Below are 134,145 nucleotides of genomic sequence, written 5' to 3' on the forward strand. Positions count from 1 at the left end.
CCCTCGACTAAACATTGGGTAGGCCTGCTGTTATTTTGTCTGTGGAGAGCACTGGAAAGTCATCCTTGCGGGCCACTGAAGTGACTGTGGAGCTTCTGTGCCTGTGGCCAGCGCGTTTTCTCCCCTCAAACAGTCTGTAATGTTAGATGAAACACCAGGCACCGCTTTCTTATATTCAGTTATTTTATGGTGATTTCCCAAAAGGAATTTCTCTTTCAGTAGGTTGAGGCGGATTTGTACGCACGTGTCAAACTATGCAGGTGATTGGAGATGGTGCGAGGTCTATTTTTTTTTTTTTTTTTCGTTCGTTATTTACGTATTCCTCATCTCACATTGTTTGCTGTTGGCAGTGAAAAGCATTCCCTATTGATGCTCAGGCCTAAATGTATCAGAGCTGCACAAAATGGCGGCAGATTAAAATTTATTATAACTCTCAGTTTACACGCCTCATACTTTATATATAACACACAACTCGGATTTCTTTTCCTCAGCTTTCCAGGCTAGTTTTCTGAACTCTTTCCCAACATGAGAACGCTTTCTACATCTGCACAGGAAAATTACTAACACTGTTTATTGCTGCTGCACAGCATTACTTCTTCTTGAAGTGCATTGTAATGTTTTACAAGCAGATTTATTTAAGCAAACATTTCTTACAGGACAAACAGCAGGCACAACCAGACTCCCCTGAGGATTTAAATACAATGTTTAAACACAATGTTATGTACTCAAAATCACATGAACTGACCCCTAATAGCGCTTCAGAACAGAACTTCTGTTTTCTTTTATTTACTTTTTTGCAACAGTGTTGACAGACATCCAAATGGCATAGCGTGTGTAGAAATACATGGCCTGAATAGTTTTCAGATCGAGTGTCCAGAGTGACAGAAACAGAAACAGGGTTCTGGCTCGTGCTGCTCAGTAGAACCAGTGAAAGGCCCAGTTTCACACTGTAAAAAAGGCTCTGTGGCCATTTCCCTGTCAGGCTTTATCTTTATTAGCTTTCACAAATGTCTCCATCAGTTTACTCTGGCCGCCGCCTCTCCACTTTCATGGCGAAGAGAGTGGCTGCTCTGTGTTCACAGGCCTGAGGGATGAACCACACTATGAGACAGGGAGAAGCAACAGGTTTTACGCTGTAACACAGTACACTGGGTAGTTTTTGCCTCCTTTCTTCCAAAAGATTGGTAGTTAAGATAATTGTGAATACTGTAAAGTCTAAGGAGAGTGATGAGAACTTGTGGTCAGTGTGAAATACGGAAGGTAAAACATGACATGAAAGAGAAATTCTAGTCAGAGTAAGAAATATGCCAGCCTGAACTGCTGAAATACACTTACATTTTTAATAAAGTAAACATGTTTGAAGTAGAAATAACTGTCATGTTAGTCCTTGACCAATAGTTCCAGCCTCGTCAGGAGCATTCAGAAACCAGCGTCTGCAGTCTGGAGCTGGATGACACCCTCGAGAGTCTGAGGCAGCCGTGCAGCTCAGAGCAGCAGTAGCAGCAGCAGGATGAGACACAGACTCAGATGGGGGTTATGAAGCTGTGGGAGTGACAATCTGCAGTGGTTCTGTAGGTGTGGGAGACAGGGGGGCACATAACCGTCAACATAACATGGATTACTACATCGTCCATTTTTACTCACATTATGTTAGTTTCAGCGGACGTTTTCTTTGGTTTTGATCCTTTCTTCTTGAAAAATCCAACCCATCTAGTTGCAATTGTTTTTCATCCCTGCCCTGCATGTATCACAACTGAATTCACATTTGCCCTTCAGGGGTTTCAGCTACAGTGTGTTACAGTGCTTTACATGCATTCTCATAACGGCACTCTTCGATGCATTTTTTTCTACAGCTATGATCTCAGTATGTCAGAATGATTCGCCGCTGAGGCTTTGATCCAGAGTCTCTTCCACAAATCTAAAATAAATCTGAGCTTTTGACTTGCTATCTGTCATGGAGCATAACAGCTCTAAGTCTGTAAGGGCTGAGGTTCACATGGGACCATTGTACGTGTTGGGATGCTCTACGAGCTCGATGGGATGGTACGGTAGTGAAATATGTGCAAGATATTGTGACCTCTTCATGCCAAAGAAGAGCAGATGAGTAGGCCTCCAAAAATACTGAACTGCTGTGAGAAGGCTGCCCCAGTGCATGATGGGATGCAAGGCTGTCCACGATCAAACAGCTTTTGTCTTAAGCCATGCTGAATGACTCAATATTTACTAAAATTATCCTTAAGGACAAATGGATGCAGAACTTAAAATAGAAGAAATCTAAATGGAGATTTTGTATTGTGAAGGCTTATATGCCATTATATTATTACTGATTCATATTGGTTTTGTCTTGCCTATATTTATGTTGATTTGATGTGATCCAGCTGAAATCTGATGAATTATTTTGTATTGTTTATATCTTAATATGTAGGAATTTATTCTGTTCATACTGAATGTAACTTTTAAAATGATGGCTTAGAGAGTAGTCAGGAGAGGGGGAGACAAATATTCCAAACAGCAGTATTTCAAAACTTCTTCAATCATGTCAACTGAACATTTTAACTGAATATGAGGTTTCCCTTCACATTCAGCTGAGCCAGTTTTTCATGTGTACTTTGCAATAATAAGCCACTCTAAATATTACTTGGCTCAAGTAAACACAACTTATTTTCCACTTTATTTTCCATTTTCCCGAACCCAGAAAAAATAATTTGCTAGATGACATCTGGAGAATTTTGAATTGTTCAGTTTGGTTTATTATAGAAATTCAAGAAACCTTTTTTTTTTTCCTTTTTTGCCAAAAGCAGATGTGGCTTGCAGTGGGAAATGGCGTTTCTATAGCACCTTAGCACCAGAAGTTCCCTTTTTATACAGTACAATTAAATATTAGATATTTCAATTTACATTTAAATGAAAATGTGTGAGATGATGGCCAACATCTGCTGGACTGCAACATCACCATTTACTTTCTATATTAGTGACATTTACATTAAACAGGACATAATATGTTATATGAATTATCAGCTGGTTTATTTATTGTCAGTGAGCTGGAGGGAAATGTGTTAGCACAAGTCAACTGTTTACATTTACATATTGTAAATGAAATATTGAGGGTAAATTCTCGAGGTATTTAACCGGAAAGAATATTAAATTATGTCAGTTAACTAAAACAGAGAAATAATTTCAATAAAATGTATAGCATGCAGGTCAATGTCACAGTCCATTTCATCATTGTTAATGCAATGCTTGTTAGGAAAAGTTGTTCTTGTTCACAGTCAGCATTATTACAGAGTTTAACTGTTCTTATTTACACTCCTGGCACAAGGCTAACAGCACGTCACATTCATTGGAAAAAGGCAGAGCAGCTCACAGTACATGTAGCAGTCGGTATACTGAATATGAATATAGGCAATATGAACCTTATGGAGTGAGGGAACCAGTGGTGCATTTCTACAATTACTATGATAGTATGGGATTCATATCATATGTTATTGCATTGGAGAGTCTACATTACATCTGTGTAACTGTCACATGCCAGATCTGATGCACAGCAGACATTTCTCTCTGCTTTCACAGCTACTGGCTGATAAGTCTGACAGGTGACTATTCTTCTAATCCTGCAGAGATGCTGCAGGAGAAGGTTTCAGCTGTGACAGACGAATGTACGAGCCGGGTCCAGACCGGCGGGGAGACGGATCGACTAGGCCTGTCCACAGCTCCCACCATTTCCAGCGCCAATGAGCCCGACCAGGTACACATGGAGTCCATGTGGCAAAAACACATAGTTACTTCTTATGGCTGCAGTTTGTAGACTGTTAAAATATGCAGAGATTATTCTATGAATTGTTAGAACTTAATAAAATAGAATAACATGTTGGTTAGTAAGTGTGTGTGTAAAATATACATAAGATACATCAAAGTGTGTTTCTGAGCAAGGCTCAGTGGAGAAAGACACAGTAGAAACATATGTTTACACTAAAGAGTGTAGCATACCAATGGAATCCAAAGCCAGCTTTTCATTAATCATACTTTGATGAATCTTTTTCAAGTGTCAAAACAAATGATATACTTAAGTCAATTAAATTTCGTACAAATCTGGAGTGAATTTATAATTTGACATATACTGTAGATGATTTTACATCTTACACTGTAGTGTATTTATATGGAATATTTGAAATGACACTGTGTTTTTCTTGATACCCTATTTCTAACTGTGATCGTGGTTGAGATTGTGGTAACTAGATGGTTTGGTTTGTGTTGAGTGTAATAGTCATGCCCACTCTTTTTCAGAACATTGAGAACATTAAGGTCATTCTTCATGAGAGAGAGCTGTGGAAGAAGTTCCATGAGGCCGGCACAGAGATGATCATTACTAAAGCAGGGAGGTTAGTAAAGCAGCTAACATATCACAGTCTAGACCCCAAAATGGGAAAACCATTTATTAATTTTATGTTAAAAATTGGTCATAATGCACTTATTCCTCATTGAAAATGGTTCTGCATGTACTTAGAAAAGTAGTAATCTGTTAGTATTTGTCCTTACATGGTAGCATAGCTCATCTGTTAATTCCATTATTTGAAATAACATTAATAGTCAGTGCTGGAGGTCCTATTGAGCGACATAATTACTTGAAGTATCAAAAGAAAAAGTACTTGTTGTGCACAATAGCCCATGTCAGAGTGTTTCTTCATATTTATACTTATTTTTTATTGTTGATGCATCTCCATGTGAGGAGCATGCTAATGTTCTAGTGAGTAAAAATAGAGCTCATTTTAAGTATTGTAAGTATACATTTTATTTACTGTTTGGTAGTTTAATCTATAACAATGGATGCGTTTACAATATGATCAGAGGTTTTGTATGTGAATCTTAATATGTAAAGAAACTATTGACTACAGTCCACATATAGTGGAGTAATATCTGTACAAATGTACTTTGTAAATTTCCACCACTGTTCATAATTAATCATAAAGCATTTCACACAGCACACAAAATGTTTTTTCGTTATAAATAGTGACGTAGTGGTTTGAACAAGGCTTCCCTCAAAGAAAACAGTATCACTGGACTTTCACCAAGATGTCAACAGAAACTTGGAAAATGTTACATATGTTGTTCGTCACATAATATATTAAAAGTTGCTCTTATTCTTCAACACAAAAATGTAAAGTTTGTGGAAAATTACAGAGAAAGTGATATTCAAGTGATGGATTCATTACACAAAATGAGTATCATACCTCTCTGTGACCATCTGTTTATACAGCTAATAGTAACATATAGCAGTTATAACTTTGTCTTTCAGGAAGAGCCAGAAAGTTCCTGCTGTAGTGACTACATAATTGAAAACACAAATGACTGCTCGGCTTGTTGGATTTAATGCGACCTGAGGATTAGATAGTGAGGCCTTTGGACATTAACCAGAGAATGAGTACACTCTCAAACCGACCTCCGCCTCTCATTCCTCATGGGATGTTTTTTTTTCCAGTAAAAAAATGTAAAAGGTCACCACATTTTTTCCTTAATGCTGCATAACCGTAAGAGATGGGCTTTCCCTTGTCCAGCTGATGAAGTGGGCTCTGAATCCTTAAAGCCCTTTGAAGGGTGTGCAGCTGTGCTGGAAAACCTGTCTGGGTTTACCTACACTCAGGCTACAGCAGACATGCTGAAGGTCACACAGAAACGGGCTTCGTCCTTCAAAAGCAACAGCTCTGAAAATGAACTCACACTAAATGACATCAACACCGGGCTAAAATTATTAAGTGAGTTATGGATAGTGTATGCAGAGCTACTCATTATGTTATCGTAGAAGACGTTTGGGGCACTCTATATGTAAAATCATAGCAACTTATATTAACTGCTGAAAATTTTCAATCCAGACTGAAGTGATGGAACCATGCTACTAGCATGATTAAAAATCTTAAAATCAACTTCAAGAACAATAAGCAACTAAATCAGTGCTGGTCAAGACCACAATAATCAAGACCATAATCAAAGTGAGATGACATTAAAACTATTTTCACATTTCACAACATCATTATAGACTGAATTGTTTTACTGTGGAAAGCAGTTCATAGTGGTGTCAGATAAACCAAAGCGATAATTTCTTTACTATTTTTGGAGTGCCTGTTGGATGACATCACTGAGAAGTCAGGTGACATTAATTCTCAGACTGAAATTTCACCCTTAACACCTCACTGAACATTATTCCAGTATGTGTCTCGCTTCACTTTTAGTGAGGTGTTTGGACAGAGTAGTCAGCACCCATCTTTAGTCCTTTGTCTGGAATCAACTATATGGGAACAAGGGATGTCACTCTCGTTATAGTGCACCAAACAGACACCTATAACAATCAAAATCATTTGCTTGTGTTCTTTTTTTATATAGCACTTTGCAAATCAACAGAACTAATGTTTAAGATGAACGTGAATGATGGCTTCATTCAATGCTTTCTAACTATACTGCTGGTCACTATACTGCTGGACTGGTGTCAGGCAAGTTAACTGGAAATGAATGAGGCCAAATCAAAAGAAATTATATAATACAAACAAACCCAAGTGGAACCAGGAGCATCCTCCCTGCCATGCTCAATAAACAGCCTATAGAAGAAATAGAACATGTTAAGTACTTGGGCACAATCATTGATCATATCCTAACTTTTAATGACAGCTTAAAGAGCATTTTTAAGAGAGCCAATGAGTGATCACTTTTAAACAGGAAGCTGAGGAGCTTTGGCATTAGCCGACCGATACTTGAAATAGCATACAGGAGCCTGGTTGAATGCATTTTGTCATTTAACGTAACCACTTGGTACAGCAGCTTGAGTGAAAAGAGCAAAAACAAGCTCTCCAAAATTGTTGCCACTGCAGGGAAAGTGACTGTTACGTCACAAAAACAAGTTTGCATTTAATTTGACACTGCTGTACACAACAAGTCCAAACTCAGAACTACAGATACAGTTGTAGCTCACAACCAGCACACTCAGGGTTTGAGCTACTTCTGTTTGGCTGTTCAGTCAGGATCCCAAGGACCCACATATATAAGAAGTCTCCCTGTGCCATACAGGCATTGAACACAGACTGACCACATCAGGCAACACCTGATGTTATCTTATAGGATTGGTCTTAGTAATATTTAGATAACCCATTTGCAGCTAACTATTGTATGTTGTATATTTTGGATGGTTTTAACAGTGGGTTGTGCTGTGCTTAGTGGATGTGCTTTTGTTGTATTGGGCAAATTTCCAGGTGGGCAATAAAGTCAGTCAATCCAACAGGTGTAGTCACATGTTAAAATGTTTTCTCACAACCTGTGACAGCAAAATGATTTCTTAGAGCATGTCTGTTATGTGGCTGTAAGCCCGCGTATTAGCTAGCCATTTAACTCATCATCTCGACCTTGCAACTGTTTTCCTTTAAGCCAATATGTGTGTGTGTGTGTGTATATATATATATATATATATATATATATATATATATATATATATATATATATATATATATATATATATATATATATATATATATATATATATATATATATATATATATCTGTCAGCCTGGTGATGGGCATGTATCCTGATCTGTTTGTATGTTTTCTTTAATGACTGGTTTGGCATCACACAAGTGATGGTGGACTCAGGTTGTCTGAGGGCCAGGGGCGAGTACCAGCTGCATTTGGTGGGGCAGGAACAGCATGTATGGCAACATAGAAGGCACTGCATTTTCTCCATTTCATGAGCACCCATTAGTCCACTGCATCATATTGGCTCCACTGGAAGGACACCCTAGAGGGTACTTCATCAGGTTTTCTAACACCATAGAGGGCACTTTTGTGGCTCTCTTGGCTTTGTTATCACAGCCTTTTTGGCTTGTGTCCCTTTCAAACAAAGCAGTTCATCTGCAATGCCTCATCATCGGCTAGATTTGTTTTTGCATTGTACACAGTTCAACCAAACAGTGATTTATTTACTTTTCTCAGACTGTTTCATTTGAATCATTTTAGAGGCATGTAGAAGTAAAAGTACTTTATAAGAAAAGGCAAAGATTGAAGATTTTCAATTAGATTCAATTTTATTCATAAAGTACCAAATCACAACAAAATTATCTCATGACACTTTCCATAGAGAGCAGGTCTAGACCTTATTAATATACAGAGAGCCCAAAAAATAACTGTGTCTTTCCTATCCTGTCAATGATCTTGGAGCCTTTATATTTTATCTTTTAACTCATTTGAGGGTCAGTTTCTAATCTATGTGTAACTGAAACGTCGTGGGGAAAGAGTGAAAACTGGGTAGCAATCACCAGGGTGATCTGCAGGCTGGTGAGGGTGATGCCGGTAGAAAGCCTGATAGAGTGAGGGGTTGAAATTTAATAGCCATGTCAAAATGTTAAGTGTTATATGTATAGTTTAAACATTACATGATAAATTGACTGCCAGTTTAAACTGCTGTCAGTTTCATTTTTGTTTTATGATGTTTTCATCCATGTCTGAAACATTTTGCGCACGTGAGATGTGTTTTTGAGGAGCTTTAAAGTATTTGGACAGAAAGATTCATTTACAAACACAACATCAAAAGTCCTAACAAACAGATTTGTCACAGATTGGAACCTATGAGTACTGACAAATTCATGATAATGAAAGAGGTGTACTTCCTGTCACACACAGTATCAGATAAATGGTTGAAATCTTTCAGACCAAGTAAAATGTAGGTTTCGTAGCATTAAAAGGAGAATTTGGGTATGACACGTGTGTGTGTAAGCTTATGAAGCTTGAAGTAGTGGTTTCATGGTAGAAGAGATGGAGTGACCTTGATTTCTCGGGCTCAAAGGTCCAATACAGTAGTTCCCAAGGTTGGTGCCAAGATTAGTTCATTTCTATTAATAAAAAATAAATAAATAAATAAGCGTTGTAAATTTTAGTGGCATTAATGTTAACTGCATTACTGAAATTGTTTTCAAACTTTAAACCGAAGAAAAGGGGAATAAACAGAAATCACCATGTTAAATCTGTGGTTATGACCCAGATAACACTGGTGACATAATAGTTCATGCTTACTGGTTGTCACAGTAACATAATGTTTTAGGGGTGCACAGGGGTCAAGTAGAAACTGTTAGAGCAGGCAATGGAAATATTTGTCACTAGAGCTCAAATAAATTCTGATTTTTCCCATTTTGGTTTCGACCCAATACCAAGTAATACTGGAGGGTATTGATATCAATATCAATACTTAATATTAATAAGAACTTCGTACAGTCCTGGCTGGCACAACACTTCCTACAGCCTGAGTCTGAAGTTGTCCTCTTTGCCTCCCATGATACCATCAAAGTGACTACCAACAGTCTTGGCAACCTGTCCACTCTTTCTACACCCCAAGACAAAAACCTTGGTGTGATATTTGAGTCCACCTTTAAGTTTGATGGGCAAGTCAATCTTATTCTTTGCACAATTGCTAAAATCAGGCTGTTTCTCTCTTTCAAATATCTTCATAAAGTCATCCACACTCTTATATCCTCCTGTTTGGACTACTGCAACTCCATGTATACTGGGATTAGTCATATGCCTATCCCACCTGCAACTGGTCCAGAATGCTGCAGCCAGGCTCCTGACAGGGACCCAGAAGAGGGACCATAGACCCCTATTCTGGCCTCTCTCCACTGGCTGCCAGCATGGTTCAGAATTGATTTTGAAGTTCTCCTATTTCTGTCTAAAGCCCTAAATGGGTTGGCTGCCTCCTATATTTCGACCTCCTAACCCCTGATTTTACCTGCAGGTTTAGGACTCACTGTTGTGAGGAGGGTCAGTGCAGAGGTGGCAGGTGAGGAGGTACAGATGCAGAGCAGCCAGGCTGTCGTGCAGGGGATCCCACATTTTCCCAACACTCTGAGATGAAACTTGCTCAGTCCACTTCCATGCAGCACCTAGCTGAGTCTGGTAGACTTGTTATTGTGAGTGTCACTGTCCATGCGTAATCCTCCCTCTTCAAAGCGCCCAGTGCAGCTCTTCCCTCACTCTCCCTCTTTGTACACAGCCCGTCAAGAGAGCAGCGGTGGGTTGATAAGAGGAATCCGGCGCCCACGATAGGCTGAGTCTATTAGGTTGTAGCGCTTCATCATCCCCCCAACATTCCTTTTGATCTTGCCGTGGTACTGGAGATTCCCAGAGAGGGAATGGATCACTGAAGGGCCCAAACATGTGGGATTGTTAAGAGAAACAGCTGGCTGGGCACAGAAACACACACCCTGACACTGATATCATACACACACTCTCCAACTTCCATTTCTCATGCTCCTCTTAAACTCACTCACTTAGTCACACCACCGTATGTATACATTTGCCTTCATGTTGTCGGCCTTTGAAAATCAGTTGTCCAGAGTTGCACTATCTATGGTTTTTTATAGGTGTTTTATAGATGCAACACCAACAGATGCTATGTTTCATTACATGTAACTAAGATTACAGACAGACACACAGGCAGCTGAATGACAGGACTGCAATGAAAGCCACTTTGCCTAAGAACAGCTATGCATGGACAACAATAAGAATAAGACTGGTCAAATCACAATGTATGGTATATTCAAATATTAATGTATGTGGTACTATAAATTTATGTGGTACCATAATAAATTAACTGGAAATTCCAATAAGAAACCATTTACAGGGAAATTAACCAGTTGTGAGTGCCTATTTTAGACTAATCCAGAAGCAGGCCTCCTGAGTAATCTGCTACATTTGGACAAGAACAAGAGAAATAACAAGGTCCTTACCAATCTTCAAAATTCAAACTGCTGTTTGAATGTGGAAAGAATAATATTCAGTCTGCATTGATCTGTTCAAATTCAAAATATACACTTTTACATTCAAAATGTACACTTGCAGTAGGCTGTCTCTTGCACTCCAGTGGGGATATTCCTAAAATCAACAACTAAAGGGATAGTTTGAGGTTTTTTGAGGTGTGGTTGTATGAGGTGCTTATAAATAGTCACTGTATTACCTAGTGTAGATGGCAGTCAGCATGTAGACAGGATCAGCAGCAAAATGTATTTTATCCACCTTAAAAAAGGCCCACCTAAAATAATCAAGTGTGAAAGCAGTCACTGTTTGTCTTTCTCAAGCTCTTTTTTAATTTTTCCTCTACTTCTGTCACTTTTTGTGTCTGCACCCGAGCGCAACATTGTATTTGCCTTTGAGGAGAGACCATGCCTTAGTGTGTCATAATCCCCATTTGTGCAGTTTAATGCATCGCCCCACTCTTTCTAACATAAAGTGTTGACGTTATGAACAGATACCAACACTTTTGTCTTTAGACCTGGTCAACCGACGTGTCATACCAACTAGTTTGTTTGAAGTATACTAAGACTTTAAGAGCAAGTTAAATTAGTAACTCTACAGAACCAAATCACATTTTGACTCAAAGACAACCATAACATTTCTGTATAAGATTGGGTTGCATCCCTATTATCTGTCTGGCTGGACAGACTCATTTCCACAGTTAATTAAAGTGAGCAGCAACCGAGCTCTTCCCTTGGTAGTTATGACCATATTACACAAATGTGAGGGCCACATGTGTTGACACAGGCCTCCATCTGCTCTGTCTGTATGGTGTGAGTGGAGCCAGAGAGGAGCAAAGGTCTGTTTTGAATGTTCCTCTCAGATTAACCCGTCTTTCAGTGAGGATGATACTGGGACTGATCTCTGCTACTGATTGGATTTGAAGCCTGGGAGTGAGATGCCCTCAATCCCCCTCCTCTCTCTCTCTCTTACGTGAGGGAGTCTTTACAGTAACATGATCAGATGGTGTCAAGCACCATGAGCCTTTGAAGAGGGGCATTTGCACCATTTGGAACAGCAAGTATGAAGATCTGGGTTTTAATGCTACGCCATATTTCCAGAAAGCATGCAAGGCTTTCATGAGTTGTCCAACGTTTGAGCTTGTTGCCATGGGCAGCACCCATAGATAAACTGCAGGCCCTTTTGACTGTAGCCTCTTGAGCAATGACAAGTCAGCTATCTAAACTGTTGTCCAATCTGGGGTGCCATTAAAAACCACTTAGGGCTTTATAAGGGGGCGCAGAGCCCTTGGCGAAATTTCCTTTGGTGCACATGGGATGAAAAAGTTTTTGGTTTCCCTAAAGAGGTCAGGAAAGGTAGTTCCCTTCATGTGTTTTATGACTTTGAGTGCTATATTAGCATATTCTGTCTTTTAGTCTGGAGCCTTTTAGAGATGAAAGATAGAGAATGTTCCCATACTTTTTATGGCCTCTCAGTATCACGAGTATGAGAGGATTTCAGTCTGTTCCCAAACAAATGCCTGCAAGGAGACAAATCATTACCAGGCCAAAAAAATGCAAGATTTTGCAATAAGGACAATGTCAAGAAAATTAACCTAGAAGGTTTGGCAAGTTGGTTTTATTCTGCAGTGCGCTTAGTGGGGATATTTGTGTCAAGTAAGCTTCATCCAGTTAATGTTCAGGTTATCACAGGTTACAGAGAAGACAGCTTCACCCTACTCATCTCTCAGTCCTGTGATCTTTACAGGACCTTGCTCTCCCCAATCCCTTAAAATCATTACTGAAATGCAGTCAATCAGCTAATCAGACTATCTGTGACAATGCTACACTTATCCAACACACACACACACACACACACACACACACACACACACACACACACACACACACACACACACACACACACACACACACACACACACACTATTTTAAACAGCAAATTGAATCATAGAATCTGGTACAAAGTACAGACCTTTGGTATAAGCAGGTTTTTATTAGCCCTTAAATTGATTGCATATGAAAAGGCTGTTCTTTTTTATGGAAACTGATAATCATATAGAAACCTAGAAATACAAGCTTAGATCAGATCTGTTTCCTGACACTGATTTGTGTTTGAGAATAGGACTTAGAGTACTGTACTGTACAGAAGGTGCTTAAGCTAATGAATGTAATGGAATACTCAATTGTTAAGTCAAGTATTGCCTTTAATTCATGTGAAAGTCTAACAAGAGCATTTCTAACACTTTTCTTTGACATTCTTCAACAGGAGGATGTTTCCTAGCTACAAGGTAAAAGTGACCGGTATGAACCCCAAAACCAAATACATTCTACTCATTGACATTGTCCCAGCTGATGACCACCGCTACAAGTTCTGTGATAACAAGTGGTAAGTTTGCAATTGCAATGCCATAAATGAGTCTGGTTGAGGGTTGCCCCACATGACCAGTAGCTCAGCTAATGTCAGATATTGCTGTGTAACTGATATTATGAAGTCTGCTGACTTTATTAGTCTTCCTTACTTGTGCTTTGGTTACATTATCAGCATGCCCAATTGAACAGTTCAATGGTTTTTGATAGAAAAACACAGACAACACACTGTAACATCCCAGGAGACATGTTTGTTCCTGCTTGTAGTCCCATTCTGCTCTTTCTCAATCAGACTGCCTAATGATGATGTCTTTTAAGCAACTGACTGTAGAAATTCAGGAAATAAAGAAGAATTCAAATTGCCATTATCCTGCTATGATGGAATCTGTTCTGTAAAACTTGAATAATTGTGCTTCAGTTAGAAAGGGCCAGTCTAGTAATGCCTCTGCCATGTTGCTTCCCAACCCTTACCCAAGTTTTCTGCATCCAATGCAACCATTTTCAGATAGTGAAGTCTGGTGTCTCCATGAAAGTCTGACATGCTAAAAGCCTATCCATCACCCTGACCTTGACATCCTTACTTTCCAGCCTGAGGACACACAGTAAAGGTCACACTACTTTCAGTATTGGCACTATACATTGGCATTGGACATAAATTGAGAGGTGCAGAATTGTCCAATTATTCCTGTTGATACTGGGCTGTGGTTCTTAATTATGAGGAGGAAACCATTATACCCTAGCTAGTAGTTATTACACCATATCAACAAGTTTATTGGGGCAGAAAATGAGTAAACAAATTTCTTTAATGTTATTTGGTATGTCTCCCTCATTGGAGAAAACAGTGGAGAAATGCAGATTTGAATACACAATATGAATACATGCCATGAAAAAGGCTGGATTACCAACCGGCCAAAGTGGGCAACCATCTCAGGGCTCCCAGGTTCACTGTGTGACAATTTGTTGGTAACTGAATTAACTGCAAGTTAGTTAGGGTACTTGCAGCACTAAAGTATAATATCAGCTACTATGGGTCCTGCACTATTACCTACATTAATGATGTGAAACTCATTTGTAGAGTTATCATTATTTTATTCAACTGAACTTCAAATTTTTTACCCCATGGACCTTTAACAGGTTACTCTGGCCCAGCCACAGGTCACTACATCAGAACGAGCTATGACAGATCTTGTGCTTACTTCTCCTATTCATGAGTTGGATCCATGGAGTGTCAATGTGGGTACTTGCTGCTTCAGTTCTGCCTATATTGGGTAAATAATATCCTTTTAAAACAAGCACTTGGCTCATCAGATAACCACCATTTCCTCTATTCCCCAGTGCACAGTCGTTACCAAAATCCACACATAATTGCAAAAGAAAAAAATCAACTTCTCGGGAAGAACACAACTGCCACATACATATTTCAATTATTGTGCAAGAACAGGTCCTCTAAGCCAGGCATGGCCTGATGGCTAATTGTTAGAGCAGATCATTACTGGCTATGTCTCCTTATGGCAGGGTGCAAGCAAGATGCTTGAGAAAGCTGCTGAACTGGGCTCAATATTTACCAGCTGACCCTGTATCTGAAGGCAATGACATTGCAGTGCAGTCCAACATCAATTAGCAGGAAATTAGAACTGGCACTGCCAGTTTTCTATGCGTGGATAAAAATAGTTTTGAGAGGAAAATCTGAAAAGAATGCAAAATCTCCAGCAGAAAGAAGTAATTTTATAGCCATTTGTTTCTGATCTTGTGGCATGGCCTGTAGTGGGGCTCTGGTGTTCCTCAGCGACACCTTGAAGAAGCATAATTAGCAATGATGTTTAAGTACAGGCCACGTCCTTCCAGTCTAGAGGATTAAATATTGTAGGGATTGAGAGCAGTGGTGTTCTACGCTTCTATACAGCTATATTTTAATAAAGGAGACCTGGTTCATGTGGTGACAGGAAAAGACATTTTTAGTGGGCTATCTTAGATTAACTGAGACGTCTACAACTAGGAACAACATTAACTTAGTTTTTTCTTTCCTTACCACAGTTTCCTTCTGCCTGTTTCTCAATCTGTTTTTAGGATGGTGGCTGGCAAGGCTGAGCCAGCAATGCCAGGCAGACTCTATGTGCACCCTGATTCCCCTGCCACAGGAGCTCACTGGATGAGGCAGCTGGTGTCATTTCAGAAGCTCAAACTAACAAACAACCACCTGGACCCTTTTGGGCATGTGAGTACCTGCGAATACTTGTTTTTCTATAATTCAAGACCTATTCAAAGAAAGAAACAGTGTTGTTACCATGTTCCCAGACTTAAGCAATTAAAGTGAGTAAAATGTTGACCAATTGGAATGTCTCGTTATATCCCTTATATATCCCTCCAATCATCCAGACTAGGAGTCATAGACAAAACTACTAAAAGAGAACCTATGTTGTAAACAAATAGAGAACATAATTTTGATTTACTCATTCAGGAAGTACAAACTACATCACATCCAGTGGATTTCAATGAGTCTACAGGTATGCTCGTGGCTCTTTGTAAAGAAAACCCAACTGTTACGGAGTTAAAGCAAAGTATTGGACAAATTGCTATTTTAACCAGATGATGGCATTAGGTGAAAGGTCAAGGGAGCATGAAAGTTTACAAAGACCATGAATATCTGTAATGTCTGTAATAAATTTTGTGAAAATCCATCTGGTAGATGTCACGATATTTCAATGGATAAGTGAAATGTTTGACCTGCTGGTGGCACTATATGAAGTCAGGGGATCACCAAAGTCATTAGGATTAATTCTCTGGGCATGATGGATATCTACACCAAATATAATGACTAGGGCTGTCAGTTTAACGCGTTAATTAGATTAATTAATTACGCTGCAAATTAACGCGCTATAAAAATTAACGCAATTAATCATGAGTGGCAAGTCAATGCGCAAGCATTTTAAATTTGGCCCTTTGAGTGACCCGTAGGCTGCAGCGGCAGGTCGCATCCTACCTGCGCTACTAGTCAAAAACAGGGTGACAACAGACATGGATGCGACACCGGAGAGTGAGGCAAGCCTACTTGGACCTTTGAACGGCAAGTTTATTTATAAAAAGAACAAAGACGGGACTATTAACAAGGACGCAGTGGTTTGTACCTTGTGTAAAAAAGAATTTTCCTATCACCGTAGCAGCTCCAGCCTGAATTATCATTTCAACGCTAAACATGTAGTTGCTGCTAGTGCCGCTAGTGCTACCGTGAGCTCACTCCGCCAACCCACACTTGCTGAGTTAGGAAAACGAATGAGCAAAGCCACGACAGAAAAACTGACAAACTCAATCGCAAAGTGGGTTGCTGCTGATTGCAGGCCGATTTCAATCGTGGAAGACGAGGGCCTAAAAGAGGCGTTTCAGATAGCGTCATCTGACTCTAATTTCCAGCTACTGTCGAGAACTACAGTGATGAAAAGAATTCACCAGCTGTAATGTGAATATCAGTGAATTGTAATGTCCTAGAATTCAAATTCTTTATTTGGGGACCTTTAGCAGATATGAGATTAAAATGCGATTAATTAGATTAATTAATTACAAATCCTGTAATTAATTAGATTAATTTTTTTAATCGTCTGACAGCACTAATAATGACAATCCATCCAATAGTGGACCAACTGGAAGATGAACATTGCCATCCCCAGAGCTAATGTGACTAAATACACTAGTCTAAAGTCAAGAAAAAGACCTGAGCAAAACAAGATGTTTATTCCAGGTGTGCAAATGATGAGTGAAGTATTGATGATCTGCCCTGTAATATACAGTTCAAAACCCATCCTACTAACCAATAAATAATGTTGTAAAAAGGGTTCTGTTGGGGAAGTCTCTTTAGCAGATAGAACTATAGGCATAAAAATAAACATTTATTTCTAAAAGTCCTTGTACTCCAAAGAGAATTTATTAATTGTAGCATTGCCTGTCTGGGGTATATTTCCAACACTCCAACAAAATATATTTCTGTAATTTCATGACTCGAATGAACTCTGTTCAGCCAAAAAAAATCCCATCCAATGCCAGAAACACTGAAAAGAAAGTATTTGTAGAACATACAGCTGATGTGAAAATTTGAATTGATACATGTGCAAACAGCAAAATCATGAAGGTGTTTTTCACAGGCAGATTTCTGAAAGAAGGAAGAAAGAAACTGAGGAGGCAGAGACTGCAGAGGGAGGTGAAGAGTGTGACTGTGGCAGTGCTCCCCAGGGGGACTCTGGGATAGCTTGTCTGAAGCCATCCCATCAATGGGCGGGCTCATTAGGTTCATAACCTCTCAGATCAGTGGCGGGGCCTGCTGTCAGTTTGAGTTGAGTGCCTGGCCAGTGATAAGGGCGAGTAATGAGGACAGAGCAAGTTTGAGGCCAGGCACAGTGCAGATGATGCCCAGACCAGGAGGTGTGCAGTAGGGCAGTGGAGTGAAGGAACTCAGAGTTGCTCTGAAACTGATCCTTTGAATCGATGATAATCATTCTTCTCTCTATTGCACCAAATCTCTCATCCACTATCGTCTTGTCTTGACGGATAGGCCCTCTTACCATCAGCAATACAACTATCTTCTGTTCACTGATAGCAAACAGATGTTAGTGACCTGGGATAGATTTTCTACTGTTAGCCAAGAGTTGTTCCAAGGAATCTCCTCCTCAATGGAGTTGATTTGTTTCACACACCAGTCATGGGGTGGTACCACCACAAAGAACCATTGCGAGTCATTACTGTTGACTATTAACCCTGTCCAAACACCAAACGCTCATGTACTATGCCATTCAGCCCTGTATTCCAAAGAATGACATCCATATTGGACAATACCATCCGTCACAATTAATGCCCATTGCCAAGGTTCAGCACTAGTTCAGGAATTATTATGCCTTTTATAAAAAGTAAAAAGGAGGTATTGAGGTATTGGACTGCTGTGTAGCACATTTGACTTTCATACAAGAGACTGGAATTTGTGTCCCATCACAGACCTTAAACTGATGGTTAGTCACCTTTTTATCTTTCTGTAACATTAACCAAAATATTTAGTTGCCTAATTAGAGCCATACCTTAACCATATCTTATTTGCCACAACTACAATCTTTCTCTGACCTTAGCCATGCACCCACAAAGAATGTTAAAATCTGGGGTTTTGCAGAATCTTCCAATACTGATATTCTTCTCTGGCAAGAGAGTTTGGATCATTACACGCTGTGGTAATACAATAATACGATAATATAATAATGTCCTTTCAAGAGGTCATCCCAAGCACATCAATCAAAGCAAATAATCATGTCTGAATGTTTATACATAAGGGAAGATTAAAGCAAATAGTTTCCTTATCTCTTCAGTGATCTATACAAGGCCTTCCTGATCACTGCATTCAGATAGAACCATGAGTCTTCAGTATCATCCTCAAACAGCAGCCAGACAGCAGAGCAGACAAAGATCAACAGAGCCTCTGGTGAACCAGCCAATAGCTTATCTCTGTCTCCAGCCTGTCTCAGCAACAGGAGCATGTGAGCACAGGGCCATTTGGTGTTCAACCTGAGCCTAGCTCCCTGTGCCCTGTTCGACCTTTGCCTCTCTCCGGGAGCCCCCTGGAGGAGAAAGCTCCTCAGGAGAGTGTCTGGCAAATGAGAAGGGGAGCCGAGGTGCAGAGCTTGATGCTTATCTGCTCTGACAGAGCTGGACTAGTGATGACCCTTTCCCTACTGTTGCTAACGCTTCACTGGGCACAGCACTCGGCCGTGGTGAGCGGACTGATGCTAGTGAGACGACCTGCAGCCACCCAAACAGCCTAAACACTAAACATGCTCAACACATGCTACCTGCTATACCAACACAGAAACATTTAGATTCCAGATCAAGTGTGATGGAGATTAAAGATGCTAAACTTTTAACTGAACTACGTGACTGAATTAACAACTGAGCTTTTTGAAAGGAGGAAGCTGGGAAAAGATGGCAATAAGCATGGTATTCTATGCACATTAACTGAAAATATACAATTCATAAAGCTAACTACTTGACTAATGATAATATCAAAACAAGGTATGAACACACTAATTAACACTCGTTAAAAATAGTTTGATCTTGTAGCATGACTTTAGGTGTCTTGGACTGGTCCCAACATGCTGGTGAGTTTGCAATGAGGCAAACTTTGCGTGAAGGAATGACACCCTGTTGACAGCATTTGATGTTAATACTACATTCACATTATGTGGGGTGGAAGATGTAACTGTGATTTTCACACTGAATGAACATTCATTACTGTCAAAATATTGCTCTTTGTGGGGTGGCACTAGCTCAGTCCATAAAGACTTGCCCTAGGGCCTGGAGGGTGGCCGGCTCGAGTCCAGCAAGGGCTGGGGAAGTGCCGGTTCACCTCCAGGGTACTGCCAGGGTGCCCCTGAGCAAAGCACCCAACCCCTAACTGCTCAGGGTGATATGCTGTGGCGAGCCATCACTCTGACATCTCTCCACATCAATTGCATGTGTAGGTGTCTGTGTATCTTTGTGTAACAAAGGACAAATCAGAGTGTAAAGACGAATTTGCCACAAAGGAATAAAGGAATGATTATTATTCTTCCTCTATTAGTGATTTCGATTGTTGAATAATGGTTCTATGATACTCATGTCGAAATGTGTTGAGGGTACAAAGTAGTGTGCATTTCCCTAAAATTAGCATAAAAAATACTTACTTTTATTGAGAGAGTTGATGTCATTTTTTACATACAATATACTGTATAATAATACAACTATTGTCCAAGCCTGTGAGAGTCTGTGCTTAGGGTGGACATTGGGACAGGGTGTCATTTTAATGTCATACTAATAAAGTATGAATTATACGCAAATCTTAGTTTAAAGTTTTTGCAGTAAATATGCAAGAAATCAACAAACTTTAGCATTCTAATGGGAAATTTAGATAAAAACAAACAAACTAAACAGTAAACGATTAACAAAGATGTTATCTTAGTGCATACTCAATGTATACTCAGGGTACTGTGAAATTGGCCCATTTCATGGTGGATATTTCCCAATGACAAGCACAATAGCAATTAATAACATTAATGATGTATTTAAGTGTTCCACTTCCGGGGCCCTGCTCTTAGACATGCTTGTTTACTCTGTAGGCTAGGGTGGAATTGAGCCTTCTTTAATGTTATTAATTTCACCTGTGCTTGACTTAATGTTTGAACATTAACTACTTAATACGAGTAAATCTGCTTGAATAATGAGTTGTCCTTTAATAGACACTCTTTTCCCACAATTCAATGCACTAAAATGGCCGAACAAGTCACTGCTGCAAAAACATCTGGATGGAGGTGAGATGTTTGTTGGTGCATGCCTTGCATCATTTCCTGTTAGTACAAGTGAGAAAGTGTACTCACTTCTTGTATACCAACCAAAAATGAGCATATAGTACATGGTTTACAGTATAGGAAATAGGGACACAGTTAACACCACCAAAAAGATATTGTCACACTTTACATGCTTCTTTTGACCTTCAAAAGACCCCCCACAGCACTGGAGACACAGCTGGAGACACAGCTGCAACTGATATAAGTAATTCTAGTTTCATGTTTCATGTACATCGACGGTAATGCTGTCTATTGTCACTGCTTGCTCATTACCTAACAATAGGAAATGGGTAAGCTTACCTTATACCTATTATGAATTTTACTAGCAGCGGCTGTGTTTTCCATTGAGTGACACTCCTGAGAAAAGAGTGCCTAAAGAACCTTTTTTTTTTTTTTTTTTCTCAATGATATCCCAGGAAAGTTAACTCATATTGGAGTCTGAATGTTCATGCAAGCAGTGGCTGTAATCTAATTCACTGTATAGTGATTCCCTACCTAACGAAAAGGGGGCCAGTTAGAAACACAGCGCATGCTGCTGAGTGGAAACAGAGTAGACCGTAGCTGTTTAGTGGATCCTCTCATATTATCAGTGTATTGGGTAATCAGGGACTGCAAAACTTCATCTGTGTACAAGTCAGTTATCATTTTCTTTACAAGCTAGTGGTGAAAAACTAAATATGAAAAAATTGATAACTAATTCATGCACCTGACATCTTGACAGCAGCTCCTATGCACCACACCACAATGGCTGTTCACAGACATTGCTCTAACAAAGTTAATGTATTGCTTTCTCTAATCCTTCCTAGATCATCCTGAACTCTATGCACAAGTACCAGCCCAGACTACACATAGTCAAAGCAGATGAAAACAACGCCTTTGGATCCAAGAACACTGCCTACTGTACTCATGTCTTTCATGAGACAGCCTTCATCTCTGTAACCTCTTATCAAAACCACAAGGTACATCAGCTATCAACCATCTACAGTATACGACAGATATTAAATTAAGTTAATAAATTAATTCAAAATTCTTAGCTTTACAAATAGAAAAGTAGTAACACTTGTTACTTTTCTGGCCAAAGGTGAATTATGTATAACTAAGTTGGATAGTTTAATAGATAAGAAATGTCTCTAGGTGTAGTTTGATGAATTAACCATCAAAATATGGGTGGTGCAGGGGTTACTGTGCACCACAGCCCTGGACCTAAGGTTGAAAATTGAGTTCCTTAAATTGCTTTACTTATGGTTTGGTTTATACCAAACTGGATGAGATCTTAAATGCAGTGTCACTCTCCTAGATCACTCAGTTGAAGATAGAAAACAATCCATTTGCCAAAGGATTCCGAGGTAGTGAAGAAGGAGATCTGCGCGTTTCAAGACTGCAGGGGTATAAATTTCAGCTATTTTCTGTATGGATACAAACAGAAAGAAAGACTATGTTGAGTAGAACTGTGGGCACGGCAAACTGATTCCTCTCCTCTTCTGTTGCTGGTGCTAATGTCTAGGAAAGAATATCCGGTGATTTCAAAGAACATGGTTCGGCAGAGGCTCATCTCCTCACATAGTCATCTACCTGGGAAGCTTGGAGCAGGAGTGCTCACGGGGCACCCTCAAGTCCTGACCTCTTATCAGTATGAAACTGGGGTTCCTTTGTCTAACTCTGACTCCCAAGATCCTATCTCGAACCACTTCCCTCAGAGTCGAGATCCCAGCCTTCTATACCACTGCTTCAAACACCGAGGTATGTTCTCAGTCACTGTAGAGAATCAGGTGTGCCCATTAAGTACTCTGTGCTTTAAAAACAATACAGTTAACTGTATCACTTTGCAGATAATGCCCGACACCTGGAGCTTGGATGTAAGCGGCCATATTTGGAGGCATCATCTGCAGTCTCAGAGGAGCATTACTTCCGTTCAGCTCCCTCTTATGAGTCGCCCTTACTTACTCATCCATACTGTACTGAAGCCATCACCTCTAGAGAAGCTTGTATGTACGGTAGTATGGAAACAGAGTCTGGATCTGCGACAGGGGACACAGATGACCTAACCAACTCCTCTTCAATAAATTGCAACATGTGGGCTACAATGCAGCCATACCCTCGTTATAGCGTGGAGAGTGTCCCATACCAGCCCTTTGCTGCTCACTTCACCAACGCTGCCACGGTCACACCTGTGGTACCGCACCCTGCATCATCCATGGCATCACGACCACAGGCTGACTTGGGGGTCTACAACTCAGCTACAGTCCAGCGAGGTCTGCCTGTCATACCTCCTTCATCCTCCTCTTCATCCTGCTCTCCAGCTGTTCTGGGATCCAGGGATAGGTCAGCCCATGCGCCTCTGTACCACAAGAAGCCAGGGTCACCACTCCGGCCTCACAGAGATTTCTCAGCCTATCCCACACAAGGCACAATATCCATCCGGGATCCATCCTATCAGTACCAAGTGGGGCTGAGTAGTGGCGGGACTCACTGGACTGACAGCTAATGTGGACGACTGCACAAAACCAGTTTTGTCCAATGTACTGAACAAGTCAAGAAATTAGCCAAGGTTCAAAATACCACTTCTGCTGATTGCAAGCAATTCTGATAATGAACTACAGCCATGATCATTGTCAAATTGTTCTCCAAAGCCATTTATATCCATGAATTGTCACTGAAACACTAATACATACAATGCTGTTTGTGGTGAACAGTGGCTGACTAAGGAGGGGTTTAAAGGCAAAAACTAAATATATAAATACATAAATAATTACATGGTTTGTAGATAAATGAATAATAAATAATAATATGTAATTATATAATAAAATGGTTAAATAAACAAACAAATAAATACTAAAATGCCCAGGCTGTAGGGGCCTCAGGTTTAAAGTTGGGGTGAATATATTGGTATGGTTTAAAACTAGATGAACGCAGGCACCCATTGGTAAGAACCATATCATCTCTAGCTTGTTGGGAAGGGGGCTAAACAACACACAACTGGCATTTGAACATGAAAGACATTTATTGTTGTTAATTTCCATTTATATTAGTGCACAATGAACTACTGGCATCTGACATCTAATTTCAGTGGTATTCAAATCAACCGGCGCTTTAACATATAGGTCCTGGATTTAGTTATTTTTGTTCATATAAGAAATATGCCTAATAAGATGACAGTTAGCGGCCTTGATGGTATTATTGGAAATCTGTAGTTCACAGGGGGGAATCTGTGTCCAATTTAAAAAGATGCTACTTAGTTATTTATTCTCCTTCCTGACAAGCTAGCATGACATGGTTGGTACCAATGGATGCCTCAGGTCATCAAGTTTCATTTGATTCTAGTATACTCACCACTATACTCACTGGCTTTAAAACATAACCCACTACAGCATCTGAAACACAGTATTGCGTTAATCATGTTAACTTTTTAATCTGTTAAATATTTCAAATGAATTAAAAAATGAACTCATTACTTTTGACAGCACTAATAAATAAGTAAACCTGGCTTTCCCCTTGGTTACATGGTTACATGGTTACAGTATTTTGCTGGTCTGTGGCTGTGACATGTAATGCTACCAGCAAATGGCCTGATACCACTCTGCTGCATTTGACCCTTAGCGGGATGCTCAGACACTCCAAACAGCTTTTGATTTTCAGGCCACGCAGCAAAAAATGCTCACTTGTTTCAGTCAGTAAATCAGAAGAATGACAGCCAGGTTGACCAGTGTTGCTGTTGTAGCGCTCCATCATTATTGTCACCCTGTACCCTCAGTTGTTATACTATCTTCAAGACGATCATGAATACAGCTTCATTAATTTCAGTGTCAGTCAGGACTGATATCCTTCCAATTTGTTCAGCAAAGCCTTCACTGTGATGTCATAAATTATAGAAACTGGTATTTGCCTCCATCTGTTCAGCTGCAGCCAACATATCAACTAAGATTTCATTAAGATTTGCACCAGGTGCTGCCATCTTGAATCAGACAAAAGCAGTAGATTCAAGTTCAACCACCAACTGCAGGGCAGAGTCCGCCCTCTGACTTTTGATGGATGAAGTCGACAAGTTTATTTACATCGCTGCAGCAAGTTACTCTACGCTGCGGATTAATTAAAGTATAAATAGATAAATAAATACACCAATGTGTAAATCTAAAAATGTAAATGAATAAATAAATACACAAATAAATTGAACTTTTATATATTTAATGTCTCATTTAATTTGTGATTTATTGATTTGTGTTGACAATTAAGTATTAAATTACATTACAATATCAATTCAGTTATTTAAGCATTTTTTAATGTAATATATATCTATTAAGAATTAAATGATAGAATTATTAATTCATCTACCAAAACATTTTATTGTCTAATTATATATTTACACATTTATCTAACCTTTTAATTCTAGAATAATTTATGTATTTATAGATTTATTTCAGCCTTTAAACCCTCCATAGGTGACCTCTTCTTTATTTATGCAGATGTGTAGCGTATGTGCTATCCTGTGATCAGATGGGTGGTTTTCTAATGCTCAGATACAAAGTGTAGGTTTAAGCAGCACTTAAAAGTCTATCAGAGGGAGCTGTAAGTTCAAGGGCAAGAGAAGTTTTAATGCTGGAGTAACAATGAGGATAATTTTTCAGACAATGACATAGATAAGGGAAAATCAACGATTGCTGTGCTTGCTCTTGAAGAGAGGCCTAAAGTACAAGTACACAATGGCCTTCCACTGAGGGGTTTATCATTTCTTGCTGAGCTCCACCCAGACAGAGCATCTTTTAAAGAATGAAGCTGGCATAATTCTATATTTTTCTTATTGTCAACAAATCCAATGAAAAGACCAAAACTACCAGTGTGTTAGTCCACAAATATATACATAGCTCATTATCAAAAACGTCTGGGCAGCTGGGCACTGTCATCGTTGGCAAAAGTTACTCAAACAGGAGTAAATCATGTATTTGTTGGGGACTGTTTTAAGTTGCTGATTAGTGAAGCAAAGCAAAGGTAGCTCAGGGAGTCAACTCAAGTCTGCCACATCACTCACATCGCATTCTGGTCTCACAACATATATCCAATGCACCCTTTTAATCAAGGTGCTGTACTTAAGCTGTCAGTGCTCTGCGCATTCTTTTACTGCCTGTCCGCCTGCAGAAACGCGGCTCACCTGAACGCTATGCTGTCACTTGTTGCTACTGCTCTTCACAGGGGACATGCTGTGCAACAGTGTGGTTCATTGATGCTAAGGATAAGTGCATTGGAAGTACATTGGAGGGTCTTTCATAGGATTTAATCACAATAAGAAAAAAATGCCAGCCATGAGATGTGGTAAGCTGGGAGAGGCCAGGGTTGATGTCCAAAACTTTAATAAGTTATCACAACCAAGATTCTTTGAGTCCTGATAATTCACATGTGCCAAAATGGGATTTGCTACAGTTTGATGAATAGAGTCCACTGCCAAGTGAGATTTATCATGTCAGAATATAACACAGAAAACTCATTGTTCATACACTTCATCATGTGTGAGAGACGTCAGTTAGCCTACTGTGTATGACAGTCTTTTCCCATGATGTACATACAGAGCAATTAAATCAAGTGAAAGGTGCACCAGTTTTTAGTGTGTGGGTCTTATCCAGATGCTTTCTACAGGTCTATACTAGTGGCGTGACACTAGCACTCATCTGACGAAAACATCATGTTTCAAGTGTGAGAGTAAACTCATACTACTGTGGTTGGTCATCAAAGCTTGGCTCCAAACTCATGACTCCAAACAATATTCTAGTGAAACGGGACAGCAAGGAACTCTCAGGCAGAACCAGATGGGAGCTTAAAGAACTGTTGTTAAGCCATGGTGAGTCCCGGAAAGGAGAGCTGCACACAAATCCCACTCCCAAATGACTTACTTGGAAAAAATCCTCTCAAGACTGCAAATATAAAACAGCCTGAGCAGGCAGGGAAAGGAAAAGCTCTCCGTAGCATTACATACAGCAGAATCTGAACTTGCATTGACAAGGAAGGATTATTTGGAGGGTACGATGATGATCATTTGTACATTGTTTCTTTATTTCATGTTGTTAAATTCAATATAACATTTTTGAATATACTGACATTTTTGCACAAACATTTTAGTGCCTCTAATTGTTTGCTATATTTAATCCAAGACCAACATTGTACTAATAAACTACATTACACTCACTCTAAATTAGATTTTTTGAAGAAATTACTATTCCTATTAAATTAGTTTTTATTGTCACATCATGGGTGAACTGTTCAAAAATTATTTCAATACAGTCAGAACAAGCAGTAGCTCAGATTGTGCTGTTTTTTTCACAGCCCAGTGTCCCTATGAATTACATCTTGGATGATTCTGCAGCTCAGGATTTACATCCAGTGCCAATGTAGGAGGTAGCGTTCCCTTTATGTAGCATGTAGGAGTCGTGTCCCTTCACAGACAAGCAATCACAGTTCACTAACTCTAACCGTTTTTATTAAGTGCAAGCATGATCTTTCCCTAACCCTAACCAAGTGTTTTAGTTGCATAACAATACCATAACCATAGTTTATTTGCCGTAACCATGACCTTTTCCTAACCGTAACCATGTGCCAATACTGTGGAAAGCGAGAGATTGAGAAATACTGGTACTGGATGTAATTCATGGGTTTGCAGAATCATCCAAATATGGACAATCTTGTGTGGCGGTAGGCTTGTGTTTTCACTGATGTACGAGAAAATTTTACAACAAACTGCATGCAATGATTAGCAGATTTTTTTCTTGCTTACTAGCTTAAATGAAAATAGTGATGATTTTATACCAAATAAATACACACTAGACAAACCACACTGTTATCATACATCATACTGTTCAACATGACCACCAGATTTTAACGGGACATTGAATCAAATAATTCTGCTAGGTAAGTTGAATTGACATTGAGACATTTGCAAAACATATGTAGTATAAGTTTGCTGCAGAGCATTTAGATACAACACTCTCCTCCATAAACTTGTAAAATGAATGCTTAAAAAGCTTTCCAAGATCTATGGTGACATAGTTCCACTTAAGTCTTCAAATATTACTGGTTTTCAGATCATGGTACTTAAGTCTTTGGTCCATGAATTCTTACTGAAGCAACTTGTCCATTACTAAACTGCTTTCACTGTGCAACACCTGATTTATAAATTCTAAACACAACTACATGGTGCTGTCCAATAAAGTCAAAAAAATACACTTACAGTGGAGAATCTACTTTAGTAACAATCAGTAAATGTTGCATGGATCTACAATCAAAAGTCAAGTAAGAGCAAATTTGCTGAAAGGAATGCAGAGGCAGCAGAATGAGTCCATCGGCACACAGGGCACTGCTTTTCCTCACACAGAGCTCTCATTAGATCATGAGTTATGCTGATGGCTAGGTCCTGGTTCATGTCAGCACCTCTTTCTCTATCTCTCTCTCAGCTGTTGATGCTTTTCATATGAAGGGAGGCTCTTCACAGAGGGCTACCATTCAAATCAACAAATCATCAGCAAGCTATCTTGAAATGCTGAGCTATAATTTACCTGATAATAGTGATCAGACATTCATTTAGCTGTCAAAGTACAGTTTCAGTCGCCAATGTTACTCTTTAGCCTGATTTCTGTAAAGGGCTGTATCAGTGATTTTGCAATTTTTAACTACAAATTTCCTTTACTGCAAATCATGTATTGTCTTCTTTTTTTCTGACTGGTTTTGGGGCATTTTGTACAGTTTTTGATGTTCAGATGTACTTTTACTACTGCTTCAGGTAGCAATGGCTTCCGTTCATTTCATTTCATTTCAAGATGAATCAACAGGTAGACTGCTGAAACATGTTAGAGTTGTGTAATACATTGCAGTGAACATGAAGTCTGTGTTACATTAAGTAAAATATCAAGAGAATAGATATGGTACAGAAACAAATGGAAACCAATGGCTGCCTGGAATGATGGCTATATCCAAAAATCTAAAATTCTTCATCATGTTTTGCAAAATGGTTAGCTGTAATATCGAGTATAATAATAAAGTATGTGATTTGCAGTAAATCAGATAAAATATGCGAAACCACTGGGATGGAAACCCTGTGTCCTAGAAATTATGTTCATCTACTACTAGGACGTTTGATGGAAATATAATTGCTGCCTGGATAATGTTCACTCACAAAGTGCTATGTTCTTACACCACACACACGGTCAGGCTGAGTGGTGGATGTACAAAGTGCAGGACTTTAATACTGGAGACCAAGGTTCCCATCCTGAGTCGGACAGGTTGGTTTAGGCAGCAAAAATGCTCACTCAAAATATATTTGCTGTTGCACATTAGTAGTAAATAAGGACTGGGTATGATTATATAAAATAATATAACATTAATAACTTTTTGCTGTGCAAAATTGTAAGATAATGGTAAGAGTCATGAAAGTTTTTTCTTGGGATGCCATTTATTTGAACATTAGTCAGCCTGACAACATAGTACACAGTATGCAGTTTTACACAGAGATTGTATTCTAAATATGGCTGTCGAATGTTTTATAAATAGTGGCACCAAAATAAGGATTCATACAAAGGCCAAAAAAAAAACAAAAAACCATCTACTGCTGTTACTGACCTCCTCACTCTGGTCTTGTTTAGGGTTCATCTTTAAATATGGATGAGAGAGCAGAAGTGGACTGCTGCTGGGGCCAACCATATCTGTAACAACACAGAACAAAGTTCGATACATTCCTTAGAAAAACATGAAAATATATCTAACTATTCCACTACATGAAACGCTTATTGGTGGCTGCTATACCCAAAACAACTGTGAAATTTGAAAGTAAGGTAGTCTTGACATTAAAAGAAAGGCAACATAAGTTCACACCAAAGATCCCTGACTTCAGTTTAATAGTCCAGGTTTTTTAGTCAAAGCCTTAAGAGTGCATTAAAGGGCAGAGTAGGCATATTGAAATTTATGTTATCTAACTTTCCACATAAAACCCCAGTCAATCTCATTATAAAGAAGCCAAGTTTAAGCCCCTTGTGGAGCACAAGTTAACCAAGCCGAGCATGCATCTCCAGTGAGAGAACCTGGGCCTGCAGTCCATCTGGAAGTCATTGAAGGGAGATCTGGCCATTCCCCTCTCCCCTGTGTCGCACTGCCCTTGCCTACTGTCGTCCCATAATCCCATCTAACAGCCGCCTAGGCTGGCCTGGCCCATTCCGACACGCTGACGGGCTTAACTTGGCCGTCTTGTAAAAAAGAAAAAGCCCGCTTTTTCGGCAAGCCACTCCAAAAAGACACTTTAAATATCTGAGGGGGATTTAATATCAAGTCCATTAGGGCTTTTCTCGAGCCCTGTAAATAGTCAATTAGTGGATAATTCTGATTTGAGCCACATGCAGAAAGATTAGCCATGGAAAGGACGAGAAGAGTCTGGGGTTTTCTCATTTGGCTCTCCACCAGATTATTATCCATGTGCCACAAGTACAAGGTGACATTGTGCATAAGTAGAAGGAAAGGATAATGAACATGCTAAGGTGTTTCAAGTCTTCTTTCTTTTGCTCCTTCATAAAAATGATTCATTGTGTACAGGAGACCAGAAGAACACAACACTCACAGATGGATTACCACAGTGGGCACTGCTCAGAGGAGTGGGAGGCTGGAGCACTGGGCCAAAAGGGCACGCTGTGGGTTCAAAGCTCCGGTGGAGGGACATTAAACTGTGTTTGTGTCCCTTGATCAAACATACAGCTGGTTGGCAGCAGTATAAACCAAAGCTAAGTCTGCTGTATAAAACAGGATCCCTGCATTCCAAAATGGCTTTGGATAAAAGCATACGTAAAAACTAACAATCATTACAATAAATTGCTGGATTAGACATTTAGAGTCAAAAAAGGCACAGATTATTTACTTTTTACATTGGACAAAAACATTTTACAGCGGAAAAACTCACATTTTCTTGGAGGAGACATACAATGTTAGCAGAGCAGAGACAGACAGACCTACAGTACAAAGTGTTGTCTCTGGACCTGTGGCTCTGAAGCTTTATATGAGACAAAACAAAAATACATCACACCCAAACTACTATCAGAATCCATCCAAAGGAAGGCATTCTACACTTTTGTGTGGAAATACAGTGAAACACTGCAGACTGCTAAACAAGAAAAGAGAGCCATGCTCTGCCTCCTCCATGCAGGGCTATAAATCATCAGAAGTTTTGGGGAAAAAACTTTCTTAAACAGCTCATGAAATCAAAAATGAGATTTCTCCTCCTCACCCTTTCCTGCATTTCACCAGGTTTGCATTTCAAATATATATGTGTTTTTATCTGTCAGCATTATTCAAGCACGATTGTCAACACTGTCTGCCAAAGCACTTCATGATTTGGTGGAGTTTCTCTTACAAATTGAGGATTTTTGCTTAAACATCAACATGAAGATGTTGAAGAGATGCTGATTTTACTGTTTGAAAATGAGTGATTGAACACATGAAATGAACGAACAACTTCAAAAACTCAGCAGCTCAGTGGAAATGGACGGCCAGTTGACATCATCCTTCTATGGGCCATTATGAGCCCCTTTCACATTTGTAATGACATCCGTAAAAATACCTGCCCCACATTTTCAATCATTGCAGTGGTTAGGCTAATAAAAGTCTGCAAGCGGTCAAATAAAAGCCCTAAGAAAGAAAGTGCAACAGTAATTCACTTGCTCTCTCCAGTGACGTCTTTGTATGTCTGATGACATCCTCAGTATGACTTCTTGAGCAAGACCGTGTTGGTATGAATCAGTTACTTTATATAGACATGCAAGATATGACGGTACTTTGTACTAAAGGAGCAATGGGTCTGCTGGTTCATAGTAACCAAAATTTGATCAGCAACCTGACTTGGTCTTGGCTTGGTGTATATTTAAGACTTGAATGGATTCAAGCAGAGTCGCTCTCAGCTCTGATCAATTGTTGTGTCATAACCAAAGCAGCAGAAAAATATGTTTTTTAACATAATCCTTGGGTCTACTCAGGCTAGAGCTGATTGTCATCAGATGTAGTTGCCTTTTCTTTTTAAAATTAATAAATTCATTTCAAAAGAAAAGACACTTGATCTGCATATCAGGTTGGGGCAGGTTTTCTGTTTTTGATCAGGTCCAAGCCTCTCAGGTCTGTCTTTTCTAAATTGTCTGCAATTTATCAGCCTTGCTGTACTATGCAGCAACTGTTCTTTGACTCTGAATGGAAGTGGTGCTATTTTATAGGTTGTGTCTTATGTATTTAACATGAAGATACAGAAAACAAGACAATGGTTCAAGAAGCAGGAAGCTTAAAAATCTACAGCTGTTCCACCCAGAGACTGCACAGTTGGACTCTTTGGTAGGTAGCTTTATTGCTAACCAGATACAATGCCAAAATAAGAGCTTAGGAGCTCTGGAAGGAAGGAGCAGGTTAGATTTTACAGAGGGCAAAAAAAAATACTTTTGTATTGACTCTGTAAATATCACATTTGATTAAACTGCTCAGAAAACAAACCAAAGTGTTGAACAATTCCAATAAAGTTTAGACGTAGTTTTCTGTTTCACCCTGTTTTCAGGCTTTGCACTGAAGTTAGGCCATCTGTGACTCTGACTGTAGGTAACAAGTCAACATGAGAAAAAAAAACAAAAAACAAAACACTTCTGGATCGTGACAATCCTGTCAGTCACGCTGATGAGTCATAATTAATTATGGTGCCTCCACTGATTATGTTATGGATGTAACAGCACCTTTGACCCTGACCTATTTTGTGGAGTGATCATGCAAGCTTCTGACCCATGAACTACTTCAGCATCAATACAGGTACACATTCAAACAGTAAGCTAATAGACTCCCATGCACTGCATACACGCAGTACTGTGTCTACTGTAATTTGATTTATTTTGATTTGATTTACTTTCATTTTGTCATACTCGGATATGAATTAAATTTTACCTGAAAATTCTCTTTCATGAATATACTAAACACTGACGTGCTTATTTGTTAATGTATAGTACCTACATTAATAAATAAGGTAATTGGCTTTTTGTTTCATGTCTACACACTGTGCCAGTGCACTGTTGAAGTAGTGTAGCTTGACATTCAAACTTCCCCCGTTGATTCCCATTGAGTAGTTTTGAAGCGAAGATCACTTAATTCCACTCTGACAGAAAATGTATGCAGCATCAGTTTGTTCCACGTCTTCATTGATCTCTTCATGATCTTTACAGTGAATGTCACTGGCACTGAAGACACTGCACTGGTCAATAATTGTACATATGAGCTACAATTACATATCAGGGTTCATTGGAACTGCAGTCTCCTTTAGATTACAATTTTGTGGCTTTGAACAAGGTTTGGCTGCACAACACATGTTTGTAATGAGCCACCATCATTTAAACCGGTTTTAAGGGGTCAGTATCTATCTCTGAAACTTGTAAGTGTTGTGAGCACTTATACAACTGTTCAACGCTTGAAACTGAGCTATTAATTTGAAGAGTTTTTTGCCTCCTGACCTCCTTATCTGGCTGTGCTTTCACTTTGGCTGCGCTTTTTATGTACTTGAGGAAACATCGTTCGTGGATCTTGTTCTTTACTGTCTGGCATGTTACAGGCAATTACTTTTATACTGCAATCAACTTCAACATTGGAAGTGAAAGAGTAACAAAAGGCTGAATGTCAATGTCATGTGTCATTGTTGAGAAACAACAATAACTCTTTCTTTTTGTATCGTAATGTAATAAGAAGGGTATCTGTGGAGATTCTCAGGAAACTAGGTCATGGTTATCCAAAGAGGGTTCTTGTGCTGACCCCACAGGGGTTAAATACCAGGGACTCCCCATCAGTCAGTTAGAACTGCAGAAGCACCTCAGATGAGAGGCGAAACATCTTCAAGTTGCCCTCCATTCAACGCTCCTTGGATAATAAGAGGAGTAAAACAGTTTTAATGATTTGATTTTGATTTTATCTGGTCTTATAACTGACTGCTGTATTTATTTTAATTATTTAACCAATAATTAATAATCCTACGTGCATCTACTATAAGTGACATTAGGCTCCCAAAGTAGGTGGTAATTGTAATTTCTTCTTCTTAACTATTTTCCATTTATTACTATCTGCATCTTGTGGCTTAGAAAGTAAAGCCCTGCTATTTACAAATGACACACAGGTCTAGTTTGAAGATTGAAACAAGGACCCAAATAGCCAACCTGCAACTGAATATGAAGCATTCATTCCTTGTAAAAACTCAAAATGCTACTGTACATTAAAGCAAAAGTAAACTTGGCTGAAAATGTTTTATTTCCTTTAATGTCTTGGCCACATTAGAGTTGCTAGTAAAACACACAAACAGCATATGAAAGACAAGTTCCAAAGTAAACACACAAGTTGTTTAATTGTTGTTGGCAAACCGACTCTGAATACAGTCAGCAAGACTTCAATTAGCCAACTACTTGATTCTACTTCCTTCTGCTCTCCTTGCTGGTATTAATTGCCACTTTCAATTACAAACAACAAGGTGAAGAATTGGAGCTAACATGCTAAATGCTAATAATGTTAAACTGTTAGAAACAAATTCAACTGTGACTAAGACAAATAATTAGCCTTGACTGAACTGTTTCTCGATAACACGCCTACCTCGCCATCAACCAAGTGAGCTCTGAAGCACACCCTTTGGATCCCTAATTATTTCCTTTAACCCGCTCAGCCCTCTTTCACTTTAGACTGGAGCCTATTTGATGTCTGGCTTTCTAGGCAAGCACTATGACACAAAGACCCAAACCCCTCCACCCCCACCCCAACCAGATTCATCGCGGCTTAGTGGCTCCTTTCAAAGCACATGCCCTTATTCAACAAACTCAACAAAGTAAAGGAAGCGTCCTCAGATTTACCCACCCTGAAAGCTATTAGAATAGTTTTTTAAAGATCTTGTGTTGACGTTTACCCACAGGCAGGAGATAGATCTCTAAGTCGTGAAGCTCACTTATTTCAACACAGTTAGAGATGACCGAACACCAGCTGATAAACAGAGAACAACGGACTGCGTTGCATTATCACACAACGACTCCTGCTGCTCTCTCGGGAAGGTGGTATGACATCAGTATATACACACATGCACACTGTGCAAACAGACAAACAGGGGGAGATGTAAAATTGCAAGGTAATGGCGCGCAATAAGACAAAGAGGCTTGGGAGTAAGAGGATCTCCTCCTGGAGTACTTATACCCTCTACTGGCTGAAATACATCATATCACATGGGGATGAATTTCAATCTGTGAGGTAAAGTGTCTACATTTATCTTGGGATGTCAAAATATCACACTATATTTATGAAGTGTTATCTGAATAGTAAATAGTAGATTTAATGAACTATTTTTTGTGCAGGAATAATGTTTGTTCTGAAATGAGTAATGTGTTTAAAACACAAAACAACCTAGTGGAGTAAATGCTGCCGCCACATTTGCACTGTAATAACATGCATTGCTAAATGCATTCATGTGATTAAAAATAGTCTCTGAAAGTTACAACAAAGAGCAGAAACATGTAATGCTCATCAGCTCATTCTCAAAAATGACAGAAGAACCTACATTCTTTGAAATTTTATTTTATTACTTCAGTACTATTTTGGCACTTAGTGGTACCTGTCCATGCAAATATTTTTAGTTGTATTTGTTGATACTGATTGAGATTTCTGAAACCAACCTAGTAAAATGAAGGAATTATGCAGTTTGGTTTGTGGTTGCAGTTTGTGGTAGCAAATGTTGCACTTTACAAAACCTTTTCTCATTTGTGGGAATCCAAATCTCTACTTATGTGGGATATTTAAAAGATGATTGAATCTCTCTTAAAAAATCTACTTTCCAAGGAAGGGCATACACAAAATACTGCATTGTAAGTATTGTTTGTGTTTATAAATGTGCAAGCTTTCCTGACATGAATTTATCACTTTATATTGTTTATGCTCTAAAGGCAGAGGATAGGAATTCCCTATGGGTTCATGAACTTGTTAAACTCGTACAAAATAAATTCTTATTCCATCAACATATTATGAATAAGTCATTATCCCACTTTTGAAAAGCTGCATGACTTCATTTTCAAACTCATATCACTGCATTTTGAAAAGAAAAAAAAAAAAACACACACACACACACACACTGAACCGAAGCTGCTTTGTCAGAAACACCTTGAGAAGAGCTAGTTAGGCAACAATCCAGTCGAGTCAAGTGAAGGTGGGATTCACAGGGCAGAGCGGTCACATGTATCGTACTAAGATGTTTGTCCTCTATTAAGTCTGTAATCACAATGCTCTGAGCCGGCCCCTTAGACCTTCATCTTTAGCTGGTGGCCTGGTCCGGATCAAGTATTTAGTTTGATAAGTACGGTTTACTGGGGATCACACGCTGCAGACGGCCAGGTTAGCCAAAGGAGGAACTATCCCCCTGAAGGTGATTAAGTTCCTAAAGAAAGGACCAGGGAGAGGCACAAGACAACTAGGTTTGTCAATTTGCATGGCCTGTGCAGATACAGCTCATCATGGGATCAAACAAAAAGATCACAATTGACCCCATGCCTGTTTCCTCAGTGTACTCCAGTTCAGGTGAAGGCCAGCTTGTCAGTCTCATTATCATGTCATGACAAAAAAGAAAAGAAAAAAAAAGAAAGGCAAATTAAACATCAGGCACCCTTCAAATAACTTGAAAAATCAATCAGTTCATACATTTTTCAAATGGAAGTAATTCTACTGTGACTGTGGGATGAGGCTTTCTATAGAGGTTATGTGAATTGAATAGAATGACAGCAGTGCTGGTCAAAAATCATTTCCAACAATGTTGTCCAAATAAAGTCCTGTGAAATGTAAGGTAATGAATGCAAAGATTAGGTTTTCTTTTCAAAATATCTTCCTATATTTTCCATGTTTGAATCTCAAGTCAGAGCTTAAAGAGCAAATCAATCACACAGAGCACCAAGGTGCCAATAGCTCTAGCTAAGCCATGCCATTTAAGCATGTAATTAATCATATTGGTTCTTGCATTTGCTCACTTGTATGCTATATCTTGATTTCCATTAATTTACCAATGAATATAACAGAACCTCTGCCCTTTGGCTAAGCAACTGAGGTGTAAAGACAGGCTTTGCCCTTGCACTGCAGTTTCTGTAAATCTGGACACCAGGTGTCCTTACAGCAGGTGTTGGATTGCCAGCTGGCCTTTCCAGGACACAACCCTGTGTCCTGCGAAGTGAGCATACAGTAAGAGGACTAAGCACAGGTAAGAAAGGTAAACTTGGGGATTTACGTCCTCAGCTCTGACTCCAAAGAGTCTTAGTAGGTGATTTGTGGCTCATCCCCTCGAGGCTTAGGCTGTGACGATCTGACAAAGCTTGAGCATCAAATCAGGTGTCTACTTAACGCAGTGCAGCCAGGTTGATCAGGGAGATGGCTGAAGAACAGGTCGCACATCCTGTTAGTGTAGCTGTTTGAAAGGGTATTTAAAGGGTGATCCCATTAAGTTGGATTGAAAACTCCATAATGTGTTCCAAAACAGGTCCAGGAAGGATTCTGACAGCAGCTATTGGCAGGGAACATTTACAGAGCATATGCTTACACGTACAAGCTTGTTTTTGTCGTGTAGGTGGGAGGAACCTGCACCTGTGTTGGTGTGAGAGAATGACTAACGGATGTCACGGAAGCCACTTGAGAAGGGATTTTCAAGGGATGTCTGAATATTCTGTACTGCTCACACTTCAAGACAAGGTGACACGGGGGTGCCCGGATATCCTCAGTGATCTCACATGAGGTGTTCTGATAACAAGATCATTCCAGTTGGAGTGATCTACAATTAAAGTGAATAATCATCATATTTAACAGAAGAGTGTGAAAGTTTCTGTGTGACTTCTGGTTTGTTCACTTCCAGCTTTAAAGTAATGGTCCACTGTCCACTGCCTCCATCCTCCCTGCTTCCTGTTGTCCTCTCATTGGATACCACTCATCTCTGGTCTAAAGCCCAAATTATACTTTGTGTATGTGAGTGGACGTACAGGTTATTTTCCTGACGCTAAACAAAGCAATTAACATCTGTCTACTGGCAAAAAACACTGCAGATAAACAGGTTTATTTGAGTGTTGCGTGGTTGCCAGAAAAGTCATGAAGAAAGAATGCAGGGCCATACAGGAAAAGCAAGTGTGTCTCCAGTGTAATAGCCTTTTTAGAGAATGACTCGTCTCACTTGTGTGAACCAGCCGTCTGTCCTTTATCATCTCAAGTGTTTGTTTAGAGTCTTGTCATGTAGCCCTTGGCCTCTATCATGAGGTAGTGAAGGCAAAACAAGCTGAGTGATTATCATCACCAGGGCCAGGAAGGGTGGGCAAAGGCACTGGAACTTATCACATCCATCTTGCAGTCCCTTTTCGTTGTGACCTAAACTCATTTGCACCTCCTCTTCTCCTGGCCCCAGAGCCTCATGTCTGATGTGAGAGGATGACACCTCCCCTTCCGTTGCCTTCTTCATACAGGCCCCACTCCTCATCAAATGAGCTCTAAACAAGCACAATTACAGTTAATGGGCTGGATAGGATCTCTGTCCTCTTTCTGCCTTCGGAAAACATCCGTCCACCCTGCGAACACCTTCTCCTGAGGTTTCTGCATAGCGGAAACAAGGATGTATCAGATTTTAACTGCTTAAACTTCTAGCTTTTCCTGACACAATATGCCTCAATCATTCAACACAAGGAGCTGGATGAAAGGGTGTGTTATGTGAAGAAGCCAGAGCATAGGAAGTGCTGTCTCTGATGGCTTAGATAGCACAAGCATGGAGCCAAGGTTTGCTATCACTGGCACTCATCTCACACAAACACACACAGCCCAAACAATGACTAGCAACATTTCTGATAGCACAAACAACATCCCGATATAATTACACAATCAGGAAATTAACAAGACAGTGTGTCTGCTGCAGCAGGAGCATGTACCCTACTTTGTATGTGAGAGAGAGGAAGACACAGAGGATGGGCGGCAGCGAGAAGGAGAGACTGAACACCACTTTGAGTGCTGGTTCCCTGAGGTGCAGGCCACTCTGTGTGCATCTACACAGATAACTGTCTGGCTGGGACACAAGATGACCACAGGGACAGTCACGAGTGTTGGAGGAAATGTTCAGATCCAATATTAAAGTTAAATTAGCAATGATACACTGCTTTGCTTTCACAACAACCTGTTCTGTTTGACTCTCTAAATCCAATCTTCACAGTTCCTTGGGTCTTTTGATTCTTAAACATTTGAATTTTAGTCATATCTCACAATGCACCAGTAGCATAGTGTACAGATGGCAATGAAAGTTGGTCTGTCTGTCCAGTAATTCAGTCCAGAGCTGGATATCCCCCCAACTCCTTGCTGTGAGATCTGGTATGGGTGCTCGTTGTTCCAGGAAGATGTTTCCAGCCTTTTCCTTTAGCTTCATGGTCAGGTTGAAAATTATACTTGTACACAATAAACGGACACTGAAGCTTTGAGGCAGATACTCAAATTGATATTTGAGAGTTTAAAAAAAATACAATACAATACAACAATTAACTTTTTGATAAGACGCCTTCATGTTGTATTTGTTGTAATATGTAATATGCCCTGATGCCCCTATCCTGCCGAGAGGGGCATCAGATCATAAAACATTCTACATGTCGTTCTAAAGGGCTAAAGATGAATGATAACTGAACGTTATCAGACTCCAGTGTAATCAAGCAGAATAATTTGTATTTTGTTTTCCTGTCTTGTTAAGTATTCAATAACCTTTGTTACATTTATATGAAGTAAGCACTGACTGGGTGGAGGAAGAATTATTAGGACAGTGATTCATGACAGTTCATTTCTCAAAGTCAGTGAATACAAAGGCCTGACTGCAAATTAATGAGTTCTCTCAGATTGCCTCTCCTTCCAAAGCTTATTTTTCCATTAGGGCACAGTGCTGCTGAAAGGCCAAAACTGGATCTGGCTTTAGCTGAGAGACAGCTGTCAAGCAGGCTAATAGAGCAAACATTACACTTTTATCCATACCTATGAGCAAACATACACACAGACAGGCAAGCAAACACATGTGTGCGCAAACACAATTCAAAAGGTGAGAGGCAGAGCTCTCCCTGACACCCACAGGTCCTGCTGGCTGAGAATGTTTTGAAGGTTTTAAGCTCCACTCCCTCATTTGCTCTACAGCTTATTCGTGTCAAAGTGTTTGCATACCAGGCGAGAGTGTGTGGGGATGTTTTTGTTCAAATGACACAGCACTATATTTTGGGGAATCCCCAAAATATATTGTCATGTCATGTGTTTGGTTCGTACGACTCAGGAGTTGGCACCCTTAGTGACATTACTATCAATGTTTGAATCAGTGAACAGCCACAGGTAGTGCGTTCATCAAAACAAATATATGTGTTGCTGGGAGAGTTCACACCTGACCTGTTTTTTTTACAGTACACAGTAAACAAAAAAGCTATTCAGTATAGTATGCTAATGAACTTCTAATGGAACAGATCAATAGCAAGAGAAAAAAGAATGATCAGACTTACAGAACACTGTATGGGACTCCACTAATGTCTCTGTTTGCTTCAAATGGACAGGATGACATGTCTCACAACCATGTCTAACGTGCCCTGCCTTTTCCCAAATGGCCACACTTGCTTGTCTATGCAGGCTCGAGCCAATGAGTGCTACAAACTGGGATACTGGTGCACACTTTCAGAGAGTAACCTCGAAGGCATTCAGGGTGTTGCACGTAGTTGTACACAAAAAAACACGATGGAAGTAGTGAAAAAAGGGAGCTTGAGAAAGTCAAACCCTGCTTACCAGACTGTTTCTTGAATTTACAAAAATTGTGCTGTTATGTGATCCAAAAACAGGTTTGTTTGAAGCAAACTGAGGTCTTAAAGTGCAACACATTCTGGCAGTGTCTACACCGTCATTTGATGTTAGAGGTTAAAGGTATAGTAGCCAGAACAGACTGATCCAAGAAGTGGATGTGATAGACTTGTTGCTTCTCTGGAGTGGTGAAGCAGGATAGTGGTGTATCCTGACAAGTTGATGCGCATCAAGACGTCTTCGGTGTGTGGACTTGAAAAGAAAACTATGGGTGCAGGTGTTTTGACACTTCATGACGTGGCCGGTGTTGCACTTTAATGTTTGTAGTGGTAAAGGACAGGAAAACAGAGCTCTTCACATAAACTGAAGACCTGTAAGTATAATTTGTTCCACACAGTTAAAACACACTGAATAATCAATTAGTCACAAAAGAAGAATATAGCTGATACATTATAAATTACAGTAATTTAGTGCTAAGAGTCCTATTAAATATGATGTACTATTTTTGCAACTGCACCAAGCTGACAGGTGCCTAATATACCTCTCAGAATAACACATGACATTTCAGTAGCACCACACGGTCTCCAACATAACCATAAATTTGAATGAGCACCTCTCTAAAACAACTTCAACAAACAAATAAACCGGGGAGTGAATGTAAAAGCAGTTGAATCTGTGCACAGATAGTTCATTGTAGCAACAGTTGTAGAAAGAGAATACTACTTAATTATAGGATATTACTGTCAAATTGTGCATGAGTGTAAATCAGGGATCCCTTTTGTCAACTGAGCAAAGAGGCATAAGGTCCAGACACTGTAAAATCAAAGCTAAGCAATCAGAACATATGTGTCTAAAAATGGCGCTCTGCTGATGTCACCTGTGTTGGTATTTTTCAAAATAAACGTTTATCCTCACCAGTCAGCGAAACACACTCTTCTGGCCACAATCTATCTGCATGCAGTAGGCTAAAGCGGTGCCATAAAAGTAAATGGTTCCAGAACAACCCTCGGCTCAGCTGGGGCTCTACCCTATAGATCAGCCACACACATGAAGCAGTGACCAATCTTTCCCTGCTAACTGGTGTTAATGGTTAATCCCCAGGGACACCACTGTTAGTTCAGGCCCAGAAATGCTCCGCTTGTGTCATTATGAATAGTGTCTCCATCCTTGGACCCTTGGCCGTCTCATTAACACTTAATTTCAGTAACAGTAAATCTGTTTGGACAGATTTGCAAAACAAAAGCGACAAGATGAACTGAATGATGGCAGTGCCTTGTTGTCTTTGAGTAAGCCACTCACTTTAGAGAGGGATAGCAAATGAGCAGAATTAGCTTAAGAAACAGATGTCTCTTTATTGCTGCTGACAGAGTAGACATCATGATAAAACCTAGCAACAAAGCTCAATGGTGAGCCCTTGAAGGCTGCAACACAAACTCTCAGCTTAATTGCATGAGTCTCTGCAGCAAGATAGGGAAACAGTGCCCCACTCCGTCCACAACAGGTAAGACAAATGGGATGACTTCATTCTCTGCAGGGCAGTGTGTCAAGGGCAATAAGGCTTAAAGACTCAAGCAGGAGGTGGGCAAAGGCCAAAACAGCATGTCTGCGACACCTTTGTTTCACAGAAAAAGGATTATTAGGTTGCCCCACGATCAGTATACACGGATGCACACACACAAAAATACAGGCTGCCCTATTAACTGGAGACATAGCTATTATAAGCACAATAGGGGTGCGTGGGGCTTTGTCCCCCCAAAACTGGGTCATGATTAAAAACCAGAAGAGAGAATAAAGGAAACTGCATACAAATTGGTTGTGGGGGTGGGTCCTCATGCTCTCCGACACTGTCACCTACCCCCTCTTCTTTGCACATGGCTGTGTTTGGTTGAAATTTCACACAGCTGGGATGAGACTACCTTAAACCTCCTTTTGTGTTTCTGTCAATAATCATGTTTGCACTCTCATGATCCTATGGCTTTAGCTCTGCTGCACCTCTACCACCTACATGACTGACTGATGTATGGCTTTTCTGGTACACAGGGATCAACATAGCAGTTACTGACATGTTTTCTTTTTTTTTTCCTTTTTTTTGCTGTCTTTCATCTCTTCATTCTGCCTCCCAGTTTTACAGTTTGAGCAAACAATGTCTATAAAAAACAGCATGACACAGAAACAGTGTTAATTAAAATGAAATGCTTGAAAGTTCACGTTAGGATACATACTGACGACATAAGCACTTTTATATTATAATCACATGACTTCCATTATAACACAGGATGATGCAGATATTTGGTTTTAGTTGTGCCACTAACGCTTTAGCATAATGGCATTTATATTTCCAATCAATGCTGATTTTCAGGTGGGCATATGCTCAATTCAGCACAAAACACATGTTTCTCATCTACATGGAAATTCATGAGTCATTTTCAAATAATTAGATGCTATTGCACATGAGAACTGAATGGAAGCATTGATTAATGGTGTTAAAATGAAAACAATTTCTTTCAGATGTGACAAGAGAGGATGGGGAATGGTTGTCTATATTAAATAAAACTTTTTCTCCTAGCTAGGATGGCAATTACTTGACTTTGGTGGTGAGGATTAAGGAGCTGTTTAGTTTATACAGAGGTAAGTGTTTACCAAGATCAGGTTAGCCTCTGCGATGTGGGTATGGGTAATAACATACTGTACTGGCAGTCTGCTGAGAGCCAGAGACAGGATGAAATGGAGAGAGATGTCTATGTGAGACATGACCTTAAGGTGATATTCATTCATAGCAAAGGTCATGGATGACAAATGACTCATCCACCAGTTGTTAATCTCTATAAACAGATATCTGCATATGAATGCAGAATCTATTGGCAAGAAACAGAATTTGGAATCAGAAGCATTCTGGTTTCCATTCCATTTTTGTCTGAGCTGTATTGACTAATAATATTTGTGCACGCTTTGGTTGTATGCAGGTAAACAGTCTGGGGCATAGACCAGACGTCCATGGAGACTTTGTGGTTTTGATAAGAGACTGGGCATTTGGTTGTTCCTGGCAGTCTAACACCAACACTGGAACCCCACCTCATTTCTACTATGAGAAGTTAACAAAGAAGCAAAAATCACGTTCACAGGAAACAGAAGCTGAAATGTTCAGGTAAGGCTTTTTTTTCACTCCATGTTGTGTAAAACAATGAGTGAAACAAACAGAATGACTGAATTCTCTGCTGCACCAGCTGTCAAGTGTAGTAAGGCTTTAAGAATCAAACAGTGGGTAGGCGAAGACCACAAATCATTCAGACAACTTTCTAACTGACTATATCTGAACTATCTGCTGGGCGGCTTGCCAAAGACTGTGAAACTTGAAGAACCACACCGAGACTTAGAAACGTTTGTGGGGGAACTGTTGACACTGTTAACTTGGTAACTTTTTGATGCTACCAAAAGAAGTTGCCAAAGTCAAACATTTTTAAATCTTATTCATAGGTCCATTATGTTTCTAAGGTGATTGTGAAAAAAAAAGCAAAAAACATTTGCTTTCTCATGTGCTTGGTGTAATAAACACTTGGGTATACAATGGCTATCTAACAGCTAATGTTTCACGTGCACTATACACCTGTAACTGCCATCCAAGTCACATCAAGTCTCTTTCTTCAGACCGAAGGCCCTTTCACACACTGCATCCTGAAACCCATCATTTACAATGGCTTGCGCTGTGCAACCACACAGCAATTATTATTAATTATCAATAATTGTTTACAATACCTTCTGGAAACAATGGAATGTACACTGGCATATATTTGACAGGCCAAAGCAGTACCGGGCCAAATGAAACAATAAGTTGAAAGACATTAAAATGTTCTGTAGAGCTAAGAGGAACTGCAATCAGGTGAAGAGTCTCTGTCGGTTCATCACTATGAGGAAGCCTGTTCACATCACATGTAGTCATTGGCCCATGCACTACTTTCTTCTGATCGTCATCAGTGTATGGAGTCTCCTCAGTTGTGACTGTGAATCTCTGTTTAATGCGGTTGAAAGCTCTGGAAAAAGCTTGTAAGTGGATTTTTTATTTTTATTTATCTATGTATTTGGTCAAACTGCTATTTTCAAGGTGAGCAATGAATTTTCATGCTTGACACTGAAAGTCATTTAAATCACATATAATTGAATATTTGCCTCACCCACATCACAGTCAGCAAAACAGGGCAGAGACAGAGCAGTGTCATCTCTCACAGGACGACCCTGTGTCCTTTCATAAAAGTAGCAGCACAAACACATGCACACACACAAATGCACACTTGCTAAGCCATGCTTTCATTTCACCACATAAAATAAAAGGCTGCAGGTTTGTTGTGTACATTTAGAGAAAATCATCCACAAAGTCAGCGAGGAGGGCAAATATAAAAAGAGATGGGCCTTTGGAATTGACCAAACAATGAATCAGAAAAGCTACTTCAAGTGGCACCTGTTATGGAGCAGGAGGACCAGGGTGGAGGACTGGAGAGGACAAAGGCTGAGCATTATGCCGCTGTTATAAAGAGCGGGTAAGCCTGTTTGCTTTAGAGGTGTTGTCCAGTCGCCCCAGTGGCTATGTATAGTGGGGACGCCCATGGCCTTTGTTTTCTGACACGAACAGGGGGTGTTGAGAGCGAGCTGTGGACGCTGATGCGTGACTGAATTTCCATTGGACTGGTAGCACTGGGAGAGTCTCCAGAGGACACCTGAATATGTGCAATGGAGTTAAACTGACAAGGCTTTCTGAGAATGGGAAATGATGCTAAAATGCTTGTGGTGAATTTGAGCATAATATTTTTGCCTAAATTTTACAAGAACTCTTTTCTTTTAAAAGTGGAAGAGCCGAGGCATATTCCTCTACCAATTTAACGATTATCCCAGTTTTTACAACTTGGCCAAAAGTCAAGTTACTTGATATATTCACAGATTAGTGAAATTTACATCATAGTTTGTGTTTTATTGCAGTACCAATTTAATTTATGGGTGCAACTTATGATTATTTTATTATCAATTAATCTATTTTTTTATATAATTTTTTTATTAACTGATTTATCATTTAGTCTAGAAATTACTCTCCCTGAGCTCTAGGCGACATCTTTAAATTCCCTATTTTGTCACTAACATTTCAAATCCCAGATTTTCAGTTTCCACTTTAAATTTCTATTCATTTGTGTTTAATTCAAAACAAAACACGTCACATGTGAGTAAAGGAACCGAGAGGAATACATTAGTTTCAGCTATCCTCAGAGTTCCCAGAGTACAGACATACTCTAGCTAAAAAAATAGGCCATAAGCATGACTAATTGACACAGATCATTTCAATCTAAATCTGTGTTGACAGTGCTAAGTTGAGTGTGAGCAGCACGCCACCCAAATATACGGTATATGTGGGATAGAAATCATCTACGGGAAAATTCATACAGCTCAGCAGCTAGTTTTTTTGATGCCTATCTGTCCACACCTCTGTGTCAACCTGCCAGGTTGGCAACAATAACACAGGATTAATACATACTTCAAACGGAGGGGTTGGTGCATTCGTGTGCACACTTTGGACTTGTATTCAACACTTATTAACCCTTTTTGAAGTCTGAGCTCGTGCATTCAGCCAGTGTTCCATTATCAATCAACGCAGAGCACAGAGAAAGTGGAATCAACCTGTTCAAACAGAGATGGGTTGAGAAGTGTCATTCCCACGGCGAGGTGTGCCAGCGAGCTTTGAAAGTGTGATGAGTCAGGGCAAGCTCTCGGGTATGTTGCCACAGAATTAAACACTGAGTGTGTCCTGTTTGATTTTAAGAGCTCCTGTTCTTAAATGGTCTTGTCTGTCAGCACTTACAGATTCCACTAAGAGGCCAGAACAAAGAACTTTCCCGTCATTACTCTGTTGGGATTTTCCTCAGTGCTTCAAATGATTGTGTGTGGTGAGAATAGGTGTGAGATGACTGGAATGGGGAGGATATCACTTGTTGTAAGAAACACAACCAAAGAGGACAAAAGCTCGGTCCAGTGGAACATCCGTTGAGGTACTGAAGAACCAACAAGTTACATTTTTCAGGGGTTCTAGATTCCATAGGGAACCTCCCAAAACAATGGCAGGATTTGACGCACATCCCAACTCTTAGAATATTTGAACAGGTCTGGACCACCAATGGCTTTGTGCTTTCTCTCCTCCCATTTCTCAGACATTACCATGCATATCTGTACGTCTTAAACTCCAACTTAGTTTTCTGACAAGCAGCTTTCTGACAGCTTTTAATACCTCACCTTTCACCCGCACTTTGTCAATAGAAAGGCAATCCATCATTTCGAGAAAAGAAGAGCGAAGCATTTAGCGGGAGATGAGTGAGAAGTAACATGTTTGATCTGCTGAAATATTTGCAGAAGGATTCCCAAATGTAAGAGTGCTTAAGCGTATCTGAGGGAGTTTCCCCACATCTGCCAAGTGTGAGGAGCAACAGACTAAAAAAACCCCACCCTGGAACCACAACTGTACTCCAAACATGCATATTACTCGACTTTATTCAGATCTAAGTCAGCCCTACTGCAAGACAGAATGCTGGATGTCGGATGATTCTGCGAAAACCTGCATCACTGGTCATGGTTAATGTAAATTATGATGATAACTATGATTAAGGGCATGGACGCTTAGACACTTGTTTAAGGTTAGAGAAAGATTGTGGTTATTTAAATAAAACAAACAGCATTAAAGTGAGACGCACTACATGCCTACTCAACACCCCCGACCTCCACACCTTTACTTTTGCCTCTACATGGAACAGTACTTACTAATATTTACACTTAATGTAAATTCTATGTATTTCTTGACCTTGATCTGTAGAATCATTCAATATGAATGGAATTCCTATAACTTGGTATTGTCTAATGCATTTAGATTCACACAACACGATACTCTAAAATGCCTTCTGGCAATTATCAGCTTCACAGACCTCACACACCTCGTTCTTTACACCTTATCTCAGAACGTTCATTACTTTCTGCCATACAGTTTCAATCAATGCAACAAAATGAGTTTGCGGACACTGAGGTGAATCTTCCATGATATCACAACTTTAACTCTTTCTTGGAGTTGTTTTAGTGCAGGGCTGTCTTCAGTCTTCATCATTGCTAAGTTTGGGACGAAAGCTCCAGTGTCTATCTACCAGTTAGGACTGTTCCTATCTTCACTGCCAAGCTAGACATTTAGGCATCTGGTAATATACCATCTAATAGCAAGTGGAAGAAGTCTGTGAAGTATTTTCAATGATTTCCACCTTCTCTGTCCTCAACATGAGACAGTTCTATGACTCAGGAGGACGATAGAGAACCTGTGCGGTAATAATTCAGTACATCCGAGAAGGAGACAGTCCACTTTCTTTTTGCAGCATACCAGGCTAATGGAGTGCTGCTTAAATGAGAGAGGTCATCTCCCCCAACAAAAAACCCTCAATTCAAACCCAAGTACTGTTCCCAAATGAAAACCAAATGTTTGCCTGGACAGATTTATGATGAACCATCATTTAAGGTAATGCAAACTATGCAGCTCAGTAAAACATATGGCAACTAAAGGCAGGTAGGCAATGAAAGGGGGTTTGATGCAATGGCCTTTGAATCAAGCTGTCAGGTTGAAGAGCTGTCCATGATCGTATGATTTTATTGGGAGGATGTCATGGTATGTTTGACTGTGTATGATTTTTGTTTCAAAGGTCACATTAACAAGCAAGATTGATTGAAGATGTAACCGTGTGTTGTCTGGTTGACATACAACACACGGTTACATCTTCAAAACAAATGATGTCATGCCAGCACTATCTTTATGAGTGTGTGCCCAGTGCTGTGGTTGGCTAACACCTGTCTGTGGAGATGGGTGTCGGTTGGAAACTGAAACTAAACTTAGCTAGGTAGGTAGGTAAACTTTCACCAAGGCCTCATATAAATTATCCAGTGACCATGAATGTCTGCACCAAACTGTGTGGCAATCCATCTGGTATGTCACAAAATAGGTGAAAACTTGCCCTGCCAGTGGAGCTAGAGGAAAAATTAGGAAATCACCAAAGTCCTTAAGACTGATTATATAAATTTCATAACAATTCATGACATAATTCAATAAAGGGCAAAAAATGTCAACCTGCCAGTGGCACTAGAGGTAAAGTAAGGCAATCACAAAAGTACGTAAGGTTCATCCTCTGAGGACCATGAATGTCTTTATAAAATTTCCAGACAATCCATCCAATGGACCAGCCAACCAACCAACATTGGCATCCCTCTAGCCATGACACTAGCATGGCTAAATAGGCAGAACAAGCGTGAGAAATGTGATACCTCATAATAAGGTCGAAATTAATGCTCTTTGCGTAATTAACTCTTACTTCTGTATGGAGAAGATCGATCAATGCTATTGACTCACTTACAGGAAGGGGCAAAGTGACACATCTTATGACATTCCCCATAAAAGAAGTTCAACTGTATTGACTGAAAAAAGGATAATGGCGTAGCTTCTCAAAAATCAATGAGGGAAGAAACAAAATGGAGCTGGATAATTATTTTCTACTTGTTCATGCATCAACAAACTGAAAACAGCAAAAGGGTGTTCAAACCAATGTAAGTGGTGACTGATAAACTGAAGCACAGATTCATACAAAAAGCGTGCTCTCCGAAATGAACAAACAACACAACTTTACAATATGGATCAACACATTAATGCAGAAAATGATGTTCAACTAGACAACAGCTACAAAAACCTTCAACACGATACTTAACAAAAAAAGTTAAGTAGTTTAATGGATCAGAGTGTCTTATCTCTGTCAGTGGTCTACCATAAACGTGGGTAATGTTGAATAATGGCTAATTGCCAGTCCTTAATGCTCTCCCACTGAGACTTTACTACAATATGCACAACTAAAAAGGCACCAGGATTTCAGATGACAAATGGTTGCCACAATCACACTTATAGCATTAACCAGCTTATGGTGTAAGCACACTAAGATGAGCCCAAACAACGGATGTCTATATCAAGATTAGTCAACTTATAAAACCACATAGGCAGATTAGGTGTCTAATTCCACTGACCCTCTGAAACAAATCTGGGTTTATTATCCAAGGAGCTCCAAACTTATGACTCAAGCCAAGTTCTAACAGCTGCTCCACCAGACAGATTACTAAAGACCCTCAGCTACCAGATGATCCAGTCAAGCAATCCTTATCAGGCTACATACCCTTAAAGAAATCAATATAATCCATCACGATGGCCAAAACTGTTCATGTCCATTTAAAATAATATGCGAAATAAAGAAAATTCTAACACCATAAACAAATGTTATGCAACATTTTTTCATTTGGAAAAAAACAATATAAATGTTTGTATTATGTGTTTTCCTAATCTTTGTCTAAATCACTACACAACATCCACTTGTATGTTTCATTAAATATATTTTTTCAGCAACTCTTCAACTCATTTTCATCCATTTTAGATTTGATGCAATTCAGCACAAAAGATTGTAACTGTAGTCCTACTGCATACTGGCCATAATAAGTGTGCAATGTGTTGATAGAGCTGATTCTGCATATACATGTTTCAATTATTTCACCAGCAGCTGAGTTTCTGGCATTAAAAACTCACTTTCCTGGCCCAGACTTTGTTTTCCTGATACATCCAAATCAACATTTGTTCTTACTGGAGATTATTAATGACCTGAAACAAGAAATACAAACCTATTATTATGCTTAAAATCATCACAGGCTACTTTCTGTATCACCAGCTTTTACTATTCCAAATCATCCACAACGCCCTATCAAACCATGACAAAAGATTTTTCCAGTTTTCAAGACAGCATCATTTCTGTTTTTGTAATGGTACGGTGTAAGAGGCCGAGGGGAACCTGCCTGATAGTATCTATCTGTATGAATGTGTTGTAGAACGCTTTACGTATCAGCCACGGTTTACATGGTAACACAACCTTGATGCAACAGTAGAAACTGAAATGATAATATTAATTTTCATGGAAATTAGTCATTGTACAGATATTTGTGAAACACCTAAAATTCAAACATTTGATTAAAAAAAATATTTATAAAAAGTTAAAAACTTCAATTTCTATGTTCAAGCAGAAATAAAATAGAATTCATTTTGTGCTACAAATACATCACTCAAATGAAAATAATCACCTTTGATATTCACTGAGGCATGAAGATTGCCTTTTATTAAAGGTCACTATGTTGCTTGCAAGCCTCCAATCTCATCTGTGCTATAACAAAGCATATTAAAACACACATGGTGTCTACGTGCCCTCCGATTATCTCAAGATTGACAATTATTAAATGTAATGCCTCCTGCTGGAAGTACAGAAGATTATGACAGCAGGTCAGATCAAAAGATTTTCAGGCAGCTGTTAGAGGGATGAGGAGTGATGTGTTTCAGATGCGAGGGGAGAAGGGAGGGAGAACTTATGACAATGACAAACTGAGATTAACAGGTCGATATGAGAGTGGTCCATGATGCCAGTAAAGTTGAGTGTGTCATGCCCCTCGCAAAGCATGTTGGTTGTGTCTGTTAAGTGGCTGCATATAGACTGGAGTTGGGGTGTCTGGCAACTGTACCCAGACAGATCCCAAAGCTTTACGTGCAATATGGTGTCTGTCAAATTCACAGCTGAACAGCAGGAACTTGAAACGCATTGTGTGCGTCCGAAAAACAGTGAAGGATGGACCAAAGTGTGTCCTAAAACCCCTTGCAGGCAGAGGGGGGCAGAGATGTGTCTTCAGCCAGTTGGCTTAGTCAGATTCACACTGTGATCCAGATGGCCAAAATGTTGAGGCGGTTTCACAAACAAGTCCATTATCTCAATATAATGTCAGATGGGAGTATTACTGAAATCTACATCTGCGGCACAAGACAAATCAGAATATGACAGAACAGATCTGGACTTACTGCACAGCAATATTGATTTTCACATTTATTGTCCCAGCAAAAAAGAGAAATGTGCATCCAGAATGAGTAGAGCCATGGCCAGACGTATTTACTGATGTGCATGAGATGCTTATCGTGACATAACTGGCTGATGATGATTTACTGTTGACAGTCGACCCAATGTAAAATACTTCCTTTCAACTTCTTGTAGTTAAATTTGAGGACTTTCATTGCCACAAATTAGTTTTTTTCCTGATTTGAGATTTGTTTACTTGCATTATCAAATTGTTTACTTTATCAGCTTGGTAAATGTTTCTTCAGGCAACTTGATTTGTCACACTGATTTATAAAATCCACAAGGAATCTTATTTATTTATCTATTTATTTATTCATAGAAAAAGCAAAATGACTAGATAACTCAGATTTGAAAGTAGCAGAGTTTGGAAAGTTACCATTTAATCTGAAGTTTCCAGTCAATCAGGGTTAATCTTTTTAATCTGAGGAGTCACAGTGATAATCACACGGTGCTGGAACAAAAGAACCATGCGATAACTGCTGGATACTTCCAGCAAGTGTAACGGCTTGGATTGGTACGGAAATTACAGTTCAGTGAGACGTGAAGAGATGTGACAGTTAGCTAAACACTAAGCATAATGGGGGGGGGAATCAATAATACATTTTTAAGCAAAGTATTTATGAACACAAAAAATATTCCATATATATATATATATATACATACATACATACATACATACACACACACACACACACACACACATATACATACATACATACATACATACACACACACACACACACATATATATATATATATATATATAAAACATTTAAAATGTATAAATCAGCATGTGGAAATTTAAGGTTGCACACACATCCCCCCAAAGTAATAGAATTTTCCTGTAATAAGATTTGGTCTGATGAAAAAAAAGATCATGTACATTATATTCATTCATTCATTCATTCATTCATTCATTCATTCATACATTCATTCATTCATTCATTCATTCAATCAAAAGCTTTCAGCCATTTTCATTAAGACTGAGACATACTGCACTAGATAGAGTGTAGCACAGGTAGGAGGCATCTCCTGCCTACAAACCAAATCATCAGAAAAAGCAGTTTAAGGATTTACAAATCAATAAGGTCCTAAAAACCGGTGAAGACATTTGTGGAAGCTGTGAGACTTTGTACCATGTCTCTCTTCTGTTAACACTGTCAATAGGATTATGGAGGGGTGGGAGGAGTTATTGATTGACATAGGTCTCCTGGCACAGCATGTGTCCACTACAAGTGACAAATAACAAAAGAAACCAGTACAGTCACTTTACTCAAACTGCTGGATATCTGTGCAATGCCAGTGTAACTGGCTACACTTGAATCATTAATTCATTTAATGTGGACCATTGAGGACATGAACATTATTGTGTTGACAGAACTCAGTATGCCACCTCCATCAGTCTATGGCTCAGCAGCTCTCAACACTTCTTTGGACAACAGAACAAGTCTTGGGTAGAGGCGCGTTTTATACCTTAGCAGCAACTGCAAATCTTCAAAAACAATGGGGGGGGGGGTGCAAAGGATGGCAAATCCCATTAAATATACGGTATCTTATTCCACTGTGCCATAGAGCTCCATTGTTGTCCAAAAACAAACTAAAAACACATGAATGAGGCACACTGTTGCACTGTGACATGTTCCTTCATCATAAACACACACACTCTGTAGTTTACTTTGACTCAGTCCTGCATCAATACTCACTGGTGTACCAGAAAATATGTTAATCCATGGCTAAAAGTAGCCTTCAACACAAAATGTAGTGTTTACTAATTACTGAGCCTTTTTCATGAGGTATTTTTAAAGATTTATGGGCTGGACTGAGAGCCAAAGAGGGGAATAGAAGTGAAGAAGTATTGAGAGATGAACACGTTCTGGTCTTTTCATGGGATTTTTTACAAATAGCAAAAAAGTCAGTAAGTCTTATCTTTTAAGATAATGAAACCTAAACCTAAATCTGCGATCTAATAACTTTTTAAAGGGCTTCTGCAATGAAAATCATGCTTTATACCTCATTAACATGTTTTTATATAGTACAAGACATATCATGACGGGATTGAAACACAATTCACTGCCATGCTGTTGGAACCATGTTGAGATAAGAGCGTTGTAACATGACTGAATTATCCAGAAGTGGCTATAAAGAGACAAATCTTAGGTATGTTGTGGCATTCAAATGGTGCTAATGATGCTTGTCTCTCAGGCAAGATGGCTCCATCAGTGGAGTCATGCTTTTTATGGCAGATTCTAAACTTGATTCTAAACATGCATATACACATACAGATTTCCATATCCTTCTACACAAGCCCATTTTTCAGAACTTGTTTCCTGCCTCATAGATGATGTCTTTTTCTGCAGGAGCAGTGGTGGGTGTGCACATTACGTCTTTGCAGCCCTTTTTTTCAGCCAGGAATCAACACGGGTTTGACAATGAACAGATGTTTCCCGAATAGATGGGAACTTTAATCGATGAGATAAACATTCTAACAACGACTGCACCTGAGTTTTTAGAGTGACACAACGCCTGACAAACATGCAGTGCTCACTCTGGGCAAGAGAGTGCAAAATGACACGCAACTTTATGGTATGTTGATGTTATGAACAGTAGCTGGAGACTCAAGTTTCTGTGTGACAGCGTAACTGGCTAACTGCAGCTAACCTCGTTCTGATGTGGTTGATAGATTTCTGGTTTCACTTGCCTATTTTGTAAATATTTCAATGCATTTGCATTTTTAAAACAGTGGATAAATAACACTGATCTAGTTCTGAGGCAGACACAGTGACAGCTTCATTGGAGTAACTCAACAGTTAAACGTCTTGTAGAGGGACAGACTGATGAAGGTTTTCGAGGAAGGAAATAACATCACAGTGACTTCCTGCTGCAGTGCAAGTTTTCTGCAACCCAGGAAACACAACCAGATGCAAGTTATATTAATTGTATTCCTGGTGATGTGGTGAAGTTGACAAATTAATTAAGAAAGGAAGAAAAAAAAACATTCACACTCATACAAACACACACACACACACACTCTGGAGCAATACAAAGTATTAGGAACTATTTTCCTTTGTGGTGAACAGCGTTCACAAGACACATGGTGGGAGGAACTTTGTTGCCTTAAACGTACTGCGTGATTTGAGTTAAAACACACAAACCAAATAGCTGATTGGAATGTGAATGAAGAATGTGATTTTTCACATTTTAGACGGTTAGAAACCCAGACAGTAATTTAGCACATTCAGCCATTCCTTGAATGTATCGCTCATAACTTGCTTACACATGGTTAGCCTATCTGTCCCAGAGCGGCTGCTTGCTTGAACACACACATTATGATATCCACAGACAGCAAACACAGCTGCCATTATTCACTTGAATTCAATTCCCAGTTTCCTCCCAGCTCAGTGTCTGACTTCTGAAACTAACCAGAGGTGGTGTATATCTTCAGCACAACACTTTCATGAACCACAAGTGTTTTGCAAGTACTTAAGAAGGAGTAGAAGTACTTCAGGTGAAGTATAAAGGAATTTTTTTTTCTTTGCCAAATGGCAAATCAGAGTATCTAAATGTATTATATATGCACGTTGAGCACATATACTGTATATTTTCACATTTATTCACCTTCATGAAATGTACCTGATCTTGAGCCATGTCTTGAGGATACTGGATCTCTGCTGCAATTACAGCTGCAGACAGAGCTGGGCTTTGAGACAAACAGCCTTTGCACTGCAGAAATCTGGTGACAGAGCCCTCCTCAGGGTTCCAGATGGCATTATATGCTGCATGAAGGTGAAACGGTGGGAAAACATGTACTTTACTGACTTTAGAGGGACACAAATGTGCTACAAAAGGCAAACAAAAAGGTTAACAAGTTCATATGAATGTTAAAGTCTGTTTCTGAAACCACAGGCTCGGGAGAAGAACCATTGTATTCATCTTTCCAACTCATTTCCAATTATTAACAGTATATTTACTTGTTTTTACCAGCTAGTTTCAATGTTGAATGCCAACTTTATCACTGTGTTTTTTTTATGTTTCTTTGTCTTTTTCATAGAAAACATGTAACATGCGTCGCTTAGCAATATTGTATTACAAGATTTGCCGCAGTCCTTTAATGCTGTTCTTGTCTAAACAAACCAGCTGCCAACCCACCAGTTAAACTGCTCTCACAGTAGGGTTGCAGAGCAGTCCTCAGGGCCTTCAGCGATGTGAGACTGTGGACTACCAGCAGCGAGCCTGGGTTGTCTGAAACTGATGGCTGGTGAGCACACTGGCAGCAGCAAGTCTTTGCTGCAGGACTAAATCTGTCTTTTCTCAGGAAAGTTAGATGTTGAAATTCACAAACAGCACGTCCTAATGCACCTGAAAAATGAAGTCATGTCAGTGAAAAGTTAATGGCAAAATGAAACACATTCACTTTGAGTAATGGTTTGGCATATTTAATTCAACCTTTATTTTTATATTATTTAGTCATGGTGAACAAATCGAAACATAACAGCAATGTCTCAGACATTACCATGTGCCACAGGAAGTAGTTCCTTTGCACACACAGAACAGTGGAGTCCCAAAGAGCACGGCCTCTGGTCTTGGACTCTCTGTAAATAGAGCAAAAAACCAGTCCCAAGCTTTTTTATTGTTTAAAAAATTATTGCCTTATCTTAAAACTTTCTTTTTTTTAATCCAAACCATTACGAATGGTTGCCAAGAAATATCTACTGAATTTCTACTGAATTATTCAAAACATTTTCAATAAATATGACCAGGATTCAGGCATATTCATAACACAGACGCTGCCTTCGAAGTGGAAAATTGTTGGTTTCTAAATGCTAATTTTGTCCTTGTGGATGGGCTAACTTTCAGAGCAAGTTTACAAAAGACTACATGATGAACTTTTTTCGGTTTCAGTGCTGCTCTTGCTCATACACTGCATTGCCTTTCATGGCTATGTTGACATCAGACAGCTTTTTGTCTCAGCCAAACCCTCTGATTTTCACACTGTGGTCACACAGGATGTAGCGATATGACTCAGTGCCATGCCCTGTGTTTTCTTTATGTGTTTGTGTGTGCAGCACACAGAGAAAACAGACTTAATACAAAATCATCACTGCAGGTGTACAGCAGCACTGATTTGTGTGTCCTACAATGCGTTATGTACACACACACACACACACACGTATATACATACATACATACACATACACACGTGTGTATATATACATAGATACTTCATTATATATATACAAACATACATACAAACATATATAATGAAGTCTATCTATCTATCTATCTATCTATCTATCTATCTATCTATCTATCTATCTATCTATCTATCTATCTATCTATCTATCTATCTATCTATCTATGTAAAACGAAGTATCTATCGATATATATATATATGTGTATATATGTAGACAATACATACAGACTTATGAGAGAGAGAGAGAGAGAGAGAGAGAGAGAGAGAGAGATTAACATGATGAGAAATAGTATCTGTTCACTGTGATTTGCTGAAGAAAAACATATAAATGTATTAAATTGGCACTTGACACTTACCAATATTTTTGAAAAGGTCTTGTTAAATCTCCTGTGTTTCTGCCTGTGAGATCTCTGTATTTTTATAGCTTGATTGGAAAAAAAAGGGTTCAGTTTGAGTTTACATAAATAATGCAGCTCCTGAAACATCATTGCAGTTTGGAACAAAAAGAAAGATATTTAAGTTGTACAGTATGAACCTGAGCAGACTTCCCTTACCTACTAGGTAAACACATTATCAATGCACCTTTGACATGGTTTAATGATGAGCCTTGTTCAATTTGAATATATTATTCATTTAAACACTACATTATTATATGACATGATACACTGTAATCCAAGCCAAGAAAAAGTCCCAGACTCTCTTCACAGTTTGGTTTTGGCAGTGCTGTCATGCATGTGGGTGTTTCACTCCAGCAGCTGAAGAAGTAGCTATTGAAATAAATCATACTGAAGTATTGCTGGAGCATCCAGGTAGGAAATCACCTCATCTTGTCAAACTCCTCACCTCTAGAGGGCATTTGGGTGGGACTCTATTTGGCATTTTTCAGGGAGCAGACGTTGAGGTCATTGTGGAGCACTTTCACAACCTGGACTGTATTTACGGTGTATGTATGTGGAAGTCTTTACATCATGCCACATTCTGTTAAACAAACTGCTGTCAATAGATGAAAGTTTTTTGCTATGTTGCCCTTGAAAAACAAGCAGAACTGACTGTCACACAGTGAAAAATGAACTGATTGTATAAGAGACTTAAGCTGGATTTATGTTCAGTGTTAGGGAGGCTCCAAAGCTCTGACAGAGGTATGCATTTGGGCAATGGGCTTGCGTTTTCCAATAAATGTTGATTAAGCTTGTACATGCTGGTTATAAGGGATCTAGAAACTCAAACAAGGTGCATTTAATAGGTTTCTGGGATGTAGTTCAAAATGTCCCTGCTCCCAAGGTAGCACTTTACTGACTGATCAATATCTTGGCATTGCTAGAGCTTATATATCATTCAGACTGAAATCAAACACTGACAGTAGATTGTGGAAGAGGGCCAGATAGGCTCAAATAGAAACGAGGCTGGAATAAAAACAACACTATGAATCAAGATGTGATTCTTTTCTTTCATCCTTTTCTCTTGCTCTTCCTAACGACGGTAAACATGAGTAGAAACGCCATGCTGCCTCCGAGCCAGACTGCTGTGCTAATCAACACTGGCATGTACATGCATTGCCTGTTCACACCATATAACCTGTCCTTTCAAGTTCTGTTCAGATTACTTTACCTTTCTGGCCACTGAGTGAACCTCCTGGAACATCCACTGCTGGACTGGTAGGTCTCCACCCTGCAGCTCGAGCTCCTTGCAGACCCCCTATGTCTTCATTTTTGGGAGTCACAATGTCAAACTCAGTTCTTGTGGAAGTAGCCTGTGTGGTAGGCCCTCTTATAGGAACTTTGTGTACTCTGACAGGTCTGGCACTGGATGGTCTGCTCTCCAAATCCAAGACCATTACCTTTAACTCATGATCTACTCTGTCCTTGACTGTCTTCTTCTGGCTGTTGGTGTCAGTCTGCTGAAGACTCACTCTCCCTACACTCTTCGCGTCATAGCTTCCACCTGTCAATTAACATCAAGACACATTGTTGGGAAATGGATCAGTTTGGCTGTCATGCTTTCTTGAGCTAGAGTGATGTTAGAAGAGTGATTAGAGCAACTGGTGTTCATTCTCAGAGCAGCATTACGGACACAGTGAAGGGCAACTGTTTTGAGTATTCAGAATTTAAGCAGCGGGAGTTCAAAATGCTGCACACACGCTGACCATTGTTTCACACAGTATTAATTTTAGTCTGAATAAGTTTGAACCCAGAAAACATGATGTACCATCATAACACTTCAAACAGCATACTCTACCTCAGTCATTCCCAATATTTTTCCCCAAAACCCCTGTTCATGTTCCAAATGTTGTCTTTTTGAATGGAGTTTAAGTTGGATGTTATTTACCATTACTGTTTAAGTAAAGGTGGATATTATTTGATGCAAGACATGGCAATGTTGGAATCAATGATGGTGAATGATCTTTTATTTTTTCAGCTGGTTTGGTCAGCTCTCTATTCATTATGGCCTGTCCACAGGAACATCTGTGGCAGACAAAGCACTGAGAAAGTTGTGGAACAAATTAAGGTTTTCACGTCAATCAAATCTTTCGATTAGTCACTGTATGCAGATGTATGCAGATGGAATGCTGATCGCTCCCCAATGCCTGAATTTAATTTGGACAAACAGCACAAATCTGTGGAATTTCAATTTGAGAGGATTGGGAGATTTTTATTTATTTTTTTGCATTTCCACTTTGTGATTTTGGCTAAGTCTGGTTTATTTTTTAAATAAAAATGTTGTCTTGGCATAGCTTTAATGATTCAGGGTTCATGGAAAGGGTGAATTAGTCTAATGGGAAAACACAGTCATTCACTGCCATTACTGAGTCTTTCAGTAATGTGGGGTCCCTATTAAGTGCTTTTAACACACATTCGCTGGCCTCTCCATGCCATGTGTTTTCATGATGTTAACGAGTGGTCATGCACGATTACGTATACAAGGGTCTTGGGGAGGCAGTTGATGAGCAAAGAAAGGCTTTAATGGAACACTTGTCTACTCTGCTCATCTGAACAAATCACACATTGGTGAAGTTTGAGCCGTAATGAGACAAATCACATCAGTGTAATCATGTTTAATCTCATTTTTCTGTCTGCCTTCAATCTTGCCTGTTTGACGATTGTGCATTTAGCATTGGTTTGATTAAATGACCTCAGTTGGTCAGACAATCACATATAGCCATTAAACTGCTGATTACACATACTGCTGTACTGCTCTTACATAGGTCACAAACAGTCACTGTTGTCCTCCACAAATAAAGTTCAAAAGACGAAGTAAAGATCAAAATATCAGTGAATTATACAGGAGCAAAATACCCTCAAAGTACTACAAATGATTGGTGAGAATATCTTTCATTACACGTAAGTCTTTGTCAGTCACACTTTGGTGAAGGGTATGTTGATATGCATTGTGCTGTACTGAGAGGTGTCTCAAATAATTTAGTCTATCCATTTTATGCTACTTGGACTTTTGTTCTGACATTTGAGAGGGAAATTTTGTATTATTTACACTTGACAGCAGCAGTTACTAGTTTCAGATTAAGATCTATCATATAAAACACATGATCTGTTTAGAAAATATGTAATAGATGTATATGTATTAGATTTAACTACTCAATAGTGCACTATACAACAGTCAACTATCGGCCCAAAGGCTGGCCACAGTCTGAAACTAAGAATTTTTGTTTGTGTTCTGGGATCCCATTGGTACTTGAGCTGTGGGTTTTGTATTGAACACTGAGGTCTGAGAGCAGTATCTCGATATCATTATGGATTTTCCCTGTGTCAGGCTGATAAAAATGACATTAAAGGTGTAAGAAAGTGAAAATATTAAACAATAATTGGGTAAATAGGTCAAAATAAACGTAATTACAAATGGCTGAAAAAAAACACAGCAGGAGCAAGAATGAGAAATATCAATGAAATGCTAACGTTTAATTAACAGAATTCTAAACAGAATTTATATGGAGGCTTGCACTGAACTACGTGTATCCACACACAAATACCATTTGAGTTTACAGCATATAATTACATTGGAACTGAAAGTGGAAAAAAACATAGGTCTCTTCTTCAGCTTAAATCAGGCATGTCTAAAGCATCTACATTCCTCACCCTTAATCCACAGGCACATCATTAAAACAGAACTAAATCATTACCTTCTGTCCCTCCACAGGAAACAAATGAGTTTGTGGTTTCCTATTTTAATGATTTGATAAAATGCACATGCAATGCGCTACAGATTCAATATTGCTGATTAGTTGCGTGTTTTAACTGCGAACAGTCTTTAATGGCCTTAATAAGATGTGCTGTCACACTGCATAAGAAGCTGATCTGAGATGGCTGAAGACCCATCATGTACTGTGAGCATAGTAGGAATGTGTAGGCTGAGGCAGAAGTAACATGTTTAAGACACTTCACAGGATAGTGTTTAAGAAATTCTGCAAGATGAACTGTGAAACTGGATGAAATAGAAAAGTTATGATTCAATGGCATAAGCAGACTATGGTTTATATTGCACAGTGATCTATTTCAATAGCTGTTTGAATATCAATCTACTGATAATATCTGGTGGGAACACTTTTGCCACCATAATGTGTACTAACCATGTTATTTACACTTTATTTAAATGCAAGCCATTCTGTTTGCTTTACAATATTTCTTGTTCCCAGGCTGTTAGTTACCTGTTGGAGTGGAGGGAGCTTTCTGCCTGGACCTGGACAGCCTGTGAAGCCTGCTCTGGTTATCCACCTGCTCTCCCTCACCTTGTTCCTGTTCTCTGATTTCTTCGCTCTGACCCTGTGACAGGTCTATGCTGTCCTTGCTGACTGAACTAGCACTCTGTCCATCAGAAACAGTGGCTTGCCCTTGGGCCTGCTCAGAGCCAAAAAGTTCTTCTGACAGTAGAGCAGGGCTCTCCTTCCTGGGAGGTGAACTGATCATCGTCTCTCTCTGTGGGCTGCTTTCATCTCCATCGCCCTCAAAAAGCTCTGGAGTATAGAAGACAGTCTGGTCATCGGCGCCTTCATCTTCATCTGGACTGTCTGCTGAGGGTGGCTCACTTTCATGGCTGGAAGGGGCTGTTACTGTAGAAAGCAAAAGATTATGTGGTTCCACTTTGATTTCACTGGAGCTGCCTGGAGCCGCTTGTTTAAGATAAGCCACCTCAGTCTTCTGTTGTGGAGAGATCTGCTCTTTCTCCTTGTGCTCACTGGAATTACTGGGTGTTCTTTGTTTAAAGATTGGCTTCTTGAAGTATTTGGTGATGGGGCTGGAGGTGAATATGTGGTACAGAGGCTGCACTGTTCTTTTTTGATGTGACAGGGGCTCTGCTGGGGGACTGTGCGTCGTCTTCAAACGTTCTGCATCAAGAAAACAAAACAGACAAATCTATTAACCTAATACGAGCATATACAGTACTGTAAATGAAAAGACAACAGAGCAAAGACATTCAGAATCACAAGACAATTTTAGGTTTCACCATGAAATGAGGCTGGTATGCAGAGTACCATGCATGCCAAGACTGTTTTATAAAAAAGATATAAATGTGAGATTCCGCTCAATGTAACCCAAACAAAGGTCAAGGGGATTTAATTAAAAGCAACAGTCCAACATCTGCTCATCAGCTCACTCCAGCACCACTCAGGCACGCATAAGACCTTACAGTAATGAGGCAAGCCACTCAACTGATCACATGGCCCCACCCCCAACATCCACCCCCAACTAAAGGGGTAGGGGTGTGTGCTGCTGCTCCGCTACCACCCAAGCTGAATTCAACTGGGCTAACAGCTCAACCTTGTCTTAACCCCCAGGACAAAAGGTGCTCACCAAGGCGATGCAGACACGTCACCTCAACAGATTTCCTTGCGGTGGTGTCATGCTCATACATCTTTGAGCACAAAAATGACATGCACCTTTTGTTTGCTGTCTCTTAAAAACAGCACTGCTTTAAATATTCCATGGAAATTCTATTGGCTAAATTCTTGATGTACCTATTGAGCAAAGCTTTTTCCACTTCAGAGAAAAAGGTATATTATTATCAAATCACTATGGTGAATTTAAAAGAATGAAAGCAGATACCAGAATTGACATACTAAAGCAGTATTTTTTGTACGTGAGGATGTTTACTGTCAGCCTGGCTTCTCACCTAACATTGTGAAATAAAAGGCGTTTAAGGGATAAACTTTAAACCATAGCGCAAAAAAGACATATTAACCCCCATTCATGCATACATTCCTCAATGAATGTATACATCTGATGTTTTCCAAAAACTTCTAAAAACACACCAATGAGTCACACACTCCCACTCAGTGACTTGTTCCTTGATTACCATGAACACATACACACTGTGGTTTAGCTCGCCTAAATCACACATATCAGACATCACATGTATATTAACCTGCTGCAGAAAACAGGCTGCCTTCAACAGTGAGCGTTTGTAAACATGACACTATATATGAAAGACCAGGGGTTTCATTTATGAAACAGCAAACGGGATCCATGCTAAAAGTGTGCGTGCACTGTAGGGAATGTTCCTTCATAACTCACAGTCCAGCTATAAATGTGCACATGTGGATCAGTCTCATACCCCCTCCTGTAGACAAACAGCGGTCAATGAAAAGTGCCTTATGGATGTCAATGCATATAAACAAGCCTGCTGGTCAGTGGTACGTTACGGTGCTTGTAAGTGAGGTGGTCAGACAGTACATACTGTTTGGTGGCCACAGCAGGGTCACACACAAATGAAAACAAAGCTAGTGGCGACACATTGCTGCTGCAGATAGTGCATGAGTGTGACAGACAGGACAAAAAACAGTGGTCAGATCTGAAGGTGGAGGCAAAAACAAATTCAATTCCAATAAAAAAAAAATAAATAAAAATTGCATTGTACACCTGAGCTCACACTGCTGGGAACATATTCTCAATACTCATGGCAGCTTAGCACTGATAATGAGGATATGAAGTCAACTGATTGTGTGACTCACTGACTTTATTTCCAGACTTAGCTAATTTACACAGTCTGAATGCGGTGATGGTGAGGAGGTGCTGAAGGAGGTGGATGGAGCAGCAGAGTGTGTGTGGATACCATCGCAGTGCCTCCAGTGTTCTCTGTGCACCTGACAGCACAATCATATTCACTGCAGCTATTTTACACACAGAAACCATATGACCACTAATATCACAGTTGGTGACATGCACAGCATTAGAAGTTAATACTAAAAACTTCTCATGCTACGATCTGCAACTCTCATGCTATTGATGTAAGCTTGGATTTCTACAACTTTGACTTGACCATGTTCTCACAGGAATTGAATGCTTGTGAGAACGTGATTATAGACTTAACGTTTGATATTAAGTGAAATGAAATGCAATGTAAGAGGCATCATTATACAATCTGGCTTCAATTCACCACCTCACCATCTGTGTCCACAATTTCTCCTGTCTCACATTTGTACTTATGGGTTAGAGTTTACATACAGGTGCACACATTGTCCTGTCAAGTTTGTTGTTATAGATCACAACTTTTGCAGGAAAGTGACGTATGCCTCTTTCAGACTCTGTTATGTGTGTACACTACAGCTATAAATGAGAGCCCAGGTCTTCAACATCTACAGCTTCAGTAGAATGACTTGATTTAAGGCTAAGAGCCACAGACAGGTGAGGCAGTCACAACACTGAGAGAAAACACATTGTTGGATTTGTATATTATTAAAAAAGATTTGTTTTCCAATTTTACACTGTATTTTATTTCTGTTCATTTCTTGGTCTTGGTCTATTGGTCTTTTCATGTGGTTTGACAATTAAAAAATATAAAATGACAACAGCCTGGTACTTTGCAGCTACCCCATTTCTCTGCAATGTGTGAGTGACATTATTAACAGAAAGGGTAAACACCAGTTTATAACATTACGACTATAAAATATAAAAATGCTGTCTTTGTAAGACTTGAAAGCTATATCCAAACCTTTTTTCAACACTTTTAGCATTTTAGCACATTTGAGCTCACCTGCTTCTTCATTCTGTTCAGCTTTCAGCTGTGTGTGAGAGAACAAATGGAGGGTGGTGGGGCTTTTGTCCTGCTGGGGTTCAGGTGGTGTGACACATGAGCAGGGTGTCTGAGGTTCTGAGGCCTTTGGTAGACCCTGTCCCTCTACACTAACTGGCAAGTGACAGTTTGGAGAGGAAGCAGTGGAGCTGGGAATCTGACTGACTGCAGGGGCCACATCCGCCTTCTGCTGCGCCTGAGAGAATGCTACCAGAGACTGCATGGCGTTGCTGAAGGTGTCATGATGCTGGACGAGTTGGCGGACCCATTTAGACAGACCTGAGATTAGACAAATGCATCAGAGACCAATGTTACCTTACAGTGGATAACTACTGCCATCTAGTGTTCAAGGTGAGAGGCTGTGCAGCTTGACAAATGACACCAGCCAGTTCAGACTGTTAACATTATTGAGTACCTGTGATGTACTTATTGGGATTATTCTTGTAACGGTCATCCACTAGAATTAGGGCACCCCAGTCATTCCTGTGGCGGATACACCTGTAAAATGAAGTTTGAAGGTTTAAGTATGAAAATAGACAGGACAAAAATACATTTCCTATAACACTCTAGCTGTAGAGGACAGACTTACCTCCCAAGGGCCTGGTTTAGAGCTCTGTAGGCCTGGATCTCATACCAACGATGGCCCGGGAGAAGACCTCTGGACTTGCAGTGCTGGTCATTGTACTTCATCTTCAATTCCACCTGAAACCACAAGCCAGGATATTAAAAGTGGATTCAGTGTCTATGGCACAGTGTTTGGACACCGTTTTCCAGTACTTTTATACAACAAATGTTTCAGCTATCTAGCATTCATCAGGGTGGTCTGCAGTTGTTCACGTGAGTTGCATTGCATGTGAGTTATACGCCGCCAAAAATACGGTACACATTCCAACATTACCATCATCTTTTGAGAAAAGGGACGTTACAAAGCAATGAGGCCAAGACAACTACAAACATTTTAGAAACAATATGAAACAATAAATTGAATGTGGGTTGTGCCACATATTTAATTCTGATGGACCTGTCTCACTGTGCAGGTGTTCTCAAAGTTGGAAATTCAAGTATTTGGAAGCAAAAATGAAGAAGAGAATTCACTGGAAGAGATTCTGGAACAGAGGGAAAAAAAGGAAATCAAGACTTACTTTCAGCCATCACAAAAAGCTGGGATACCATTTTGAGCCCTCCAATGAAAATCGACTTTTTAACCTTGTTAACATGTCCATTTGTGTTTTTTTATGCAACAAGACACATCACGAGCGAAAAGAGTCAAGGCCATGGCTGAGCATTTCTGCCTTGGAACTGCAGTGCACCAATGATTGTGTGAGAAGCTTGGATTCAAACAGCCAGGGTTTCATACGTCACATACTTCAGAACTCATCCTGTTACTTGCGGGGTGGGACTTTCTGAGGGGTATAAGAGGAAAAGCCATGCGCAGCTACGTAAGTTTTGCCATTTTCAAAATAATGGCAGAGATATGTTCTGTTTTTTCTGTAAGACCCCCCATCCCCAAGTCTGCATCTCTTCAAAAACTAATGGTCACAAAAATACTTTTAAAAAAACGGCTACTGGTTAGTTTACGACTACTTAACATATTGAATGAAAAACCAGTTCTAAAAAACAACAGCTGTAACTACAGCAGCACCTGGCAGAGAGGTCCTCATGCATGTCTAATGATGGACAATTAATTGGATTAATCTTGGATATAAAGGCGATGGATCTAGGACAAACTAAACCGCAAACAAATGCTGCTGAGGACCCGAAGGGGTCGGTTATACCCACCCTCATAGACAGATGTGTTCTGAAAGGGGAACAGAGGGGCTAAAGAGAGGCCATGACAGAGTAGACTGGAGGTAGGAGGGGGGAGACAAGGTGGTCGAGGTGACATGAAGCATCCCTGCACAAAAATGCCAGGAAAGCACCCATCCATTTGCATCTGTCGCTACTGATTTTAGCGCTAACCTTTCCGAATTGACAAGTGAAAAGTTCAGCTGGCGTCTGACGGGATGCCATGGAGGGCAGGCTGCTGAACGGGGCTTTAACTGCTTTTGACAGGTACCGTGTGTTTGCCCTGAGCCACCAAACACGGGGCCGTGGCAGGTACAGCCTGTTCCCTCACGCGCATCACGCAATGCCACTGTGGCCTGTCTGGGCCTGTGTACATAAACAAACAAGCAGAGTCACAGGAAATCCTAAATGTCGCCCCAAAGTTGGACTATGACTAATAACACGTCACTTAAGAAGCATGCAAACAACAGAGCAACATCTGCTGCCACGGACAACCTTACAACTGACACTGGAAGACTTGTAGTTTGTATGATGTAGGCCTCGGCTTGTCAGGAGATTTACAATCACAGCTTTTATCTGCGTAAATACAATAGTAGTGCAGGCTGTCAGTGGGAGACAACTCACACAGCCATGTCACAGGAAGTCTTACTAATGCTGCTGGCTTCATGGTGAGATGTTTGCCAATGTATGAGACACCAGAGCAGTTAAAGAATCTACTTCTAAACCCATAGCTTGAACAAAAATGCCAATAGCCTTGAGCTGGCAGTGTCATCTAAATCCAATCACAGTCTATTTCAGCGTTCAAGCCATCACGTCCCTGGTCCGTACCATGTCGCTGTCCAATCTAACATGACAGGTTGCATATGTGAAAAAGCCAATCCTGGCTGCTAGCAAATCTCGCAAATGTGCAAGAAACCACAAGCTAGAAGGGATTAGTTAAAATGTCAAGAGATCACTCGCTTGCTTTGGCCTTGTCCTCTACAGCTACCTGTTCATCCCTAAAAACATACATTTGACCACTAGGCATGATTCGCAGCTGAGCGCATCTGTTTGAGCTACATTTTACACAGGGTGTGTGTGTGTGTGTGTGTGTGTGTGTGTGTGTGTGTGTGTGTGTATGCGCGTCAGTGTCAGTGTGCACGCCCCTGGCAGTCCGGGACATCTTGTGCCTGTCACTGAGATTGCTGAGCGCCTCATCTGCCACATAAGGCTGAGCTGACAGCTGAGTGGCGCGTCTTCAGTGTCTGTGTGTGTGTGTGTGTGTGTGTGTGTGTGTGTGTGTGTGTGTGTGTGTGTGTGTGTGTGTGTGTGTGTGTGTGTGTGTGTGTCCGTGTGTGTGTGTGTACATGCACTCACAAGGGCATCAGACTATCACACTGCTTTCTGACATGCTCATGGATCAGCTCACACCACAGCTACACGCAGAATCTTTGATAGTTGCCGTCTTATGTTCCACTAAAAAGTCAACCTAAGAACAGGAAAGTCAAGTTGCTAGATTTTCCTTTATGTGAAGGTTGAGGCTCTCTGTTAGAAAAGGACACATCCTGTGTACTGAGTGGTGATGAATAGGAACTGGTGTGTAAGACGGCTGTAGAACTTAAGGTGTCTCAGTCTCAAGAAAAGTTTTTTTTTTTTTTTTTTAAATCTCAAACTTTTTTTGTCTTGTTTTGAGTCAAACTTGTTTTGGTCTTGTGGATGTTTTGACACCCAGTTGTCTTGTGGGTGTTTAAACTTGGACTTGTCTTGGTATTGTGGGTATTTTGACTCAGACTTATGTGGATGTTCTGAATCGGACTTCTGTCAGTTTTGTGGGTATTTTGGCTCAGACTTAGTCTCAGTCTCGTGAGTGATTTGACTCGGTCTTGTCTCAGTCAAATGGGTGTTCTGACTCTGACTTGTCTCTGTTTAATTAATGGGCACTGTGATTTCAACTTGTCTAGGCCTCAGCCAGCAGCCTCATCCAGGTCCAGATTGCTCAATACACACAGTATTTGATGTAATCAAAATAAAATATTTTCACCAGGAACAACAGAAAGACAGCAATCTGGAGAGCAGTGACTGGGCACAATTTTCTTATTAGCTCTTTGTCTTGAGCCCATTTACAGTCAGTTTTTACTCTGACTTGAAACCCATTCTCAACCCTGTCTTGACTTCATCTCAAAGCTTCTTGGACTTGTGGATCTTGTAACAACCCCCAAGGCTTTTTTGGTACTGACTGAAATATATGCAGAGCACCAAGTGTTCAAAACTGTTAATGACAAGAAGCTGGCACTGAATGCCTGGTTAGATTTATTATTTGACCAGATGGTCCCTAATATAATCTGTGATTTCTTTTCCCAATGCAAAGCTATAAAAAAAACATCCTCAAACTAAGGTATGATAAGAAGCACTGTTTTGGTGTGGTTCTAAAAACTTAATTGTATCTAATCTGTCTTGACTGTATTATATTAACAGCTGTATGAAAACAAGTTAAATATGTACCCAGCCACAGTAATGAACTGTGTGAAAATGGGGTGGGGGTAAATAAAGGGCAAAGGGTAAATAAGGGGTTAAACTGCATCAACAAAAAAGAATGTTGACTAAGAGCTTTCTAAAGCTGGCCTGTGGTGCTGACAAGGACAGTACAAGTGGAGATCATGTATTATATAGCTTTCCGTCAGTGGCTGAAGATAGAGCCATATGTACAGTGTCTTGAGTGTGCCTGGAGCATCCATCACCATCTCTTCTTGAAGATTTCCATAAACTCTTCAACATTCCATCACAATCCCCTTTATCCATGCGTGCCGGCCTTAGAATTAAAATGCTCTCATGGTTGTCTTTAATGAGGGGCAGCACCAAGAGGTTGGCTGAGCCTTTCATTAAACTAAGAGAGATGCCTTATCAGTTGTAAGTGTCTTTTTATTGCCTGTTAAAGCCACTCATTGTTTGAGTCACTCACGCAGGACGTGACTGTTCACTGTAAAACATGCCATTGGAAAAACTCAACATAAATGTAATACCACCTTTGGCAGGGCTTTCTCTGCAGAGGACTTTTCAAGTTCAACCTTTGATCTCTGTCACAATAACACAACAGGCCAGTAAAATGTCATGCTATGTGCTTAGGCTGTAGCGTCTGAGAGTTAAGCCCGTCTGGGAATGCAGGCCATGTAGGCATGTAAAGTGCCAGAGAAGTTTAAATGGAGAGAAGCTGGGCTTGCACCTCTTATCCTAGCAATGGGGGTGCTGCCGTGTGAGTGTGGCATAGAATGAATGAATTAATATGTCTGGGTCCATGTGTGCTCTTAGGAGAATGTGCACATGTTAGCACTAGTGCATGAAAGTGACAATGTTGGAACACGTGTATGTGTGCCTCTGTGCTCTAAGTCAGTGTGAGACATATGGTGTAAATATGATAAGGTGTTAATATGAAGCATTCATGTAGGTGAAATAAACTCCAACACATTAACACTGCTAAAATGAGAAGCAACACAGCTACTAGTGGTCTGAGAAAAAAAAATAAATAAAAAATTGAGAATGCAGGATTTCCCACAGACGGCCCTTATCAACACCACGTCCGAACTGAACATGACTTGGGCGACTGTGAGTGACATAAGTTCAATTGCATTGTTTTAACTGGCTGTGAGTGGAGCCCGTTTTGAGGGGAACTTTTGCCAGACACTCTGCTTCTATTTATTCCTGTTGCTCCCATTGAAAGCGCTGCATCACACCGCTTCCTAACTGGAAGCAATGCGAACATCAGATCATTTCAGTTTTCCCGGAGAACATGCCCTGACCTGCACTTCAGCGAACAGGAAAGGCGAGATGTCACTTGTTTGAAAAACCCCTTGCCCTGGTTCTATTTTGGTGAAGTTTCATACACTTGCTCCACCTATAACCTATTTTCATTGGTCAAAATCGACACTGACATCCTTGACATTTTCTGTTCCCTTCAAGTCTGCCTTCAACATAGGCAATGAGAGACCAATTTACGGGGCTGACAAGGCAATCATAAAACATATTCATTCTAGATGAGGAAATGGTTTAAACTGAGATTGAAAATATGTTAGTTATCAGATATTATTGCAGATATCTGATGTTAATCTTTTGCTTATCATTAGTCCGCCAACTCAAATAATCTGACAAAATACAAGCAAGAAATTGTGAAAAGTTGTGCTAATGTTATGTTCAGTAACTTCAAAAGTCACAAACTACAACAACAACTGTGTCGCAGCCGGGTTCATCACTGATTTGTATCCCCTGAAATTTAATTTGTTGTTGTCGGTGCTACTTTTATAGCTTTGGGAGTACTTTCATTTGGTTGTGTTGTGAGTATTTGCAGTGCAAATACTGATGAAGATGATGAAACTGATTTCTTAATTTGCTTGTGTGTTGTCTATTTGCATATGTCTTCTTAAGTTGCAGTGCATTGAGCTCTATCGGCAACTGTAAATCAGTGACGAAGAAAAAAGGAAGCAGCAAAGGGCTTCATCAGTCACAATTAGTAGAGGGATGTGTGAGACTCACTGCACAAAAGCAGCAAGGGGAAGTTTTAATGATGATATAACAGCATAGGTAAGTAAGCCAAATGAGTAGAGCTGTTGTTAAATAAAAAAGTTTGTAGCCATTTCTGCAGCACTTTGCAGTTGCACCAGGAGTCTGCAAACACTGGGCACCCAGAGAGCATATACTAAGGCCGGGCCCTTACTGTAGCGGCCCTGGTTCAATTCCAACCTGTGGCCCTTTGCATGTTGTCCCCTTTCTTGTCCCACTTCCCACCATCACTTTCCTCTGTCAATAGAGGCAAAAGGTGGAAAAAAGGACTCTATAAACACACCTGTTTGGAAAAAACCCAGTACAGATCACCGCGTTTCAACACAGAGCCACACATCGCTACTTTACTGCTATATGGTGACCAAAAACAGGTACACTGAATCCTGATTTCCTCTTCCAGTGATAGTACTCACATGTAATAGTATTGACTTTTCAGTAGTGGATACACCATTACATGCCTTTGACATGTGTCATTAGTGTCAGTGTCCCACACTCTCAGCAGTGTAATGGGGGTTAGCTCAAAGACCTTTATAGGCCCCAAGGGCCTCTCTGGGGGCCGCACTGTCTCTGCCACTAAAAGAGGAGATAATGGGGAGAAGAAGACAACTAGAGAGAAGAAAAGAAGAAACAAGCAAAGCTGAGGATTAAGATACAAAGAAGGGATGTGAAAAAATATACGAGATAAACAAAATGACAAAACGAACAACTCTACAAAATGATCAAACCCATCACTGCAGTTCAAATGTCATGTTTGCCTTCTCTAACTTCCTAACTTGTCTACAAGATATCTTTCACTCTGTTTTCTCTAGTCAGGTAGCCAGTCAGTACATTGTTTAAACGTCATAACATTGAATGAAAGTTCCATCTTTGGTCTGGTTGGTAAGTTGTTTGGGAAAATTTACCTTTACCCATTCAGATGGAAGTGGCATGACAGGTAAAGCACAAGATATTCTTCTTTCAGTCCAAACTGCTTTATCTGGAAATCCAGAAAATAGCATTTCATTTTCTTCCGTCTGATTAATTTTCCTATGTATTTGTTTATTTAAATGAATTTAATCAAGGATGGAGTTTAACAAAAAATGAAAGGTTTTTCTGAGACAAAGTCAAAGTGTGAGCAGTCACCTCCATCTGCCTTGCTCACCTGATCCTACAGCAGCCATAATATGTAACAATATAACAAGACGTGGCAGGAGATGGCGAGCTGTCTGAGGAGCAGAGCGCATGTAGCAAATAAACAAAGGCTGCTGATGTGGAGCACAGAGTACGTCATTAGAAATGCACAGCCTCCTCACGCTTGGTCAGCTCCACCTTGGCCCTAACTAGCTCTGGCTCCCTCAAACCTCCCCCTGGTGTTCTCCGTTCACTCATCTCCTGTTTTATTCTAGATCATGCACATTATTTTACAAGCTTGTGCAGCAGGGTTACACCACTATCAACACTTTCATGATACTGTATATTGATTTGAAACAGCAACATATAATGTAATCCAATCTAACACTGTATGCTGCTGCATCACTTGCATCAAACCCTGACAGCCTCGACAAAAATGAAACTTCTAGAGCAAAGGACTGCTTATTGTTTCAAATGTCTGAATACTACAAGGATACAATTCCTGTGTGCCAGTGTGAATACCAAAACAAGAGCATTACCTAAATGAACAAATCCTTAAAACTTTCTAACTTCCCGTCCCTCTCTGCGGTACTCAAACCCACAGGTTCATACTGACGATGGAAATCTTAACAAAGAGCTACAAATATATAGTTTAACTTTTTGAAAAGGTTCAATAATTTCTCTCAGCTGACCACTGTCATTTCTGAACACACAACACTCAAGCAAGACACAATAGTGCATTTGTTGGGATTAAGTTGTATCAGACTTTAGATACACAAACAATACTAGGTAGTAGGATTCATTCACCATTGTTTTGGCCTTTTCATGAGACCTGTTGACATTAAGAAAAATGCCATGCATTCCCACACTTAAATGACATAAGTTGATTAAAGATGCCCTGTGAAATAACACATTTAGGTCAATACGTAATAAGCAATGAACACTGCTACCTAGCCTCAATCAAGTCTTGTACAGCATTTATTGCTTAGCTGCAAAACCTACAATGTACTTTCTTAGCACATTTTATTCAGTCTAGAGAGTAATTTTCTTTTTTATTCCATTAGATGTGTTTGGTTAACCTCCTTTTGTCAGGCGGATTTTACTACTTTCTAGGAATTAGTGAAGGCTTTCAGAGTCCAGTGTCAATCCCTGTAACTGTTAGTTAACAAATAAAATTATGTTTAAGAAATGCGAGACTTCTCATCTAACAAAGAAGTTGTGGCTCATATGGTCAAACCAGAATATGACCTTTCTTTCAGCATGCTTTTGACCATCTACCGGTACCTAAACAGCAGTGCTAATACAAAATAGGAAATGTGAAAAATAATTGAATCAAAGAAATAAAAATGAAATAGAAGCAATGCCCTGAGAGCTGACCGTGGGGAAACTGACAGCTTTGGCTAAGGTGAAAGCGTCTAGGAAGCCTCAATCACCCACACATCTTGCCACACTGACAGAACAGGTTAGTGAAAGCTTCGTCATGCTCTGACAGGAGGATGTAGAGGAGTAAAGGGGAGGAGAAGTGGGAGGCGGGGAGAGAGTCAAACTTAAAGGTCAACTTTATCTGCTAAGGATGGGGCCGACAGTGCAACATCGCTTTGGGATTTTTTTTTACGGATCACCAAAAAGAGATGCTCTTATTTGGTGTGGGTTTATGTGTATGTGTGACTATGTCTGTGTGATATATTTTTTTGTGTTGAAGGTATCCAAAATGTTTAAGCTCGGCAAAAAAAAAAAATCAAACAGACGTTTTACAGACACTGCATGATCACTAACATTATCATGGTACCGACTTTAACAACACACAGATTCCATTAACTTGCATATGCACCGTTTTATAGTTTTGTGGGTACTATAATCAGGTCTTCTGTAAATAAGAGTTCAGCTGATGTTTCCACCACTCAGATAAAGGAGTCACACAGACTTCATGCACTGCTGAATGCTGGTGGTGACAGTCTGGTTGCACTGTGTACAGGGCCCTACTTTAGCAACAGTAAATATCCTTATATTGTTGTGAGGGGTGTGACAGGGAGATGATTAGTACAAAACACAACACAGACTGTGTCAAATTCAAGGTAAATACCGTAAAATAATATGTAATAGACAATAAAATACTCTTTTAGCTTTTTTTGTCCAATCATATTGTTTTCTACTTCCCCCGAAGCCAATGTTCCATAGCTCAGTGGAGACCTCTGATTCAAACCACTCACTCAGCATATACAACTTCAACACCGTTGTGACTCTACGTACCTGGAGGTCTTTGATGTTTGGGAAGGGAATTCCAATGGTGATGACCGCCCTGGCATTGTCATCTGTGAAGTCGAGACCTTCACTCACTTTACCCCTGCAGACAGCAATCAGCAGTGCTCCATCTATAATACAGAAATCACATACAGTACAGAGTACACCAACACTGTAAATGACAAGTAATATGCTATAGAGTTCTGAACAGTTACTAAAACTATTCAATGGAAAATTAAGATGTTGTTAGCATCGGTGCAGCCTTACAAATGACAGCTTAAGTTCAGATGCAGTAGCACTATCACATTTAGTTGTGTTACAAATCAATTAATTACTAGACTCACTGCGCAAACACTTGACTAGAACAAATTAGTGTATATTTGCACAAATTTACAGACATCAAGCCACCAATCAAGCTGCTTCAGAGTGATATGGCAAGAGCAGTAACTGGTCCAAAGGTGTTTACCAGTCTCACCTCTTTCCTCACAGTATTTGATGGCATCGTAGTACGTCTGTAGCAGCTCGTCAAAATCCCCCTTGCCACCACCACGGGGCTCTGTGATCACAGTCTTCTGCTGTTCTAGCTTCTCCCAGAGACCAGTGTTGGTCCATCGGTCACGCAGCTTGTCCAGCATCTTTATCAAATCACAGGAGGCATGTTGTAAATAGTTGTTTGCTGAGGTTTTTTTGAAGAAGCAGAAACTGGTCACATGAAGTCAGAATCATGAGAGTGAGCCTACAACGTGGCTAAGCAAGAGCAATAAATATAAGATTGTTCTCAAATACGGGAGGATCTCTGGTGAACACACTACTTAAACATTAACCTTCAACTACCTGTGTATAATATAGTACATGAGCTGACAAATAAGGTATTTGATCACTGCATATCTTCATCTGCTCGACATTTTGCAGATTAAGAATTAGAACCTCAAGCAAGTTGCCTTGCAAAGCATGTAGAAGTACCATGACCTGGATGAATGGGAATCTTCACAAACAGAGGAATAAACACAGGTTTCTATTAGCAGGGCTGGCTAAAGGCAAAGGCCATATAGGCGGTCTCCAAGCACACCACCTTTTGGTGGGCGCTGGGTGCCCACATGAAAAAATAAAATAAATAAATAAATGAAAATTCATTGGTGAGTCTGTCAAGCAGCTTTATAGACTGCAATGTCAGCCACACATCAGCAAAGGTCAACCACTTTGGTCTAGACTTAAATGTCTCAAGAACTAGTGGATGGATTACCATGAAAAGTCATGGTGTGAAACATCTTTACATAAGTTTGTCAATACTTCAGAATGATACTTTAGTTTAGCACAACCTCACAGAGCTGTTAGCATGGCTGTAGACTTTTACACTGCATCTACACAGGAGGCAGTATTAAGTGTAGGTCAGCTGTGTTTTAGCAGTGCTCTAGGCCCAATATAGAATCACTGTAGTCTAGCATGTAAAACTGAAGAAAATAGACTTAAAGCATTAAAAATAAGCTCTGGGTCATACTTCCACACTTACACTGAGTGAAATGCAAGCCATTACGCAGCCTGTGTAGACAGATGAATTAATTGAAACGCTGCTGAAATGCTTCCTGTGTAGACAATTGATAAGCTTGTAAACTTCAGTATAGCTTTACATGGTCAGGCCCCTCTTTTCATATTACTCTCTAATGAAGTTCCAAATGTTTAAAGATATGTAAACAATGTAAAAAAAAAAAAAACATGTTATTGAGAAGGATGTACAGGAGGTATTCACCTGCAATGCAGAAATAGTGCACAGTAACTAAAGACATGTTGCCTAGCGTATTCGATAGATAAATAGATAGCATTAATTTGTTAACTGTAAGGCATGAAATTGTAACACATAACAATGACACTTTCAAATTCTGAAATATAAAGCTTGCAACAAAGAACAGGAAGCATTTAGCTACCCATGTTTGCTCCCATGTCTTGAAACAGCTTAGATTTCTTTGCTTTACTTGTACTTGGCAGAAGGCTGATGTGTTTAAACCACCTCTGTAATAAAATCACTGTTCTGTGCTATTGTTAGTGCCGAAAGCCATCAGCTCTCAGGGGAGGCACATTGATCTAAAAGCCCTCATCCTAGCATGGCCCCACTCATGTCTGTCCTGTGCAGATTATATCCTTGAATAAGCATAGCTACACAATCAAAGAGCAGCTTCACTGGATTGGAAATGTGTTAGAAAGGTCAAGTAGAAGTTCTTCTTGTAGTCAGCAGAAAACTTCTCAAAAGGCAAATACTGACAACCTGTGAAGCCTGAGTCTGATGCAGATGGGGCCACCAGATGAGAGGAAGGTGGGGGGTGTTCACTAACATCTTGTCCCCAACAGCACACATATTCTGTTTACCTGCAGGAACAGCCAACACAAGCATTCCTCCAAACACCACACAAAGCTAAACAGAAATTTACTCTGTGGGTTATGTGCAGAACAGAGGAAAACCACAAAGGCGGAAAGGGAAAAGAAACAGCATGGAAGCGATGATAGTTTCTTGCATGCCAGTGCGATTGCCTCAAAGTGGTGAAATGAAGCATGGGGAAGATTTTGTCAGGTTGGTGCCTCCTAAAGCAAGTGAGGCCAGGACGTTTGCATCAATAAAACATGGCACATTCACTAAATATGCAGTGTTACATCGACAAGGACCCCCCTTACGTGCGTCTTCAATTCAGCAACTGTTTGTCCTGCAATTGCTTTCCAGTGCAATCTTGGGCAGGAGATGAATGATTCATGTTATGTACTTGAGGCAGATCTACCACTAAACAAAACAGCCATTATCTGCCAGGCTGCACTTGGAAAGGAGCTGATTCCACAAGGCAAAGAGTACGGAGGAAAATGCTTGCACTGATGGAAGTTATGTGACAAGATAAGTGAAGAAAGAGTCAAGGATTGTGTCTTGCAGATACCTTAATTATATCTGCAGTACTTAATCTGACAGCACTACAAGTACATCTATTTTTTTTTTTTTTTTTTTTATCACTGGCAGAATATTTTTACCATTAAATAACAGAAAAATCAGAGAAACTCAACAATTTGGGCTTGTGAAATACCAAAGGCTATTATATAAAGATCAGAGATCATTTGTGGTGTGATTAGTTTCCTGGCATTAACATGCTATTATCACACCTTTCATTGTTCAGAGTCAGTGGGTCATACCTGTTTGCAATGAGAGTTTGGGTAATGGAGTGAGTGTAGGTGCCGTGTTCCCAAATTTCTTGCTGGATTTGCCTTTGCGGTGAACAAAGTCAGCCTAAGTCCTTGTTGGAGTGGATGCTCTCAGTCTGGCATCGATGCTGGGCCAGTAAGAAGCATCATTAAGGCTTTCAAGGCAGCATGTCAGGCAAATTTGTGCCACTATGCAGGTGATGTAATCCCATGCATAAAAGACAATTCTCTGCACCCTGTGCAGACACTATTCCAGCACCACCATGCCACTTCCCACTGGGAAATTCTGTGAAAAGGACAGTCCCAGGAGACACCGCTGTGTGTTGAGGCATGCTCAACTATATGTACTTAGTATGGCACTAACCACAGCACCTTTCCACCAGAGAGATTACAGTCCATGGCCCTAGAGTCAGTTTTCTTTGCCAGGGGTTGGCATGGCAAAGCCCACGCCTTTGAATGCCACTCAGTTGGAAACAGCAGATGTGAGGATAATGGAGCAAAACCCAGAACAAGAAGCAGCATCCAGCGACAGTCCCTGGCCACATCTGGCCTCACTTTTTATAGCAAAATCTAAAAAAGACAAGTTACATGATGAAGTGACACTGACATCTCCACTTTTAAAAACTCTTCTTCTAACCTCCACGAGCACATTGAAGTAAGTTGCACATACTGCTGGTCAAAATGTAGTTAGCCAGCTTTGTTAATTTTTCATGTTTAACATTAATCTTTGATGTTAGGATAATGACATCAACTTATCTGGCTGCCCGTGGTCTGTTGGTCTTTTAAACTGGCATGCTTTAGAAAGCAGTTATTCTAATGTAATGCCAACTTCAACATTAATGTTATTTTCAATTACTTTCATTAACATTCTTATCATTAATTTGCACAGGCCCACACACCCTAAAAAAAAAATGGAAGTTAACTTGAGTAACTTATTAACCAGTTTTTTTCTACTTTAATTGAGTGGGTTTCTCAAATGGTAATTTTCACTTTTACTTCAGTCATTTTTTATTAGAGTAATTGTACTTTCACTTGAATATAGACTTTTAGTACTCTACTCACCACTGTGTCCCCAACACCACAGTTTCAAGGATCATGAGGTGCACACACACTCCATTTTAAATTGTTGATTCTCAAAGGGGAAAAAAGTATCTTCCTGACTCATTCAACCACTCAACTATACTCAGTTCTGATGCTTCTGTGTTGACTACAGACTTGAAATAATGGTCCTTCACATAGTCTCTGGCCAATTTAGTCCAATCAAGACAAAGTTCAATAGAAGTGGTGCATCAGAGGCGGCATTTTGTTGAACAGTGCTGAATTAGAATGTGTTAATTTGGTGATGGTCATTTGCATGATTATCACCATTCTTCTTTGATCAGTCTGGGCAACTTCCAGTAAATGTGATGAGTGTTGGCATTGTTATCATGATGATGAGTATCTTCACTTAAATGTTGGTCAGTTTAAAATTGTCCAGTAAATTCACAAGCTCCATAGCTTTGGAGTTACAAAGTGCGATCAGCTCTGAAAATTCACCTGAGTCAGAGAGAGGAGTAACTGAGCCCGACCCAAACCCAACAGGCATTCTGTTTTCTATGGTCGAAACTGAGCCGAGCCCAAGGCATTAATGCAGGATGAAGCGAAGAGTTTGTGTTACGCAACTGTTCAGGCTGCATCCTACACCCTCTGTCCACATGTCGTTACAAGAGTGCAGTCCAAGTCTTCTTGCTGTCATATCTGCATGTACTGCATGCATGGTGCCCAAAATTTTGCTTCTGGCCGTTTTCCCTCTTTGGTATTTTGAAACTTTAAAAAATGGAAATAAAAAAGTAATATTGCTTAAAATATTAAAGAAATGTGTCATCTTTAACCATCTTTATCCCAATGGCTCCAGTCAGGCGCTGGCTGGATTAATTCCTGTCACTGTGTTTGTCTGAGAGGGGTATAACTGATACCAGAAATACCAGCCTCTCTGGTTTACCATACAGCATGGCCACAGTATACATAAATCCTTAAAAGCAGAAATTGGGTGAAGGTGGTGTATTTGCAAGGTTGATGGTTTGCAATACATGACAGGTGCTACTTTTATTGCTTCAGTCAAACTGATGGAGACCATGTAGATCACAAGACTGGTCTGATGAACCACATGGATATAGGCTTGAAGTAGAGCATTTCACTGTGCAGTCAAACAGATCTTCAGCACCTTCAGCAAAGGCTTTCAGCCATATGAGTGTTAGACACTCAACACAGAAATTACAGACATGAGCACCTTCATGAATAATTTAGGTACAACATCTGACAGTCCTGGTATTTAGTTGGCACACTGGGCTGGGCTACAAAATGTCAATCTACATGCTCAACTCCTCAGCTCTTTTGAATCTGAATATTAAATTTTCAGACAAAATGCTCACAAAATCTGAAAATAGCAGGAAGCGATTATTTAAGGCCACTCAGAACCACCATAAAAGAAAAGCATGGTAAATTTTAAATATGCCTGATAGATTAAGCACTATAAATTACATTTTAGAAATATGTGCTTTCAGGAAAATATATAATATGTAAGATAAAAGTACCAGTTATGTAACTACAGTTTATAGTGTAGGTACATACAGTGTATACAGGGTTTGAGGCCTTTTTATTTTGTATGCAAATAGCACAAAAGCTTACTTTTCCTTGCTTAAGATTAAATGATATTACACTTAGCCGTACAGATTTCAATGCATCTCTGAAGCATAAGCTTTTATTCTAGTTGTCTTAAAAAGACAGCTGTTGTTATTTGTTGGCTACCACTTTCAACTTTAACAAGAGATCTGAAAAGGCATACAGTTATGATGACCAGGATACATTAATGAGAACGAGCAGAATTTAGCACATACTGCAGGAGGGCACAATGAAGTGTGAATAATTTATTTCCCTTTCTAGGCATAGTAGGTGCAATGCTCAGCTTCTGCAAGTGACATGGTGAAGTGGGCCAGGTCTTTCTGCCAATTAGGACAGGGTGGTGAAACAACTAGATAGAAGCAGTGAACTGTAGTGTTTCTCGCACTTTTACACTTCCCCTTTCTTACCCCCTGACTATCTCCCCATCTTTCACCTCCTCTGCATCCGGCCTTGCTCTCTCATTCCCCGTGTCCCTGGTGTCATTGAGCTGTGTGGCGACACATTACAGCTCCTCCAGTGCCTGCTGAATTATGGAAGGGGTTTGGAGGCGACGGCATTAATGAAACATGCAGCCAGGAGCCACATTTCGCAGTGGCGAGGGGAGACGTGTTGTTGCGGTGTAAATTATTCAGCCTCAAAATATCACAGCAACCATCACGCCAAGACCGGTGGCAAGAAGCCACCTGCCACCTCTGGCCTGCCACTCTTGCCTTGTCGGCTGCTCTACACATCCCAGCCACACTGGTGGTGACAACAGAACACTGCAAAAACACTGACTGCTGCCCAGAGAAGAAGGCTGTCGCTGATAAGATTCCCTTTACTTCCTTAAAAAATATATACATATTAAACTGAGATTAATAAAAAAAAATCGTTCTTGGGACATTTTAATGTCTCATACCATTTGATTGGTTATATGGAAGGTTTTCAGATCATTATTATTTGTGATCACAAATATAATACTTTCTACACTGTGTATAAAAAATATTTGTGGGTAAAATTAATAGTACAACTGATAGGACAGCAAGTTAGATATGAAATGTTAATGTTCGTATTGGACACATGATATAACAAAATCATTACAAAAAAATATCTGTCAACAAAGGTAACATTTGTAAAGACCCAGTAATCTCAAAGGATGTGGCTGGTGAACCTATTTTCTTTCTAATGGTCGAGAAATCTTTTTTAAAAGACCTAAACCAGCAGTGTACTGAAGTTTTGAACAAACTCAGACGTGACTAAAGACGACTGGTGATTTGTTGAGTTAATGAGTATTTCTCGCAGCAGGACAGTTGCACGATGTTGGATTGAGTCAAAATAAACTCCAGTGTGTGTGTTTATGGTCATGAAGGAACATGTCACAGTGCAACAGTGTGGCTCACTGATGTGTTTTTAATAGTTCTTGAACAACAATGGAGCTCTATGGCACAGAGGCAGACATACCAGACTTTGGATACACTCACAATATTTGTTACCATCCAACAACCCATTCATTGTTGGTTTTGGTCTCTCAATGGGATTTGTTGACAATTAGAAATATGTACAATATCATCAGTCTTATTGTTTAACTGCATGTTTTTGAGTTGTAGTATTACATTCCCCTTAAGCAAACACTGCGTCAAGTCAGCTACTTCATTAGCTATTTTTTTCAAACCTTAAAAACTGCAGGACAGCACCTGCCACCTATTTTGAAAATCAATTTATCGTGTAAGACATCTAGCAAAAACATCAAAGATTCACTAGTGACCATTACTCAGATTTGAACTTTTGCCATTTTCCTGTTTTATGTCACTGTTAACTGGGTATCTTTGAGTTTTGGACTTAGAGTGCTGCTCAGACAAAACAAGCAATTCAGAGACATCATCTTGGACTGTCACTTTTTGTAAGAATTTGGAAATGATTAATAACCAACATATTAATCATCACTGCCCTACTTTTTTCTTACATCACGTCTGAAATTTCTGCAAGTTTCATTATATTTCAAATGCAATGGCAGCTATAAACTGTTATACTGGTGTACTGCATTGGAACAAAGAGAACTGACTTGTGATCCTTAAGTCTGAAACTCTGAGCCTCCCAAAAAAGCTCCAGCTTAGTCAAACCCCAGTAACCCTGAAGTTTCCACTGTAAAAACTCATATAAAACATCACCTGAGCACTACAAAAAAATCAGGGGGTATGCTGCACTGTGCAAATTGACCCATGAATGTAATATGCTCCCAAACACAGACAGAAACAGACTCATTTTGAAATAGCAGTATTTCTGGAGCTGTGTGATTGGTGCTTCAGATGCCCCTGGGCTGCTGAGGACGGTGTGTGCCGGTGGGTGCTCACCCTGCAGTCCGGTTTGACTTTGATTTGACACGCACTCGGCAGAGCCCAGGCGCCAGCACCGGGTGCGTCTTCACACAGACAGCGAGGCGACATCACCTAATGGCCCTTATCTCAATCTCCTTTAAAAGCATCTTGTATTCCCTGCCATCTTTTCACCTCTGCAAAACCCTGTTTTTTTTTGTTTTGTTTTTTCTAAATAAACCATCAGTCCGCCTCTCCAGTGGAGCACCGGTCCCTTCCTTTGGCGGCTGGGACCAGACAGCAAGGCCTGCTGTGGTTTTAATGGGCATTAACTAGGGGGCTGTTGAGGCTAAAGTGCTACAAAACCACAGCACTGGTGCAGGCTGTCTGGGAAAGTGTGTGTGACCATGATTACAGGCATACTTTGTGTGTCCATGTGTATCTTAAAAAAAAAAAAAACAACTATGTGCTAATGCCAACATTTTGTGTTTTCCTTGCATTTATTTGACTTGAATGACATGACGCCTTAGTTACACTTACAGAAATTCAAAAAAAGCTCATTTGTAAATGCTGCCAAAAAAGACAGCACTGATTTAGACTTGTTTTGTTACTAATCTTACTACTTATGTACTTTTTCATCTGCATTAAGAAGATAACGCAACTGAACTTAAACAGTGCCGAATTATCCTGCTGCATACTAGTGACTTTGTGTGTTTATGTGTGTATGTGAGGGAAGCAAATAGAGACTTTCTTGACTCTGCATTGAGCCAGCTGTGTATGTGGGGCTGATAGCCATCACCTAGACACACTGAACAGGGATGTCTGGAGATGACCTATCCACACACACACTTACACACACATCACAGGGCAGACGGGACTCAGCGGCACCAACGAGGCCTCCAAGGGCTCCAATTAATACCCCAGCCTTTCATATCTCCTCATCTCCTCATCTTTAAGAGCTGACTGCAGATTAAATATTTATGCATCAGCACAGAGAGAGAGATAGAAGTCTCCTACATGGCTATCAATAATAAAAAAACATCCCACAGCTCATACTCACTCCTTGGCTAGCAACACAGACTGACAAAAAGGAAGGTAAAATGAGAAAACAACAAGGCCCGGAGTCTTAGCTCTTCCTCACAGTTTGGATGGCGTGTCATCAGCTGTTTGAGAATGCAATAGGATAGCAAGCAAACAAGGAATGTAGAGAAATCAAACCAATGATCACTGCATGTGACACGCTGATATACAAGTCGAACAGGAACCACGTAAAAATGCCAAAGGCAAAAACAAAATTTGCCAAGAGCAACTGTGAAGGTCCACTGATTTCATATAGAATGATGTGTCCTCTTAACATGACACTGACTCATCATAGCAAAACACAGTAGGTCAGTGACGCCTGGCTTTCATGATACAATGTATTTCCACTTGAAACAGCATGTGAGTGTAGGACACAACAGTGGGAGGGGCAGCTCAGAAGTTCAAAGTGCCTTATAGATAATTGTGAGAAATGGTTTTTCACTGTGGCAACGTTGAGCAAAATGTAAGATATTAAATGACAATGGGTGTAAGGTATATTTATAGAAAAACTGTGTTTGATCCAAAGCTGGCAAAATGTTTCACCTTCTATCAGGTGAACATCATTTAGACACAAAGCATTTTTTCAGGTGTGTGGGACAGTATGGCTGTCGACCTCTTCCACACACTACTTCTTTCTTCAGAGCAGTTATATTTACCTCAAAGCTCAAGTGTTGCTCTTATAGCCCTGGCCATTTTAACGAAAGTCCTCAGTGATTAAAAACATAACTGAAACTGGGAGGTGGCAGGTAAATCTGAGGGGGTGCCAGAGGATTAACAATACTGGAAAACGCATAACTAACATTCAGTTTTTCAACCTCTATTCTATCTCTTTTCCCTGTGAATTACTGGAAAATGTTACAGTTGGGAACCAGTTGGGTTTGGTTCACTGACCAAAATTACTAATTGACCAAAGATACACATAACATGTCCAATGTGGACAAACACAATGATAAATGAAATCCACTTGACCCTTTGGAAGCTAATGAGACAACTGAGCTATAATGGACATCAATTATTCATGAACAAAAACGCGTAACAAACAAAGGGGGACAAAGTGTCTATGAGAGCACTCAGAAGTGTCCTCATTAACTGAAAGAGGATACAGTTCTGTGAGGATGATGGTATTTAACAAGTACTTGACAAGCACCTCTATTGATTAGTAGTGATCTATTGTAACATATGACACCACTGACAGCTGCCTCCTCGCAGTGGGATGTGTTGGAGTCCAGTGTAGGGTTTGGAAACTGTTACTTGCTTTGTATGGCATAAGTGAACAGAAATACCTTCAAACCACAAAAGCACTGGCCACGAGTCAAATCCATGGTCTCTAGCACCTTCCAGTGGTAAAATGTGGAAATGTTCTAACCGCAAACAATCCACCACTACTTCAAGACAATGTCATTAATCATTTTGAACGTAAATCAAGCTAGATCAAAATAGAACCACCAATAGCGCTCAAACACAAAACCACCTTACTTGTGGTAATTCCCTTGTTAAGGGAATACTTTAAGAGTGTTTTGTGTTGCCTGCTGTATGTACATTCATTTGTTTAATAATGGATTTCTTCGGCTTCTATTCAATTATTTTGCACCTTATATGACTCAGAGTCAGATAGTGCGTTTGAAAAAATTTAAAAGCTATGTACATTTCTGGATCGTAAACAAGGACGAGTGTTGCAAGTAGCCTCCATCAGACGCACTGATGTGGTGTGTTGGAGCTGCATATGGAGGCTGTCCTGCAGAGGAGCCATCTCACAGTGCAAAGTTGTGTCATTGAGATTCATTAAATTTGAAATATTTTCTTGTTGAATTGTTGAAATTGTATTCAGCTGATTAGGTACTCTTTCTAATGACAAAATGTATTTAAATCAGAAAATAAACTTATCAGAAGCATTAAAATCGAAAACACAGGTTGTGTGAAGAAGAACTGCTGGGACAAGCACCGTTTTAAAACCTGTAGTGCACACCACAAACACATAACCAATGTCACTCTGAAGGTGCAAGTACATGACACGTCAAGCTTTTATTCCATCAGACCAGTAATTCCATGGCCTATGTTTCCTGTTTTAGTAGAGTGTGTTTCAGTGGGATATTTACCTTGTAAGAAGGCAAAAAGCAGAGCACACCCTTGGTCACAACCTGGCAGACATGGAGCAGCAGCGCACCCACCTCGTCCTGGAAGGCATACGTTTCAGCATTTTGGTAGGTGGCACAGAGTTTTCTGCCCTGGGGTCCTGCACCAACAGTGCCTACCCAAACCTGATGAGAAGGCATTAGAAATCTGAAGTTCAGTTCAACATTGTACTTCATATAATCATTATCTTTGTGCATTATCACATTGGCCCAAAGAATTCATTTTCAGGAAAGCTTTCAGGAAACTAATACCTCATTCACACCAGGTATTAAAACGCAAAACATTATCTGGACAATAAAGATCCAATCTTGCCTGTGCTGTGTCAGTTTGCCCCAGTGTGTTGCAGTACCAATGTGTACAGACCAGTGATGAGATCAGCTGCACAGATGAGTGCAACGTGTTGCACACACAGTTATTTCTTACTGTACATCATTCAGTTCCCACTAATGCTGCTTTAATTTCTGTTGAAGAACACGTCTTTTGGCACTTTGATGTGAGGTGTGTGTCTTTCAGCCCTCTCACTTTCTCGCTCACTAAATCTGAACAACAGTTTGTGTTGGCTAAAAACAAACATCTGTATGTTGTATGTTGTATAGCCTACAAAACAGCAACCTACCTAAGATCCAAACATAAGGTGAGCCAGACTATCTCCAGATGTGATCAGGCAGGTCTGATCACATTCCAATCACAGTGTATTTACACCTCATGTGTGTTTCTTTATCCAGATAACGTGTCAGGACACAGATCACATTTTAATACCAAGTGTAAAGGGGGTTTCAGTGATTTCGATGGGGCTGCACGGTGGCGCAGCAGGTAGTGCACGTGCCTCACAGAAAGAAGGTCACAGGTTCGATTCCCGGGTCGGGCCTTTCTGTGTGAAGCTTGCATGTTCTTCCCGTGCATGCGTGGGTTCTCTCTGGGTACTCCAGCTTCCTCCCACAGACCAAAAACATGCTCATTAGGTTGATTGGTGACTCTAAATTGCCCCTAGGTGTGAGTGTGAATGGTTTTGTGTTTGTGCCCTGCGATCGGCGGGCGACCGGTCCAGGGTGTACCCCGCCTCCCGCCCGTTGACAGCCGAGATAGGCTCCAGCCCCCCCGCGACCCCGAAAGGGATAAGTGGCATCGAAAATGGATGGATGGATGTTATTTAATGGGGATAGTAGATAAAGGAATCAAGCAGTATGACACAGAACAAGGCCACAGTATTGTTAGGGGTAAAGGGTATAAATCCACTCACTAACTATTCTCTTGTACAGTAATGCACTTTGTCAGAACAGCAACAAAATGCATAGGTTGCAGTGTTCCCAGAGGCTCAGTGACATGGGTAAACCTACTGACCTGGGACTTGTTGATAACATGGTTGGCCTCCAGCTGGATGGAGAATTTCAGCCCAAGTTCAGAGGAGAAGGAGCCCATGGGTGACAAGGTTCCTGATGTCAGCACAATGCTGTGCACAGAGCCACTCAAGTCAGAGAAAGCCTGGGAGACACAGACAGACAATGAGCCTCCAAGGGACGTTTTAACTGTAATTTATGCGATAATGAAAACATTCAATATTAAGGGGCATTAGTGGCACAGTGGAGATAGACAAGCTGGATAAAACCTAAACAGTCTTTCATACTTAACACTCGGCCAGTAACCTTCATTTCAGACTCCATTAATTCATGATTTGAGTTAGATTTGATTTCAATTTATTATTATAACATTTTTCTGCGTCCCAAAACAAAGCCTGTTCAGTCAAGCCTGTTCATAGACTTCAGCAAAGATCAGTGCGGCCTACATGGCAGACTGTGCCATGTCTAACCTCTCACCACAGCAGGATTGAGGCACCAGAAGCTGACTGTTAAGACTTCTGTCTTGACGCGGATGCTCCGGCGTTGTCTGGGTCGTGGCCGGACCAAAAAGCCCTGGGCATCAGGGACATCTGGTGGGACCTGGTTTGTCCAAGCATAGCTCTTCTGCAGAGCTACCCGGTAGTCTTCAGCAAACCTACCAACAGACAGAGAACAACTGAGTGATCATTCAATTCTAAAGCCTATTCATCAGAGGCACTGGCATGACTGAGGACTTTGGTATGTCAGACATGTTTGGTTTGTCTCTGACCTGCAGTTGTCCCTGTAGAGGAAGTCCAGCACCATGAAGAGGCCTTCGAGGACAGTGGAGGTAGCTGAGCTGATGGTTGAGACCTGCACCATATCCTCCCTACCATTAATCAAACCAACTCGCTCCTCTTTTTCCAATACTGCTGCCAAGTTTTGCTGTTACACAGACAGACAGTGGAAGACATACATGAAAAAACAGGAACATCTACAACCAAACAAGAACACACAGTTAACATTTAAACATAATAAATCGTATATACATATTTACAAGAAATATCACATCCTATTACTTTTACTAAAAATAACCTCAAGGACAAACTGTGGTGCTAATGTTGTTCTAAATTAGCAGTATGTGTGCACTAATTTCTGTGTGGCCCTTAAAACCTCAGAGTTGCCAAAGTCAAAAATCTTCAAAGAAGGCCTTCATTTCCATGTAGGTGTCATCCATGCACATCATAGTGTAAAATTCCTAAATGGCACAATAAACATGAGACACAGCCTGTCAATACTGGGCAAGGACAAAACTGTCCATTGTCCCTCTTCACCACAGAAGAAACCATCAGATTTACAACTAAATCAGACGGAGGGAACACAACGAGATTTTAGCCTTCAAAACATCTGCTGGGATCAACAGAGACAAACACTTGGGAACTGAACCAATCAGCAAACGACTGGGGTAGAGTAGTAGAAGTATTAAATATAGGTGCAATACTGAAATACAGTGAAGCTTGATTTTGCACCTGCACCAGCTGCAGGTCCTGTCAGGCTCACACAGAACTCTGCTGCACGCTGGTCACTGACGTAATGTCAATCAAAACCTGTGAGGGTTGAATTAAAAGTCTGAACTAAAGTTTGTGTTTTTGTTACATTTTATACATTGATCTGGTAAGTTTTGGTTTCACTTTGTTAACACTTGAATGCATTTGTGTCAACGCACAAAAGAACTAACGTACGTGACGTAGCAACATCCTGTCGTCATCAGGGATTGATTGGTTTGTAGACAGGCATATTCATTTCCTCTCTCTCATCCACTTTTTTTTCCAACTGACTCTTTATAAAGTCAGCAGACCAAATGTCAGTTAAATATTTGGTCCTCTCCTCTCCAACGTGTGCTACGGCTGATTTTGTTTTGTTGCCTGGTTTTTCCATTTTCTAAAGTCAAAGCATCTGAAATATGTTTTCACACTGGGAGCAATGATTCATTTTAATCTGGACTGAGACCACCTCTTGTCCTCAGACCAAGGTTTGGCCCTTTGGTCCTGACTGTGGTCAAGGGTAGGTGTGAAAGGGCCCTTACAGTGGACACTTGATCTGGGCTTGTCTCAGTTATGTGGAACACTTAAGTGAACTTCTAATATTAATAATAATAGCACTACTCACAGTATTCGGACAAATTATGAGAAAGCAATGAAGCTGTGGATGAATGTGTAATTACAATTAGTCATTTGGCAGACTCTTGTATCCAAAGCGACGCACATATGAATTCACGCAGCATCCGGGGCAGCTTTTTTTTGGTGTTCTGTATCTTGCCCAAGGATACTTCGACGTGGACTGCCAAGGCCAGGGATTGAACCACCGACCTCCTATAAGCAAAGCAAAGATCTTTGGTGTACCTTTAGAATATTAAAGGTGGCAACAGTGATGCCCAGGCTCTCAAAGATGGCCAGTGTATCCTTCCCACTCCAGACTTTACAGGCGCTCTCATATCCCCGTTCAGACATCAGGCTTTGACTCTCTTGGATCCAGCTACAACATGGACAAAAGACATCCTTTTTAAATATTTACTAAAAATATTAGAACCACAAATGAGTTAAGTCACTGACTCACTAACTTGATCAGGCTATAGCAGAAGTTTCTGAGTGGCTCATGTTTGGCTCGTCTGATGTTGTTGTTGACCATGCCATCAAGCTCATCCCTGCACATCAGCAGACTGTCATGGTTTAAAGTGAAGCTAGCGCTTTCCCTTGCGCAGTCCTCAATGTTGTGGGCCTCGTCCAGCACCAAGATCTGGCCTGCCAGGTTGATATCCATCTGGTGAAAATGAAGATTGAAAGCAAAAGAAGAAGAGGAGAGTGAGAGGTTAACCCCTAAACTCTACATATGATCTGGTTCATATATCTCTCCCTACCTTTTTCCCCTAAATGCTCCACCTTCTCTTCCAAACTCTACTCACACTTTCTCTGATCATTGGGTCCAGCAGGTAGTTATATGGGCAGAAGATGATGGAGGCTTCCTGCATAAGTTCACGGGCAGCATAGTAAGAGCAGGACCGGAGCCGTTTGCCAAGTGCGACTATGTCCTCGATGTCCCAGGCTTCACTGAGTCCATGGACCTGCTGCAGTAGGTTCTGATCCCGCATCCTCTGGACACCATGGTAAAAGCGGCATGACCTACCCTGTAATGTATGTTTTAGTAAGATAAATAGCGAAAGAATGGGGTTAGACCAAATATAAAACTACCACTTTATTAGGAACTGGAAATCAACCCCTAAAAGTCATCAGCATGTGATGCATAACATGTAGTTATAGTTTGACATATAGCCCTTTTTCAATGCAAGAACTTAATAAAACGTGACACACGTAGATATTGTGACAGGTTTTGGGTTTGTTTCCATAGATTTCTACATATTTTGAGTATGAGTTCTTACAGCTAAATCTGGACTCCACTCAAAGAAGTTATACCAAATGCAACCTGCACGTTGTACAACTTGCACTTTTCAGCTGTTGCCAGCAGTGCTGTCAATCATCCCTGGTCAAGCAGTGGGTAGTCAAATCACAAAAAAGATGACTACAAAAATGCATTAACAATAACCACCATTTCACTACTCCATCTGTGTCAACAAGAGCAAATAATACTTTAAAAATGAAGAATAACGGAGAACGCTTGCTGGACAAGACAAGATGTTTAGGCCCTGAAGAATGCCATTCAGTGGGAGCTGGTGTCAGCTGTTAGATGGACCAGAGGATTTCTAAGTGGCTGGCAGAAATAGAGTTCGAAAAAGCAGCTAAACAGTAACAGGACAAAAACAAAAATGAAAGGATCACAACACTTATAGTGGAGCAAACTGTGTGTGCTGGCCACCGTTTTGGGTCACTAACTGGCCACAGAAGTGTCCTGGATTCAGAGTAAACATGAAAGACAATCAACAATATCAGAGGCACTTCTTCAATTGCAGCCTTTCTCATAAGCACTGCCTTCACTCACATACCAAACAGACCAGAAAAATGACAGAGCTGGTTCGGCCATAGTCATATCAAAGGACATACAGTATATCTGACACATCCTGGTTTGCAAAATACAGTGGAAACAAAAGGAAGAACCTCGTATCAGAGGCTCAGAATTTTACAAGTTCAGCTGCATTCAATAATATGTTGACAGGAGGACGTAGGTGTGAGAAACTAGATTCACTGCACTCATTTTCTGTCAACTGCCCGATTGATTAGTCATTGCAGCTCTAGGTACAGTTTTAAGGACAAGTTTGATGTGATGATGGTCCAAATTATATTTCAAAGTTTTTTCCACTCTGTCAAGAATGTGAAAATGGGAAAAAACAGAGACTTCTTGATTTTTGGAATTAAAATAGTATGAAAACATGTTAAAAATCAATACAGTCTATCAACTAATAGCAGCTTTGATATAAAATGACAAAAATCTTCCTTGTGCCTAATCCAGTTTAAAGACTGTTAAATACTTAGCCTTAGATATTTTTTTTTATCTCTGACATACCTGGCCTGCTGAAATTATTCTCCTCTCTCTAGTTTCAAATTTAACCAGAGGTGACACAGTATTTCTGAGGCTGTCTATGAGGTCAGATGTTCTAGCTATTGTAGTGGTTTATGTGTCCTGACACTCACACAGTGAGCGGGGATGATGTGTAAAGAAGCAGCAGCTCATGTACCAAGGCCAATTACTCTGTCAAAAGAGGTGTCTGCTTTAGATGTCCCCACCCTCTTTCTTATGAATTTAACAGCTTGAGGTGACAATGACACACTGTACACCGCAAACCTCCAGACAAAATCAAAATCCCTGGGTGAAATGATCTATGATGTGCTAAGCTTAGACACTTAGTTGCCACTGGACCCTGTCTGCTCAGTGAAAGGGGAGTTGGGGGGATTAACGGCCTTGAAGTCACATTTAGGAAAATCAGGACAGCTTATAGCACAGTTAAAACAGAGGGCAGGTGTTTTGACTGAAGACGCCACTAGCTGAATGATGTGGGTTTCTGTGTATGAATCACTACAGGATGGTAAACTGACACTGACTAGACTAGACCCCAAGGTGATGAAGACTCCAGCAAGGGGTTATGACTGGGCCAACTATTTCACATGACGAAGTGAGACAATTACCAAGGGAGACAAACACCACCAATGACGGCGTAATTGGTTTAATTACAGTGAAGTGGCCACCTCAACTTTAGAAAAGAATTAGGGGGTTGCAAGTGTCTCATGTCTCTAAAAAAGCTCTCGCTCAAAGCTTCTTGAAACTTTAGTGGGTCAAAAACAACTTGCTGGACCGATTGTGAGCATAATCGCTGCTCTGAGGCTACATGGCTGGAGTTTTGTTTGGCAGTGTTCGTTACCTGTGGGTTTATAGTGAGGTATTACTTCAAAGTTAAAGATAAAGTTAAAAATACGTTTACTGTGAATGTGTTTGTCAGTGTTCCTCCTCACATCTTTGTTTTCCCGCAGGTCCTTGCAGCGTTCGTTGCGGTTGGCGTGAGGAGCCACCTCTGGGTTGACACAGGTGTGATCTCTGCTGGATAAGATGGTCATGGGCACGCCAGAGTACACAGTACGCTTCAGCTCATGGGTGATCTGAGTTATCTGCTTGTGAGTGCGAGTGCCAAAGAAGATCTTAGGAATCTTCTTTTCCCCTTCTTTGTCCTTGTCCTTGTCCTTGACCTTGTCTTTGGCTGAAGCACACGGGCACCGGGAGCAGGGTTCAGGGGACTGGACAGAGAAAAAGAAACAAATACTGAGACATACTTCGCTGCCAGATTTCAAATTCTCATTCTCACTCATATACTGCAGTTGGGTCCCAGATCTTGTTGTGTTAATGGTGTAATACCAGCAACCAATTGTTATTCTATTGCACTTAGAATAGACATTTGAGAACCACATCACACACCTCAACAAGGGCAAACTTAATACTTTGAGGAAATGTGCAGGAAACATGCGTAATAGCTAAAAATGTCTCCAAACCATTTTTATGTAACACTCTTTAATTAGTTGATGTATTTAAATTGGCATGTACGAAAACTTTCAGTTCATTGATTCCCTGTATGAGAACAGTGTGATCAGCTCAGACTGTATTTATTAATCACCACATCTATATTCCACTTACTCCAATTATTATACAGTCTTTCTGCATGATCCAAAATAACAGATACAGTTGGAGATGGCACACAGTCCATACACCAAAGATCTAACACTTTGGACTAGTTGTTGCACTTAATCAATAAATCTATGAGCATGCATCTAATACCAACCACTCGAGCTCTTCACACTATGGCAGCAACATCACATATGTGCAAATGGTTCACTGTTTAATTAATGCTAAGGTTGGCTGGCCATCTACTTCTGAGACCTAACCAACAGTTCCACTTATTTATTCATTAAGCAACCGTAAATAAATTAATTATCTTTACTTTTTATGTTAATTTCATTTGTATCAAAGTTTCACATTAATGTTCAATCAATCATTATGTGTCATGCACACACACATCACATGTTATCATCTGAGCTGTGTAACATGCAGCTCCAACTCATCAGCTCCTGCTCATTATCCACAGCCTGAATAGACTATCTGACAGACTTTCTTGTACACTCTTTTGAAAAAAAACATGGAGAAGCACAAAGAATTTGTATCCATACATAACGTGTCCTGTCACTCAGCACCAGGTGACCTTTACAGTCTGAAAGATGATAGGCCACCATTGTGGCGGCTGAAAAAAATCTAGTTGCTTCATAATTGGCCATCCAGTGACACGGTGAATCCCCCCTCCACACACCCACATTTACACACACAGGTGAAGTGTAGCTGGCAACGCTTATGAAACTGATCCCGCTTATGTGTTGAGCTCTTTTAAGTGGTGTACTATTTGACCATTCAGTGGTTTACATACACTATCCAATCACAGGCTTCTCAAAAACTACAATTATTACAATATAAATTAAAATAATATTATCTAAAATGTATCATTTTCAGTTTCATCAGTAGTAATTTATCCATTTATCTATATAGCAGTAATAGTAAGCTACATTTTCATTCCCTTTCCCAGAGGAGCTCTGGTACCTACAGGTAACCAGCCAGCGGCTTATCTCGTTCAGATTTTGTTCAATATTTTCACTTACTTCTTTACTTACCTTTAAGTCTTTCTATTATTGGAAGCATTTTCTGTGGTTTGTTACAACAGGTCCTCTTTTAGTGTAAACAGCAGTAATCAGTGCCTTCTTGCAGAAAGAAACCACACTTTGGATGTACAGACATAAAATCCACAAACTCTGTTTAAACTGATCTGCTCCTTTAATAATTTTAGGTCAATGTAAATTCAGTGAAGCAGCTTGTAGGCAACAGAAATATCAAAAGGGCACTAGCCAGACCTTGCTGGCTATTGTATAAATCTTAAAAGAAAGAGTCATCAGAGAGAGTGTCTAATCACGTGATGAGAAAATGTTCAAAATATAATAAATATAAATGATGTAACTAGTGCTGTCAGGCGATTAAAAAAATTAATCTAATTAATTACAGGATTTGTAATTAATTAATCTAATTAATCGCATTTTAATCTCATATCTGCTAAAGGTCCCCAAATAAAGAATTTGAATTCTAGGACATTACAAAATTGTAGTGCATGACTAATCAATTGAATACACCAAGAAGAGAAGATCTGATATCCACATTTTTATTGGTGAAGTGTGCTTCATAATCAGAGGAGCAATCAGCAGCAACCCACTTTGCGATTGAGTTTGTCAGTTTTTCTGTCGTGGCTTTGCTCATTCGTTAAGTATGAAATTTTCTCTTCGCTCACCGCCAGGTAGGGCGCAGAGGCGCTGAGCGGAGGCGGCGGAGCTCAGGGTTACGTCATCAACAAGTGCGAGCGATTCACCGTTGCTAGGCAACGCAAGTACTTCCTTTCACTCCGGAAAGCTAATTATTACACACAATGTATCTGAGTTTGTCGCAAAATAAGGCCCTTGCAGTAGCGTAGTATTAGTAGTAGTAGTCGCTATTCCAGGCAGACGCAGTAGTCACTGTGTCTGCCTGGAATAGCGAACGTACACAAACAGCTAAGCTAACGTTAGCATTGTATTTAGCTTAACGGTAGTTCGTAAACGCTGCCTGGAGCTGTTATCTTATTGGTTGCGCTTTGAAAGGTCAGCGGCAAACGAGGTCAAAGTTAAAGTAATTTGAACTTTGAGTGCAGCGGTAAGCGGCAGATCCGAGCGGTGCGCCACGCCGAGGGTAGCGGTGCCGTTTAGTCGGGCGCCAGCGCTCTCTCCATAGGAAAACAATGGGACAGCCGGCGCAAAGCGTTTTTACCGCTGATCATGCGTAGGGGCCTTAACTCAGCAAGTGTGGGTTGGCGGAGTGAGCTCACGGTAGCACTAGCTGCACTAGCAGCAACTACATGTTTAGCGTTTAAATGATAATTCAGGCTGGAGCTGTTACGGTGATAGGAAAATTATTTTTTTACACATGGTACAAATCACTGCGTTCTTGTTAATAGTCCCGTCTTTGTTCTTTTTGCTTGCCGTTCAAAGGTCCAAGTAGGCTTGCCTCGCTCTCCGGAGTCGCATCCATGTCTGTTGTCACCCTGCTTTTGACTAGTGGCGCAGGTAGGATGCGACCTGCCGCTGCAGCCTACGGGTCACTCAAAGGGCCAAATTTAAAATGCTTGCGCATTGACTTGCCACTCATGTTTAACTGCGTTAATTTTTATAGCGCGTTAATTTACAGCGTAATTAATTAATCTAATTAACGCGTTAAACTGACAGCCCTAGATGTAACACAACATTGCACTAATTTTTATCAAACAGATCTTCTGCAGGACAGCTTCCATATGCAGCTCACACCAGGCAAATGCGTCTCACAGAGGCTACTCTCATGATCAGGCAATGCTCCTCTTTCTTTACAATATCTGATCACAAATAGGCAAAGCATCATCATTTTTTCCAACAGAATATCTGAGACATAGCAGCATGGTTTCTTTCTAGTTCATTTGGTGCAGGCATGATAAAAATGCTTGTAATGGTCGTGGAAAATGAACGCAATTTCCACCATATTACACATTTGACAGTTGCCTTCATTTCTATTATCAAATTCTGCGATTCTGTGTTTTCTGCATCACGGAAATCATATGTACACGTAAACTTGGTTAAAGGCACTGACATAATTTGATGGTGGAAACTAGAGGCCCTGGAGCAAACCCGCGCAAGCTAGCTGTTAGGCATCAGCACCAACCACTGAAGCAACACCCTGCCCAGAGACAGAGGATGACATGCAGCAAAACAATCCTGGGACGCTGCGGCAAGGACTCAGCCTACATACATGATACACACTCTATACCAGGTGAGCTATGGGGGCACCAGTAAACATTCAGCACCAATTACATAGTTGCTTTAAATTATAGACAGATATATCATGTTCTTTTGGTCTCTAAATTTGAATGGGTGTTGCTCATACGTACAGAAAACAGAGTAAGGCTGGGCAATCATAAACAGTTTGTTAATTGATTTTCCAGAAACTATCTGGTATTATCCAAATGAACAAGACTGGCCTTGAATCACTTCACAGCAGAGCCCTATGTCTTCTTTATCTGTCTCCACTTTAATCACACCATATGTAAAAATGATAAGGGAGAAGACTATTAAAACAACAGGTTGGTGACTTCCGGAAACTTGGCCACAAAAGGCAGTTTTACTGTTGGGTGGATGTTGAATAAACATAATATTGAATAAACATATCTCCCAAACTTGGCAAACATGTTCATCCCTAAATCTTAAACAAATTACCTGAATGATTCCACGTAAGAATGAATGGTATGTGTTGTGACACATTGCACCTTACGATGGGGATCAGAAGGTAGAACTCCTGATGACAGACGAGTAGCTCAAGTTACCCGGCAGCTCAGATTTTCCAAGCATGTTTGCCCATCAAATATTACAATGTGTGATGGAGTGTAGGCCAAAGGGAGCCCTTAGAGAGTCGTCTCTCAGAGTTAAGAGGGATAACGAGCCCTGAGCCCATGTGAAAAATAAACAGAGGTGCTGCAGGGCCCCAACACCAGTTCAAGTTACCTTTCTCCTCTGGAACGGTTACGCTCCACGGCCTGGGCCCTGAGCCCGATCACCTTACCTGCTGCTGCCACATTAAATAGAGCCATCCAAATATCCTGCCCGAAGATGGCCAATAATTACTTATTCATTGGCAGGTGGGGGGAGGAGGGGTGGGTAGGGGCAGTGTAGAAGGGCTTCCTGATGAATAGAAGCCCTTGTCAAATGCTGCAGCAGGAAACAGCTGACACAAGAGTATCCTTTTACGCGCCTGCCTACCGAGATGCCAGGACAACAAGGTTTCAAGCCTGGCCCCACAGCCCAGAGCAGACACCCCCTAGAAAGGAATGCAGATAACTGGCAAAAGGGGCAAATGGGACGCCAGCACTGCTCACAACAAGAACATACTGGTTCTTTCAGCACAGAACAATTCCACTGGTGTTGCTCCTTGGGTGCCACTCGCAATGAGAATGCCCTCACTTTGTCTGTCAAACAACATGTAACATGAGGGAACTGCCTGTCTTCACACAGCATTTACGGCTACACTGTACGGAACAGCTGTACTAACTTCCTTTAGGTTTACTACGTTTCTTCAGGTATACTGAGTTTGTTCATGTATATTACGTTTACGTAGTACAAGTATACTAACGTTCCTTGGTACATCTACACCACCAAGGTGTAAGTGTATGCAGCGGCTAAAGCTTTCTTGAATTGACAGAACAGAGGTCAGCGGTGTTACTGAACACCTCAGAATATTCACAGGTAGGCTTCTGTTGCTATACTCCCTGCCAACACCTGAGAGATGGAAATCTCACACTCCAGGGGGCCAGTCAGAGGGCACCGAGGGGCCGCAGGCAGTGGATCACTTAGGTATCACTGGCGCCTCTCACTGGTCGCCAATTTGCTCCTCATTCCACAGCTTTCGAGAGCTTGGAATTCACTCCAATAAGGGTGGGCTTCAACAGCCAATACCTCGGAAGACATGACACCGAACACCCCCTCCTCCCGATATGACCACACTGTGCAGGTAGCGGCAGTGGCAAATATCTGCCCTCCAAAGCACCTGTTTATCCCTCGAGCGCAGTAACCAGCGGGTGAACCCCATTCAATATTTATCCCCGTGGCTTTCACAGATCAGCGGCCCAGGCGAGGCAAACCCTCTTAATTAAAACTGGAGCTTGCTTCAAAGGGCCCCATTCAGGCCGTCAGTCAGCGCTCATGGGACAAAAGAGCCCGGGTCATGTAGCTGCAGGGAAACCAGAGATGGACGCGTCTTTTTTGACTTCACTTTCCCTCCTCCTCTTTTTCCACCTCCCACCATCCACGGATCTAAATCCAAGCCACACACCTGTGGCAAGTTAAGACGCCGTTTTGAGAGTTCAACCCTTCCTGTGAGCAGTGCGTCAGCATTCTATGGCTCAGCATGTCTAATGATTATGTCTAACCTGTTGGGCTTTGGGACCTGGAGAGAATTGAGGAATAAATTAAAGATAGATTTCAGAACATGGCGTTACTTTATGCACCTGGTTTGGTTATGTCTAACTGCAGCAACGGGTTCATACAGGAAGCTATACTGTTTTCACCAAAAACGATCAACTTTCTGCTCTCAGCAGAAAAGGATTAATCTTAAAGTGTTCTGGACTCACAAATAATTAACATTTGAGTGACAAAAATGTTCATTTCATCCTGATACTACCCCACAAGTATCTTCAGAATACTCCCAGTTGTCAGTTTATTAGCTCCACACAGATAAACCCACTGCAGTCTAATACAACAGCTGTGCATTAAATCTCCACCTGAAACTAGTGTATTGATGAGTGGTCACACAGAAAATAAATCAGCAACTATTTTGATGATCCTCCTGAGTCACAGCCACTCCCGCTGTGGCTCAGGAGGTAGAGCAGTCGTCCACTGATCAGGAGGTCGGTGGTTCGATCCCTGGCCTTGGCAGTCCACATGCCAACGTATTCTTGGGCAAGATACTGAGCCCCCAAAATGGCCCCGATGCTGAGCCCTAATTACAGACTGATGACTCAGACAAGTCTCAAGCAGACATGTTAAGATTTGCTGCTTTTAATTGTTATATATGATTGTACACTGAGCTACACAATCTTCTTGAGGTTTGAACTGATGGTGGGATGAGGGGAGACGTGAAGATGCCACCTTGAGCTGCAGGAAATTATAATGATGATTTTTCTATACTTTCTGGCAAAAGATTAATCCATTAATCAAGAAAATGACTGTCAGATGAATCAACTAATCTAACATATAATTTTATGTTCATTTTGGAAGCTGCTGTGGTGCTGTTAAATTTTATTGTAACATTTTTTGTGCTCTCAAAGACATAGATGGGACACGTGCAGCTCTAATACACTATAACAAGTGGCTCCACTTCCATCTGTCAATAAGAATCAGTGTTTCCACAATTTCATAATTTGTTACATCTTTAGAATTTGTCAGATATGTACTGCTGAAGCATGCTAGGATTTCTCTTTCCAGTGACAAGTACTTACAACAGACAGGCTGCAGCCTGAAATGTCAATATATTTTCATGACACAAAGATTTAATGCTCCCTGCTGTTGCTTTTGAGTGTGAAAGACATTGCTATGAAGACACCTGCTTGAATTATCGAATTGGTCAAATTTGTCTCATTTTCAGTCTGTACACCTTTAAAACAAGGCCTTAGTTAATTTAGTGGAGTATATTGCCACCCAGTGGTGAAAGTGACAATGACATTGAACTCATTGCTGATAGTGAAACTATCACTACACCATTTTTAGACCACAATAAGTAGTCTAAAAGTAGCTATAATCTACTCTACAGGCATCAGCTATGAGAAGGTGTTAGTAAGTCTGTGCTGCTATGGGCCATTTATGATACTGATACAACAGACAATACACAGCAGACATGATGACATCTCATAGCAAGACATGTACACGTCACGAAAAACAATAAGGGTGGCTTTGTACCATCTAAATGCCTGGTCAACTACACCAGCAGGCCGTTTTTTCACAGCAGACATTCTGATATGTCATTACAGGAAAAGCACAAGTGTAATTAATGACATCAATGATGGCTGCAATTCATTAAGGTGTCCAATTAACTTTTTTAAGTTGGCCTTAATGTTGTGCATGCTGGTTCAGTGGAACGGTTTACTGAGACATTTCACAGAACTGAGCCCCCACTGAATTTCCCGAATTTTCAGGTGTACTACCTGTTAGTAAGGATGCATTGAAATGCCATCTGCAGCTTTCAGGGGTCTGTAAAAACTGACTTTGGCAGAGAAAAACTTAAGCACGATCTGAGATAACTATGTTACCTACTGCACATTGGAGCTAACAGAGTAACCCACTACTGACTGAGGAAAAAAATAAAAATAAATTCCAGCGTAAATATTATGAGGGGGAGACAAGAATGAGTACTCGCATCTGGCTGGATGCATCAATCTCCACATGCCTATTAAACCCTAATCAGATGCCAACTGTCTAATGGCAGCAGCACTACCTCTAGGTATCGATCTGTGTAAATCAGGATTTGATTAAAAACACCTCCCAATATTATTTGAATAGTCCCCATTTCAAAGAGGAGTTGGGACAGGTGATGAAAGAACTCCAAGTTGGGTGCATATACACTACTCACAAAAAGTTAGGGATATGTGGCTTTTGGGTGAAATCTGTGGAAAATGTAAAAAGTTCACACTACAGTGACATTATATCATGAAAGTAGGACATTTAAGTAAAAGCATGCAATGGTGATTTCCTCATCTCAAACAATTTATTGAAATAAAAGACAGCAACAGGGGTGGGTATACCACAACAAAAAATGTCAATGTCTCAATAACCAGTCATGTGCCCCTGAGCATCAATTACAGCTTGACAAGAACGTCTCATGCTGTTCACAAGTCGACTTATTGTCTACGAAGGCATGGCATCCCACTCTTCTTGATGGGAGGCCCTCAGGTCATTGAGCTTCTGGGGTACAGAGTTACGAGCCTCTACACAGCAACTCAGCTGATCCCATAGGTTTTCTATGGGATTCAGGGTCTGGAGAAAGTGCAGGCCACTCCATTTGAGGTACCCCAGTCTCCAGCAGCCGTTCCCAAATGACGCGACCTCGATGAGCTGGAGCATTGTCGTCCATGAAGATGTAATTAGGCCTGTGTTGTTCATGCAGGGGCACAATGACTGGAATAATGATGTTATTCAGGTAGTATGGGCTTGTCACTTTACCATTCACGATGTGCAGGACAGTTCTGTAAAGATGAGACACACCTGCCCACACTGCAACACCACCACCACCAAAGGCTCATCTGGTGACAACAGTGGTTGATGCATAGCGCTCTCCTTGACGTCTCCAACATCACTGGCGGCCATCATGTCAGCTCAACATGAATCATCTTTCATCAGAGAACAGCACATGCAAGACGATGATGCCTTTGCCTGGTGGTGTGGTCAGGTACTTTTGCAGGTTGTCTAGCATGCAGACCACGCTGAGGTGAACGGTTGCAAATGATCTGACGTGACATTTGGGTGCCTCTCACCTCCCTTAAATGTGCCTGGAGTTGAGTGGCATTCATCATCCGGTTCCCCCAGGGCAGTGTTCACAATGAAGCAGTCATCAGTGTGGGATGTGGCCAAAGGAGGTCCACTTCTATGCCTTTCTGGGACTTTTCCAGTCTCTCTGTATCTCTGTTGCAACCTGCTGATGACACTCTGTGACACCCTAAGCTCAGTGGCCACGGCCCTCGGAGAACATCCTGTTTGAAGCCTCGCAATGACGAGGTACTGTTGATCAGTTGTTAGGTGTCATCTTGGTCTCATGATGTCAAAACGTGAACAGCATGATGAAAAGGACTGTTTAAATACCAATTCTAATGGAACCAGGAAATTTATTGGTCGTTTCATGGATCAAGCACTTTTGTGAATTTTGCGGTTCAGCTCCTTAGAGAACAGCAAGTTGTGCAAAAAGTACTGAAACATTGAACAGTTGGACATGTGCATTCAAAAGTTTAGAGAAGGTCAAATTAAGTTCATCTGTAAAGGTTATAGTGCAGTTTAGGGTCATCCTGAAATTTCACCCGAAAGCCAAATATCCCTAACTTTTTGTGTGTAGTGTATATTACAAAAAACAACTGTGTATCCAATTGTTGCCCGTGCATTGCATAATGACCATGTGGTTATCACATCTCTTTCATTAAACTGGACTGTCTTCAATCAAAACAGACATGGCTGCTTTTACCCGTCAATGGGCACACTCTTTTTTTGTTTAAATGTGCTCTTGAACAAAAGATATATCCACTTCAAATGATTTTAGATATGTCAAAATGTTCTTTTTTTAAATAACACGGTTAACTCCTTCAAGGTTCCAGCTGGTCAATTAAAATCAGTTATGTTGGTCATGACTAAGAGGTCACGCATTGTGTGCTGGCACAAGAAAACGCAAAGGACGACATACTCAACCCTGACTTTCCGTAATCCAACCCCTAATATCTATAATACCTCTGAGTAACTATATCAGGTGGAGAGGAATATGGGCTAAAGGTGGTCTTTGTCAGCCCCTACTGGAAAGCACCAATTATAACAGTGGGGTCTGTCCCAGGAGTGCCTGATAAAGTTACTGTGCTTATGCCAAAAGGTGAAAAAAGCATTCAGTAAACTTGTACCAACATTAAATATCCCCCACCCCCCAAGGGCTGACGTAGTCTTTTTTAAAGGTGATGACATAAAATATATATATAAAATATGATGAAAGACATCTAAAGCTTAATTTGAAACCTCAAAAGCTTCAAAGGAAAAAACAGACATTCGGTGGAATGCTAAGAAAAGCCCAGATAGAACTGAGCCATCTTTAAATAACAGGAATTAAAGATGCCCCAATAGCTCACCTGGTAGAGCGTGCGCTCCACGTAGTCAGGCTGTGTCCTTACCTTTGCTGCATGTCATCCCTACTCTCATCCTGTTCTGCCCAAGTGCCCCAGTAAGCCATGACAGTGAGACAGTGTGACAGCATGCATAATGCCAAGACTCTGAAATGAAGCTGCTAGATGGACTTCAGCCATCATCCATTTTACTATTTATACATGTGCCTTTCCTACATGTCAAAATGTGTTGAGTGAAACATGTCTGTCTAAACACATGGACGATATTGCCCCATGTATCAGTACAGCCATGCTACTGGTGTAACTGTGTGCACTCACGCAGCATGAGGACATCCCAGCTGCCTGGCTGTCTGGCTCTCTCATCCAACTCTGAGGAACTGATGGCTCATTTTGCAGCTCAGGCTCATCATCTATGAATACCACTCCCAGCTCCAGACGCTGCCTTTTACGGCTCTGAGGAACAAACACAAAAACATAACTATGCTAGGCTGCACATTACTCAACCAGTAATATCCAATTTTTTTGACAAAAAAAGAATAATGCCACTTCATTTTCATAACAACAGGATGATGAATTAAAAACACATAAACATTGTGTGAGCAATGCAAACAACAAAAAAAGAGACTGTGCATTTGCATTTATATTATGAATATATATTAGATACAGTTTCAACATGGGGTATTATTGGTAGGTTTTTAAATATACACTGCTGGAAGAGATAATCAGAATGGGACATTTGCAGTGTCACAACCAGTCTGTTGTTGGTGTAGCCATGGCAAACACTAAGGAGACTGAGAAAACTTTAGAAAAACAGAGAGAGGAGGATACTGACTTACTTTGACTAAAGATTTAAGATATCCCTATGAGATCTTTTGTTTCATGATGTTTGATGAGAGAATGTTTGACAGAAGTCTCTTGCACAGCACACCTCTCATGTCACCTTAACATATAATGGTCTGTCACTGACATTATACAGTGTAAATTTCACAATGTAAAGAATTAGGGTACCAATCTAACGATGCACTATAGAGACAAAGAAATACAAAGAAATAAATAAATATTGCGGTTTCACTGCTCTGACTTTTGCGTCTTGGCTTGTGAAACAAAGCCGTTGGATCTAGAATGTGCTGCGATGCCAGTTATCCACTCACTGCTGATGAAGACTCAGCAGTTGACAAAGTCATAGTTGAGTCACTGGTGCTGACTTTTACCTCAGAACAGAAAATAATCCGTTTAGCAATATATTACTATTATTATATTGTTCTAATCTTGTCATAATACCAGGAAACCGGTACATCTTGTCTTTTCATCTTCTTTTACAGACATGATGTATACTACATGTTGCAGTAATTGTGTATTGCATATTGATTCGCCTATATCTCAGTTAATATTGATATGATACCTGTTCTGACGCTATGTACTGTCAGTTATCATCAAATTCTAACTCCAAATATCTCATCAAACACTGCAGGTATTGAAACCTCTTTCTTTTATGTCATGAGGCCAATAAAAAACTAATAAAGGGGACTAATAAAGGAATATTGAATTGAAATGTATGAGTCACCCTGTGAATTCAACATTCAGTAAACTCAGTAGAAATGTATAATAGTGTATGCAAAGCATCAACAACTACCGTGTGTTCAGCAACACGAATGCGTTTCCTGTCTGGCTGGAAGTCGTCGTCTGTCTTGCAGTCAGAGCTGAGGGAAGCCTGGAGCTTCTCAGACAGGCGAGAGGCTATAGACTGTTTCTTTGGCTGTGACTCCTTTGGTAATGGCACTGAAACACACCAAGTGCAACACATTGAAATGTTAGGATTGCGTACAATCTCAATTTAAGTATAGAAATGGCTTCGTGCTGGCTAGCCCTGCTCCTGCAGCTCTGGCTCGTTGTTATACTAACATGTAATTACCTCAGTCTGGTGTAAAGATTCACTGATTGATTGAATAACTTGTGAGATCCCCTGCACCGACTCTCAACTTAAAATTAAAGTTTCTTTCAAAGCCCAATTGCTTTTACAAAGTTGTCAGTTCACTGACTCACTAAAAGCTACAAAGTGAAAAAAGTAAAAAGAGAGCAAACAGTTCATGCTCATCTTTACCTGCAGCTGGCACAAATACCTTGATATCAAAACTATCAAGGCACCCTTCCATGCGCCACTTAATGAGCTCTAAATTGGAACAGGAGCACAGGGGTTTTTTTTTTTTCACCTTTAAGTTCACACCAGTGTTTATTAACACACACAGTCTGTAACAGCATCCCCAGTCCAGGCTTTTTGCTCTTCTTTTGGTAGTTTGTGTCACAGCAGGGAATCGCAGTCAGTCTAGATAGGATTTAATGTCAAAGCATGAATCTTTACAAACTAATCAAATATAACTAGAAATACATAAAATAGTAACAATTTGTATTTGATATTAGAAAAGTCTCCTTATTTGAAATGTCTGCCATTGTGCTAAGGGGGAGACAGGTCCAGGCATGTTTCAGATGCTGCCACAAACAAAATGACAGAGTGTCAGACACTTACTATGTTCAGGTGCTGGAGGTGGAGGCTGTGACGGCTCTTTGCAGGGTGACACAGTGAGGTCCACAACAGCAGGTTGGGCTGCTGCTGTAGCTGTGGTCCCGTTGGCTCTGCTGTGGCACACACAGTGACAGGGGGCGGCGACACCTGACTTCTTCTGGTCTCCACAGTTTTTATCTGACTGACTCTTGTCCCCCCCGGGGCTCCCTCGTTCCAGCGGCTTAGCTGTCAGCAGACATGGAAACACAGATGTAACTATCAGTGAGACTGACTCTCAGTCGGTCACATCAACAAAGTCAGAAGATATTTACAAAGAAGGAAATAGTAAGAAAGAAAAATATTTGTACTGTGAATATTTTTAACAGTTAACTGCTTTATATGCCATTTTTAATTATTATTATTACAATGACAAATATTCAAGACCTACCTAGTCTCACATCACTCAATAGATATTGTAAAAATATATCATCCAGCTTAAGGTTACAGGTCGCAGTTTATGAAAACCTGAATGAGAAACTGAAAGCATCCATGTGATACCTGCCTGTGTAAAACAGACTTGTGCTCTTCTTAATCTGTGCACAGGAGCTTTTCATTTTGTTTGAGGACAGCAGTGAGTCCTCCTGACTTACCAAACTGAGCCCGCTGCCAGCCCAGAGCCGAGCAGAGCAAGGCCAAGCTCTTTCCACTTCCTGTGGGGCTCTCCAGCAAACAGTGCTGCCCAGAGTTCAGCCCTCGTATGATCTGCAGACAAAACACACGGTCAGTTAACTGCCTCTGTGGTTACCTTCTATGTAATGTCTGGAAAGTCTGGAAAAAAGTAAATACTGTGATAATTAAAGCGGACTGGTTGAATTTAACATTACTGCATATATCTGCATATATACTGTAAAGTCTGACAGGAGCACGAAGGAAGGACCTGCAGTCTCCTTCACACACCACGGGTGAAGCAGCCTATGACTGAGGAGCTGCCCAGAGCTGTCAGTGTCCTGCATGGGGTGGACATGTTCTCCATCAGGGATGATAGCATAGCCATCATTCTCCTTTCTCACCCACCACCTCCACTGAGTCGAAAGGGCATTATTTGAGGGTTTGTACACATCACATTCAAGAGAGGCTACTGGCGAGAGAGACCATTGGTAGGAGAGGGCGATTATGAAAATGGATGGGAGAGATAATACAAACACAGTCATTGTCTTGTGTTTCTGCACCTCTTGGGTGTGCTTATGCTTGGTAGATTCGGCACTTTTCCCTCCATGTGATACACTAAGGCACAAAAAACAAAAAACTTTCTGGCAGGTACTCCATCCCTCTCAAGTTCATCCATCTTCTTGTTTTATTGGCGAGTGAATCATTTCTCATCACTAGATGTTACACAGGAAAGTAGCAAACACATCAAATAGGTTCAGTAGTTATGGCTCCCATCAACATCACAGCCAGGAGTGCAGCAGGAAAAAAGGGTACAATGCAGGAGAATCATGCGAAAAATAGGAGGGTTGACTGGACCGAACATGGTATTTAACATACTGCATCAATCTGTGTCATTACACAGAGATACATGAGTTTAGATCTACGATGACATTCAATGTGCTAACTCTAAATTGCATAAAAACGTGTGTGTTGTGTTGTTGTGTGACTTTATCTTTCCACAGTGTGATAAACTGGCAGTTCGTAGGATATACTCAGCTTCTAACCCACTGTGAGTTGGAACAAGCTCCAGCATGAGCAGGTAGAGATTCACTGGTTTGTTTATGTGACAAATATTCTGTACAAGATGGCTGAGACGTCACCAAAGCTGACACACCTGTATCCCACAACTACGTAATTGACTTCCTTACTGCATACTTTCAGAGGGTGCTTTTCATTACATTTAATTGTGCCTCCTCGTCTCCTCTCTCCTTCGTCGACCCGGAAGTCGTTTCCCCTCCGCCATGATGAAGGATCTTCCAATTGCTTAAATGCACCTGAAGGAGACGAGGAGCGAGGAGAGAGGAGGCTTCTGAAGGAGATCAGAGTGAGGATACACCGGTGTAGCCTACGCGGAAGTCTTTTATTATTTAAGGGGCGTGTCGTATGTGGCACACGTTTGAATCATGGCGGGAGCAGGTCTTCACAAATGTTATCTTGATTCTTGTTTCAACTGTGTCCTTTTAACAATTGTAAAAAAATTCTTGGTATATTGCGGTTTTTTAAAGCAAGGCTACACGGATATTGGTTTAATCTACCACACAGCCGTCCTCTGTTATGCCTCTAACGGCATATAATTGAAACCTCATCAATAGCAATCAGGAGTAGAACAGTCTGACTGCAGATCTGACCATAATATCACGTTTTACAGCTTTTACAGCTGTGCAAACGTCATCAGTAATTGACGTCGCTTCGGACTGACGCTGTGGAGCGAGGATTTTTCATTTCGGAGTTTCGTTTCCTCCGTCCTCACGCCCCTTCCTCGCATCCCTCTTTCATGTCCTCGCTGGGCGGAGCTAAGACGCCAGGAGAGGAAGCGAGTGGAGGAGACGAGGATGAAAAGCACCCAGAGATACCAGTGAGACGTTCAAATAATTCCCTATAAATCGTAAAATAGGATGTCACTCACTGAATTCATCATTGCCAGCTGGGATGGATACGCCTTGCACGGGAAGTTGATCTTCACCCCTCCAATGGTGTATTTCACCGCAGGTGTAGCCATGGTTGTCTGTCCCCGCTGCACGAGGATCTTTTAAAGTAAAAGAAACACGTGATAGATCTTACATTAGACACCGTTCTGTATTATACAGACATGTTCAATGCAATGTGAGTAAAGCCCATGTCAGTTACTGGAACTCATTAACTCACGAGCCAAGATACTGTAACAGACGACTAACAGACTTAACTAACACAGTTTATTAACTAATTCGTCTAACAAACGTTACTTTCCACTTGTTTGCTGTCTGTGTTCATCTAAAGTCGTCACCTACCTGAGACTTCAGTCACTCGTTAGCTATTACTGACCTAGCAAGAACTCACGCTAATGCTACATTTTCCACCGATTCTTTGATTTGCTGTGCTATCCATAACCAATGTTTAAACTGGTGACACTGGTCAAAGAGTATAAGAAACTAATTCGGCGAACACACGCTGTTCACTGTAACTGACTCTCTTCATGATTCTTCCCGCTCTGAAAAATCACATTCGGGAACACCACAGGAAGTTAGCCCCATTACACATTAGAGCTTCCAACAATCGCTTTCAAAATAAAATAATCGCGAAACATCCCTGGATTGGAAGCGTCATACAATGCGTTGCAAGTAAAAGCACATTTGCCTTCTAAAAATCATTTGGAGCAATATGGTCTTCATGCTGCAAGCTTTTACTGGGTATGTAACGATACTAATACTTATAACAAGATAGTGGCAATTTTTACACTTTTATTTATATTTCTTGTGATCTTCCGGTTACATTGGGCAGCAATCATAGTTGCAACTTGACTTTTGACGAGCAGCGCAACGGAACTTCCGTTGTACACATCCGCGTCGGGCTCGGCCTGTGACCTCTTGATAGGATAAAATCTCAATGGAAAAATGCATCTTTGCCTGGGGACATATTGAGGGGGTGGCGATGAGAAAAGAAAATACATTTAGTACAGGACTGTGCCAAATTAGGATGATGTATAGAAGTGTAAATGACATGATAACATTATGCTTGTAGTAAAGTATTAAAAAAAAGCACAAATGTACTCATGACAAGAGGAATTAAGAAAACAAACTTATGAGGACATGACAGATGCAAGAATGCAAAAAAATGTTTTTCATGACTTTACTTCAGAGAGCTTTTTATTTAAATAGGTTAATTTCCAGATAAGTGTTTTTCACATTTACACTGTACACATGCATTTATGCTGTTAGCACAGCAACAGAGTAAATGAGTGGACTACTCAAAAATAATATATAAAAATCATACAGGGATCCCAAGCCAGGTAATGGACTGTATTTGCAACTTGTAAAACATGAGCATCATCATTCCTCCAACACTGCCAATCAACACTACAATATTTTTGAACCAATCCATAATGCTACAAATTCCTGTGAGCAATTGCACTTAGCTTAATGAAAACACATCATCATCATGTAACAAGGTTCTTCAAAGACTGAGACATCTATCTCATCTGTGTCATTATTCTCTCACAGAGAATGTTTCTCATCTGAATCATACACTGTTGTGTAACTAAAACATTAGCTGTAAAAGAGGGCACAGCCATGTTCTGCAAACTCGATTCAAAAGAATGAAGATTCCCTTCTATTTGCTGGAGTTAATATCGTTTTTGTCCTCAAACATTTTTTTAGTTTACTCGTGTAGGCATCCATTCCTAACTGCATCGTTTTCATTTTCAGGCAAAAACAAAAACTCCCTTCTCAAAGACAATTAAGGTCACCATAACAGTGCAAAAATATTGTCTTACAAAGTCCATGCAGAGTGTATTTACTCACAAATGAGCCTTGTGCATACATCAGTAACACAGTAACAAAACAACTGCAGCTGCAGCATGGAGGGACAATGGCTTAGATAAGGGGAAAGTTAAAGAAACCTCTCAATCAGCCTCAATTATTATTGTCTTGTTGTAAACAAGATAAAACAAGGATGCAGGGTGGACTGATGATGAAAGACAGTCCCCTGCCTGTAGGGACCAGCATGCTTGTGAAAGAGTATTTTTCTTATTTCACAGATGTATCGCCAAACATAGACTGCATGGCATCACTGATACCTCCAGTGTCACCACAATGGAAGTCTGGCAGCACAAAATGATCATTAATGTTGTTTGTAAACATCAGGTTTTGTGTTGGTCCCTCAGAACCAAAGGAAGTCTTAGTTTTCCAGCTACCTGCACATTCAGCAAACACAGAGGCAGAAATCTATCATTGTAAAGACAGACACAACAACCTCTGCAAAAGCTTCTGCACAGCAGAGGGCTGTTGAAAGGCAATTCTCAGAAACACAGAAAGTCATTATCTAATGTATGAATGGGTGGAGCAGGCTCACACAAGTCAAGACACCAAAAAAACTCAACCGTAATGCTTCATCATAAATTACAACAATGTAAGATGATTGAAAGAGTGGATCTATCCCTTAAGATGTACTGTGCAATTAAAACTTTAAAACACCTTCCATATCTTGAAACTTCACCAAGGGCAGATGTGTTATGGCAAATACATACTGTCAAAGAAAAAATGCTACAGACACTTAGTACATATATTTATATATCAATATACACAATGTAGTAGCTTATGGTTTGTGACTGTAGCAGCACCTTCAGTTTATATTCAAGACAAATCTCCAGTGATAAAGTAAAATGATAAGAATTAAAATACATAAATATTTTTAAACACAGGGTGTGCACACAATGGTATAGTGAGAGTGAGGAGGAGATGACAACTGAGGTGGAATTCTTTTTTTCATCATTGTACAATAAAAGAATGTATAAAAAATATAGATTTATTCTAAATGAACAGTTTGTCTTACTTTTCAATATCCATCTAGAAAATGCATTATATTTACACCGGCATCACTGCTTATACTTATTTCTTAACTGTGACCAGGAAGAGCTGAAATAAGATACAAATCAAAAATCTGATTGTGTAGAAGACGGTAATCAGCATTTCAGGGGGGAATTTTGGAAATCAGGAAAATGAGCACTTTTCCAAAAAAGCCCTAAGTTGTCAAAGGAGTACTGTATTGTTGCTGAACAAGAAGACAGGTCTTTCCACAAGCTCTGGATCAAGGTTGGATTGAATTGTGAGAATGTGCAGGAGGGCCACAAGTGACAAGACCGACAGTGGGAGGCAGCAGGCTGATGTATCCGTGCGTGTTTCAGCATACACACACTGTGGTCTTATTGTGCTGCTGGAGAATTGGGGAGACGTTATTGGACTCCTTCTGTTTCTTCTCTACATTGTGTTGGGCTAGTGGCAGCCTGTCGGCAGTCCTGCGCCGTGCCTTCTTAGCTGACTGGCCTGATGATGGTGATGATGATCGGTTGATAGTTCTTTTGTTGTTGGGTGCCCTGCTGCCAACTGTCCTGTCAGTGGGACTGGACTGACTGGGAAGCTCAGCACTACTGTTTGGACACAGTGGAGTCAGAGTGAATGGGTCAGACAGATCCATGTGGTATAGGCTGTTGCTTCCTGATAATCCATCCCGTCGCTCCAAGGCAGGGAGGAATTCACACATGGCAGAGGGAGAGTCTTCTTCAGGAGGGCGCTGCAAGAGAACAGGTTAAAAAAACTTCAGCACCTGGCCAACCATCTGAATTTTCAGAGCCTTTACTATTGGCTCTCTCTATTATTGGGGTTGATTTATATAATCTGGTCAAATAACAGTAACATGTTGTCCAGCAAAATTAAACCATGTAAGAAAGTGTTAAAGGTTTTGTTTTTTGTTTTTTTTACACTCCCCAGTAATGCCTCACATCCACATGTGGTTCATTATTTGGCGGTATTTGGGTGCAAAAAAATTAGTTTTTACAAAAAGAGTGTGTCGTGTGAATTTTGTGCTGCATTTGTGTCATCCTGGCCTCACCTGAAGGAGAGGAGTGTCAGCACGGGATATGGAGGTGGGAGGACACTGGGAGACCTTGGCTAAGTCGAGCAGCACCTCCTCATGGTGCAAGGTGTCCTTGGAGGACCCGGGCTCCAGCAAGGCGATTACGATGGCGCTGGTGTTGTCAGCACGCAACATGCGCTGGCGCCATCGCAACAGAGCATGGCTGACCAGCTGCCGGGCACTTGATACCCCACATGGAGCCTGCAGCATGGAAGGCTGTTATTACACTGATTTGATATGAGGTTGACATTTCTCTGAGACTATCAATCAAGTATCGTTTTAGAGCCTTTTGCTCATGTTTGTTGAGCTAACCTTTAGTCAATCTACAACAGACCTTAAAGCAGGCAGGAGGAAGCCATTCATCTACTGTATAGTGATCCAAAATGATAACTGCAACACAGTAACCCACCCATAACACAATCAAGTCTTTGCAAATGTAGCGTTCCACTCACCATTGCCTCGTCGTTGTTCTGACACATGGAGATAGCCTCTTGAGGTGGCACCATGTTCCACAGACCGTCACTGCCCAAGATGATGTAGCGGTGTTTTCTTGGGTCAAGGGTCACCACACTAGTGTCTGGCTCAGGAGAAACCACAAACTCCCCACTATAGAAGTCATAGCTCCACAGATCACCTGTTGCAGAGAAAAGAAACTTAGCTGAAGGCACCACTGTTTTTAGACTCAGACTATCTATGATGACTGGTTGGGACCCATTTTTTTGTTGTATCAACTGGGTAGCAGAAAGCTCTAAGCACGATGTTCGTGAATGCAAAGAAATCAAAAGTCAGTAATAAAGGGGTTATTATAGACTCAAGACCTGGGGTAATGTTGAGGACCAAAAACTCTGGAATGATCTACACTCATTTGTCCTACACCTCTGATAACTGATAGTTCTTTCCGATGAGCATTAATTTACAAAAGTGAGGGTTTTATGGTTTTGTAGTTTGATAATTTTTTCGTGGTCAGAGAAAAATAACTAGATAATTCTAGTAATTCATTTGTGCTACCTTCCAAACAGGTTATTCACTGAGATTACTGTGATTGCTGCTTTTCCTACCGAGAGCTCGGGCTACCGCCAAGAAAGGTATCTGGTCAATGACAGTGCTCCGACGGACTGGGCCGTTGTGACTCAGCCTCGGTCTCTTCCAGACCACCCGGTTCACTCCAGATTTCTTGATCACACTGTTAACAGATAGAGAAGGGGAGAGAAGAGAGAGGCTGCTACTTACGTCACGCAAAGAATGCACAAATTCAAAAAAAAAACAGTTTTAGACATAATGGGTGGACTGTAAAAACAAGAATTACACTTAGCAGCCAGGTAATAACTTACACTGAAATAAACTAATGCTGTCTAATCCATCATCCCACCTTCATCCGGGTTATGGTGTTCAATATTTGTTTAAAGTGTTTTCGAGAGGTGTTGATTCAACTCTGTTTATTTTGGAGGCAGTTTCCACTGACCCTTTTGACAAAAATGATCTTTTACACAAAGGTTTCCAATTATTGCAGTTTAGTTAAAAACAGGATTTAAATCAGGGGTGTGGAGCCTTTTTCCTATCAAGGGACATTTTTTACGGTGTCCTTCAAGAGCCAAACTCAGTGGCACCCCCCGAAATTTTTTATAGGGGTGGCACACACAGGGGGGTCACTGGTGATTGGTTACTTTGCATATGTGGTGAAGGGATGCTCATACAGTTATTTGCCACATACATCACGCTAACTTCTGCATTGACTAGAACTGCCTCTCTGTGGTGAGGATGATGTCAGATGGTAATGATGACGATCATGATAATCGCAGCCATTTTCCAGGTTTGGGTCTGTCTTTCTTGAGCAGATCTGAGTCTTTGCAACAGTTAGTTTTGAAAAGAGCTGCTCACAGTGGGAGATCAAAGATTTTATGATGTTGGTTGTCAGGCACATCAGCTAGTTCCACATTAAACAACGTTGCAAATATGTTCAGCTCCGTTTGTTTACATTCATGTCCTGAAACCTCTCACCAAATGCCAGGTTGTTGTCAAGCTACCCAGGAGCCTGTCACTACTAAAACATCAGTACACATGCCACAGACAGTACAAAAAACATTATCCTCTGAGGCTGATAACATTTTGACATGCTACTGTACAAAAGAGATGCCCCTTGGTTACAGTTGCTTCTTTGTCATACATAGGGGGTGGTGGAGGTGCTGAATCTTGAGAATGAATAAGCTGTCACAACAGTTTGATCCAATGTAGGTCCCTGTGGCAGTTAAATCGTTGCAAGTTCTGACAGGAAATCTTCAATTGAAAAGTTTTCTTTTGTGGAGAGTTACGGTTATGTGTCCTGAGCGATGACGTGCTGGCCATGCTTCAAAAACACCCTTTCCAACGCAATAAGTATGTTATATGAAACACAGCATTCTATTCATTACAGTATTACAACTTACTGTTTTCCTTTTATATATTCCTATTCTATTTTATTTAAAGCCTATTTTATTGTACTTTACTGTTATTATTATTTATTATTCTTATTTGTGTAGTAGCACCATGAAGTCACGAGGAATGACATTTTGTTCAGTTGTGTACTATGTATACGGATTAATGGCAATGAACAAACCTGAAACTTGAACATTACTAAAATTAATATCATGTTTAAATAAAATGCAAAGACAGGGCATCTTGTGGGTTAATCCTTACCTCCCTCCCAGACCTTCAATACGCTCCCTCTCTCTGGGTAATTCTGGTTTGTGATCTTGTGTGACTTCCACAGCTCTGATGAATGGGACTGAGGGGTCATCCTGGACCCCTAGAACCACTGCAGAGTCCCCAACATGTGCTACATACATGCGGTTGCCTCGGATGACCACTACGCTGGCTGTAGTGCCTGATGTGCTTGGAAGGCCCGTAAGTGTCTTTGGCCATTCAGCTAAGAACATGAAAGAGAGAAAATGAACATATTTTATTAGCAGAAACCAGTTGGTGCTAAGGAACTGCTTATTGCATATGCAAAACACTATAACATTAAGGGCAGTTCGTCGGACGTAGATTGTCCTGGAGCAAGTATGTCCAATGTAATCAAAACCAGTCATGCGCTTCACAGACACTGTGTGTAGACACAAGCTGTAACACAGCTAACATGCCCAGGCATATCCAGGCAGTCACCTGAGCAGACTGCCGGTGTCTACATACATAGCACACATTAACGATTTTTTTTAACGATTCTCGAGGTTTTGTGATGGGTAATAACAAAATACTGAAGTAGAGTCCAAGAAAATGATAAAGTATCGTCCGACTTCTACACCGAAAATAACTTCTGAACATACGTCTGAACTGATAACGTAATGTTAGTGTGTGTTCACTGTGTCCGCTTTGTTTGGAGTCAAGCCGGGAGCCGTTAGCTCTGTTGCCTTTGGTTGCTAAAACTATTAGCCCCACAAATCATGTTGTATTTAAATAGCAAAACAGTAGCAAATAGTAAGAATGGTACCAGTGAATTTACTTTAGGTAGGACAGACATAAGTTAGCTGTGCGCCACAGTCCACGAAGTAAAAACTTTCAGGGTGGAACGTAAACATTAGGCCACAGAGGGCAGTCTAATTATGAGGTCTGGCATGGTGGTCGTACTAAATATTACTGTAACAGGGGGAGGGACAGACATGTGGTAAACGGCCCCTATTGACAGCTGATAACGTTATGTCATCATTTAGTAACGTGTTAGTATACTTACGCAGCTTTTTCCACATAGCGTGGTGGCAGGCGACAAATCCTTTGCGTATAGCGGAGCAAACATCCCGGTCACAGTCTGACCAGAACCCCCGCTGCTTCTTCATGAACTCCCACAAATAGTCTCGTGCAAACTGCGCAGCCTCGCGACCCCCGTGCCCGTCGAACACAGCGAAAAACGCGACGGAACGGCGGGAACGACTCGCAGTGCTCGACTCTGCTCGCGGCGGGCTCTGCCCTCCCTTTAAAGATATTTCCACAGATATACTTTGGTCTTCCGCTCGTACAGATTCACAAGACACATCTAAAACATGCGAGGACTCCATGGTTTCTTCATTGTGGTCTGGATGCATGTCGCCGGCCGGAGAACGGACCATACAGTCTCCCCCGCTGCTATATTCTGGCTCACCCAGCGTCGGCTCATCTTCTCCCGGCTCGGGCTCTACTATGACCTCGGTCACATCTTCCATGTATTTCCTGCCTCCTTGGTCGGTAAAAACACTCACTCGCATCAATAATGCATTTTCCATGGCTCCAGAAATAAGTTCCCCTCAAATCTTTCGACACTGTCACCATATAAAAATATAGAAGAGTACAGTTAAATGCAGCGCGGCGCCCTGCCTTTGTTTATGTTCGAGCGTAGTAGGCATGCTCAAACGTGTTGACGTCAGAGTCGATCTTCTTCTAGCACGTGGACGTGGCAGCGCCAATGCAGCTGTTGCCCTCTAGCGGGTTCTATTGAAAACACAAAATAAAAAAGGAATTAAAGGAGGGAAATTGGTCCAATTAAATTCACTGCGAAGGCCTCTATGAATAAAATAGACAAGCTACAGCAGGAACACAAATTCATTGTGATTAAAATGAAAGGGCTCATATTCATTCATCTTCTATACCGACTATCGCTTTCAGGATTGCGGGAAGGGGGGTGGGGGGGTGGCTGGAGCCTATCCCAGCTGTCAATGGGCAAGAGGTGGGGTACACCCAGAACCGGTCGCCAGTCAATTGTAGGGCACAAACAAATAACCATTCATGCTCACACTCACACCTAAGGACAATTTTAGAGTCACCAATTAACTTAATGAGCATGTTTTTGTACTGTGGGAGGAAGCCAGAGTGCCCAGAGAGAAACCACGCATGCACGGGAAGAACATGCAAACTTCACACAGAAAGGCCCCGCCTGACCCGGGGATCAAACCGGCGACCTTCTTGCTGTGAGGCACGCGCATTACCTGCTGTCCCACCAGAAATAACAGAATGTATGAAACGAAAGGAACATTCCTCATATGTGCAATCCCATTTGAAGAGTTTAATTCACCTTTGTGAAAATACCAGCATGTTATGTAATGATTCCTTTACTTCCATAGGGTTAACAAAATTAATGGTTTGCCAGCATTGTGGAATACAGTAAGACATTAAAGATGATGCTCAACATTAGTTGAGTTAGTCTGAGGAATTGTTCCACAATAGCAGCCTTGGTCAATCTTATCCTGCTGCAATAGCTGAAGAAGAGCTCTACTTTCTAATAGAGGATGAACTTCAAGTACCCATGCAGGCTGCATTCCTAATCATGACAGATGATATGCAAGATGATGTAAAGCCAGGCAACAGTGTGTCAAATGTGGGAAGCAGTGCAACCACTTCACAAAACTATTGGAGAAAAGTCTGCTGCTGCTGCTGCTGCTGCTGCAATAATTTCTTCTTTGCATCTTAAAGCACAGGCAGACTTGGCAGCATTACTGACAAAAATCATTAGAGGACAAACATGAAATGGAAGAAGAGGAGGAATGACTAAGGTGGAGGAAGGAGCAGCTTCAGTTAGATAAGGAAATTGCAGCATACATGGCACACGTGTTACAATCTCAAAGCATCCTGAGTGGAAAAAAATCCATAACAAAGCTTTAAAGATGGAATGAACTCTCATTTGGAAAAAGTACAATTAAAACCACATGCTCTTAGTGCTAACGCCAAGTCACTTATTCAACAAATGTCAGTGTTACAAAAGGAAATTTAACATAACTACATGGATCCCAGAACAAGGCCTATGGAGAAACTATCTTAGCTCATTCATTCTGAGCCAGTGAACCCAGGGAACATTTCAGGTATCAAAATGCTAAAGTGAACAAACAAATTCAACATGGAGATGCCTTGAATGCACATTTGAGTCACAAAATGAGGATCAAAATATGTTAGGCATTATGAGAAAGAAAGATGAAATAACTACACTCTTGATAAAACAGCAAATATTCCATTGAAATATTGCGTCTTTATGAAAGCTTTTGAGAAAGGCGTTAAAAGAAACACTGAGAGCTACAGTAACTGTTTTTTCCTGGAACAGTACACTAAGGGTCATGAGCATTGTGTGGAAGTTGCCTTACAAACTCAGGGACATGTGGTGAACTGTCTGGGAGCTGTAGGAGACATACAGTCAGAGACCTATATTCATTGACATCACTAGATTCTTTGAGAGGCAAGTGAAAATCTGTAACCCAGTGTTTGGAAACATACAGGATCCTCCTTCAGTAAATTAAGGCGTAACACAAACTCAAATCACAGCCTCATCCTGGAATAATGAGAACTACTTTTGCCACTGTGCTACTGTAGCTTCTGTGGAAAACAAAACTCAACCTGGACCCAAAGAGAAGGAACATATTCAAACAGCAAAGAGGATGTGTCTTTGCGGTGGATGAAGGCACACAACTGATATGTGTCCCCAGTTGGATAAAAGGACTCACAAAGAGAAGATAGTGTTCTAAGGTGGCACGGTGGTACAGGTGGTAACACTGTCGCCTCACAGCCAGAAGGTCCCGGTTCAAATCTCACTGTGGGCGCTGGTGTCCTCCACCATTCCTTCAGTGCCTGCTGCTCGAGGAAAGGGGCCTTTCTGTGTGAAGTTTGCATGTTCTCCCCGTGCTCACCTGGGGTATCCTCGGTAAAAACATCCCCACTAAAAACATGCAAGAAGATCACCACCCGACCAATGGTGATGACAAAAGGAACTGGTCCCCGGGCGCCGGTCGGCTGGCAGCCCACCACTCCTGGTCTGCCGCGGAGAAAGGACTGACCAGGATGGGTTAAAGGCCAAGAAAAAATTTTACATACGCATGGCGTGTGCAGTTTCCCCTCACTAACTTCGCATGTTGTGTTAAATTGTGACAAATAAAGGGATTTCTTTCTTTCTTTCTAGAGAGCATCTGTTTTGGCTTATTGTGTATTGACACATCGGTAAAGCTTGCTGTAAGTAAATTTCCTGTGCAAAATGTGGTTTCAAACATCCAAGTATACTTCACATTTCTCCAAAAGAAAGGGGAAGAGGCTCTGACCAAGCAGAGAGGAAATCAGAGGTAGTAGTGGACAACAATCTGGTGTCCAGTGGTCTTACTGGGACTGGTGATCATAATTGTAAACTTTGCATAGTTTCTGTGTCAAAGAAGGGGAGCAAAATTGTTACCGTCCATGTTTTCTTGGACCAAGAATGCACAACAATTTTCTGTATAGAAAATTTGATGCACAAGATTGGTCTCACAGGGAAGAGGACACATATTTTCTTGGAAACCATGTCCTAGGAGAGAGTTGTAAGTAGCCATATTGTGTCAGGACTGGAGGTAGCCAGTTTAAAACATGATAACTTCTGCAAGCTTCTGAAGACTTAACCACAGGAGTGCATGTCTGTCCACTGTGGAAACATTCCAAAGCAAAGGGATCTTCAGGGATGGCCCCATTTGAAACATGTCCATTTGCCTGAGATAGATGTCAGGATTGGGTTGTTGATAGGGACAAATGTTCCTCAGGCCTTGGAACCAAGTGAATGGACCCTAACAGATCAGCTTACCACTGAGGACAAATGAGCTTAGCATGCAAAATAACAAGAAAATTGTTGAGCAGCTGAAGTAGAGGCTTCTGGAGATTTAGTATTTTATGCAGACTATAATGCTCTCATGAATGATCTTGTTAGGAATGGTTGTGCTGAAAGGGTGTCTGAAGGTGAATTGGAACATCATGGGGGCAAGGTCTGGCACCATGGTGTTCATCATCCTACAAAAAGGGTAGAGCAGAGTTTGGGGGCCAGTTGTGATCATGGCAGATCTCTTAAGACCAAATGTTACCAGTTCATTAATTAGGGTGGTGACCAGAATTAAGAAAGAGCCAGTAGTGATCATGGCAGATGTTGAATCCATGTTTCACCAGGTAAAGGTACTGAAGATGGTCATTTGTTGAGGTCCCCCTGGTGGTCAGAAGGGGATTTGATTCAAGGCTTCACTTTAGGATGATGGTGCATCTCTTTGGGGCCATGTCACCTCACAGCTGTGCCAATTTTGCTCTCAGGAAATGCATATAAGATAATAAAGAACAATTTATCCAGGAAGCAGTGGATAAGGTTCTAAATTTTTTCTATGTTGGTGAATGTCTGGTGTCAGTGGCTTCAGAGGAGGAAGCAGTATATCTTTATTATGACCTTGTTTCCTTCCGTGCTTAAGGTGGATTCCAGCTTATGAAGTGGATAAGCAACAGATGTGATGTTACCTGAAAGCCAAAGAACTAAGGCCATGAGAAAGTTGGCTATAGGCAGGGATCTGCCACCTGTGGAGAGAGTACTTGGTGTGGAATGGTGCATTTAGTCCAGTGCTTGTAAGTTTAAGGTTATGAACACACCACTTACCAGATGAGGAATTCTCTCAACTGTTAGCTCCATTTATGATCATCTGGGAATCTTTAGTCCCACGGTCTGCTAAGAAAATCTTATGGGATCTGTGCAGGAGAGCACTCAGCTGGAATTATATCATACCTGAGTCAGCTGCTAAGGTGTGGATAAGTTGACTGCAGGAACTCTGCCTTTTAGAGAACTTGCCAGAACTGAAACAACTGGACTTTGAGGAAACAACAAACAAACTCACAATTTCTGTGATCAAGCGAAAACGGCTATGGAGTGGTGACTTACTTCCTGTCACATAATGCACTTTCACAAGTATTCAGTCCTTTTGTCATGGGAAAAGCTAGAGTAGCTCCGTTGAAGTCTGCTACCATTCCCCAAATGATGCTTGTTACTGCCACAATGTTGGGGGGGGGGCACAGTTCCAAGTTGTTTGTCAGTGGAAGGGATTGAAAAGGCTGAACTGCAGATCATTATGTTCTGCCAAAGAACAAGGTATCCAGATGAACTCTTCAGGCTGCAAAACGGCAAAAGTGTGAAGTTTTGTGGTCACATTTATAAACTCTGCCCATTGGTAGAAGATGGTGTCCTGAGAGTTGGTGGTTGACTGAACAGGTCATCTGTGCCTGCAGAGGCTAAAGTTACCCATAATACTGACTGTGGATTTCCATATTTCAGACATGCTTCTAAGGCATATCCATCAGGAAGTGGGGCATGGTGGTTGTAACCAATCCCCAAACTGTGGGAGAGGTACTGGATTACTGGCACTAGTGTAGCCATAAGGAGAGCTCTATCTATGTGTGTCATCTGTCGAAGAATGAATGCTCATCCAGTGTCCCAGCAGATGGCAGACTTATTTTATGAAAGAGTAATTTAAGATGAAGACACATTTATTGTTGTCAGAGTGGTGTATTCGGACCATTTCAAGTGAAGAGCTGAAGAAGTGGTCAAGAGGCACGGTGTCATTTTTACTTGCCTGGCCAAACGAGCAATCCACATTGAAGTGGCACCTTCACTAGATAATGACTCTTTCAGAAATGCACTCAGATGCGTTTTAGCGAGACATGGTCAAGTTCTGGAACAACAGTCTGATAATGGGACAAACTTCACACGATCAGAACATGAGTTGAAAGAAGCTATTAAGCATTAAAACAAAGGGCAGCTACCTGAACTGGCCAATAACTAAGATCTGTGAACTACAGGACGCTGAAGCTGGATAAGGAGTGTCTGCTTCACATGGTGACATTTTAACCTCAACCTTGCCTCTGATTTTGACTTACTTGACACAGAATGATGGTCTGACATTCTTCCTGAGCCAGAGTGTTTGTAACCTCTGGCCTGGTGACTTATGACTCAGAAAAGAGAAGAAAGAAGATGATGCTAATGTGAATTGTAATGTTTATGTTTGGACTTTGAATATGGAATTTTAGATTGTTTCATGCCTATCAATTTGAAAATTGTAAGCAATTATGTGTAATCATCAAATAATTAAAGGCTGGTATGTGGGAGCCATGAATGAGTTCAGAGAGTAATGCATTTTCAATATTAATAGGGTTTGTGATGGTTTATATTTTGGTATGATATTCTTTCGTGTTTGTGTTGTTGTTACATATTTTTGTGTGATTGTGGTGATTACGGAGAGAGTTGAGTCACATGGGTTTGGGTGGCAACACTCATAGTTGATATAAGCACCTGTTCACCATGTGTGCAGGGGGATAGGCAGTGAGTAAGTCATTATTTTGTGTTGACCATCAATTTCTTTTGATTGCTGCGATTCTCTGATTATGATTTTGTGAAGATTATATAAGATTTACTTTGTTCATTAATTAAAGATATTTAATGTTTTTTCTCAGAACTCAGTGAATCTTTTGGTAGCGTGTCAGACAAAGCATACCAGGCCTGACCTCAGCCTCTCTGCAACTGTTAAGTTTGTTTCCCCAAGTTACTACAACAAGCAAGAGGCAAGGTGTCTCATAAAGCTTGTTAAAATTCATCAGTGAAATGACAGTACAGTCTACATGTGAAACAAAGATGTAAATGATGGAAAAAAAAATTTCTGGATTAAAAAAATAACACAATATATATGTTATGTTGTATATGAATAAACTTGTGTTTAAGCTTTTTATTTTGTTTATTGAAAGATGAAACTGTGGAAATACAAAGATAACACTAAATATACTTTTTATTCAAAGGTCAGTATTCATCTGTATGATACATTTTCAGTTTACCAGTATACCAATTTGGGTCTAACCCTCCTCATATTAAATTATTCTGATCTCCTAAACATTTTGTCACATTTTGTCATTTGTGGCACACAGACTAATTTTCATCTTTAATTTGAATATGTTTGCATCTACATTAGATAAACTAGATAGGAATTCTAAGTATTTCTACACATAAACTACACAAATACTTTTTGGAAAACCAAAGATGTGGACATATACATAAATCCTTAAAGTTGTGTTCAACAGCAAAGTTAAACGTATGTCCTTATTTTCAGTGGACGACTTTCTCCTTGTGTGCACATGGACGTTTTACCTGCCAACTGAGCATGTTTTAATTGGGGTTTTGCTGTTTTGAGTGGGTTTGCATGGCAGTATAGTTTAGCATTTTGATTACAGAATAAATGCTCTAACAAAGTATTGCCACTTGTCTACGTAAAATCCGAAGCGTATTATACAAAATTTGACTTTTCTTCTTTGAATAGAAAAGTTTTATTTTTTTTCTAATCGTAGCATAATGACGTCACTGCGTCAGCGCAAGTGAATGTTTGCGTCGGGACGGGGGCACGGAACTGCTACAGGGTCGACGAATAATTGGAGATGAAGGAGAAAAATGGATGTGAAACAGCGGTTTTAGAATTGTAGTGGTAACGTAGCGGTAGTACGATTATTTGTAGCCTCACTTTGAAGTGAATGTTATATGAGGACTCGCGGAGGAAGTGCTTTAATCGCAGTAAGGTAGCGAATGTAGGGAGAGTTGGGGAGGGCTGTAGCTGCTGGGGTTTTTTTTGGAGAGGGAAAACAACATGGCTGCTGTGGAGCTCGAATGGATCCCAGAAACACTGTACAACACCGCTATCTCGGCTGTGGTGGACAACTACAGTCGATCAAGAAGGGACATACGCTCGCTCCCAGAAAATATACAGTTCGATGTCTATTATAAGGTAAGATTCACCAGCCGACAGGGTCAGGCATGTCTGTCAGCCACTAGACTGTACGAGTTCGTGTAATCAGCTGCTAGCATCGCTGCTAGCGCTAGCTAAATTACGATAACGTTACGGTAGCGATTGAAGACGAAAAACTGCTTTTTCCGGGTCTTGCTAAGTAAGCGTTATCTTACCAAGCCTTACATTTTCCTAAAGGTAAGGTAGCTAGTATGTTAAATCTGCGTTATAAACGTTCGTTGTGAAGAAGCCAGAAACGGCATTGAGCCTGTAGCTAATTACATCCGTGACTGTAAATGAACTGTCAGTGTTGTCATGTAAACACACTTTAATAAGGCAGCCTTGTTACATACTTGTTACAACAGATCAGAGCATTTTAGAGCAGTCAGCCAGTTTGCCTACACAGTAACAAACACAAAACAGCAATCTGTTAAAACAATCTCACCTTGAAAACAATTATTCTTGTTTCCTACAACATCTAATGCCACACTGAAAACAGTGCTGCTTTTAAGCCATAACCAGCATTTTGGAAATACTGAGATATAGCTTGCTTTTCAGATATGGCATCTGTTGCTTCAACCACAGGATGACTGTAATTGCCTATGTAATGTTACATACACTAGAATCTGCCTGCTCGATGGATGCTTACTTTTGATGTGTACTGGGAGCTGTGGTTGGACAGTCATCCTCCACCAGACACCAAAACATGCTTCTTTAATTGTTTTCCCGTATTAGTTTTAACTGCTCAATTTCACTGAATGTCATTGTTAATGTATTGTAAAGTCAGAGGTTTGCCTCTGAGTTTGCTTACATGCTGCCCTAAATGCTATGTTGTGAGAAAATAGTGAAAATCTATAGTCTACATATAGTTAGAAATAAATACAATTATTGTTTTAAACCTAAAAATCGTGTTTATATTATGAAAACATTATAAATCATCAGCAGCAGGAGTCATGAATTTGTGTAAGGACCTGAGTAACATCATGACCAGTGACTGTCAATCAGAAAGATCCTTCTGCTTTTCTCTAAATGTGTTCCATTGAGTCTCCAGGCTGTAGAGAGCGAGGTTCCTTAATTCTAAGTTTGGTGACTTAAAGTCAGTCATCATCAAGTAGTGTCTGAGATATGGAGATGCTGTGGATGTGACCAGCTGTGGGACAGGTTGACCTTGCAGTAAACCAGATAACATCAAATGTTTATGACCCATTGCCATGGGTACTGTACTGTGATGTTGCTATTTACCAAGACTGGAGTTTGGTGGCAATTGCAAAACAAAAGATCGTTTCCAGCAGTTGATTGAATCAAATATTGTGCCTCTCAGACATCACACATTCACACTCTACACCACGCTTATCTCCGAAGATAAAAAAGATTCTTTCTTGATTGTATGTAATTGGGTTCATGAAGGTTCCTCTTCTGGCTTTGATGAAACTTCTAAAGACTCATCTCTGTTTATTAGTATTGCATATTTGGAAATTTTTTCCATATAAAAATCCCCTCATGCCTTAAAATGGCTTAGATGTAACTCTGTGCTGTTGCTCTATTTAGTATGCACAAATGATGCATATGCCAACAGTCCCTGCCTCTGTCTCCACCCACCGCTCCTACGCTCGCCCGCAGTCCGCACATACATGCTCATATTCAACTATTCTCGTCGAACACGCAACCGATTGTGTTTCCCCAGAAGCCATCATGTAATTCAGCAGCTGAGCTATATGACAAACTGAGTAATGTTTGTTATTTGTTCACCAACAACCAAAAGACATATAAAATGTCCTGTCTGCATCTGACATGAATCATCATGTAGCTTGGCAGGCGAACATGGTTTCACATTATCTAGCACACTGCGAATTTGTTGGACACACTCAATGGATAAAACACAAGAAAAATAAACTTACCAACATGCTGGCTCGTACTCGCTGTGCCCATAGGATGTATAGATATATCGATTTAAGAACTGTGTCATCTTTAACTTTATGCTGTCTGGAAAGTGGATCATCTTTTACTTGTCAACTACTCACCTAACAGATATTCTGACCATATATATATGTGTGAGTATATATGTATACACACATGTATACACATATCGTATTGTATTGGAATGTAGTAGGGATTTCGATATTGGCATAAGAACGGAATATCTGTTTATATCGTTATCGGGTTTTTTGCCTATAATGAAAACCGATAAAAATAATGCCTGGATTTCGCCCGGAGACATTTACCGGCGCGCAAATGATGACCTCATCAAACTGCATCATGAAGCGTGTAAACAAGTGTCGGTGGCTGCAGTAACAAGCTTGCTCACTCTTTGCCTGACTAACGTTATGTCTGGTTTGGAATTATTTCCAAGTGTCTCCTTCGGATATTAAACTTGCGATTTGCAATGACTGCAAAGCGTTGGTTATGCGAGGCGGAACCAAGACTTCTTCCTTCAATACTTCCAATTTAATCTCCCACCTCAGGATGAATCATTCAGAGAGATACGCAGCATTTGTGCAAGTAATGAGAAGAAGCAACAGGAACAGGCGGCACTGGAAAAAAAAAACACTCAGTTGACGCTTAGAGTCAACCGAGAAAAAACAAGAATACAACAAGGACCAAGGCCCAGGGTGAAAGCTATCAATTGGAAAATCATGGAGTGTATCGCACTGGATAACCAGCCCTTTTCTATTGTGCAAGATGCCGGATTCAACAAACTTGTGGAGTTCCTCGAGCCACGCTTTGCCATGCCCAATCGCAAGTATTTCTCAGATGTTTGCTTAGTGGAGCGGTTCTGATTGAGCCCAGTTTATAATTTCAATGATTGTATTAGCCCAAGTAATAGGCTAAGGACACAGGCTGCTTATATTTTTGCACTTTAAAATGTTTCCTTTTTTTGCACGTCACCTCAAGCCTGAAGCATTGTTTGTAGCTCAAAGAAATATGCAGTTTTCAAAATTGTACAGTATAGTTGCCACATTGTAACGCATATTTGTGAATTAATTCAATTAAGGTGATTGAGTTTTAGTTAAAGAAACAGTTCATGAAGCATCCTACAAATGCAGACTCATTTAACACTGAAAAAAACAGTAGCCTGTCCTACACTATGCATGTTATTTTAGTCGGCTTTACATGCTGCAAATAGTTGTACAGGTACAATTTGTGAAGAAGTCAAATTTGCCCTATTTGTGGGGGGCATTGTCAAGATTATCTCAGGGAGTGTGATCCAAACTGTTGTTTGAAACAATCAAAAAATAAATCGGATATTGAGAGTTGGACAATATCGGCATATCGGATATCAGCAAAAAAGCCAATATTGGACATCCCTGGAATGTAGCGTAGTGGATTTGACGCTTTCGATTGAAGATGGGTGCCAGTCAGAATCACACATTATACACATTATAAAAATAGAAAGAGAATATTTTGATCAAAATATACAAAATAACAATGCAAATAACGAGTTGCAATGAAATATATGTCACCAAAAATCAGCACTGCAGGAACAAACAGACCACAACTGAAAAAGTAAAGTAATCGCATCACATGGAAAATGAATGAGGCACTTCTTCCACAATGTTATAAGAAGACTTTATAGAACACTGTATTTGTGACTATATGTCATTGAACTGTTGGGCATGTTTTCTCAGTGTTGTCGTGAAACCTCAGGTTTTCATGCATTCACTTCTAATTTGTAAAAGCGAATGTTAAAAACCATTTTGCTATCTTTTCTGTGTTACATGGACCCAGCCACCCCAGGAAGAGGAGCTGTTGCCAAGACAACAACTAATGGGGATCCTAATAAACAATATGCAGTCTTTTGTTTTTTTTGTGCAAGACTGCAGCAGCCAGTTTGTGGCAATATGATGAAGCCTATGATATGCTCTCACTTGGCTAAATTACCACCGAGCAGATGTTGTTGAGAATAAGCAGGCAGCTTTGAGGCGGTCGGTAGAGTAAGCTACCTTTGCTGAGCCCCTTTCAAACAGGAAACTTACCAATGATGGTAAACTGAAGTTAAGTTTTGTTTAAATTCCTGATTTCACACCTTCACATTTGTAATTATAATGTCAGTAACTCTGAGCAGGATTATGCAGTATGACAGTAACTACTTTTTGCCAAAGCCAAGTACAGTCCAACATGTGTTTCATGTTGGGATGTCGGGTTCAGGTGGTAAGTCCAAACCAACTGGTTAATTTGATGCTTAGGAGCACACTGGACTTCATCTCCCACATTCTGAAAGTTATCAGTGTCCTGGACAAATGGGAGAAATTCTGGTCAAATATCATCTGTGTTTATGGATGTGATTTCCCATGTTTTTGAGTCCAAGTGACTAATGGGGACAATCACTTTTGGTCCAAACTTGAGTGAGTGCTGCAGCCAGCAGCCCCAAAACGGTCTGTACTGTAATTCCACCACGTGTTTCTGGAATTATGGCTTGGGTCCCAAAGAGGTAGACCTTTTTGTTAGAGTAACATCATTTTTGTTCAACCAGAAACAGCTGCAGACATATGTCGCTCTCGCTAAAGTCACCAGACTCCTTTTACAGAAAGAGCGATTTTATCATCATAGAACAGATTTCATTCAAACCTGACAGAAACAAAAGAAAACTCACCAAAACCATCTTAGTTCGTTAACCCTGTTCCAACCAATCACCACCAGCATGTTTGGTTGAAATAAATCATTAATTCACCGAATTGGGAGAGGAGCAAGAGGGTAGACATCAGAGAAGCAGCGGGGCAAAGCAACATATAGAGCTGAATATTTTCACATCTAACAAGATTTATTTTCACTGGACATTATTATCAGCGACTTACGGATGTTGGACAGATTTTTCCTGTAAAAAAACAGTAATTACCAGATAAGAAAGCCCTGCTCCCAGTCAGCACCGATGAAGGAGCAGGTAGTTATGATGTAGTTTTCATATGTGAGAGCTCTCCAGCAGTCTGTGGTCAGTGCTAGCATGTCTGCCCTGGCTAGCTTGACTTTCAGCTCATTCTTCTTCTCCTCAGAGTTTTTCAGTGTGTTCAGTCACAGCAGTCTAGATGGCATGACATACTCGGACTCCAGGTACCAAAACTCACCCTCTACCACACTGACTGGTCAATCACACGGCACACCATCTGTGCGATGCCTCGTGCATCACACTGTATGTGTGTATTTAAATTCATTTACACACTGACATGTGTAACTAGTCAAAGTGTTTTTCAGTTAACTGATGAGTGGTTAACTGTTGACATCCCTAGTTCCTTGCCAGTATGAAAAAAGGATTAGTTTCTGGCTAGCATTGTCTTTAATTACTGTTATTATTGATGTAAAACTAGGTTAAACATAAATAACAAATAAGTCTGGAATTTGCCTGAAGCTTCAGAATTAATAAAACTACTTTCCAAGATTCTTGTCCTTTAATTAAAGATACATTTTCTGAGGTAGAGGCGTCATAATGTTTCGGGTGTAACAGCACAGGTCCAGCCTGCATCTTCACTGTGAAGCCTTAACTGTGAACACTGACCTCTGAATTTGTTCTCTGTAGTTACAGGGTTGTTAACCAGCTTAAAAGAAGCGGTAAATGAGAAAATATCCCGTCGACAAAAGCGGCATGTGACACATTTATGACGAAGCTGAAGCTTTTAGCTATTAACGAATTAGATTCGGCTGCAATATAAAATACTGATAACTGGTGTGCTGTCCGTGTTATGCTCATCATTGGCAGATTAAATGAAGGGGTTGGTGATCCCATGTGTCACGAAAGTAGTATTGAACAAATTAAAAGGTCAGCCTGTCAGTAGTGTTAGATGAAAGGTCAGAGCATATGTTGCAACTTATTGCCAATGTCCTGAGGGGACATAAATATACCATGCCACACGTGAGGTTAATAAAAAAAAAACTGTTAACGTGTTATGGAGTGCAAACTTCATGTACAATACAATGATGACAAAACAGTGACACACACTCAGTTATCCTCAAGACTTAGTTCATGGGTTGTTATTTCTAAGCTAGAAAAACGCGTTTTCCTGTAATGCCACCGGCTCTCGCAGGCAGATGACTACAACACATCTGGCTTGATGACTTAGCCGCTTGTGATCCAGGGGGACATGAGTTTGACTGTGGTTTTGACCAGAAAAATTGATTTCTCACATTGCCTCACACCAATCAGACATTTAGTGAGGTTTCACCCAATAACTGCGGCTGAAGAGACACAGCTGATGCTAGCAGTGTCCCCAGTAGACCCCACTGAGAGCCTCTGAATGTAACAACTTCCAGCTCAGCGCATTTTGATGACAGGCTAGACATCGGCAAATTTCTTTGGTTCAGCTCCTGACCAGCAGACAGGATTTTTTTAAAGCATCTCTTAAAACGTACCTACCACTGTGGTGGGTAAGTTTGAGGTAACTTAAAGATGGCACATTCTCTACCCTTCAGCTCAGTCATTTTGTCCCGTTATGCATCTTATTAATCAGATCACTTACTCCCGATAGACTTAACATTGCGCTGACATCTGTATCCTTATCGTCTTTATGGATGAGTTGGCATCTGTATTATTGTCACTGAGGCTCCATGCTCACCTTATCCATTCCCTCTGTGTCTTTCAGCTTTACCAGCAGGGCCGGCTCTGCCAGCTGGGAGGAGAGTTCTGTGAGCTGGAGGTGTTTGCTAAAGTACTGCGTGCTTCAGACAAAAGGTAAGAGCATAATGGGACTCAGCTGTGCCTGAAACCTCACACTATGCACACTGACCCATCAGTTGTTCTACAAAATGGTTCTAGAGACTGTGGTCCCTTAAACAGCTGGTTGTCAGAGCAGCTCTGCTCTATATGCTGAAAGATGTTTTTATGAACAGGGGATACAGCTGGATATCATTTGCTTCATGTAGAGACCTCACCAAAGCTTGATCACTCTTACCAAACGTAACTAATGAAGCAATTCTTGTAGTAGTATAATGTAGTATGGGGCTGCAACAATCAGTCCATTATTCAATCAGCCGATAAGCAGAAAATTAATTGGCAACTACTTTACAAATCAAATAATGGAAGACGTCCTGGTTTTTTCAGTCCTCTCAAATGTCAGGTAACATCATTTCATCGTCTCAGATTTGATGCTGTCCTCGTCGTGCATGATATGGAACTGGATGTCTTTGGATTTGGACTGTTGGACAGACAAAACTATTTGAAGTGTGTATGTTTGAAGACATCAACCTGTGTGTAATGGGCATTTTTAGAAGTATATAAATGACAACATGTAGAATATAATTATTTCTAAAAGTAATAAATTGATAGACATTGACTTGTAACGAGACTTTTGGCTTTTTTGGCTTTGTTGTTATTTCACCCAGTGTTTCACGCATTTACTGTTTGGACCAATTTGGAATTCACTGTTTTTCTCAAAACTATCAAGTGCTCCTCTTCTGTGACTGATGTGTTTGGTTTGCTTTGTGTTCCCTCTCCTCCTGCTGGGACCTGTTGAGTCACAGTGTATCTTCTCCTTCTCAGTTTCATCACTTTAACAATGACATTTTAGGTTCCTCATCACACTCTACTGCCACTTAAACCTCACTTCAGCTGAAAGGGATGAGTTACAATTAGAGAAGGAGAAGGATTTGTGAAAGGAGACAAACACAACCCTGGGATAAAAGAGCTTGGCTAAAGTTACAGTAAAGTGCACAATAAAGTTCCCCTTTAGGTTAAGGTACATTATTGACATTCTTTGTGTACCACCTGTGTGCCATATGTTGTTGCTTTCAACCTGTATTGACAAAAATAGTGGTCATCAGCATTGTCATGCACTGATTAGTCAAGATGTTTGTGATGTCTGTCAGTACAACTGGTGCATTTTTTTTCTTAGTAACGGCTTAGATGTAACAAACAACACATTAAACATTACCCAATAGTTATGCCCTCCACTGACATTGTCAATTCCTTTCTCTTTCCCACTGCAGACACCTCTTGCACCACTGCTTTCAGGCCCTTATGGACCATGGTGTGAAAGTGGCCTCAGTTCTGGCAAACTCCTTCAGCCGCCGCTGCTCTTACATCGCTGAGTCTGACGCCCATGTCAAAGAGAAGGCCATCCAGTTCGGCTTTGTGCTGGGTAAATGTTGGGGTAGGGGACAGGGGCTTGCACCCAGACTGTCTGAGAGAGTCTGTGTCACAAGAACAGAGGAACTATTGGTGAATACATGGCTGTCATTTATCCCTCGCACTGATGTTGTCAGTGAAAACCAAGTATACAGCTGGGCCATCGATGGTCAGTGTGGAGGACTATCTGCCCCTCGCCATACAGTTTTGTTTATGCTCGACTAAGTGTCCCTGGCATAAGACTGCATAGTCTTAGGGAGGCACAGTATGGCTTTTTTTCCGCCAGTAACTAATAATCAGTACCAGTAAGATAACCGGTAATTGCTTGAATTGACTTGTCAAACACTCCAAATTCAATTAACCAGTGTCTTTATAAATGAAAGCTTGCTAATGACACTCAGTAACTACTGACAGTGCACATACAACAATTACTAAGTACACACACAGCTAATAACTTCTAAACATACAAATAAATGTCACCATTAATAAGCTACATAAACTAATAAATCAGAAGAATACAGCAATCAACAGTTAATGAAGAAATGATTGAATGACTGAAGTCATGATTGCAACAACATGCAGAATTTGTGAGTGATGACTGTCAGGGATCAAGCATGATATTTTGGGCATTAACAGGCATTATTCTGACAACATCTAAAATACACACTTCCTATGATAGTGAAACTGGTCCATTACTTAAGCTACGTGCAACTGTTCTTACACAGCTCTCTTCACACATATAACAGATAGTGTGTTTACCGTTTACAGAGTTTCTGCATGTATACTTAGTCACTAAGTTGTGACTAAGATGTGATAGAGACATATGAATAGCAGTATTTACCTGATGAACACGAGAGGGAAGCCTGTAATCTTGATCTTAAACATTTGTTTTATCAGCAGAATCAAATAGTTTACAGGATATTCAACCAGTTATCACAGCTGATGCAGAGACAGTTGGAGTCATCTCATGTCGTCTGATTCTAGGTGGCTTCTTGTCTGATGCGGGGTGGTATGGAGATGCAGAGAAAGTGTTTCTGTCGTGCCTGCAGCTGTGCACACTGCACAGTGAGGTCCTCCACTGCTTCCGGGCTGTGGAATGCTGTGTCAGGTCAGTCTCAAAGCCTGTGGCCATTCACTATTTGTTCATTTCAAGTGTAACTGCAGTTGCTGCTCTGTGTGACCTTTTTTGGGCACAGAAAGGCATTAGATTTTGGTCACCAAAGCTGACAACATGGCCTCCATGTTTGTGTTTGTTATTATCTTGGTCCTGTGTCACTACACCATTCAATAGTAATATCAAGAATGACTCTGACGCTGTGTCACACACAGCAACACATCTCACAGCAGGTGGCTTAGCATTACTTGTGACTTGAAATGATGATTTTCAATGATAGAATAGCAACTATATTAAAATGTAACTTTTGCAAGTTAATGTAGTTAGAAGGATGAATTCTGAAGGAGTTGTATCGTCATTTTAGGTCTGATCAGAGTTGTAAGTGCGTTAGATCAGAACCACTCTGGAGAGTGGAGATGAAGCATGTGAGTTAGAGCAGACAGTTCTTATTTTTTAAGCCTGCCATTAGTTGACCTAGTCTGACCTGCCTTGTTCATATTACAATCAGTGGCATCAAGCATCCCCTAAACAAGGCAGCATCTGTTCTCGAGCTCTCTGTCTGTACTGCCGTTTGTTGTTTCGCAGTCCAGTGGATCTCAGCAGATATCAAACTACATATTGAGACTCTAATTAACATCAATAAATTGTCACAGCTTAGAGATTTTTTTCTCTCCCTTCCAAAGAGTAAGCAGGGCGCCAGCTTCAGTTTGCCGCTATGTAAATTCTAATACTATAAATGCCAAAACAAGTAGCCGTTTAACACTGACAGAAAGTTAAGTAATGACAGTTACTGCAGATAAACAATACTATCAACAAATATGTCAGGAAAAAATAGATTGATGAATGAAAAAGCCCCAGAGAATAAGAGTTTAATCATTTTGTTGGTTTGTTGCTGCTTTGAGTTTTATAGCACTGTAAATGTGACAGTGTTCTGAATTATAACATGACAATATATAATGGCTGAATGAGAGAGGTTCCTTCTTTGCTTGGTATTTACGTCTACATTTGGTGTCTGAATTGGATAGAGACACCTGAGATTGCTATTAAGTTTTCTTCTCTTGCACCCACAGGCTGCTTCATGTCCGCAATGGCAATTGTAAGTACCACCTGGGGGAGGAGACCTTCAAGCTTGCTCAGTCTTACATGGACAAACTAGCCAAACATGGCCACCAGGCCAACAAGGCAGCGCTGTACGGCGAGCTTTGTGCCTTGCTCTTCGCCAAAAGCCACTATGATGAGGTATGTGTGCCTGACAACCAGTCAATGAGAAAATGAAATCTTTTACAGACAACGGCTGGTGTTTTGACTTGTAATTATGAAGTGTGAGTCTGTGTTACAGCATTGCACAGTTGTTGAAATACTCCAGACAGACATTGAGTAAGTTTAACCCATATCTTTGTCCTGCATTTTCCAGGCGTACAGGTGGTGTATAGAGGCTATGAAGGAGATTACTCCAGGGCTGCCTGTTAAAGTAGTGGTTGATGTTCTGCGGCAAGCCTCCAAGGTTCACTGTGTTCATTTATATTACAATATTTTATTAGAGTTGATATTGATTGTCTTTGCAGAGTGTTATCTACAGAGCAGCAGTCTCTTGTGCCTCATGAAGAAATCT

At 40.6% G+C, this 134,145-nt stretch overlaps 4 protein-coding genes across 4 annotated transcripts in view; 2 read left to right on the top strand and 2 right to left on the bottom strand.

Annotated features, from left to right (window-relative positions):
* tbx4 (T-box transcription factor 4) overlaps window positions 1-22,979 on the top strand; it is a 23,913-nt gene extending 934 nt beyond the window's left edge. Inside the window, exons 2-9 of the mRNA XM_070970845.1 lie at window positions 3,618-3,745; window positions 4,285-4,379; window positions 13,045-13,164; window positions 15,213-15,360; window positions 21,301-21,453; window positions 21,792-21,880; window positions 21,999-22,234; window positions 22,324-22,979. Coding sequence (XP_070826946.1) covers window positions 3,620-3,745; window positions 4,285-4,379; window positions 13,045-13,164; window positions 15,213-15,360; window positions 21,301-21,453; window positions 21,792-21,880; window positions 21,999-22,234; window positions 22,324-22,979 — 1,623 coding nt within the window. The 5' untranslated portion in view covers window positions 3,618-3,619. The remainder of the gene's footprint in view (window positions 1-3,617; window positions 3,746-4,284; window positions 4,380-13,044; window positions 13,165-15,212; window positions 15,361-21,300; window positions 21,454-21,791; window positions 21,881-21,998; window positions 22,235-22,323) is intronic.
* Window positions 22,980-60,363: 37,384 nt separating this feature from the next.
* brip1 (BRCA1 interacting helicase 1) lies at window positions 60,364-108,459 on the bottom strand. The gene is made up of 20 exons (XM_070970428.1): window positions 108,238-108,459; window positions 107,877-107,996; window positions 105,913-106,024; window positions 105,287-105,508; window positions 104,396-104,541; window positions 103,081-103,215; window positions 92,279-92,557; window positions 89,782-90,003; window positions 89,440-89,639; window positions 89,222-89,354; window positions 87,610-87,764; window positions 87,318-87,495; window positions 86,845-86,985; window positions 85,467-85,628; window positions 74,640-74,799; window positions 74,174-74,295; window positions 65,088-65,200; window positions 64,914-64,996; window positions 64,460-64,777; window positions 60,364-61,814 (listed from the first exon to the last, which is right to left on the bottom strand). The coding sequence occupies exons 2-20, from the start codon at window positions 107,967-107,969 to the stop codon at window positions 61,129-61,131; spliced, it is 3,660 nt and encodes a 1,219-aa protein (XP_070826529.1). The 5' UTR covers window positions 107,970-107,996; window positions 108,238-108,459; the 3' UTR covers window positions 60,364-61,128.
* Window positions 108,460-109,068: 609 nt separating this feature from the next.
* On the bottom strand, window positions 109,069-116,241 carry ppm1da (protein phosphatase, Mg2+/Mn2+ dependent, 1Da). Its single transcript, XM_070969926.1, has 6 exons — window positions 115,560-116,241; window positions 114,530-114,758; window positions 112,915-113,039; window positions 112,309-112,490; window positions 111,833-112,057; window positions 109,069-111,514 (listed from the first exon to the last, which is right to left on the bottom strand). The coding sequence occupies exons 1-6, from the start codon at window positions 116,083-116,085 to the stop codon at window positions 111,125-111,127; spliced, it is 1,677 nt and encodes a 558-aa protein (XP_070826027.1). The 5' UTR covers window positions 116,086-116,241; the 3' UTR covers window positions 109,069-111,124.
* Window positions 116,242-122,961: 6,720 nt separating this feature from the next.
* Window positions 122,962-134,145, top strand: part of appbp2 (amyloid beta precursor protein (cytoplasmic tail) binding protein 2) — a 16,164-nt gene continuing 4,980 nt past the window's right edge. The window contains exons 1-6 of the mRNA XM_070970619.1: window positions 122,962-123,369; window positions 129,939-130,027; window positions 131,281-131,432; window positions 132,404-132,527; window positions 133,604-133,772; window positions 133,948-134,037. Of these exons, the coding sequence (XP_070826720.1) occupies window positions 123,232-123,369; window positions 129,939-130,027; window positions 131,281-131,432; window positions 132,404-132,527; window positions 133,604-133,772; window positions 133,948-134,037 (762 nt within the window). The 5' untranslated portion in view covers window positions 122,962-123,231. The remainder of the gene's footprint in view (window positions 123,370-129,938; window positions 130,028-131,280; window positions 131,433-132,403; window positions 132,528-133,603; window positions 133,773-133,947; window positions 134,038-134,145) is intronic.

The sequence above is a fragment of the Chaetodon trifascialis genome, chromosome 9 (genome assembly GCF_039877785.1).
Source record: "Chaetodon trifascialis isolate fChaTrf1 chromosome 9, fChaTrf1.hap1, whole genome shotgun sequence".
NCBI lineage: Eukaryota > Metazoa > Chordata > Actinopteri > Chaetodontiformes > Chaetodontidae > Chaetodon > Chaetodon trifascialis.

What these genes read in the sequence shown, in the direction of transcription:
- brip1 (XM_070970428.1), bottom strand. Translation starts at nt 107,969, where the DNA reads ATGGCTACACCTGCGGTGAAATACACCATTGGAGGGGTGAAGATCAAC. An exon ending in CTAAACCAGGCCCTTGGGAG is followed by an intron (nt 64,997 to 65,087) that starts GTAAGTCTGTCC and finishes TTCATTTTACAG; the next exon opens with GTGTATCCGCCACAGGAATG. An exon ending in TCCCAATAAGTACATCACAG is followed by an intron (nt 64,778 to 64,913) that starts GTACTCAATAAT and finishes GTCTAATCTCAG; the next exon opens with GTCTGTCTAAATGGGTCCGC.
- ppm1da (XM_070969926.1), bottom strand. Translation starts at nt 116,085, where the DNA reads ATGGAAAATGCATTATTGATGCGAGTGAGTGTTTTTACCGACCAAGGA. An exon ending in GGCGGTAGCCCGAGCTCTCG is followed by an intron (nt 112,491 to 112,914) that starts GTAGGAAAAGCA and finishes TCTCTGCAACAG; the next exon opens with GTGATCTGTGGAGCTATGAC. An exon ending in AGAACAACGACGAGGCAATG is followed by an intron (nt 112,058 to 112,308) that starts GTGAGTGGAACG and finishes TCCATGCTGCAG; the next exon opens with GCTCCATGTGGGGTATCAAG.